Source organism: Arvicanthis niloticus, chromosome 13 (genome assembly GCF_011762505.2).
Source record: "Arvicanthis niloticus isolate mArvNil1 chromosome 13, mArvNil1.pat.X, whole genome shotgun sequence".
NCBI lineage: Eukaryota > Metazoa > Chordata > Mammalia > Rodentia > Muridae > Arvicanthis > Arvicanthis niloticus.
The window spans coordinates 77,355,793-77,470,539 of NC_047670.1; the positions used below are offsets into that span (position 1 = coordinate 77,355,793).

Below are 114,747 nucleotides of genomic sequence, written 5' to 3' on the forward strand. Positions count from 1 at the left end.
TTGAGATAGGATTTTTCTAAATAGTTCTAGCTGTCCTGGAACTCACTATATAGATCAGGGTGACCTCAAATTCAGAGATCTGCCTGCCCCTGCTTCCCAAGTGCTGGGATTTAAAGGCGTGCATCACCAAGCCTAATTTAGTTCTCAACCTTTTTAATATAAATAAATTGAAAGTATAAGCAATAAGAAAGCGGCCTCATTTCGTGTGGATGTGCCTAGAATTCACACTCACCTACTTTCTCCAGATCCATAACCCACCCAACTCAATTTTAACACTGTCCATGGCTCACCACTAAACCTCCCTTTCCTCCGGGAAGTGGCTGTGTGTCAGTCTGCCGTGGGGCCTGTCTCTAGTCTTACTATACCACAGAGACACAGAATCTCCGAGTGGTGAGGCTCAAGCACCTCATGTACAACTACAGAGCTGAGCGGAGAAACTGCTTGCTCAGGATTACAGAGCCAGAAAGAACGAGAGCAAGGACTTGAACAAGTTCATCAGGATGCTTTCCTCTGTAGCTGGGCTCTCAGACATTTATACACAGAGATGCCAGGCACCATGGTAGGCCAGAGAAACAGGAATTAGTAGGAGCCCTGCTGCTGAGGCTCAGCAAGAAGGGACTTTCCACATCAACTTGCAAAGAGACATATCCTCTCCAAATGCAAAGCACGGATTCTTAATGAAGAGGTTAATGTAAACAAGAACAGTCAAAAAGCATGCATGAAGCCCAGTACTGCATAAACCAGGTGTGGTGATAAACACACGTAACCCTGACACTTGGAAAATAAAAGCAGATCAGGAGTACAAGTTTATCCTAAGTCATATATTAAGTTCAAGGCCAGCCTGGGCTACATGAGACCCTTTCCAAAACAAACAAACAAACAAACCTCCTGTGCCAAGTATATACTTCTGTAATCCCAGGATTCAAAAGGGAGGGAAGTAGATCAGTAGTTCATGGCCAATCTGGGTTACACAGCAAGACCCTGCCTCAAAAATGGGACCTGAGAGAGCTAAGCATGTTGGAACACGCTTTTAACCCCAGCATTTGAGAGGCAGAACCAGCTGAATCTCTGTGAGTGTGAAGCCAGCATGATCTATACAGTGAGTCCCAGGACATCTAGGGCTAGAGAGGAGTTAGAGAGATGGCTTAGCAGTTAAGAGCACTTGCTGCTCTTCCAGAGGACCCAGATTCTATTCCCAGTAACTTCAGAGCAGCTCATAACCATTTGTAATTCCAGTTTCAGAGGATCATGTGCCCTCTTCTGGCCTTCTCTAGGTACTACATGGTACACAGACAAACATCAGGAAAAAAAAAACATAAAATAAAAAGAAATATTCTTTAAAGGTAGAAGTAGCCTGAGAAATAACACCAAAGGTGTCCTCTACCCTGTCCCCAGGCCTCCTAGAGGATACAAGCACAAACCAGCAGCCACTGAGTGGAACTTTGACCACTCAGGCAGCGGCAATGCAAATGTAAATAATTAGTCTTCTTTGGAGAGTTCATCTTCATATGCGATAAGGCTGGAGGCAAGCTGGGACTAGATCAGAGAAAGCTGTGAATTCCTGCTGGAAGTATTAACTATTTTTCATCAGTACTGAGGAACTACAGAAGGTTTCTATCTGGAGTGAAAGAGTCTCGTGCAACAGGATTAGAGATCTGCCCTGGAAGCAGCTCACAAATCAGACAGACTGCCTGTGAGAAAACTTGAAGCAGCAAGAATGTTGGTGTGATACTGTCTCTGGAGGTGAGTGTGTGCTCTCACATGCAGACACATGCATACATAAGCCTGGTGATCAGTCTAGGAAAGCCTGCTTTCACCAAACTGCCCCAGCCTGGTGTGGTGGGGAGACTATGGACCATCATCTCCCTTCCCCTTTGCCTCCTCATGGATGGGCAAGAATGTAGCACCTCTGAACACCCCACAAAAAAACAAACCTGTCCCCAGGCACCCTGTGTATCCAGGCTCTCCCTCAGCCTCCTGCTCTAACTCCAGTCTATTTCTGCAGTTACTTCTGCAGACAACATACACAGCCAGGAACAAAGAGAACATCCTTACCGGGCAATGTTCCCAAATCTAATGCCAGTAGTGGCTGATACCATGGCATGAGGTGGAGACTGATCACCCTGAAGCCTGATGATGAGCACTAAGAGGTATCGACAAGGTGGGTGCTGGGATAAGGTGGAGGGACGTTGCTGATGAGGGCAAGCCAACTAAGGGGACCATGCCAACTCTGAGGTAGAGACATAACTGAAAAGATGTAAGTAGAGTTGGGGAACTATCCAGAAGAGGAATCAGTGGGGGACACTAGTGACTTCTTGCCCATTTCCCCCCACCCCCACTCTATACTCCTCACTGAAGTCAGGGAGACCCACTGGCATGGTTTAAATCTGAAATGTCCCTCACAGGCTCACGTTTCAAATGCTTGTTGCTCAGCTAGTCGTGTTTCTTTGGGAGGCTTTGGAACCTTTAGATAGTCAGCCTAGCCAGGGATGCCAAGATGGCTGTGTTGGTAAAGTGCTCATCACACACATGTGAGGACCTAAGATCAATTCCCCAGAAGCTAAGTAAAAAGCCAGGAGTGGTGGCACACACTTACCAATGGGGACACGGGGAAAGAAGGATGCTCTGGCCAGGTCAGCCAACCTAGTCTAATTGGCAACCTCTGATCAGTGAGATCCTGTCTCAAGAAGACAAAACCACTAGAAGCTGACCTCTCACATCCATATGCAGATACACTCATGTGCACATGCACAAACTGATATGTGAGCCTGCATACATACATGTACAGAGAGTAGACCTACCTGGTTGAAATAGGTCACGAGGGGAAGATATTTGATGTTTATACCCAGCTGCTGGTTCCTCTGCTTCCTGCTCTGCTGTGACATGAAGGACATCTGCCAAGCACCCCTCCCACCGTGAACTAAGCTGATTCACCATGCTTTCCTCGCCATGATGGATTAGACCATGAGTCAAAATAAATCTTTCTTTCAGCTGATTGTCAAGTACTGTGGTCATGAGAACACTATCATATCACCATGCCAGACAGTTGGTTTCTTTTGCTCTTTTTTTGGAACCCTGGTTGCCCAGATGCTTGAGTCAGGCCTTATCCTTTCTTCTTCATCCAAGACTCCCAGAGATAGGCAACTGCAAATAACAAACCTAGTGGGGTAGTCATCACTGAGCTGTATCAATTATCAGTGGCTAGCAATTATCATATGTATCTCACCATAGCCTCCACCACCCAGAGAACAAACACAGGCTGGGTGGTACCTGGTGCCATTCACCAGGTCTCTGCCCACCCTTCCCCAGTCTCCCAGAATTCTCACTTAGGGGATAATGGGAGCTCAGAAGCAGCAAGCCTGTGGAGGTCTCACATCCTCCATTTCTGGCCGTTTGATCCTCAAGCTCTGGATATGGGGAATTGTTGAATACACGATTTTGACCCTTAAGATCTTGGTGCCCCTGGGGAAAAGTCAGCAGGAGCTTTACCATGGTTTCAATCCTGAGACCTTTCCTCCCTCCACAAGTCAACCCAGACCAGAGCCTCCTGTACCAGCATATGACAGACACCCTTAACAGCCAGCCAGTGTCACCCACTTCTCCCCTCCTAGCAATGATCCCAGGCTTTGCCTCATGCCCTCCGGCTCCAACTCTAGTCTACCTCTGCAGCTGAGGCTGATGGGTGACCCACTGGGTAAGAGAAGGAGATCCACTTCCTCAGAAGTGCCACCATGCTCCTAGTCCCTCACTTCTGCCCTTTGTTCGAATGTGTCTTATCCCTGACTATGACAGGCATTTCTCTGTGGCACTCGTCCTTGATCTTGCCCTCTGTGGGAAGGACATGAAGAAAAGGCCATTTATTTTAAGTCCTATGCCAATATGCCAGGTCACCGGCGCTGTGGCTTTGACAAGCCTTCAAACTACCAGCCTTGCAGAATAGCTTCCCTCACTTCACACCCCTGACTGATGCCCCTGTAACCCCATCACCAGGGGCACTGGGGGGAACACCTGCCTCCAGCTCAGGATGGCAGCCCTGGCCCCCAGAGGGAAAGCTGCCACACACAGCCCAGCCCCCAGTCCTCGTTCTAGAAGGAGGTAATTAGGAGCTGTGCAGTCCTTGTCCCCCAACAGGTACAGCTAAGCAGCAGCATCCATCATCGGGGGCAGCTGCCAGAGCCGAGAAGAGTCACGTGACTGGGCAGGACCAACAGGAGGGTGAGGGGAGGCCTCTGAGCTAGGGGATTGGCTGGGCTGAAGCAGGAGAGTTGAGGGTTGTTGGGGATAACCTGAGAATGACCTTGTAAGGACTTTAGTGCCCCTGGCTCTACCCTGTCTCCCAAGACATCCTTCATCTGCCTCCAGCTCCTCATCTGAGGCCTACCTCCCTGGCTGTAGCATTTTCTCCTGTCCTTACACGTCATTGATTTAGGCCCATTATTTTTCTCTTTTTAAAGGACAATGGCCTCTTTGCGTGCTTTCCTAGTCTAAATGAGATGAAGACAGTTTTCTGGCCAGACTAGATGGGTGCTGATACCTCCATGAGGGGAAAAGTTAAAGGTAGAAGCTGAAAGGAGGAGATACCAATGCAGGTGCAAGCCCCAATTGCCCATGTGCATGCCCAGCTGTGCCAGGCCATGTCAGGACATGTGTATGAGGGAGTGTGTGCTGGCAGCTGTACACTTGGTGTGGGTGCAGCCCAGGATGTGTTTTGAACACTTGCACTGATGGGACACATAACCTAATTGCTACAGTACATGAGGAAGGGCTGGACATGATAACCTTGTACTTTGTTTCTGTGTGTGCACAGGCTTCCAGTCACATGTCCCTGGACCAGTCACTAACACCTAACTCGATGGACTTCACCTTGACTGTTTCTGACCCAGGTAAGGGAACATCCCCGCCCCCCCTTACTTGCCTCTAACTCCTTGGCACATCTCCAAACCAGATGAAGAACTCTCTTCTCAGCCCCAGAGCCACAGGTCAAAGTGGCATCTGGCAAGAGAGAAGAAAGGGAGAATAGGAGGGGGAGTTCCCCAACACCTGTGAAGGTTCTTCATTACATATGCAAATGTGCTCATTAGCAATGCAGAACACTTCCTGAGCTAATGGCTGCAGTGTTTCTGTGAAGATGTGCTGAGCAGGGGACTATGGGAAGGAGAAGAGGTCTGTCAGGGCTCTCCATCCTCCAAGACTGATCCTTGGCAGGCTTCAGGAGGGGAGCGGGGAGGAGCCTATGGCAGGGACAAAGGAGAGCAACCAGCAGGCTTCTGCTACTGCAACTCTTTGCATAGGGTATTTGGCTATGTTTGGGCAGACTGGACAGACCATAGCTCTGCTCCTGTCAGGAACAGGACCAACAGGAGGAACGCTGGTGCCAAGTACACCATTCTCCTCGCCCCACCCCCATCTCTCCACCCCCCCAAGCCCAAAAACTGTAGTCTTAAGGATGACCCTGGTCTCTGCCACATAGGACACTGGGAGCTTCCTCCCTCTTACTGGCTTAACATGCATCCTCATTTCTTCCCACCTATGCCCTTGAACACCCAGAAGAAGAAGGGGGGAAAAGCCATTCCAGTCTGTCACCTCAATTATAGAGAAGGGAGTCGGGAGTCGGACTCTCCCTTGCCTACCCCTGCTCTTGTACGCAGCCATATACAAATGAGCCATTTCTTGGGGCTCATTTGTGTTGTTTCAATCTCACTGTCACCAACATGGCACCAGAAACAAACACAAGCAGTAACCGTCAACCCACAAGCGTCCTCGGAAACATAGGAGCATCTGCTCACCTCCTCACGGAGGCGCAGGCCGCCCTGCTCATATTAACTTGTTCTTAAACATACACCCACGCTCTCTCCAGCTTCTGCTCTCCTGGTGCAAGCGTATCACCCCGTTTTAGGGACAGAATCCACAGAGACCTCCCCTGCCCTACCCCCTACCTCTCCTTTCTTTGGTTCTCCCTCCCCCCTCCCTCCCTCATCCCTGGGCACCCGTTTGCCAGGGTTATTTATAGAAGCAAGCGATAAATTCAGTGTGTTTCTCGGCGTGCAAAGCTATAAATAATGGCACAGATCATTAAACCCCGAGAGCAGGCCCAGCCGCCCCGCAAACAAGATGAAGTACAAACCACCACGTGAGAGGGAGAGAGGGAGGTACAGGGGAGAGCCACAGGCCCAGTCTGCACCCCTCAACCCAGGACTAGGAAACCTGGGCCTCCAAGGTACCTGCTGGGCCCAACAGTGGTTGGGGCAAGCTCAGAGGTGGGGGTGAGGGGGACTCACACACTGGCAACACAAGCTTACCATATATTCCATCCTTCCCCTTGCCCCTCTCCCCATCCTCTGCCTCTCACTTCCTGCATGTTTCTCCCATCTTTCATGTTCCTCTTTTTATTTTTTTTAACTAATTATCTTTTACTGCCCTCTCAATGAGGTGAGTTACTATTTTTTAAATTTATTTTTATTTTATATTCATTGGTGCATGTATGTATGTATGTCTAAATACATCAGTACATGTATGTCTGTGCGAGGCTGTCAGAAGCCCTGGAACTGGCTTTATAGACAGGTTGAGCTGCTCTGTGGGTGCTGGGAATTGAACCCTGCTCTAACCACTGAGCAACCTCTCCAGCCCTGTTTTTGTTTTGTTGGTGGTAGTTTGTTTGTTTTTGTTTTTGTTTTTGTTTTTTTATTTCAAGACAGGGTCTTGATATGTAGCTCCGATTGTCCTGGAACTCACTATGTAGACCAGGTTAGCCTCAAACTCACAGAGCTTCACCTGCCTCTGCTGGAATCTAAGCCCACACCACTATACCACCCCATATTTTCCCAAGTCCTCTCTGCTCTTCTCCTTCTGTCTCTCCAAGTTCCCTCCTGCCCTCTTACCATCTGCCCTTCATCTCTCCCTCTCCATCCACCTGTTTCCTCCTTCCTTCCTTCCTCCTTCCTTCTTTCCTTCCTTCCCTCCCTCTTCCTTCTTTCTCCCTTCCTTTCCCCTACTCTATGTCTGCAGGCTCCAGGAGGGACTCTGATCCCACCCAGGAGCCCTCAGAGGCAGAAAGTTCCCTGTCAGCAGAACACTGGTAAGGCTGCTGATTCAGTGTCTGTAATATCCAAGGCGGAGGCAGTCGGTAGGGGCAGGGAGGACGACAGGGAAGATGGATGAGGAGGGAGATATCATGGACACCAGGGACAGGCTCGAAATGAGGGGCTTCCTAGGTAGCAGAACCAGAACCAGGCTCTAACACAAACTCATCACCACTAGCTGGTCAGCCCAGGGAACAGTGCTTTCAAGGTCTGGAGGAAGAAAGCTGTGGGAAAGAACAAGAAAACACAGCAGCAGAGGGGAGATGAGGGGAGCTTCAAGGCGGAGCCACTGGAAAAAATGAGAGAGGTATCAGTAACATCAGAGAAGCCAGCAGATGCTGCCTCATCCCCAGGTCCATGCAGACCACAGAGGCCTCACTGCCTTCCTGAATATAAGCCAAAGTATAGAAAGTTTGGGATTCTAATTATGGCTGCCTTTCTCCTTCACTCTTAGGAAGTGCCTCTACCCTCTGGGATTCACCCACCCCTTTCTGGCCTGCAAATTGGCCTCAGCCCCAATGGTCTCTACATTCTAAACATCTCACCCCTTTCCACTGAGCCTACATTGGTCGGCCAGGGATAGATCAAGCAAAGCCCAATTGGGGAAGCAAGACTGGACCTTAGAACAGTAGTCAGTTTTATCCTTTTGGGGGTGGAGTGGGGTGTCAGGTGAACAAATTCCAAATGGAATGGTAGAGATGAGAGTCTTCCATCAGCCAGAGCCTGTACCTGAGGGATGACACATATGGCTGGTAAGATTCGACTGACTGGACAGTGGGCCTGAACAAGGTGTAGCCTGGTGTTATGGCCATCGATGGATGGTAAAGCCTGGAGTCTTCCCCACATGCCCTGTGCCATGGCCATGAGACCATCTGCTCTGACTCACTCCTGGGCAGATTTGATGCACAACTTGGTTATTTGCCCAGGGATTTATAGTAGGAACCAGCACTGAAGTTAATCCCCTAGCCACTGAGTTAAATCAACTGCTGCGATGGGCCGGAACGAGGGAGATGTTGGTCCGGGAGGCTGTACAGTGGGGCTGGAGAGGAAAACACTTGTCCCTGCTCCCTGGGGATCCCTGTCTATAAATCCCCCCCAGGCACCCATTAGGGCAAGCAGTCTCAACAGACTTTAGTGCTGGTGACACAGAGGACGCCACAGCGGGCAGCGCTGAAAGAAGCAGGCTGTAGCCAGGGGCTGTGGTAGAAATACAAGAACAGCTTAAAGCATTGGGCTAGTCACAGTGGGTGCCACAACTCTGCTTTGAGGGGCTGTGTGAAGCGGAGTCTCTAATGAGAGAGTAGGTTCTGGTCAGCCAAAGTTCCCTGGGCTCAGATCCTTGCTCTGCTACTTAGTCTGTGACCCCCTAGGCAACTACCCTGTGCCATTATTTTCTCACCAGCAGACACCTCCTGGAGTTTCTGTGACTGAGATACAGTGCCTAGATCTGTGCCTCACGTTACAGAATAGACTCTCAGGGCCAAGCTAGGAATGTTTGAAGGAAAGAGGGGCCATCAGACCCTTGGAAGATTCTAGGGGTGCCACAAGGATGCTTAAAGAAAGAGGAGGGGGCTGAGAAGTTACCTCCGTGAGTAAAATGCTTATTATGCAGGCATGAGAAAGTGTTTGGATCTCCAGCACCCATGTAGAACACAGGCATGGCTGTAACCCCAGTGTTGAAGGTGCAGACAGGCAGATCTCAGTGTTCCTGGCCAGTCTTAGCTGAAAAGCTCCAGGTTCAGTAAGAGACTGTCTCAAAAACTAAGGTGAAGAGCAAGGTGAGAAGATACCTAAAGTCAACTTCTAGCCAACACACAGACACACACACACACACAGAGACACACACAAGACAGAGAGATAGAGACAGACACTGAGACACAGAGACAGACACAGAGACAGACACAGAGATGACAGATACAGAGATGACAGACACAGAAACAGACTGATCATTGAGGCTGAGATTCTTAGTCTCACTGAGAGTGAAGCCAACCTTTTCCAGGGCTCTGATTGAGCCTTTTAGGTGGAAAGTCTGCATTTGCCTGTCCAGCGGGATTGACTGAAAAGCCTTCAGCAAGCTATTTTGCTCCTCTAGACCTGCTCTGCTCATCCACAAAATGGGCACAATAATATTCTTTTTCCAGAGTTACTGAGAGAATTACATGAGATTGTACACAGCTCTGGAGTAAGTGCTGGTTAAATTTAGCCCTGCTGTTACTATGACTTCATCAGGTGACCAAGTGAAAGCTAAGCATGGACCCTGAATCTAGCCAGCAGCTCCCTGGATCCAATAGTGTGGCCAACAATGAGTTGCAAGAAGAGAGAGGTACATAGGGAAGGCTGTGTAGATAGGTGGAATAGTCAATAAGGAGACAGAAGCATAAGAGGAAGACGGGAGTGGACAAGAATAGAAAACACGCCAGACTTACAGCAGCGAAGGGGTGAAGGATGGGCCAGAGGCAAGAGAGAAAGCAAGGAATGAGATAAAGGGGAGTCCCCCATCCCAAAATAGATGTAAATGGCAAGGTAGAGAGAATGGAGATGAGATGGGGAAGCAGAGGAGCCAGGGTTGCAGGTGTACTGAGAGCAATGGAAGCCAAGAGAGCAGAGAAGCAAGAGACTGGGGAACAGGCTGAAGACAAAGGAAGAGACCACAAGGCAGAGCTGCAAGGCTTCTGCCAGAGCACAGTCTGAACTGGCTCCAGGGCCTCCTCATGGCTAGTCTTCAGCTTGGCTTCCCTCAGCCTCCCTCCCACCAAGCCTGCCAGAGGGATCCTAGGGTGCCTGGACTCTGGGTACCAGATCACAGGGAGAAAAGAGCCCCAAAGTAAAGCAGAGCCCAGATAGTCAGCCTCCTTCTGCCAGATCCACCTCATCAATATGTTGACCTCTGGGAAAACAGCAGTTAGCACAGCAAGGAAAAGGAAAGGGGCTTTACATCTCCAGACCCAGGCTCAAAGAACCCTTGTGACTCAGACAGCATTGCCTTACTCACTATGGCCACCACACATTCCAAAACATTATAGGTGTTGACTGATTCCTGAGACAGCCCTGTCCCACAGATGCAAGCCAGGGCCTGGTGCTGTGAGTCCAGGAGAGACCATGCCCCTGCCCCGCTGTGCCTCTCTCCTCGATCCTATCTATTGTCCAATCTTCACTTCTCTCTTCCTAGAACACCACCTCACAAATCTCAAGCTGGCTTTCTGTTCACTTTCCAGGCATTCGCAGCAGAACCTGGTGTGGCTGCACAGAACTTGGAGCCTCTTCACTTGGGAATGAGCTACAAGGTGACAACCCAACTGAAATCACATCACATAGCCACTGCAGTTCAATGTGACAGATGACATGTCATGTCTTCAGGACCTCAGTCTCCCCAGTTTCTGCCCCAGAGGACCAGAGATGGCCTGCTGTCTAAGACCCACCCAAGAAAGAACCAGAATAAAGAAGTGGAGTGAAAAATGTTCGGGGGGGGGGGGGAGGGGAGTGCTGGAGAGTTGGCTCGGTGGTTAAGAGCACTGATTGCTCTTCCAAAGGTCCTGAGTTCAATTCCCAGCAACCACATGGTGACTCACAACCATCTCTAGTGGGATCTGATGCCCTCTTCTGGTGTGTCTGAAAACAGCTGAAGTGTACTCACATACATAAAATAAATCTTTTTAAAAGAAGAAAAAGAAAAGGAAAGGAAAGGAAACTGTTCCTGGGAAGAAAAGCCCAGAATGTACAGCTACTGAAGAAGAACCCAAAACTTAATCTACAAATTCCTAACATAAAAATAAAAGGAACCAGATACCAGCTTTTTAAATCTCACTAGCCACACAGGGTGATGTTCACTAGCCATCTTAGCATTTTGGAGTTGGAACCTGGAGGGTCAGGAGTTAAAAGTCATCCCCAGATACATAATGAGTTCCAGGATAGCCTAGCCTGTTGGGAGCCGCAGTGCCAAGATGGCACGGACATCCTGTCCTCCCACTTGTAAACAACTGACTGCGCAGGTGCAAAAGGCAAAAGGCGCGCCAAAGTCACTGCCCATCCCGGGGCGTAATATGGGGTGATGAGTGAACAGCCAATCAGAAGTGAACACGCCACTCTAGGGTATATATAGCAGTGCCTTTCCCGGGCTTGGGGTCTTTTCCGCTTTTGCTGTTACAAGAAGTAAAGCCTCGTCTGTAGTGATACCCGATTACTGCCTCCGTGTCCTTATTCGCGGGCGAAGGGGACACAGAAGAGGTGTGCGCAACACTAGCCTGCATGAGACTCTGTTTCAAATAATAAACAAATAAGTCTCCCTCATACCAGAAGTCTTATCAATCCTGTTCCCAGAACCAATTACTTGCCTTGCATCAAAAGAGTGATCAGACAGGGCCAGCAAGATGACTCTGTGGATGACATAAGTTAGATCCCTGGAATCCTGGTAAAGGTGGAAGGAGACAGTGGATTCCACAGAGTTGTCCTCTGACCTTCAAATGATCCTTCAGTGGCATATACATACATGTGTATATACATATACACAGTGATAAATAAATAAGTTTAAAGATGTACCTACTTTGATGTGTATGAGTGCTTGTATGGATGTATGCATGTATGCATGTATACCATGTTTATCTCTGGTACCCAGGGAGGTCAGAAGAGGGTGTCTGATCACCTGGAACTGGAGTTACAGACAGGTATGAGCCACATATCAGTCCTGGGGACCAAAATTGGGTCTTCTACAAGAGTTGCAAGTGCTTTTAATCACTTAGACATCTCTTCAACCCATAAATGAAATTAAGGAAACACACACACATACACGATGTACACACACACAATGTATACACACTCACACACATGCTGGAGAGATTGTTCAGTGGTTACAGCTCTTACTGCTTTGGCAAAGAGCCTGGGTTCAATTCCCAGCACCAACATGGTGGCTCACAGACATCCATAACTCCAATTTCAGGGGCTCTGACACCCTCTTCTGGCCTCCAAGAGCACCAGGCACACATGGAGTACCCATACACACATTCAGGCAGAAGATTTATACATATAAGATAAAATAAATATTTTTTAAATGTTTAAAGAACAATGAAAGGAAGGGATAGCAAGATGTCTCATCAGCTAAGGGGTGATCATTATTCTTGTAGAGGACATAAATTCTGCTTCCAGCATGTTGGGCAACTCAAGACACCTGTAACTCCAGCTTCAAGTCCCTCCCCAGCCTCATTTACATACATATACCTACATACAGACACATGCATACTCAAAATAAATCAAAATAAATCTTTTATTTTAAAGAATTCTCAGTGTGGTGGAGGCAGGAGAATTTCTTTGAGATCCAAGCCAGCCATGGCTACATAGAAAGAACCTCTCTCAAAGTTAAAAAATAAGTAAGAAAAAAACTGTGATCAACAGCAAGGATTTGACTTATTCTCATTACTATACAAATTCTAGATTTTTTTTTTTCTTGAGATGTGAGGCAGAGAACCTTTGTTATGGAACTGGCAGGCAGCTGGGCTGAAAGAGCTCAAGGTCTGAGAAAAATGGAGAAGATAGAGGTCCTGATGCCTCACAATACCACAGAAGCCTGAAGCCAAATCCAAGGGGGAAGGCCAGGTCTCCAGTGGGTTTCCTGCTCCAAGCCTCTACACACACACTCCCAAAAGGCCCATGTGGAACTAAGCCCCTGCCAGCCAGTTTCTCTACTTTCTACCCAATGCTGCTGCTCCTAGCCGCTTTTGATCATTAGCACAGCAGCAGCCAACAAAATAAATCAAATGAAAACAATACCCCACACCTTCCACAGGACACCTTGAATCACCTGTTTCCCATTGGCTGTTCTAGCACACCCTTTCCCCTCTTGCCAGGGCCCCACACCCCCTTCAGTATTCTCTCCATCCTCCCTCAAGTCAGAATTTAATTCTCTCAAAAAAAAAAAAAAAAAAACCCTCTCACATATATCCCAGATTGCCCTAGAACTCACTATATAGCCAAGATACCCTTGAAACCTCTGATCCTCCTGCCTTGCCTCTGCCTCTCAAGTACTGGGATGATGGCTGTGTACCTCCAAGCCCACTGTGGCAGTGCTGGGGAGTCAAACCTAAAGCCTCACTCGTGGTAGACAGGCACTCCACCAGATGAGCTGTGTCTACAGTCCGTTCTTCATCACTGTTTCATCCCTGGATGGTCCTCTGTCTTGAGTTCACCTGTGCACCTTGTCTGAGAGGCAGTTTGGGCTATATTTGAGGTTTGAAAATGAAAACAACACACCTGGGTTCAGCTCAGTTTTCTGTGACTCCCAGAGTAAGGAGACCAACTAGGGACTGGGGGACTGTAGTCGCTTCAAGAGCCCTGGCCCCCATCATGGGTAAGGCCTTTGAGAAAGAGGCTTTGTGGCTGGAGAGATGGCTCAGCGGTTAAGAGCACTGACTGCTCTTGGCTCACAGCCATCTGTAATGGGATCCAATGCCATTCTCAAGATCTCTTCTGGGGTGTCTGAAGACAACTACAGTGTACTCACCATATATATAAAATAAATAAAAATCTTTTTTAAAATACTTTTTTTTAAAGGAGAGAAAAAGAGGCTTTGATGTGGTGGGTGCTGTAGGTGCTCCCAGCCTTCCTCAAACTGTCCAGCTAGGGACTTCTGAGGGCCTTTGGGAACTTTGTGGTTTCCTTGTTTGGCGTCTCTCTCTCTCTCTCTCTCTCTCTCTCTCTCTCTCTCTCTCTCTTTCTCTCTCTCTCTCTCTGACTGTAATCTCTTAATTTTAGACTGAGGGTGCCTTGTGCTGAGAACGGTCCCTCAAAATGTAACCTGAGAAACATCCACACATGCATGTCCAGAAGACTGCTGGAAATAGAGAGTCTTGGCTCTGCCCCAGACCCATTCAGTCCCATGCAAAGCTTGTGATCCCCAGGTGATTTGGAACACACTGGAGTTGAAAGCTGTAGCCAACACTTCCAGAAAGGCAGATCAGGGACCCCACAGACAGAGTGCCCAAGCCATTCACTCATTATAGCTCTTATTTGATAAACAAGGAATAAGCACCTGCTGAGTGAAAGATGCAAGGCACTGGGGTAAAAAAAAAACTGTGAATGACTTGGGGGCTGGAGAGACGGCTCAGCAGATAGGAGAACTGGATGCTCTTCCAGAGAACCTCTGTCGCTTCCCTCACGACCATGTTACCTCAGTCCCAGAGGAGCCTATACTTTCTTCTTCTAGCCTACATGGGCACCAGACGTCCACATGGTACACAGACATAGACATTAAATAAATAGACAAATACCTGAGGGTGCCTAGGTCCGGGTGGCCAGGCTGAGAGAACAGGTTTGTTCTCACCTAGTTGTCTAAGCCCAGCTCCCCAGCTCTGCAGAACAGGGCTTTATTTAACTGAAGACTCTCTCAACCCTGAGGCTGATGAGATCCATCTTTTGAATCAAAAAAGCACATGGGATTGGGAGAGGTGAGATGAAGGGGGGGGGGTTCTGAGCAAAAGATGGAAACTGCTGAATGTGCCCCACCATTCCAGAAGCTTACCCAAGCTTGTTCCCCACCCCCATTGCTGAGAGGGGACCCAGGAACTTAGGCAAGCTAGACAAGAACTCTATCATTGAGCTATCACCCAGCTCTTGGCCTCTTTATTAGGGCCCACTCCAAGATGCCACTCTGGCGTCCCACAAGGGTCTCCTGACACACACCTCCTACAGATAATATCAGGTCAGTTTCTCCCAGCCCCCTTTAAACCCAGAGGCTGAGACAATGAAGACAGGCTCCACCTAACAGGATGAGCACAGGACAGGGGACCAGTGGGGACTGGTTGGGACTGGTTGAAGGATGCAGGAGGAAAGTAAGGAGCACGAAGACTCAGGGGTTGGATGAGAGTGATTGCTGCATACAGAACAGGACCAGCAAGGGGGATCAGTTAGGAGTGTGCAGCAGTCAACAACATAGATAAGCAAAACCGGCTTTGCCTGAAATTCTTCAAGTGGAGACAGTGGTGTCCACAGCTCAGAACTGTGTTACATTTTGATAATATGGCTGAACAGTATGACTTCATACTGACCTGGGAATTAAGAACTCAGGAGAAAGGAAGAAGCTGACTGGTTGTTGGATTCAGGGCCTGAGCCACCTGACAGGCTCAGCAATCTAAGAGGATCTTAGGACTGGTTCTGGAAGACCTGGTCAGAATAAGGTTTGTAGGACAGAAAGGACCTAGGATAGAGAGGAAAGTCCATACTGGGAAGTCACCAAGAATGAAAGCAAAGACGTGAGGAAAGAGCAGATGACAAGGTTCTGAAGAGCGAGAATTTCTTCTGCCTCTGTTGTCTCCTTTGAGCCTCTGCCTCATGGATGGGCATAGTCCTGTGCTCAGTAGCCCTCTGCTGCCTGTGGCAGTGCAGATACATGAGGAACACTCGGTTCTGCTCTAGGGGCCCTGGTCACTTGCTGGCCGGAGTCCCCAAGCAAACTGTTCTCAAGGCCTCAGTTTTCCTATTGGCAAAGCCGTAAAGATGAGGCAGGATTTCAGACCCTATTGATCTGTGTTTCTCCCAGGCCAGAATGCTGAGCTTCTGCAATCTTGCAGGCCCTGGTCAAGAGTGAGTGGCATAAGGTGCCCAGAGTGGCTAGTGTGGGGTTCCCAGGGGAATGAAGTAGAGCCAGCAAGTAGCCAGGACCAGAGATAAGGGCCAGTGAGGGTTACTCAGAATGAGGAATGACCAAGTCAAGGGTCCCCATCTCACATCTCTTCCCCAAATCCTCCTCGGCATTTTTTTTTTCATTCTGTTGTAATATCTGTGCTCTTGTCTTTGGACCCCCTGAAGGATCTCACCCAGCATCACTGAGGACTCCTAAGTCTCTATCCCCAGTCTGGTCTACACAGGGGAAACTAAAACCCACGAGCCTCCTCTACTTGGACATTTACCAGGCATCTCACACTAAATGTGTCCAAAGCATGTCTCCTGAAGCCAGCTCCTTGGCATTCCATGATACCAGGTAATGGCAAGTTCCATGTTCTGGTCACTGATGGGAAACAAAACCCCCAAAACCTCTTAGTTTATCCTTGACAATACTGCTTTCACAGTTCCCGGCTGACTCACCGCAAACCCCACCCCACCCCCCCAGCTGACTCTGCAAAATTCATCCAGACTGTGCTTCCACACTGCACGATGCTTCCCTGCGTCCTCCCTGGCCCAGGTCCCACTTTCTCCTCACTGCTACAGCGCATCCTTGGACGTCCTTGCTTCCCACTGCATTCTCAACATGGCGGCATTGAGTATTCAAGGGAAATACTCATGTCACTCTCAGGCCCTGACTCTCCAGTGGCTCCCTGTTCATTCAGAGTGTAAGCGGAAGTTTTGCTGTGACTCATTAGTCCCCACACGATCATGATTAGCTTCCTGTGACCTCTTAGAAGCCACAGCTCATTCACTTCTTTATTTTTCCTGCTCCAGCCATATCGGTCTCAATGGCGTTCCTCCAGCCAGACATGCTCGCAGGAGGCTTTCCCCTTGCTGTTTGTCTGCCAGGAAAGATCTTCCCTAAATCTGCCTGGGCCCTCAGCATCTGGTAAATGCCAGGCTCCATATGTTGGGGGGCCAGAACACAGATATGCAAGGGAGGGAACGGGAAAATGAAATAGGGGAGTTGGGTCCCACACAAGACATGAAATGGCTTCTCTTGCTTTCTGTCTCCCTGGGACACTGTCTTCATAAGATTAGGAATCTCAGGGTGGGGCTTCTCTTGGTTCTTCAGCAAGTGGCCCCTTTCCATACTAATCACAGGGCTGGTAGTCCCACATCTATCAACCTCAGGACTTCTGGACAGGAGCTGTCTGACGGTCCTAAATGAACAAGCCAGTCCTTTCTGTGCCAAAAGGATACAGAGAAGGAGCCACCTCTTCCAAGTATGCACTTGTTACCACTACCTCCCACCTCTCCTTCAGGCCTCTTACTCTGATGCTAGGACGTGGGCTTGAAGAGAAAAGGGAAAGGCTCAGGGCAAAGGGCACAGGAGGCCTAAGAGAGGAAACTGAGGCAGAGAGAAACACAAGCTGTGTGGAGCCAGGGATAGACCGGAATTACACAGGCCCAAAAGGGGTCCAGTCAGAGGTGGATACAGCCAGCAGGCAAAAAGCAGCAATGCATTGCGGGCCTGGGTACTCTGTTCAGAGGGACAGGGTAAGCGCTGGTAGGAAGGAGCCAGGAACAGCTCTAAAGAAGAACAGGCGGGGCGGCGCGGGTAGCAGGACCACACGCTGCCGGGCTGCGCGGGCGGAGGCGGACGGAGGCGGGCGGAGGCGGCGGGCTCAGCGGAGCGGGCGGGCGCCGGGAGCGGGCTCGTAAAAGCCGCGCGGCGCGGGGAAATTGCCGCCAGAATCGCTGAGCTCCACAAAACGCCGCCCGCGCAGCCCGCCGCCGCACCCGCTCCAATCTCCAGCCTCATCGGCGCGCGGGCTGGTTATGCATTTAAATGTTATTTAATTGGATTGCGGAGGAGCTGGGGGCCAGAGTGCCCCCCGCCTCCGCCCCGCACGCGCTGCACGTCTGTTTTCCGAGTCACAGATTGCCACGCACCCCCTCCTGCCCAATCCTTTGCTTCCGACGCTTCACTCCCTCCCTTCTGAACCCGGCCAGAGGACACTCAGAAAGACATAAGCCCATGAAGACTGAAAACTCAGAGGCTAAGCACGAACACACACACACACACACACCCTGAAGACGCACAAAGACATAGCAGCAGCAAAAATTGGCCACACTCACTTATACGAGTGTCCATCTGGAAGATTAAGAATAGCAAACAAAGATGGTCCCCAGGACCACAGAAGTACACAAGTGCATATTAACACACCGGGAACTCATGCTGCAAGACAAAACATCTGACCTCTCCCAGGGTAATGGCACTCACAAAGTGACACTGCCAAGCATGGGCAGGAGGAGATGCCAAAGCATGACCCACATAGGGTGAGGCAGAGACCCTCCCCAAAGCTGTTAAGAAGGGAAGCCTGTATTCACTCTTACACTCACCCAGACCATCACATATTTGCTGTGCCGTTTCAGGGTTGGAAAGCAAACCTTTTGTTCAGTGACCTGCTGTCCCCCTAAGCCCCAGCACACGAAGCTCCAAAGGCAACTGAATTTGTAAGGAAGCTCTTTAAACTGAACAAAGAAACAAAACTGAGTCCCAAGTACAACAATCAGGACAGCGGGTAGACACCAGGAGGGCCTTCCTGAGAGGTTAGAAAATGGAATCCCAAGAGGTGATGTGTGTATGAGCTGAGTTTCTCCTATCTCAAGTGCAACAGGGAGCTAGCTAGCTAAGAAGTCAGCACCATCGAGGTATATGGGAGGACAGCACGTCCTACAGAGGTATGTCCTCCACATACTCCCAACCAGCAACAGTTAACTGCTGACCTGAGATGATCAGAATTACGCCACTTCAATTAAGGAAAATGGAAACGGCAACCTGGCTTGGCACAGGTCCCCGCAGATGACCATTCTGGGCTCCCAGCCATCCCTTCTGCAAGCAGGGCCCAGAGACTTGAGGATCTGAGCCCTGCTGTGGGGACAGAAGAACGAGCAACATGTGCGGGAAAATTCTATTGCAGCTGGCCTGCTTGTGTTGTGTCTGAGAGCATGAGGGTCCAGTCAAAGAGGAGAAACTGTCCTTACACACAGAATAACTCAACCTTGACTGCTAAGCACAGGTTCAGGAAGGCCGACAATGAGGCTTCTGAAAAGGAAAGCAATCGGTTTCCCCCTAAGCAACTTATTTCTGCAACACCTGATGGCCATTGCTGGGCAGTCTATCCATGTGTCTAACCTCAATATCCCATGCTCCAGTTGAACTTACTTACTTCCCTGGGGAATTATCGGGACGTGGGGACATTGAGGGTGGGGGGAGACTGACATCCTAAATAGGAACAATCTAAGAGCTGAGAGTTGGTTTGGGATAAGCCACAGTCTCTAATCTCTATTCTTTTTTCCACTCAGCTACTAGCTCTTGGCTTCAGCTATGGCCAAGCCGAATTTCCAGTACTGTTTTTATATAAAACATGTTGGAGAGAGCTGGAGAGTGAACCCTGGGCTTTATACACGCTGAGTGGACAGTCTAAAACTGCAGACCAACCTTTCATCTAGTACTGTAACATTCCCTGACACCGTGTCCTGAAGTTTTCGACCCCAGTAGCTATGAGAACAAGGTCTTCTTATAGAAAGTAAACTCTAGCCGGGCGGTGGTGGCGCACGCTTTTAGTCCCAGCACTTGAGAGGCAGAGACAGGTGGATTTCTGGGATTTCTGAGTTTGAGGCCAGCCTGGTCTACAGAGTGAGTTCCAGGACAGCCAGGACTACACAGAGAAACCCTATCTCAAAAAAAAAAAAAAAAAAGTAAACTCTATTTCCCATCTTCCATGGAGATATGCCCAGTGTTTGGATCCTGCCTGATTTCTTCTGAGCCCCTCCCCTCAACCTGTTTCCTAGCCCATGACAGTCAGGGCTGAACAGTATCTGACCACAGAGAAGGGAAATTACCAAGTCTCTCTTATTGTTAAGCTGCCCTGTTCTATCAGTACACCCATCCGTCTAAGGAATATTCAGAATACTGTGTGAGCGGTCTGTTCTCAACATGCTTTCAACTTGATCTGTCCCATAATATGCTTGCATGTCTAGCACTAGACAGTGGACACTGTGAGGATAGAGGATCATCTCATCCCCTGGCCCCTGCAGTGCCTAGCATGCACAGTGACACACAGCACATATAACAGACATCTGCTGAAGGGAAAAAGTGAGAGCCCGAGCAGCGGGCTTCATCCCCCATCTCCCTTTTAGCCATTCCGTTTGGGTAAAGAGAGAACGAGGTGAGTAGATTCTTTCTTCCCCAGCCCACTCTACCCTGAAGTCTTAGAAGCATGAGAGAGAGAGAGAGAGAGAGAGAGAGAGAGAGAGAGAGAGAGAGAATGAATATAAATGTATTAGAGTGAGAACTTCTAAGCTTCTATCACTCCTCTAAATCAGAACCTAAACTCCATCACAGGGCAAACACAATGACACTAGATAAACTTATGGTCATGGATTGGCACACGGACCCTCCCAAACTATATTCATGCTTATAAACATGTTCCTGTGAGCACCTACATTGTGCCAAGCATAGGGGAAAGGGGGGTGGGGTAATGAGAGCCCTTCTCCTAACCTCAGGGCCCCATGAGTACCTTGGAGAGTTAACCTGGGTTGCATAAAGGAAACACACACAGGAAAATCTAGACTGTTAAAACCCCAGCAGGAGACTCCTCAGGCTGATCAAATCAAAATCTCTTGAAGTAAAACAGAGGGACTTGATTTTTTTCTTAACCTGCATGGTTAATTCTGATTCACAGCAGGGTTGTAAGCCCTTGACCTCTACATTAGGGCTATCCAACAGGACTTCCACAGTAATAGAGAGGTGCTTTATCTGTTCCGTCAGCACCACCAGTCATGTGTGTATGCGCGCCTGAAATATGGCCAGTGAACTAAAGAAGAAAAATTTTACTTAATTCTTATTAATTTAAAATGGCTTCTTCTCATGCCAGGGAAGGGACGATACAGTTCATGCACAGAGCCGAGGCTCAATCCCCAGTACTATAAGAGGGCAGATGTGGAAGAGCATACCTGCTATCCCAGCATTCAAAGAGTGGACCCTCAGCATCATAGCAGGTTCAAGGATAGCCTGGGCCACATGAGATTTATTTATCAATAAATAAGTTAGGTATACTTGGCTAGTGATTGTTGTAATAGACCACAAAATTCTAAATGGCCCTAAGTTCTATGTATCTTATTTTCTTTTTAGATTCATTTATTTTATATGGTTGACTGTTTATATGTGTATGTCGGGTACCCACAGAGGTCAAAAGAGGGCTTTGAATTCCCTAGAACTGGAGTTATAGGTGGTTGTGGGCTGCCATGTGGGTACTGGAATTGAACCCAGGTCTTCTGCAAGAACAAATACTCTTAGCTGTTGAGCATGTCTCCAGTCCCCTCCCCCATTTCATTTATTTTGAAAAAATTTAAGGCCAGACATGGTGATACACATCTTTTAACCCCAGCACTAAGGAGGTACAGGCAGGCCAGTCTCTGAATTCAAGGTCAGCCTGGTCTACAGAATGAGTTCCAGGATAGCCAGTACACAGAGAAACCCTGTCTCAAAAAAAAAAAAAAAAAAAAAAAAGCATTATAACATTTGTGTGACTGATGTGTGCATGTGAGTGTGATCAAGTCAGCAGACAACTTTGTGGAATTGATTCTCTCCTTACACTTTTACATGGGTTCTGGGCTCTAACCCAGATTGCCAGGCTTGTGTGGCTAGTGTCTTTACCCAGTGAGACATCTGGACAACCCTCAGTTTGAAAGACGTCACTTCTCATGGAAACAGGTTTTGCATGTGTATTTGTGCATGTGTAGGCATGACTATGTCTTTATGTATGTACATGCCTATTGAGGTCAGAGGTTGACATCAGGTGTCTTCCTCAGCTGCCCTCCCCACTTCTGCATGTGTGTAGGGGGACAGATATGTGAATGTATACATGCAAGTTCATGTGTGTATGCATGTCTGTGTAGACCAGAGGTCAATGTCAGGTGTCTTTCTCTATTACTGTCCTTTTTGTTTGTTTGTTTGTTTGTTTGTTTGTGGTTTTGTTTGTTTTTTTTCGAGACAGGGTTTCTCTGTGTAGCCCTGGCTGTCCTGGAACTCACTCTGTAGACCAGGCTGGCCTTGAACTCAGAAATCTGCCTGCCTCTGCCTCCCAAGTGCTGGGATTAAAGGCGTGCACCACCACCGTCCGGCACTGTCCTTATTTTTGAGACAGGGATCTCTCAGTGAAAATAAAGCTTGCTATCCAGGTGTTCTAACTGGCCAACAAGCCCTAGGGATCTTGTCTCTGAACTAGGATTAGGGCACGGGAATTAGCCTCCTTCCCCTAAGGGTACTCTTATCTGCACTGAAGAATCCTCCTCTGATTTGATAAAAGCCAGTCTGGTGGAACTAACTCTGGATAGCTAGATAAGTGCCCAGACCAGATTCCAAGCTTGAGAGGGGTGCTGGGGGGATGGGGGACGGGGGACGGGGATGGACAGGGGCACTTCTCTCCTGAGCATACTATCTTATATGAAGTTAACCTTGACGACAGGTAAAATGACTTTGCTGCTATAAACTGAATTATGTCCCACAAAATTCATATGCTACAGCCCTACGATTTGGAGATAGATCCTTTAAATAAGTGAAGAAGCATTAAAGAAAGGTTAAGTGAAATCCAGAGGGTAAAGCAATAATCCAATGATTGGTATCTTCTAGGAAAGAAGGGAGATACCAGGGAGCCACACATGGCAAAAAAGTATGTAAAGATACGGAAGCCAGCTACTACAATGAAGAAAGGCCTCAGTAGGGCCTGAGCAGCTAACACTGTCATCTTGTACCTTCAGTGGCCAGAATTATGAGAAAACAAACTCCATTGTTTAAGCCATCCAGACTGGGTATTCTTGTTACGGCAACCCAAGCAGGCACGGGACTCTAAACAATCTCTGACAAGTTACATTGGGGGAATTGAGGGGAATAGCCCACTACAGTCAGAGCATGTAGTGACACAGCCATAGGCAAGCCTTAGCCACCATACTGGTCTCTACCAGCCTTCCTGCAAATTCTCACTACATGAGAATCCCCTCAGTTCCCACACCTTCCCTACTGCAGCCTCAAGTCCACAACTGACTTCACTCCCTTTGCTGAACTTTGGATCTTCAGTGTTCCCCAGAATCCTTGCTTTTTATACTCCACCAGTCTATTGTCCTACAGGGAGCTGCAGAACCTTTAAGAGGTAGAGCCTAGTGGGAGGAAGTGAGGTCACTGGGTGTGTCCTTAGAGAGGATACTAGGTCTCCTCAACCAAGAGGCAAGCAGGATCTCTTTGCCACACACCTAACATGGAAGGACTATGCAACCGAGGGCAGAAGCAACTTGCCAAGTGACCATGGGTTGGCAATGCTAAACTGTGTGCCAAAATAAACTTTTTCCAGACTAGGAACATGGTGGCTCTATAATGTTTGCCTATTTGGGCTCCTTCATCTGTGGGCTTCTATCAGGTGTTTCTGCATGTGTATTCTGACTCTCCTCATTGGATTCTGAATTCTCAAAGAGTAGCCTAGTGGTCAGGACCCTTCACGAGCTGGCTCTTACTCTATACTTTTTCTCCCACCTGGCTAAGCCTTCACTAATCTGCTTTCCACCCTTGAACGTGATGATGCCCTGCCCTCTTCTACGATCTGACTTTCCCAGTCTCCTCACCACCTCAGCTAAACATGCAAGGATGCCGCAACTTCACCTCCATAGCATCCACAATGCTACTACAATGACCCATTCTTAGCAGTAACTGCAGGCAGACCAGGACCACAGTGTATGAAGGTGTGATGCCCCGAGGTGGTTCTGACGGTGACTACCCAGAGTCTGCACAGACTCTACCCGCTTAGGGAGCCCCCCACCCCAATATGGCTGATTTCATTTCAGATACCAGATGTACTTCAGACCAGGAGTTCCCAGAAACTCTTCAGCTTCAGTAATTTGCAAAACAAAACTTGGAGGAGAAACACTGTGTTTATTTATTTATTACAATTTATCACAAATACAAATCAGGGGATGTAGCTCAGTGATACAGCAGTGCATGCTACCCATCCACAAAATCCTGGACTCAATGCCCAGAATTCCAAAATGACACACAGAGCATATGAATGAATGAATGAATGAATGAATGAATGAATGAATGAATACACAAACCAGCACCAAATACCCCCCCAAAAAAGCCCCACACATATACATGTGTTCACCAACCAGCAAGCTTAGCAGAAACTCAGTGTCCAGAGAGCTAGTCAGAGTCACTGTAGAGGTATCGCTGGTTGAGACCATGGGCCATCTGGCTGAACTCAGTCTCTCTCCTTGTCCCATCCTGGCATTCAGGGTGAGCCCCAACCCTCAAAGCATATGGCTGGTCTTTCTGGAGGGTTGGCCTCCATCCTGAGTCAAAGCTCAACAAATCCTGGAATGCTCTGAGGCCCCAACATGAATAATTACGACACTTCTATCACTGGGAAATTCTCGAAGATTTAGTCTCCCTCTCTGGAGCTGAGATAGAAATATACTAATTTTTGGAATGCTGGAGGTGACTTGAACCCCAGGAGATAGGAGACCACATGTCTTCATTACGATGGTTCCAAGACCTGCTCTCACTGTGGCTCACTTTCCAGCTCTTACCACAGATCATCCAACCAACCACTAAAGAGACAGATAAGATGCCAGTTCCCTATTGTCCCCAACAGTGCCCAATGAACTTCAGGACAGGCCCCTACCAAAACCCCTGCATTCTTGGCTAGGGCAATCAGAAGTCTCTGTCACCCCTCCCCAAGCTACCTGAGAAAAGTTTCTGCAAAGAGTGAATGGGTAAGAAAAGGGAGGAAATATCCTAAAATCATTCTCCCACCAATGAAGTGCACAAGAGAGGAGAAAACCCATACAAGGCTTAGGAGTCTTTAATGCTTAGTCTGAAAACTCAGAGGCTGAGTTTCTTGTAACATTGGTCCTTCTCCATCGGGGTTATAGGCAAAGGTCTTCAGAGTGAACAGGGAATTCCCTTGTAGTGCACTGATAACCCACCTCGAAGGGAGGCGGGCAGAAAGAGTGTGCAGTGAGGACCATATGCCAGCCTTTTGCAAAGCTCTCTGCAGTGTTCTTTCAGTGGATCCTCAGACCTCATGCCAGTGCCAGGAGGCAGCACTCCCCTTTTTTTAAAAAAAAAAAAAAAAAAAAAAAAAGGATCTTGGTGCTTAGAGGTTGTTCATAAGCAGGTGGGGCAGGGTGGCACGTCTTTTTAATCCCAGCACTCAGGAGGCAGAGGTAGGCAGATTTCTTATGAGGTCAAAATGGAGCTGGTCCACACAATGAGACCTGGTCTTGAAATTTAAAAACAAATAGACATTAACAAAAAACAAAACAGAGGGAGTTTTTTTTTAAATATAAGTTCTCTGAGTTTGAGGTCAGCCTAGTCTACAAAGTGAGTTCTAGAACAGTGAGGGCTACACAGAGAAGCCCTGTCTTGAAAAACCAAAATAAATAAATAAATATATTTTTTTTAAGTTCATAGGCCTTACAGGGAGGGAAAAAAGAGGAGGGATGAAAATCTAGATCTTTCCTAGTCTCCCACACAGAAGTCTCCCCCCAATTCAGCTGTGGTCTCCCTGAATAAGTTCACTTTTTTACTTATTTACTTTATTTTTGAGACAGAGACTAATGTGTTCCAGACTGGCCTTGAACTCAGTATGTAGCTGAAGATGGCCTTGAACTCCTGATTTTCCTGCCTCTGAGTGCTGGGATTACAGGAGTGTTCCAGGACTGCTGGCTAAGAAGTTCATTCTCAACATGTCTGTCCTAGTCCCTGGAAGGATAGGAGCCAGATGTTCTGTAAGGGTGAGTAGGGATCCTGGAAGGATTGCCCACTGCCTGGGAAAGAAGTGTGGAGAGGACTGACAAAGGAGGCTGGACCCCATCAGTGTACACTGAATGCCTGTGTTGAAACATAATACTAAACCCCACTAATATGTACAATTAGTGTCAAAAAAGGCTGAGGTAGAGCGGCATTAGAGAACTTTCCTAGTGTACACGATGTAATGCCAAACGTAATGCCAATAAAAAGCAAAACAGGAAAGATTGAAACGAAAACAATCTTTCCTCCAAAACTGTGAATACAACTTCAGACATCACGACTTAGGACTCGCTGCACACAAGGCAAGGACGTGGTAGGTAGAGTGCACAGGCTCGACCCCTCTGCTGATGCTGTGCAGACACTGGAGACAAAAGGGTGCAGGCTTAAGGGAAGGGGAAGACAGCAGGAGAGCTGCCCACCCTGAGCCATTAGAGGACAGCTCAGTAGGCTGAATGCAACATGGAGCCCAGCAAGACCTGTGCATCAGTGACTGGGGTCTCTATGGTACAGGCCTGGCTGAACCCTCATCCGTTAGCAGAGGCAGCAGCCCCAACTCCTGGAGCCTTTCCCTGGCTGCCGCCTCCCAGCCTTTGTTGGCCTGTGCGCTTCGAGGAGATGGATGCAGGAGCCCCTCCACCTGCACCTCCGGGGTCAGCCCTGCTAGAGCTCTTCGAGCTCGCTGCTCTGCCAGCCGCCCCACCCCCACTACCAACCGCACCCCTAGCAGCTGCACCTGCCGGCAGAGGGCAGCGTCGCAGATCGACAGGAGCTGCTCCCGCTGCTTGGCGGGCAGCTCAGCTGGGGTAAGGTTTCGTCCACTGGGAGCCAAGAAGAGTAGAGGACACAGATTGTGGACAAAGCAGTGCCGGAAGAAGACTTGAGGCTGTCCGCAGAGGGTCCGGAAAAAGCCCCAGAATCTGGCTCCGCTCACCTCTGACTGTGGGCACTCCAGTCCCAACACTGGTCGCTTAGGGTGCTCATGGGGAGGGGTCAGCACAGGGCCTCCAATGCCCAACCAGTCCCGGACCACATTCACTTCCCCAAAAGGTACCTGTGGGAGAAGGAGAGAAACATAAGGGGCTTCAGGCTGGAGATCTGACCTGTTCTACCTACCTTTCCACCTGCCATAATGATCATGACTGCCCCCACAGATCTGTTAAGGCCTTTCTACCCTGTAGTTTGCCTCTGTCCATTTTCCTCCAGTTTTTCCCACCGTGGACCATGTCCAGAAGAAAATGTGTGCCTCCTGGGACCACTGGGAAGAACACTGGAGCATTTGGCCCTACAGAGGGCATGATGATTCTAATACTGATGACAGACAGATTGCCAGGGTAAAAGGAGATAGGACGAGCTGACCACTGATCTCTGGGTACCCTGCCTGCCCCAGGCCTTGGGCTGTCATTTCCATCGATCATCATTGATCACCTTTCATCACTCAGTTGGGGTCAATAAAAGCGATTGAGCCTCCTGCCCTGAGGCTTCTTTACCTCTCCCATCTGCAACACACCCCTACTGAACAGCAGTCACTCATCCTGGTCTCTCAGGGAAAGCAGGCAGCCCTAAACCTGGCTCTGTTCCAAACCTTTTGGAGACCCAGGCACTTGCCCGTAGAATGCCCTGCAGCTCCTATACACCCATCCCACCCCCAGTCAGTCTTCCTGGGGTCCCAGAAGTCCCAGCCCTTCTCCTGACGCCAACCACACTCTAGGGACACGGGAGATCCGGCAAGGTAAGGTACAGGGCAGGATGACGGAAGAAAGGGCTCTCAGAGGCAATTAGTGGAAAGCTCACAGGGGAAACGGAACTACCGTTAATGTGCTTGGTTAACTATGAACGGAGAAGTGCTTGAGACCACAGGAGCCAGTGTGTGTCCTGCAGGGGATGGGGCAGGTGACCCACCCATGTCCCAGCCAATTACATATTTCTCCTAGCACACACAGGCACACATCCACCTCAGAAACGCCCACCAGAGGAAGCCAGGCCTTTACCCCAGTTTGGGCCATGCCAAAAGGTCCTGGGTTCATGCCCAGGAACAGCACTTCCTTGGGGCCTTGGCAGTAGCGAGTCACATAGTTACGGTGTGGTTCCCAAGCATATTCCACCGGGTTGTAGATGACACCCACAGGCTCTGGAAACTGTAGCTGGCTCAGCTCAGCATTGAGCCGAAGCTCTTCCTCCAGGAAGCCCTCAGCAAAGCTTCGAGTGCAAGGCAGAGGCTCCATCAGAGCACTTGCAGGCTCATGGGTAGGCCCCAGTGGGAAAGTCTGGGACACAGCCATGCTGTTGTCACCTGGAAAAGAAGTGGACAGCGTTTCCTTTAACCCCAAACCATACTAGCTGGGAGCTCCTACTGCCATTTCCTGGGCTCAGAAAAAACCCCAGGAAACCCTGTCAGTCACTACAAGCTCACTCAAGTTCCTAGTAATGAAAGATGTCTTTGCTCCCCACCTCCAGAGCACTCCCCCCTTCTGATACACCAAGTATCCTACCTTAGCTACTGGTCTTGTTGCTACAAAGTATCTGCAAAGGCAAATTGAAGGGTTTATCTCAGCTCTCAGAGAGTACAGTTCATCATGGTGGGTCGTAGCTACAGGAGCAAAACACATTACAGCTGTAGTCAAAACTCAGAAAGCAATGGATGCCTATATTCAACTGTATCTGTCTCTCTTCCTGAACTACCTTCTCCGAGGTTTTATGAGACCACTTCTCACTATGCAACCTTGGATGGCTTGGAGTTTGATATGCTGGCCAGGCTAGCCTTGAACTCATGGAGCTCCTCACGTCTCTACCTGGTATTAAAGGTGTATGTTATCACCCCTAGCTAAGAGTTCTTTTTTATGCTATGTTGGCTAGTTTTTATGTCAACAAGCTAAAGTCATGTTGGAAGATGGATCCTCAATTGAGAAAAATGCCCCCACCAGACTAGCCTGTGGGCAAGCTCCTGTTTCCCTGATTGATGATTAACATGGAAGAGCTCTGTGGGCAGTGCCTGAGCTGAAGAGCCTGGTTTCTATTTAAAAAAAAAAAAAAAAAAAAAAAAAAAAAGCAGCTGAGCAAGCCATGGGAGCTAGTTAGTAAGCAGCACTTCCACAGCTTCTGCTTCTGCTCCTGCTTCTAGTTTCCTGCTTTGAGCTCCTGTCCTGACTTCCTTGATGACCGACTGTGATATGGAACAGCAAGCTAAAACAAACCTTTTCCTCCCTTGTTGCTCTTGGTCATGGTGTTTTTATACCAGCAATAGAAACCCTAAGACAGTCCAGGACCCCAGGCCATGGATGGTACCACACATTTTTAGTTCAGGCTTTCTCATCTCGATTAATCTAATTTAGAAACTCTTTCACAGATCATGCCCAGAGATTCATCTCCAAAATGATTTCAGATCTGTCAAGTTGGCACAGGTTTAACCATAACAGTACCCCCATCTCAAACTTTCCATCAGGTGAGGTCTGAACCACTGGTTCTTAGGCCATGCCGAACACTGAGGACATTTTCTTTCTTAGTTTTCTCTGCCCTCTCTCCATTTTTCCCCTTCAGTATTAAGAGTTAAACCTGAGTTCTCAACCATGCTAAGCAAGGGCTCTACAGTGCTAATCCTTTTTACATTTTGATGGGTGGGGTGGTGGGGTGCATGGGGGCTGTCTCACTAAGTTACTCAGGCCAGCCTTGAATTTACAGTGTAGCCTAAACTGGCCCTGAACTTGTGATCCTGTTGCCACAGCCACTGAAATAAATGGGATTACAACCTACATAAGCAGGCATGTCTACTTAATAAAATTTTTCCTCTTTGTCTGTGTGTGTCTGTGTCTGTGTGTGTGTGTGTGTGTGTGTGTGTGTGTGTCCGGGGGAGAGTACAATTCTTTAAAAAGAAAACTGTGCCAGGCATTATGATAATGCCTTTAATCCCACCACTTCAGAGGCAGGTAGATTTCTGAGTTTGGAGGCCAGCCTGGTCTACAGGATAGCCAGGGCTACACAGAGAGACCCTGTCTCAAAAAACACAACCCCCCGGGCTGGAGAGATGGCTCAGTGGTTAAGAACACTGACTGCTCTTCCAGAGGTCCTGAGTTCAATCCCCAGCAACCACATGGTGGCTCACAACCATCTGTAATGGGATCCAACGCCCTCTTCTGTTGTGTCTGAAGAAAGCAATAGTGTACTAAAATAAATAAATCCTTAAAAAAAAAAACACAACCCCCACAAAAAAGATTTATATATATTTATTTATTTGTGTGTGTGTACACTAAATATCTGTGGTAATCAAGGAGGCCAGAAAAGGCATTGTGACTCCCCTGGAACTGGAGTTATAGAAAGTTGTGGAGCTTAGGTGGGTTCTGGGAACTCATCAGGTTCTCTGCAAGAACAGTACATACTCTTAAGCACTAAATCATCTCTAGCCCCTTCTCTTAGTTATTAAGATAGGGTCACAGGTAACCCAGACCGATCTCAAGCTTGATAAGAAGCTGAACTCCTGATCTTCCTGCCTCCACTTCTCAAGAGCTGGGACTGCAGCCTGCAGCAGGCCAGGCTACACTCTCAGGACACATCTACTGCTATCCTCTCTCGCTCCAATGTCATCCTTAATAAAAGCAGTGCAGCCAGGATGAACGTGTCCTGGAAACACTATGCTGACAAATGAGATGCAGGTGTGAAGCCACAGCCCAGAGACTTGGGAAGGCTAATTACAGCAGCTTCCAGGTGGCAAGCAATTGCTCTACGCCAGGTACACCTCATTGATCTTCATAACAACCCCATGAGGTGGGTATTATTGCTCCCATGTTACAAGCCAGGAGACTGAGGCTTAACAAGATCAAGCAAGTTGCCTAGGGTCATGCAGTTAGCAAGTAATGAAGCTGGGATTTGAACCCACACTATCTGACTCACACTATGCTCTTAACCACCCATAGCATCTTGCCTTAGATGGTTTTATGAGCCACCCTACTAATTCTACAAGCCCCTAACCCCAGCCCAGCTTCTTTCCCACACTCAAGAATCCTCAGAGGTAGGATGATTACACAGACTCTGAATAGACTCTTACACGATATGCAACCATGGCCAGAGCCTTGGGTTTTCACATTTGAATACTAAGGATAATAATACCCACTTCATAGAGCTTCATATGCGTGGGAAGAGGGGAAGAAGCTTGGCAGCTAGCCTTCTAAATGGCAACAGCCGTTCTTTCTCACACTCCTATGCACACCCGGTGCTTCTCCCTGGCCATTCCACTTACTTTCAAAATGCTTCTCCTACCCCAACTCCCAAAACTTTACACAAGTCATTTCTACAAACCCAAGCAAATATGATCCTTGAGTTAACCAGGAAATCAAACAGCAGCCAAGCAAGAGGGTAACCCAACACATCCAGTTTATATTTATCCTTCAAGATGCAGCTCAAACCACCTCCTTGGTAAACTTTGCCTCTTCAGTATACTGAAACATTCCTCAGACCCCAGCCCACCCCCACGAGCTAGGATTATCAAATGTTGAAGGCTTGGTCTCCAGCTATCAGAGATGGCTGGATAAACGAGGATGCTAACAGCACAGGCTACTGGAAGTGAGGCCTCATTGGAGGTCCCTTGGGTGTGTCTTTGAAGGGTGTACCTTGGCCCTGATCCCTCTACCCCCACACCCCTTCTTTCTGGCTAATATATGAGCAGCTTTGCCCTACACCCACCTTTGCACATGATGTTCTCTGCCTCAGCACAAGCCATGAGGCCAAACAGCCAGGGACTGGAACCCCTGAAACTGTGAGCCAGGTTCTACCTTTCCTCTCTCAAGCTGTTTTTCTCAGGTATCTAACAGAGCAATGAACTGCCTGGCATATCACACAAAGGGAGGTTGGCTGTGAAGCCAAGACATATGTATCTCAAACAAAGTGAGTCAGATGTGCAGGTAAAGGCTGAGAGCCACTGGGTACTGCCAGAATTAGTGGCTTCTTCATGAATTCACCCTTTGTCTCCCCAACCAGAATAAGGAAGCCTAGAAGCCAGGTTCTACGCTATCTCTACCACACCTATAATGTCCTAGATTTTTATCACCAACCCCTGCCCAGTGATATCCATTTCCACTATATCAGTCTTGTTTAAAGCTACCTCCAAACAAATCATTTTTGTTTCTTTTTGCTAGGGGTAGAACCCTGGAGTCAGGCAAGGACTTTACTACTGAGCTGCCCTGATCCTTAATGAACCATTACTGATGGATTCCTCTCTACCACCTACGACCCCAGTATGAAAGAATGATGATAGTAATAACAGTATATCACTAAGCTACATCACTAGTCGACACTGACTCTGCTGCTGCATCTTCCTTCTCTTCTTCCTCCTCCTCTTTTCATTTAGACTTTATTTTTATCTTATGTGTTTTGAGCCAAAGTCTCACTACATGACTTTGTCTGTCCTGAAATTCAAGATGTAGACCTGACTAACCTCAAATTAGTGGCCTTTTTCCTGCCTCAGTCTCCCAAGTGCTAGGGATTACCTGCATGTGTCACCATAGCAGGCCAGAAATCTTTAGCTGGTTTGTCCACACGGGCTCCCAGGACATTCTGGAAAGCTGAGGACGGTGGTGAACTGGGTTTTCTGGGACCTTGCTTTGCACTTCCCTGTGTAGAACCAATATTATAAAAAGCAGCACAGTGATCTCTCTCAAGTCTAAGACGGGTCTGCTTTGGGCTAAAGACAGCAAGGATGGGCATGCACAGAAGTGACAAGAGCTTATTTTCACTGTTGATCACACAGCAGTGCCACAGGCTAAGTCAGCTAACTTGAATGCTAGTCCTGGTTTTATCTCTTAAAAGGTTCTTTCTCTTAAACCTTTTTTTTTTTTAACTAGGGAGAGCAAGCATGTCTTTGCACATGTCATGTGGTAAGAGATGACGTTTGAGAGCTGGTTCTCTTCTACTGTGAAGGCTCTGAGGATTGAATACCGGTCATCAGGTTTGGTGGCAAGAGCCCTATCAGCCAAGACATCTAAGAAGGTTCTCTTGCACAAGTCACTTTAAGGCTCTTCCCTACAGGAACCACACAGTCCGTCAATCTAGCTCCAGCAGTTGTTTATTTCTTAAATATTTGTGAGAACCTTGCATGTTGGGGGAAATAACTCTGAAATAAATAAAATGTAAGACAGGGTTTGGGTAAGCCATGAAGAGCTAAGAGGACAGATAAGCATGCAGAAATACAGTGTAATCTGAGCTTTGTTATCTCGGACAAAACATTAAAGGGGCTCTAACCGGGGTCTGACAGTCCTCCCTAATGTCACAAACAGCCATAAGCTCAATGCCTGATGCTGCAATTCAGTGGAGTGTTTACCAAAAATGAATGAAGCCTTGGGTTCAATCCCTAGCACAATAAACCAGGTATGGAAGCACGTGCCTATAAGCTCAGCACTCAGGAGGTAGAGGCTGGAAGACAGAAGATCAGGAGCATTCACTCATAGCAAGGGTGAAGCCAACTTGGACTATCTGCATTTTTTTTTTCTTAAAAAAAAAAAAAACAAAAAAAAAAAAAAAAACAAAAAAAAAACAAAAAACCCAAAAACCAAGAAGCCTAAGAAACAAGTCACACATTTCAAATTACATTGAAAAGCAAAGGGCAACCCTGAGATACATCCAGGCCACCGTGGGATAGAGGCTCATTAGGTTAGAGCACTGGCTGCTCTTTCAATAGTCCTGAGTTTAATTCCCAGCACCCATAAAGCAGCTTGCAATAGTCAAACTGTAGTCCTATAGGATCCAATGCCCTCTTCTGGTGGGCAGACAAAATAGACATATGTATAAAATAACATAAATAAATAAACCTAAAATAAAAATTAGAATCCAAGCCACTAGCTAGCTGCTGTCCCTTGTAGACGGTACAGGAATCCACAGCATTTAAATCAAAACAGCGCTGCAGGGCTCATAGAGGACCCTTGTAAGCCTTGGCGTCACAACGCGGACACCCCTCCGGAGTCCGGCGAGCCCCCACCTCCCTTCACAGAGATCCAATGCCCGACTCCCTCACCTGCACAAGCTCCCCATGCAGCTTCCGCTTCCTTTCTTCGTCCTGGCGCGGAGGGCACTGGGAGTCGTAGTCAACAACATTTAAATAAGAAGAATGGCTAGCAGCGTCCGCTTCCGCCGGAAATGCCAAATCCCCGGAAAGTTCGCTAAAAGAGCTCCACGGGTCACTGGGGATTGTAGTTTAATGATATGATTTAAATCACGACGTCACAGTAATCTGGACTCTCCAGCCAGCCCCATTCCCTCAACCACCAGAGACCTTTCCCAGACCTCCTGCTGCGCCAAGTTATAAGACATCATCTTTGCAGCCCTCTGAGGGCCACTAACTGTGTACATAACATAACATCCGAGGAGGCAACCGGATGGTTGTGGCAGGTCTACAGAGTGAATTCCAGGACAGCCAGGGCTACACAGAGAAACCCTGTATCGACAAAACAAAACAACCAAACAAATATTCATGAAGGCATTTCTCTCAGCACCCAGCTCTTTGACAGTGAACATCCCTGTTAATATTAACATCCAAATCCACAGCCTCACCGTTTTAATCTGTTTCTCTCTTGTCTTGACAACTGCCAGTCTGTATCCTGGACTGGGTTTCTCCAGAGAAGCAAAATGAAAACCATCCTTTTATTTATGTGAGGAGATGTATTGTGGAAATATGCTCACAGTCCTATGGGACCTGCTATCTGTAAAGCGGAGAAACAGGAAAACCCTCTATGTAGTTCTGTCCGAGTCCAAAGTGGTTCTACAGATCAGCTTCTAATAGAAGCCTTGGAGATGGAAAGATCTGAGAACCAAGGCTGAGACAAGTCTCGAATCTTGTCTGAAGGCAGAGGGTGGATGGCCCAGTCTGAAGAGGCAGGATTGGAAGCTAGTACACCTGATACAGTGGCATATACCTGTAATCTAACCACTTGAGTGGCCATCAGTTGAAGGCCAGACTGGGCTACACAGTGAGAGAGAACCCTTCCTTAGTCATTTGTCACACTGGACTCTGAACAGGTTGGTGGTGCCCACCCAGGTTGGTAAGGAGAATCTTCCTGACTCGGTATCCTAATTCACACCTCAGATTTTTGTTTGTTTACCAACTCTCTGGGTGTCCCCTGGCCAACAGAAGTAAACATATAAAAATAACACATCCTATCTTTCCAAATTCTCCTATAACAGTCTTCCCTGGAAGCCTTCCCCACAACAAACCCTAATCCCCAGTTGTACCTATCTATCCCCTCAGCACTGACTTCCAAAGCCATTCCAATCCCTGCTTTGTTCCTGTCTAACTGGACGTTTCTGTTTGCTGACTATGAACTTTTCACTCAACTGGAATCTTTCACGGATAGGTATCTTCTGGGTTCCTTGCCTTCCCCACTCTTTTTCCTGAGAAAGCCAGGGCTCTCATCCCCAATGGGTGCTAAGACCAGTGAACCCAGAACACAATCCCTTTCCCAAACCTTCTCTAGTGTCCAGATAAAAGCAGTGGGTGCAGCTGTTGTGAACAGTGACCTCTAGCATCAAGGTGAGGACCCACCTGTATTCCCGAGAGGCTGCCCATTATTTGCTGAGCTGTAGTGTGCAGCAGCCTCTTCCCTCTGTGTCCATCACCTCTTCCATGGCTTTCTTTCTGCCTCTAGGTTCCTCTGTCTTCCCTGGGTATACCCCGATGTCTCTACTTCCTCCTCTACAGTGAATAAAAGTAACCTTCTAGAACAGGACTTATCTCTGTTATCTGCACATTTTCCTGTCTACAAACAAAAATAAGGGAGGGAGTACCTCACCATAGTGTTGTCTTATTATTTAAGAATCCTTGGGCTGGAGAGATGGCTCAGCGGTTAAGAGCACTGGTTGCTCTTCCAGAGGTCCTGAGTTCAGTCCCCAGCAACCACATGGTGGCTCACAACCATCTGTAATGGAAACCAATGCTCTCTTCTGGCATGACTGAAAACAACTACAGTGTACTCATAAATAAAATGAATTTAAAAAAAAAAAAAAAAAAGAATCCTGAGAGCCTGGTGAGGAGGGAGGCTGTGTGTAACACCACAGCTCTGAGAGAGGAGGAAGGAGTATCAGAAGTTCAAGAACTTCCTCTGGTATATATCACCTCTGGGGCCAGCCTGAGCTAAGTGAAATCTTGTCCAAAAAGGAAAAGGAGGAAAAAGGGAGTTGGTAGAAGGATGGAAGGAATTAATTATAGACTCCATTGTCCATTCAGATACCCCCATCTCCACAGTTTTTTGGCTTGCCCAACCCTTGCAGTTGGATTTTTGTTCCTGCTTCAGGGGTTGTTGTTGTTGTTGTTGTTGTTGTTGTGTTTTGAAACAAGGTCTCATTTTGCTGTCCCTGGACTCACGACCTAAACCAGGCTGACCTCACAGAGATCTGCCTTACTTTGTCTTCTGAATGCTAGAATTAAAGGCCCATGGGGGCCACCACCCTCAGTTCAATTATTGGTCTTTATACCCCTCAGCATCTGCCTTCACTCTCTTAGAAACTGTGGGAATGGAGCCCTACTAAGGATTCTTAAAAATGAGACCCAGAGATGAGAGGTGGGCATAGCCCTTCCCTAGTCTCCTGACCCTCCAGAAGCTTCCAACGGACAGGCTGACAATGTTTGATGGCTTTGTGAGACAAGGGGGACAGTAGATTTTTGCTGCAACCAAGGAAGAGCTAGCAGGTGTGTCCTGAGCTGTGAAGCGGCCTCTAAGGCTTCGAAGCCTCTACTCGTCTCCTGGGTACAGAAGGGTTAACTTGCTTTCTTGTTTCCCTCGGGTTTCCGCAGATTGCACGGGTTGCTGTGTTGGGCCACGAGCGCCATCTATCGGCCGTTGAGGGAGCTAGCTTTGCTTCCCTAAGATTTCTAGGCCAGGCAGCCTTTCTCCAGCCAAATGCTACGGCTGCACAAAGCTTAAAATTGACCATTGGATGAATGCAAGCCACGTTTTCCCCTCTCCGGGTACCAGGTGTCACCTGGCCACTTCCCTGGGGAACTCCAAAGGACTTTCTGGAGCTTTCTCTTCACGCTCTGATCCCCTCTCTCCCAGCCAGGTCAGCAAACGTGAGTGATTAGAATGAAACCTAAGTTTGCAACCAGGGCTTAATCTGCCGTCATGCTCTAGGCTTACAAATGGGGACCTCAGGCAGGTTGCTTCATTTCTCGGTGCCTCGGTTATCCCAGCTGTAAAATGGGACAATCCTTGAATCTCTTTGTCTTTTGTGATAAATTAACTGGCAAAGTGCTTTTTTAAGGCCCGTGAAGGTTAGTCACACAGGTTGCTATGGCTACTAGCAGGCCTGCAAGAGGCTGCTGGGCTGAACCCTCAACCTCCTGGCCAGACACAAAGACACAGTACAGTACTAGCCAACTCATCCCTGGAGAGTCCATCAGAGACCACACCCTGCCCAAGTTAGGTGTGGGGGTTGGGAGCTCAGGGTTGCAGAGTACCTTTCAGTTTCTGAAGGTCCAGAGATTAGATGAAAGAAAGGTCAGAAAAAGGAAGGAGGGCAGGGTATAGCTCAGTGGTGAAACTACAGATTAGCATGCATAAAGTCCTGGATCTTATTTCATTGAATGCACACACACACACACACACAAACACACATGCATGCGCGTCCATAAAAAGGCAATAAGGAGGAATTAGCAAGCACATAAAAATGCCCTTTTTGCTGGGTATGGTTTCATGCACCTATAAAATTAGCACTGGAGACTGAGGCAGGAGGGTTACAAGTTTGGCACCAGCCTAGGCTATAGAGCCAGACTCTGTTTTAAAAACAAAACAACAACAAGAACAAAAACACTGACAGAAAAGGATGGCTTAGCAGGTAAAAGTGCCTGCTGCTAACTAAGCCTGATGACCTAAATTCAGTCCCCAAAATCCACATGGTAGGTAGAAGGAGAGAACTGATTCCTGCAGACACCAAACCCACAAAATATGCTGCTTTGGAAAAGAGGAGGGCAAGCCCAGTATGTAAGGGAACCCAGACCACTGCACCCCAACAGCTTGTCCTTGACTCTGGCTCAGAACTCTCAAAGGCTGATCAGCCTCCAAAGGCATCTGTTACAGGGCTCTCCAGTTCTTCAGGAATTTAACCTTCCCTGGCTTGCCTGGTGGATAGAAGACTAGATTAAAGGAAGCTGCCTGCAGGTCCCCAAGCCCCCATTCCCACCTACCTCCCAGAGTTGGGGAAGCAGAGAAGCTGAGTTCATATCAAGCCATTTTCTTGCCACTAGTCTTTATGTTTACCTTCCTCTGTCCTGCAGAGAAATGGGTACATAGATTTGCCCAAGGGGTGAGAAGGTAGAAATGTGAGCCTCCACTGGCTAAGGCTTTTACTCTGACCCTCAATCCCAAGACCACAGAGGCCAACTTTTTGGGTCAAAACCCATCTAACTGGAGGCAGGTGGCAGCTTCCTAATCTCACAACTCAGGTGTCCCCAGTCTCCTGGCTCTGGATGCCTTGATACCCAGGAGAGGGTAGGAAGCTAGAGAGCGGACACTGCTTACTTGGGAAGCAATTATCGGAGGAGCTGTCAGCTCAGTGAGGCTCAGTTCTCACTAATCGGATTTCATCAAAGCCCCGGGCTGGGGGAGGGGGTACTGAGTAATTTGGCTTGATGCAGTGGTGGGAGATGTTCAGGAGGGCAGGAAGCTGCATAATCTGTCTGAGTGGTGTTATAGTTGTCCAAAGCAGTTATCCTGAGTGGACCACACAGACATCAAACAGACAGTGTTTGGGGTTGGGAGACTGATCCCCAGGACTTGGAGTGAGAAAAATAGATGTTAGATTTTGCAAGCTGAGAACATCTCCCACAGTTGAGCTGAGCTGAGCAGCTAGAGGAAGGGCAGTCAGCCTGGAAGCAAGGCCACTAAGCCAAGTGGGAAGGTGCTCTGAGACCCAACATGCCACCTAGCCATCACCCAAACACCCTGCTTGTGTCCACAGCCAGCCAGACACAAAGGAAGACTTGAGCCCTCCTGTGGTACTTGAAGGCCACACTTAATCCTGTTCTGTCACCAGCCTTCTTCCACAGCCTCCCTGGGCCTGTCTTCCCTTTTCTGCCCATATCACCCCAGTCCCATGTGGTGTCCCCCAACACCTTCCCCCTCCAATCCTGGAACACACAGATAATCCTCTCCTCACCTCTATAATCCACTCCACGGCTTATAGAATGGTGTAAGCATGACAGCAAGAGCCGCTGATCTCTGAGTCTCCTCCCACACCCGGCACCACAGAAGTGCTTCAAGCTGAATTCACCTCCCTCCCAGCCCTCCCCATGCAGCATTTCACGGCCACACCACTATTGTCTCTGACCTGAAATTCTTTTCATTTCCCAAGCCCCTAACCCACTCCATTGGAAGGATTTTCCCTCTTTGCCTGCACCAGGCTGGTGACATTTGGAACCGATAGCCCTCAGTATATGTCTGTTGGTGCTTTAGGGCTCAAGGCTCTGCCAGCCTGTGTGTTACTGGAGGCTGGCACTTGCTTCTCTCCAGGGTGTAGCCTTGTGTCTAGTGTATGCTCAGTGAATTCCTGTGCTGGGTTGAGATGGTGCTAAGAGGGGAGCCCTGACTTAGCAGGTTCCAGGTCCTAGGTTCTACCCTCAGCAACGAAGAAGGAAATAGCAGAATAGACCTTTTGGCTCACACCTGAGACCCAGAAATACCAGTGAGAGGTGGAGTCCGGAGCATCAAGAACTCAAGGTTATCCTCAGCTTCGTAGTGAGTTTGAATCCCGCTTGCAACGTATGAGACATTGTGTCAAAAAAAAAAAAAAAAAAGTATCAGAGCAGACCTGGGAGGCCTAACTGCCACCTATGCTGGCTGTGGTTCCCAGCCTTCCTGGAGGGAGAGCCTCCCTCCTAGGCTGATACTACTTCACCTGTCAGTGAGGACACCAGGCACAAGTCACAGGCCACAACGACCTTCTGCTCCTTGCCCAGCGGGTTAAGGGCCTCTCCCAACACTCAATATGTTCCTGTCACTCTCTGGTCACATCTCTTGGGCAGAGTGGCCTCGAGAACTGCCCCACCCTCACCCCCTTACAGCCAGGATGAAGACGAACCCAAGCACCCTGGGCACTAGGTAGAATCGGATACAAACCCACCCCAGCCCTCGCCCAGAAGGGAGGACGCTGGAGCAGCGGGCCCCCGCAGCACTAGCTCCCTTGCATACATTTGCATGCGATTTGCATGTGATCAACTTCACGTTCAAAGCCTGCCCCTCAGCCCGTGCAGGCGGGCCACCCCGCACATCCTCCTGGGTGCGGCCAGGGTCCCCGCGCCCCCCGCGCCGGCCGAGCCGCGCAGCCGCGCGCCTCGCGGAGGATCCCAGCCCATTGAGGCCGCTGATTGATGGCGCTGCCCTCTGCGTGAACCCGCCTTTAATACCGAGGAAGTTATGAAACCGCCATACATCAGCGCCCGCCGCCCCGCCCGGCCGCCGCCCCGCCCGCCGGCTCCTCTTCAAAACCTCATTTGGGCTCCGGCCGCGGGGCTCACGGGGAGGGGGGTGGGACCCCGCGCGCCCCCCACGGCTGCATCTCCGGACCCATTTAGAACTGCTGACATTTTATCTGTGTTCCATACATCACTCCATCCCCAGAAGCCATCTCTCAGAGAGCGGCGGGGGGCTGGTCGGGGTCCTGAGCTGAAGATGCTAGGAAGCCGGATGAAGGTGGGGAACCGCCGCTGCCGTATGCCCCTTCCCAATCTGAGAGCTTGTGCAGGTGGGGTGTACCCTGTACAAGTCCCTGTTGCCTTTTCTTGAAGTGGCTAGGTTTTGTTGCCCATCCTCCTACTGAAGAGTATGATGGTGATCATTTAACCTCTTCTGTGGTCCTCTTCTAATATTAACTACACCTTACTTCTTGGAAGTCCTTCTGAATATCTAACCATTGTGTCTCATGCTGCATTTTCTTCTTCTTTTGTCCTTGGAAGATAAGAGAGCCACGTCGCCTCTCACATGCTTTAAATCCTTTGTTACAAAGTCAGAGCAGTCCAAATACAGCCACCTGCCCACAGTCTTGAATTTTACAAACATGTTAGAAGGCAGACGGCTGCCTTTCACCCTAAAAAGGAGAAAATGGAGACCCGAACTCCATAGGAAACGAAGCCAGGACCCAAGGCCCCGAAGCAGAGAGCAGGGACAGACAACGGTGTCTGGACTAACAGACAGCGGGCAGAGGAGGAAGAAAGGGGGATGGGAGAGAAGCGGGCAGACAAAGGGAGAAACACACAAAGCGCTGGACAGACAAAGGGACTATGGCTGGGGACAGGCAGACAGCCGAGAGGCAGAGACAGCTGCACGTCCTCCGGCGGGCATGTGAGCGAGCCCTCCCGCCTGTCTATGTCACTCAAAGCTCTGCAGGAATGTGGCCGGGGTCCCTGGGGGTGATGCAGCTCTAGTCTACGTCTCTCTGATTTTCTTGCGGGTCTTTGCCTCAAGAGCTCACCGCGCCTGCTCTCCGGTCTCTCCTGTCTGTGACCCCGGCCCAGTCACCGCACCTCATAGCCTGCCCTTCGCCCTGGCTCAGGGAAACAGACATCTCTGCGAGCGTAGGGATCTCCCCGGACTCCGCCAGTGCAGGAGGGCGTAAGGCACGTCTGGGGCTGGAGAAGGCCAAGGGCTGCCCGGCTCAACTACTAAGAGGCACCGGTGTGGCTCAGTGAGCCCCAGAGGGTGGGTGTGGTCGAGCATCATTTGCATCTCATTTGCATGTCCTAGTTCCCATTCCTCCCCTCGGCCTCTGCAGTCCCCCAAACCCCACCCTGCCTTGAACTTCAGTTAGGCCCAAGTAGCCCTGGATAGGTGAGGAAGGGCAGGGTGGGCGTGAGAAAGACGCCCAGTGAATCCTGGAGGAGTCACACTACACTGCAGCACAAATAACCCCTGCTCTGATTAAAGCCACCCCTCCCCCGGGCTGCGCGGCCTCCAGTCCTCTATGACCCTGGCGCTCGCTCGCTCTCTCACCCCCCCCCCCCCCAACACACACTGTTTAACCCAACAGCAGCTACCATCTTCCATGAAGCTGGCTGTCTCTAGTTACACAAGCCTCAAGTGCTGGCCTTCTCCATGGCCTCTAAAACTGTCGTTTTCAGATTTGTCACCAGAGGACGACGCGACACAGGGGTTGCACAGCTTATAGACTAACCCATGATGGTCTCTCCAGTAGGAGTGCCTTCTCCACACGCCCACTATGAACCAAGTAAACTCTAGCGCATCCCTCAAAACCCAATCAATAGTCACCTCTCTTGGAAAGCCCTCCCTGACGTTCCTCAACACCGCTAACCCCCAGCACCAGGCAGAGGCGGCACATCCTGTTTTCAACCTTCCCAGAACACACTTAGAGGTGAGACTCAGATCTTCTTAGTATTCCAAGCGCCAAGCAGGGGCGCACCCCAGAGGAATACAAGGGACGCCTTCTTGTATCCTAAATGGTCCCTTTGCCCAAAGAAGCATGGAAGGGCAGGCCAGGTGGAAGGAAGGAACGAGAAACTAGGGCTATGAGAAGAGAGTGGGTCTTCTGGTGTGTGTGTCTAAAGACAGCGACAGTGTACTCATATACATAAAATAAATAAATAGAATTTAAAAAAAAAAAAAGAGAGAAGAGAGTGGGTCAGGAAGGCACGGAAGAGGAGCAGAGCCCAAAGCAAGGAGAGAAAAGGCGGGGCAGAACGGGAGGGCGGAGCCCTGGGGGCTGGGTCAGCTGAGCTCGGAATCAGAGAGGAGTGAGCCTTGACCCCCGCTGGAGCAGATCCAGCTGGGCCTAGTCACTCCTGCCCTGGTTTTCCCGTATGGTTTGGATTGGTTTGGGCTTTGTTTGTTTGATGGAGTCTCCCAGTGTGGCCTCGGCTGTTCTAGAACTTGCCGAGATCCTCCAGCCTCAGCTCTTAAGGCTAGAATTACAGGTGTGCGCCACCACACACACCTAGCCAGTTTGTCTTCCTGAGAAATGGATGCATCTACCTCCTGTCCTCTTCCCGACCTTGGAAAGAAGAATGGGAGAGAGGCAGAGGGTTGTCACCTCCTCGCTGGGACTAGGGTGCTGCGGTCCGGTTGTGATACTGTGTAGCCCCCGGGCGCAAGCAGGCCTGCCCACCCCTGTGTGGGAGGCTGCGGCTCTATCTGGCCATCTGAGCCCCAAAGGCACACCGAATGACTGACTACAGAAGCTGCTTTCTTCCTCTAACCCTGACAGAAGGCTCGTGCGCTCGTGGCGCCGGCGTGTCCATTGTTGTCCGAGGTGCAAAGATGCACAGTGCAGGTAACTGGACTGCCACTGCCCCTCTGCTTCCCGAGAGAACGTAGGTGGGGGCCAGTGGGTCACGGAGTACTCTCCTTAACCCCGCAGAGCCAGAGGCTGGCTCCAGAGGAACAAACCACTTTCCTGCATTCGGCCTCCTCCATTTCACCAAACCTTGTAGTTCATGGCCTTGTCCTTCCTGGTGCATAGCTTACATCTTCCCCTGATATTCTATTTCGAGGCAATGACAGAGCAGAGCCAGAACTCTAGTGCTCTGGGGGATGGTAGGCAAGAGAAGAATAGCTTTCAGTCTTGGATGGAAGACTGGGAGTGGGAAGAGACGAGGAGAAGAGGGAGAAGAGTACCGGTTTAAGGGCAAGGGAGAAGCACCAGGAGGATTGTGAGGAGGAGGAGGCAGCGTCCACCACCTCCTCTCTCTCTCCCAGTTGCAGTTGAAATGGAAGGTAGACAACTGGAAGGACTAGCTGGCTGAGACAAGGAAAGAGTTCTGGGATAGTAAGATGAAGTCAAAGTTTGCATGGGTCTGACAGCGTCCTGAATGGTACAGGCCACTCGGTGGCAGCTACGGGAGCAGAAGCTGAGGTAACCCGAGGTGCAAAGAAGCTCTGCGTGTCAGAGTCGCAGAGGTTCTCGCAGCACCAGAAAACAGGAGGAAAAAAAGCTGGTCCCAGAGCCCCCTAGTGGCCGCTCAGGACAAGACCAGGACCGGAGGCGCTGCTCTCACCCAGCCTGGTTATGAGACCTGGGCTGCTGCAAGGAGGTGGCTGAGCTCTGAGGCAGGGCTAGGCAGAACAAGGCTTAACGCCTTGGGTTTTCATAGCCACTGGCCTTTGGCACATCTCCTCTTGGGCTTCAGTTTCCTCATCTATCTCAAGAGATTAGATTGATTTTTGGTGATTCCTGCACACGTGTGACTCCAGCGCTGAGGGAAAGAGACTGAGGCCAAAGGAATAGGATGGTCTCAGACTTGCTGCAATCCTCCTGTCTTACACGTGTTGAGATTACAAGCTGAAAGTAATCCTCCTGTCTTACACGTGTTGAGATTACAAGCTGGAAGTATCATATCCGGCATACAGTCCTAAAGATTTCAGCATGTCAAAGTTCTACTCGGTGCCATCCTTTAGTTCCAGCACTTCAGAGGCAGAGGCAGACAGTTCTCTGTGAGTTCAAAACCAGCCTAGTCTAGGACAGCCAGGACTACACAGAGAACATCCATCTTAAACAAACAAACAAACAAACAAACAAACAAGCAAACAAGGCTTCAGCTTGTGGTGAGGGTGAGGGCTCAGGTACTGGCCACAGGCATGCAATGGGCTCTATTCTTCTGTACCTCTCCCCTGCTGAGATCTTTCAGGGGTGGGGGGATCCCAGGAGCCCTTAGAAGGAATCATAAACAGACTGTGAATCCCCAAGGCCATCTGAAATGCCTTCAAGGAAGGGTAATTTACAAATTTTGGCTTAGCACCCTGTGGGTGTGTTGGTGATCAGTCAAGCTGGCCTGAGGCCACAAGCAGACAGCAGGAGATCAGTGAACCCTCAAGAGCTAGTATCCCTCTTGACATGCCACCACATGCTTGGGCTCTGTGATTTTTTCGCAGCAGACACAGCCTAGGATAGGTGAAACAGAGGCCAGAGGCTGAAGTGCTAAGCAAGAGCCACTATGCACGCTCAGACTCCCACACTACTGAATGCATAGATAGGCACAACCCCACAATCAGGCCTCCCCACACGTGTTGCTCTCCAGAGACTCTATTAGTTCTAAGGAGATGATTGAATAGAGGAAGAACAGTACTTAAGAGTCCTAGACCAGGGACAAAGGGCAAGGGCAGGGTGCCTGCAGCATTGGTGAGGCCCTGAGGAGACCAGAAGCTTTGTGTCCTTTCTAGCATGAATGAAGGAAGCCAAGGATCCTTACAGGGTGGAACATGTATGCCAAAAAGGAACCTGGTGGGGGCTTTAACCCAGACACCACTTTCTCTCTGGAGGATCCTTACAGGGTGGAACATGTACGCCAAAAAGGAACCTGGTGGGGGCTTTAATCCAGAGACCACTTTCTCTCTGGAGCCATACTCTTTGGGACTACTCTCCTGGATTATTTGGAAGTTATTCCAGATATCTAACCTAGAAGGTTCCACTGTGGGGATTATTTTAGCCTTTTACCTGTTTTGAGCCATAAAAACTATTTTGGAACTCAGAAGAGGAAAGAGAAGTAAACACAGGAGAGCGACGGTGACAAGTTGGTACCAGACAGAGCTGGAACAGTCAGGGACACCCCTTTGACGGATGAATTGGGTTATGGGCTGCTTTGGAAGAGAGACTTGAGAGAGACCACAGGGAGGATTTCCCAGAAAAGGGCTCATGGTGACATTTTCTGGGAAAAAATTAAAAAAAACAACATGAACTAATTAAAAGCTGACTGTGACAGTGAGAAAGGGGACAGGAGATAGGAAAGGAAGAGGAGAAATGAACACACAGCAGAGAGAAGGCTGTAGACAAGATGGGACAGGATCTCAGGTAAAAATGGCTAGGGATGGCCCCGAAATGTCCTGAGGTGACCTAGCCTGAGAACACCCACACTGGTTCCCCATATGGACTGCCTGACAAACCTACCCATGCTGGGGAAAAGGAGGAGGCTTTGTTACCTCAGGCTTAAGGGGCTCAGAGGCTGTGCTGATTGGGGAAGGGAAACAAGGCCAGGCCCCCACCAAGCTGGCCTCCACCTGTCAGAGAGGAAACATGCACTGTCTGGACTTTCAGTACCTCACTCCAGAGCCCTGGTCTTGTCCACAGTTGTCTGTGGAGGCCCTTGTCCAGATTCCCTTTCAGTCCCCAGAACCAGAGGCTCCAGTAGTCTGGGCCCAGCCCGGCATCTGCCACAGGAAGGGCTCCCAGACACTGTGGAGTGGAATGTCCCTAGGATCTGGAACAGGCCTGGGTTCTCCCTCAGTTGGGCTGGCCGACTTCACTCCAGGCCAGGACACCAGGATCCTGAAGCTACACTGGGGCCAGACAGGGAAAACTCTGGAGAATGGGGCTCTGGCACCCCAGCCAAGGCAGGGAGCAGGCAACAGCACCTGGCTGCTGTATGCAGAGGTGAACTAGGGAACTCATTCCCTTCCCGACCTGCATGTGACCGATTCCCTCTAGGAGCTGCCTGCTAAGCCTGGCAGCCCTGAAGCTTAATTGCAGGAAGCTGATGATGGCATCATTCTGGTCAGGATGGACAGGAGGCCTGAGCATTGGTGCAGGGTAGCCAGTGTCATTCAAAGCCACACCTACAAGCTGGTCCAGACAGGCTAAAAATAAGTGACTTAGAGTCCATCTGGGAAGCTGAGAGATGAAAGGAGGTGCTTAGGCTGAGAGGACAGAGAACATATGCACAACAGAAAATGTGGAAGAAGCAAAAGAAGAAACTAAGACCCAAGAAGATGGAAGGAGGACAACCTGCTTCCAATGACCTCAGTGTCTAGCCTCGTCTAAAAACCTGCCTTCTCAGAATATCAGATACCACCAAGCGCATCAAAGAGGCCAGGAATCCAGGATGTGTGTGTGTGTGTGTGTGTGTGTGTGTGTGTGTGTGTGTGTGTCTGTCTGTCTGTCTGTCTGTCTTTCTGTCTGTGTGTCTGTCGTCTGTCTGTGGGCTGCCTGCCTATAACTCTGTATACTACCTGCATACCTTAGGGGGACCAGAAAAGGGTGTCAGATCCCCTGTAACTGGAATTACTGTGAGTAGCCATGTGGTGCTGAAAATCGAACCTGGGTCCTCTGGAAGATCAGCCCTAGGAATCCAAGTTTTGTTTCTGAATCTACTTCACTGTGCTTGTGACTTTGGTAAAGGCAGACTGTGAAGCAATTTGGAGCCAGACAGCCGGGCTGAGAAGCTTGGCCCTATCCCTGTCCCTGCCCCCATTCCTTCTTCATATTGATTGAAGCTTCCATTCACTCTTCTGCAAAATATTTCACTGGATTTGGCTGGAAATTCAGGGTAACAATGAGTGAGAAGTGATTGGCATTTGATGAACATCCTGGAGCTTATCTGGGTAGGTTATCAAGTGGTTATCACCACTGTGTGGTTGTAACTTGGTACTCAGTTAGGGCAACCTAGTTGCTGGCTGGCTGGCTGGCTGGCTGGCTGGCTGGCTGGCTGGCTGGCTGGCTGTGTGATTTCAGGCCAGACCCTTGACCCTCCTGAGCCTCGGTGTCTTGTGTATAGAGGGCGAGTGGTCAGAATGCCTCCCCTGTGGGGCTCTTGAGGGATCGAATAATTAAATGATGTGATGTGTGTGGCAATAATCTCTGTACAAGTGTCAGCTATAATAATGATAGGAATAATAGTGGCTTTAGCCTGAAGACAGAGCTCAGTTTGCACAGTGCTTGAATAGTACGTGTATGAATTCCTAGGTTCTATCCTAGGCATAAGTTCTATCACAGGCATAGTAGTACATGTGGGTACAAGTGGGTTCACTTGGAAGCAAAAGACATGGAAGCAGAGGACCTTCTTCAGCTACATGGTGGATTTGATACAATCTGGATGATGATGAGTTAGAGAGAGAGAGAGAGAGAGAGAGAGAGAGAGAGAGAGAGATCTTTCTTCTTTATTTTCCAAAACAGTGTCTCCCTATGTAGTCCTGGAACTCACTATGTAGATCAGGCTGGCCTTGAACTCACAGAAATCCACCTATCTCTGTCCACTTGCTGCTGACATTAAAGGTATGAACCACTACATCTGGCAAGGTTTACATTTGTATTACCAGATATCCTGCCCTGCTCCCAACACTAAAGTCAAGAGAAGAAAGTGCTTTGCCTTCATGTGGTAGTACTCTTCACTGGCCCTGATCCCTCTACAGAAAAGGAATTTCGAACGCAGTGGTATTTAGATATAAATAAACAATTGAGAGTGAGCGAGACCACGTCCTGCGTGCTTTAAGATCTGATAAAAGTAGGTCACCTGAACCATAAGGGAAAAGCCAAGGCAGAGGCAGGAGAGTTACAGCTGGGAGGACAGCAGCAGCATCCTCAGCAGGCACCCTGGGGTGTACTCTCAGGCTGTTGTACTGATACTTCATACCGACCGATGCACTGACCACACTAGTAAAGGCAGCAGGGATGTACACACAAACTGCTGCAAGCCTCGACTAGCAGTTTGACCTCCCCCAGCTTCAGCTACCTCATCTCAAGATTAAGGCATTGGACCATCACACAATCTGAGTTCCCTCTGACCATAATAAGATGATGACTTGGTGGCTGGGTGCATTCTAAGACACACATGACCTCTATGCATTTCACCTGGAGTCTACCTACACACAGAGGTTCAGAGGTAAGGGCATTGACCTTGCGGTTCGCACGGCCTGTTCTCTCTTTGCTTTCCTCAGCCTTAACCACCCAATGACTGGTCAAACTGGCACACCGTTTCTGGGTGCTACAGGCCGGGCGTCTGCTGCCCCCTGCTGGCCAAGTGTGGCGTAGCAGTCTCTCCTGCGAGAGCTAGGTTTGAGAGCCCGGCCTGTTGGCAGGTAGGTTGTCCAGCTTCAACGGGTTCTTAGGCTCGTCCATCCAACTGCTATCCCCCGCCCCCGCCCCCACCCTCGCCCGCCCCCGGGATCCCAGGAAAGTTTGTGATAAGAAAGAGAAGTACTCTTCACTGGCCCTGATCCCTCTACAGAAAAGGAATTTCGAACGCAGTGGTATTTAGATATAAATAAACAATTGAGAGTGAGCGAGACCACGTCCTGCGTGCTTTAAGATCTGATAAATGTGGTTACAATGGTTCCCGTTTCACAGGGAAGGGAACCAAGGCGAAGAAGCCACACAGCCAGCAAGCTCAAATAGGGACCTTATTCCTGCGAACCAGCAAAGAGTCTGGGAGACAGACACAAGATGAACATCTACAGACAGTACCAGGGCTGCAGGACCACGGGCTAAGGGAGGGAAGGGAGGCAGATTCCCCTTTGACCCCAGGGCCCCAAAGATACTATCAGCCAGACCCTGCGGAAAATCCTTCCCGGATCCCTGTGCATTCCAGCCTCAGCCCGCTAGTTTTACAGCCTCCCGCAGCCAGGACGCTGTTTATGGCTGCCCCATTCTCCAGCCGTTGTCTCCGGGCCCCAAAGGCATCTGGCCTGGACAGGAGGCTGGGGGTTGGGGGGCGGGGGGTTGCTCCCCGCCCACCCTTCCTTTGAACCCTGCTGGGCGCCGGAAGGAAGAGGCTGGGCCTGGGGCCTGCAGGCTGCACACTGAGCCAGAGGAGCAGGACCCCCCAAGCAGGGCCACCTAGCACCACCTAAGTGCCCCTGTTTGCTCCCACTGTGTGACCTTGGGCTCGTGATTTAACCTTCCTCAGTTTCAGTTCGTTCTTCTTCAGAGAATGGAAATCATAGCTCCTCACGGTTCTTTTGAGAATGTGACATGTCAGGTACAAACTTCCTGCTTCAAATTATAGTTGATATGATTAGCTTTATAGAGTCTGTAAATAAAACCAAGAACATGAGATTCACTCCTCGTCCAGAAGGTCTACAAACTCTGTCCCAAAGCTAGTTAGTACCCTGAGGTGGACCTCCAGCGCCCCTCCGCATTCTTCGACCGCCCTTGCGTGCGTGTTGCCCTCTGCTGGCAGTGCGAAGAACTTCACTCTCTGCCACGAAATGTCTGGAAACCAGGGCTAGAAGGGGCTCCTCTCCACGTTCCCATGTCCCCTAGAATCTGCAAAAGGAGTCATAGACATGCAGGCTAACTAGGTTTGAATGTAGGAATCAAGCTTGTAGGAATCAAGGGAAAATCTTGGACACGTAGGGTGGAGCCCTTGTAGAAGGGTTGCAGAGTCATGAAGTAGTTTGTTGTTAGCTCAGCAGAGGGAGCAAATAGAAAAATAACATGAGTGCTTTTCCTGAGATGCCCCCAGTCTGATGAACAACCGGGAGAGGGACAACAGAGCTACAGGAAGGTCTGTAACCCCATTGGAGACCTGGGGACGGAGCTGTCAGGGATCTGAAGCAAGCCCTATGCCCACCCACACCCTCACACCCCCACACCCCACTCCCACACCCACAGTAGGTTTGGGATGGGTCGAAATATTGCATGCGCCTACTAGCAAGGGTAGGACTCGTTGGAACAGTGACCACCCTGAGTCTCTTAGGTACGGCTCAGTGTCTGCTGAAGACAGCAACTCGCAGCCAGGCATGAGCGGGCAACCTGGCCACTCTGCAAGTCAGGGCAAGGAGGCGTGATCAGGAAGAACTTCTTCATATGTCGGGCAATGGGCTGTGGCCCCAGGCCCTGAGCCTGACAGTCCCTCCTTTACTCCTGCTTTCTATGTGCCAGCTCGGAGAAAGCACTAGGTGATTCCAGAAGAGAGGGTGTCAAGCAAGCTCAAGGGACTTTGGGTTGTAGATCTTTCTTGAAAGCCAAGGTCCAAATACCCTTCAGCAGCATGAAGCTGTGCCCCTCAACACCGTCCCTGCCCTTCCTGAGGTCTGCCCCGTCCTCTCCACTCCATTTCCCACCAACTGCCCAGCCATCCCCTCCCACACCACTCCAGCTGCCAAGAATTCCAAACAAAGGGCCAGGATCCAGGCCCTGTTTATGTCATGGCAAGCTCTGTCCAGCCAGAAGCTGCCCACCTCTGACCCCCAGCCCTACCCCCAGGGCTCTGCTAAAACATACATTGAGCAGGGATGGGTGGACAGGCCCTCCTTGTCTGAGGCTGAAGGAAAACTGTTTCTCCATTCTTAGCTTGAGCCCCAAACAGGTGGGCCTGGCATGGGAAGCCTCTTTTCCAGATTACTTAAGAGCAAGTGGGTTGAGAGTGTTCTGCTTCTCAGTGTGCCTGTGTTCTAGCTGCTCCCTCTTTAACACACACACACACACACCGTGCCTGTCCAGACAACCTCCTTCCCTCACAAGTAAACATAGTGCAAGCAAGGAACAGAGCCTGATCCCCCAAGTGCAGCTGCTCTGGGTGGGTTGTAAACCAAACAGGTCTACTGTAAATAGAAAGCAGAAACATCTGTGAACAGAAAGGGAGAGGGGCTCCAGCCAGGGACTCTCAGGGCAGCACAACAGACGGAGGGCGCTCCTAGGTACCTGGTCCAGAGAAAGGAGGCACCACATGGACCAAAAGTGCAGGACAGGAAGTGAGATAGCACAGTGACAGTATCCAGGCCACCACCTCACCAGCTCTCTTTCATAGCACACACTCCAAGCCCATGGAGCAGTTACAGAGTGCCAGCAAGTATCAAAGAATTCACAGTTAAGAGCTGGGTCTATTGCTAATGTTGAGACAGAGGTCCTGGGAGCAGAGGGGTCTAGCAGGACATCCCCAAACACCTATTCTGGAAGGGCAGGTTCCCAACTCCAAGGTAAAAAGTCAGTCTGATTCCAGTACATCCTCCACCCCACCCCCACCCCACCTTTGGTCCATCCTACCTAACCGATTCTCCTTTGTTTTCTACCTCCTCCATCTCCATGTTCCCAACACATTGAATTTTTAAAAATTATTTTATTATTACTTTATATGTATGAGCGTTTTGCCTGCAAGTATGTCTGTGTAGCACATGAGCACCTGGTGCTCTCAGAAGCCAGAAGTGGGCATTCTGGATCAGATTTCCTGAAACTGGAGTTACAGAAATGAAGCTACAGGCCCGTGTGAGTCTCTGTGTGCTGGGAATTGAACCTGGAGCCTCTAAACAACAGCAAATGTCCTTAATCACTGAGCCACCTCTCCATCCCCTCAACACATTGTGTTAAGGGCAAAACTTGGATCTCATACAATCATTCATTTCATATTTCAATGGCCAGTAGGGATCGTAGCTGTAGAAATATCTGGCACATGTTGCTGTCTCCCCAGACCATCTCCATACCCAGTTTCACCTCCTTTCACCTATGTATGTGGTCCTACCCCAAGTGAAACCCTACCTCGAAACCAAGAAACCAAGAAAAAGGGCAAAAGGATTCAAGCAGACCCTGTTCTAGTGTCTACATCCATGCCATGCCTGGGTGTGAGGGTGAGGAGAGAGAGAGATGGGGCCCCATGCATCTCCCCAAGTTTCCTAGGACTGGAGAAGGTATACAGGCTGGCAGACCTTACAACCATGACCTGATTCCCCATTGCCCCCACCCCCAACTAATTGCTATTCATAGGACACAGCTGGGTGATTAATGGCCTGATTAATAATTACTCAGGCTAATAAAATAATTAATTAATTTGGCAAGCCATTATTTATCTGGCTGTCCTCAACCTGAAACTCAGAAACTAGGAGTTAGGGAATCTCCCTCCAAGCCCTTTCAAAAATACAATCTTTAACAGAGTGTGTGGAGATGTCTCTCTCCACCCCAAGACCCTTCCCAAGTAGGAGAGGAAAGGACTGGGGTTTCTGAGAATATAGACAGAGGTTAGATATGAACCCATAGCAACCTCAAGCCCAGGGAGGGGCTGACTAGAGGCTGGGGGCCTTCAAGAAAGACTGGAACCTTGCATCTGAGCATCCAGGTTTGGGGAATTTTTGTATGCATTCTCTCCAGCACATGATTAATAACACCATTCTTTTTTTTGTTTGTTTTGTTTTGTTTTTCGAGACAGGGTTTCTCTGTGTAGTCCTGGCTGTTCTGGAACTCACTCTGTAGACCAGGCTGGCCTGGAACTCAGAAATCTGCCTGCCTCTGCCTCCCAAGTGCTGGGATTAAAGGCATGGGCCACCACTGCCCGGGTGATAACACCATTCTCATCAAATGGTCTTTATCTCTCCTCTTGTCTCCCAAATTTATGATTTTGCTCGGGAGCCCCAGTTTAGGTGAGTGAGAAGTAGGTGAGACCCAAGAAGTCCGGGGGAGTCCTCAGGACTCTGCAGGGAGCAAGTGCCCTCCATTTGTATCCAGGCTCTGCAGCTTCCTTAGATTTGGGTTCCCAATAAAACCAGAGAAAAAGGGGCCAACCAATCTCTTGAGAGGCAAGGATAGAGGTAGGGTCTACTCCAGGAGTGGCTTGTCCCTTGTGTGCTTCAGTGAGAGAGATTAGGCGGGCTCTCAGCAACACTAAGTATGCGTAAAAACTCCATCTTGTTCTAGATGGAAGCATGGAAAATAAGATAATACATAGATCATGCCTAGAATAAAAGTCTCCACAAAAGAGATGCGTCTAAAGTTTGTGTAGCCTACGGTGGTGGCGGGTGTATGCCTATCATTCCAGCACTAGGGAGTTGGAAGCAGAAGTATCAATTCAAGGTCAGACTCTGCTACTAGTTATAACCGGTAAACTCAGTTTGGACATTTGAAGTGCGCGTTTTGGATTGAGCAGGAACCCACTAGTGAAGACTACAAGCCATTGCCAAGGCTGTTGAGGAGCAGGACAAGCGTGTGTGTGTGTGTGTGTGTGAGAGAGAGAGAGAGAGAGAGAGAGAGAGAGAGAGAGAGAGAGAGAGAGAGAGAGAGAGAGAGAGAGAGAGAGAGAGAGAGAGAGAGAGAGAGAGAGAAACCAGGCAAGCCAGGGTGGCCGGAGAAGCGTCCTTCCTGTGAGTAGTCTGGAGACAGGAGAGGGACCCACACTGGTTTGTGTGTTCGGAAGGCAGTTCTGGCAAAAGGAGAAGAACGCTGGTACTTTGGGGCCAGGCCAGGAGACCCTGGGAAAAGGCTGGACTCCAGGCCTCCACAGTGGACATGAAAGATCCCTCGGGGTCGGGCTACTGGGATTCCCACTCTGCTGGTCTTGAGTCGCTGCTAAACTGCGTGGGATGGGTGTTCTTAAATCTTCCCACACTTCTGAAGGATGGAGAGGAGCTAGGCCTGCCTTAGGGTCAGATAGCATATATAGGGTCTACCGACAGCTAGCAGTGGAGGCAGCGCCGCTGCCAGTAGAGGGGGCGTGCGAGACGTGCCGGAGCAGGGCCTAGCTCTCGCGGGCGCCCCCTGCCGGACACCTGCGCCCCCACGCCCCTGGTGTCACCCGCGGGGACCGGTCGCGAGGAGCTTGAATTCCCTACTGTGTGCCTCCAAACTGCGGCCACCAAGGGCGACTTGGGCGCTGGAGAGAGCGAGGCGAGGCAGGTCTTGCAGACAGCCTCGCCCGGGTGCCCACCGGGCCAGCCCGGAGCGGGGGCCGGGCGAGGGGCCACCCGGGCGTCCCAGTGGGCGGCCACCGCGCGAGCACCTGGTCCGACCCGCCGCCGCTTCCGTGGGGGAAGGGTGACTCATTCCACCTGAGCTTCCTTCCAGTGCCTCACCCCTGGCAGCATTTTTCACACCTCCTCTCCCTACCAGTTTCTAGTTATGAAGGGGTTTCAGGTTACAGTCCTTGGAAATCTCGTTTTCAGCCCTTCTCCCTGAGCAACCAGGTTTGACTTCTTTGGGGAAGTCCTTCCTAGTGTCTGACCACCATTCCTTTTTTTTTTTTTTTGGTTTTTTTTTCGAGACAGGGTTTCTCTGTGTAGCCCTGGCTGTCCTGGAACTCACTCTGTAGACCAGGCTGGCCTTGAACTCAGAAATCCGCCTGCCTCTGCCTCCCAAGTGCTGGGATTAAAGGCGTGTGCCACCACCGCTGACCACCATTCCTCTTACTGCAGTTGCAGCCAAATCTTGCAAGTTATAGCCTCACTGGAGAAAGTGAATGCCTTAATTTTCTTCCCACGCTTGCTCACAATTCCGTTTCCCTCCACGAAAACTGCCCCCCCCCCCTCTTGCATTCCGTTCGCCTTTTGTCGTCCAGGCCACCCAACGCTGCTTCTGGTTGCCTCTCCTCCCCACCCCCATCTCCATCTAATTTCCTATCTCCGCCTCACCAGCTGTGCCATACCAATCCCTAAGAAGCTGGACCCGTGGATAGCCTCAGTTTCCCCGGGAGGGTGCTGAGTTTGTGGCTCCCTCCCGGCCCCCCTCGGCGAGCTGCCGCGCCTACTGAGCGGGGTGGGGTGGGGGCATAGAGGTCGTAGATTGCTTGCGGAGAGGTGCTCGGTGGGAAGCCTGAGCAGAAGCGCAGAGTCCCGCATCTGGCCCGCACCAGCACGGGGCGCACGAGTTCCCATTCTTAGCACAAGGAAGACCCCGTGTGGCCGTTGTAGGAGGCGCAGAAGAGGGAGAGAGCGCCCAGGCGCCGGACCGGATTCCGGGGATTCTGGCCTAGGGCAGGAACTATTCCCCACCGTCCTCATCAGTGACTTGGAATCCTTCAGCCTGTTCACACACACTCAAAACACAGCAACCTGGACTTGCAGAATGAATGGTTTCGCCAAATCACAAAGAAAAGTAATGTACTAACAGCAGCAAGTGTGATTGTGGTTAGACTTCTGGAAGGACTTCAGATAGGGAAGCAGGGAGACGGATCTTAACGAAGGGGTGGAGGAGAGCAAATGGCCTGGTCCTGGGAAGAGAGGATTCTGAGGCTAGAGTGAGTGTGGGGTCGTCACGGTGTGCCTCACATGCCTGTTAAGGAACTAAGCCCAGCTGACAGGTGGGTAGGGGCATTTCTCCATGCCAGGGGCCTGCTCTTTGCCTGTGCCTTACTCAGGATGAGGACTGAGTGTGTGGAAGCCCAGGTCACTGGAAATGGTCACCCAACAACCAGGACTGGGACCATGCACAGCCCACCCTAAGGCATTTGAAGCAGGAACTGTGACAGGAGGGAGGCGAGCTCCCTCCCCACCCCTTTGGCTCTGCCCAGTCACCATGTCATTTGCACACATTTGCATACCCAGTTGTGCACGGTTGCCTTCGGCTGCGTGCGCCTTTGATTGGTGGTGGGTTGGCAGGGCTTGTGAGACCCATTGGGGCAGGCCACCTCTGTGCCCGACTGCCGTCGCTGGCTCGCGCCACCTTCTGGGCATCTCTTTGCCGAGCGAGGCCCACACACAGGATTAGATGCCAACACCAGAACCACCTGAGCTCCCTCCTAGTCCGACCTTCCTGAAGGACTGGTGCAGTCTCCTATCCTGCTAAAATGCAGTGTATGTGATTGGGGTACCGCAAAATTCTGGGAACTCCCCAGAATTTCGAACAATGATTATGATTTTTGCTCTGGCTAAAGAATATCTCTGACTTCTGCCAGCAGCTTTGTGTAGCTTGATCTCTTGCATCTGGGCCAGGTTTGTGTTCACTGGCCTTCTGTCAGAGGACTGCAGACTCTAGGCTGCTCTCACTCAGCTCATGAGCTGTTGCCCTCCCTGACTGCCCTTCTGATCTCTTGTCTCCCAGACAAACAGAGTTGGTGGTAAATAAGCCTGTAATCCCAGATGTTCAGGGGTTGAAACAAAAGGATCACAAATTCAAGGCAACCCTGGGCAACATAGGAAGACTCTAAAAAAGTTAATTAATTAAAAAATATATCTCAGATGTTAGCTGACACCTCTAATCCTAACACTCTGGATGCAGAGGCAGGAGGATTGTCTTGAGTTTCAGGCTAGTCTGGGCTACATGGTAAATTCCAGGTCAGCCAGGGCTCATAGCAGGATCTTGTCACAGTAACAAGTATGTATCATTATTAATAATAACGCTTATCTTTAAAGGCCCGGATGTACACTTATCTACAGTATGAAAGGCCCTGGGTACTTCCATAGAAGAATACACGCACACCAAGATAAAAGAAAAAAGAGCATCCACTATCCTCTCAGGCTTTCTGGCACCAATGTCTTTGCCCAGGCGCTGCAGACATTTGGTCGCTTGCACTCCCTAGACTGTGAGCTCTCTCAAGACAGGGCTCTTGTCTGTTCTTTGCGGTGTCCTACTTTGAGCCAGAGTCTGGTGCCCCAGGGTCACTCAGAAAGACTAGACAGTGAAGTAACGAGTGAAGCCGTATCCTCGGAGACACCACAGACACTCCAAGGTCATCTAGATAATCTCAAGGACAGCCGTGAAAAGCACATAGGAGCCGGGTCTCCACGCAGCTCTCCAAGTCACCCCAGCCCACCCGGTGCACAAGAATCCGAGGTGAGAAACCTGGGGCATGGGAGTGCAGGCCGCTGGGAGAGCTTCAGACGAGGCTGAGGGGCCGTGTTTCCGACTCCTGTTCCCCTGGAGCAAAGAAAGCGTCCTCCTCTTGAAGCTGAACCTGAGCAACTCAATTGGAGTGACCTTAGTAGACCCCACTCAGCGAGGGAGTAAAAGCTTACTACTTGTGCGAAAGGGCAGGTTCCCTGGCTTTGGGTGGGTGAAAGGGGCGTCGCTTGCCTCCTTGCCCATGGTGGGAGGGCACGTCCCTGGCAACCCTGGCATTGGACGTATGTTCACCCAGCATCCAACCCGGTGGGACTCTGAGGGTCCAGCACTGAGCCGACCTGGATGCGATTTCCACCGTGGCTGCCAGAGGGCAGCATGAACCTCCAAATCGCCTCAGGTAGCCTGACTCCATGCTTCTCCAGACTGAACCTCAGCCCTGGCCTGGCCCAGCTGCTGTCTTCTAGTTGCTCAGCCTGCCTCTCATAGTGGTCACAGGCCCTAAATTGGTGGCCAAGAACTGAGATAACTCGGTTTAAGTCTCTGGGAAAGGAGCTCCTTCGGGAGTCTTGCTGGAAACACGCTTGCTTCCAGTACTGGGGACCCAGACACCTTGGGCAAGTCAGTTTCCTCTGAGCTATAGGCAGAAATGCTTGGGAAGAGCTGAAAGGTGATGGTCAAAGGATGAAAACGGTTCAGGTAGGGATGAGTAATAGATGAGAAGCATCCGAAGTGATGGGTGTGTTAATTTGATTCAATTATTTCACACTCTATACATTATGCTTCAAAACTCACAAATTTGTACAAGTATAATTTACAAATATTTTTAATTGATGTGTATGTGTGAGCGAGCATGCATGTGTGTAGCCACACCATGTCACAACGGATGTGTAGAGGTCAGGTTTGTGGAGTCAGCTTTTTCCTTCTACCTCTATGTGGGCTCCAGGGTTCAGGCCTTGTGCTTCAAGCACCTTTACACACGGAGTCATCTCACTAGCCTACTAATTTTTTTTTTTAATGTTTCATAAAGCTAAGGAACTTTTTAAAACCCAGGTGTGTTGCTATATGAGTTTAGCACCACTTAGGAGGCAGAGGTAGGAAGATCTCTGTTGAATTCAAGGCCAGCCTGGTTTACATAAGTGAGTTCCAGGCCAGCCTGAGCTACAAAGACTCTGGGGGGGGGGGCAGTGGGAGGGTATGAGTGTTTGCCTGCATTGATGTCTGTACATCAGGAGTGTACCTGCTGTCTGTGGGGAAACTGATACAGAGGGTTGGCTTAACTGCTGCCATACAGCCTGTGCAACAGAACCAACAAACTTGTATTTCAGTGGTGCTGAGGGTACACACATCTGGCTTGTACTCTTCCATCAGTCACCCATCGGGACTTCAACACTTAATGACCCCGCCCATCCTAGAGTGCTCAGGGGATTTGGGGTGGGTAGCAAAGGTCACCTCTGGGTCTATATTGCTCACCCTCTCTCAACCTTGCTTATTTACCCTGACATTTTGTGTGCCCTAGGCTCCTCAAATGCTTGACATCCTTCCAGGTTGTGCTGCCTCCTAAGCCTTCCACCTGCAGTGTCCTGCTTCTAGGTGGCATGGCTAGTTTTATGTGGTGCTGTGGATCAAACACACTGTACTTGTTGGGCATCTGAGCCATACCCCCCAATTCCCTCTTTCCCCCATATTTTTTAGTTCTCCCAGGCCTCTCTCAGAACAGAGGGCCTGCATTAAGGAGCTGGAGGGTCGGGGTGTTAGCTTAGGGACTAAGCTGCATGCTTAGAGAGGAGATAGGAGAGAGAGAGAGCAATTGTCCTTTCTCCATAATGACTTCTTCCTCTCAGCTCATAGAAACCCCTCCCAAGCAGCAACCCAAGCACCGTTTGCTCATTTTCATAAATGATCTGCAGATTATGTGCTGCCTTGAGTTTTCCAGGCAACTGCTTCCCACCCATGTCCATTAAATGGCTCAACTTAGACACCCAGTGGAATTTAATGTAGTCAAAATGAGCACAAACATATTCAAATGGATCCTTCCCTCCAATTCATCCACATCCAGATGCACCATTCCCTTGTGAGGGACCCAGAGACAGTAAAAACCTCAAGTGTTACTTGGCCCTCAAGATCTCTAATAGAGACTATGTATCCTTACCTGTGGCCACTTGAACTGCCAAGTCCTTTCCCATCATCCCCTTCCTGGGATTCTTTTTTTGTTTTGTTTTGTTTTGTTTTGTTTTTCGAGACAGGGTTTCTCTGTGTAGCCTTGGCTGTCCTGGAACTCAGATATCTGCCTGCCTCTGCCTCCTAAGTGCTGGGATTAAAAGTGCACCACCACCGCCCGTCTCCTTCCTGGGATTCTTAAAGCAGGCCTGAAGGTTGAGGGGATCCAGGCACCCCAACTCTCCCCCCCCACACTTGAGTAAAAATTAAAGCCATTAGAGTTGCACAGGAGTCCCTAAAATTATCCACATATTCTTCAGATTTCGAGGGAGGTCATGGAGTTCAGAGGGAAGCCTATCCTTTCTCAGAACATGGGACAGCAAATGCTGAGCCTGCTGTTCTAGCCTGCTGTTTATGGGGAGTAATGGTGCTTGCTGCCTCAGAAGCATGCACCTTCCACAGGCTTCCTCAGTCCTTGAATCTGCTTGACACATGACACATCTCATCTCACTAAGTTCTCACCTTTCTGCCATTTCATTCATGTGCTAATTTTCACAGGGACAAGTCTGTTTCCCTCTCCCACCTCCTCCCCAAGCTTGTACTTGGTCCCCAATCTACACTAACCCAACTCTTTAATTCATGCCCCAGACTCACTCCTTCAGTTTGAGAAGTAAAGGGTGGGTATGGGGATATAATTCAGTTGGTAGAGTACTTGCTTTTGCCTAGCTTGCACAAGGACCCAGCATAAAACCAGATCTGGTGGCACATACCTAGAATCCCAGTACTTGAGAGGTAGAAGCAAACAGATCAGACATTCAAGCTCACTTTTGGCTACACAGTGAGTTTGAGACTACCTTGGGGATCAGGTCTCCAGCTTCCTACATGCTCCCCAGGTTGATGAATGGAACATTTTTACAGATATGATAAAAGGAACAAATATTTCAGACAGAAGCTAGGCATAGTGGTGCCTGCCTGTAGTATCATTCGGGATGCTAAGGCCAAAGAATAAGAGTTCAAGGCCACCTTTGAGATTCTGCCTCAAAAAGATGTTTTTCAGACAAAGAATCGCAACAGTTTTGTATTAGCAACTTCCAGTCTTATAGCAACCCTTTCCCTGAGATGACACAAACACCCCAAAGGTTATAAAATTCTCCAAAGTTGCCATTATGGGCTGGAGAAATGATTCAGTGGTTAAAATGACCTGCTTTTCTTGCAGAGGACAAAGGCTCAGTTCCTATCATCATCACCCACATGGTAGCTCACAGTCATCCAAATGTATATATATGTGTGGTATACATGCAGACAAAACATATTGCCTGAATGAGACCGTGAGGCAGAAGCTAGAGCAAGGCAGTAGACAGAACACAGGACCGCTAGGCACAGGTCCCTAGGAGCTGAGCACGCCTGGCTCCCACCATGGATGGTAACACACAAGGAAGCTGAAAATTACAAGGGAAGGCAGGCTGCCTTGGGAGGTACTGCAGGTGTGGAAATAGCTGGAGGAAGTCCATCCCACTTCCACACAGCAATGGCAAGGACCCCTGCTCACCTGCTCCCTTGCCTCCTTGCAGATGTGGCAAAATTTCACAGCAGCTGTAGCCAACGTTGCATCTCCTTACACCCTTCCTTCTCCAAAGGCAGCAGTGACAGGAGGGGGTGGGGAAGGTTGCACTCACAGCCCCCATTTAAAATTATCAGCATTTCTCCCTCCCTGGCTCACAACCAAATTATCAGATAAGCCTTTGCCATGGGAGCAGGTCCCAGTCTGGAAATGGGCTGGAGGCTTGCTCCTCCCAGTCTGGAAGTGGGCATATTTCATACAGACTTGCACCTGCTTCCAGAGACCGCATGGGGTGGAATGAGCTTATAAAGAGTCCTGGATCGTTGCAAGAAAGACATACTGATAGATAATTCAGTAGGTTGAAATGAAATATCCAAATTAAGGTCACTTATGGAATTGGGAGGGGTAGAAAAATCAGAAATGAGGAAAAGACAAAAGAACCAGACAAATGCACACAATACAGTGTGCAAAGGGGAAATACCATAAAACGAGGGTGCTACAGCTGAGTGGAGAGAGCCTGCACCTGGAAGCCAAGATGCTACAGCTGCTGAGGGGAGGGAACAGAAGCAACATGGAGATCAGGAAGGAAGCTGGAGCCTCAAACTAGACTGTGCTTTCATATGACACCAAATAGTGGGCTCAGGGTTTGTACAAAACCACAGTGCCTATGCCAGATGCCCACATTCCAACTTACCCCAGCCTTCACCTAGTCTCTTTTTTCCTCCCTTCAAATAGACAGGGTCTTACTTCATAGCCTGGCCTACAGTGATCTATCTCCCTCTGTCTCCCAAGTGCTGGAGTTAAAGGCATGACACCATGCCCAGTGAGGTCTCCCTTAAAAAAAAAAACAAAAACAAAAAAAGCATACATAGGAAGTCAACTTTGTGGAGTTGGTTTTCTCCAGATCTCTTCCAGGCATTGGACTTAGGTTGCCAGCTTTGCATATTAAGTCCCTTTACCCACTGAGCTCTTCTTGAGTTACACTTGTGGTCCTCTCTCCAAGCACACAAACAGGTCCATTCCAGGCTTGGGCAGCAGCTGCTATCTGGCTTCCTCTGTTCAGTCAGGGTCAGCTCTCACCATAGAGGACACCTGGCTCCAGCTTACACTTCCTTCCAAAGAGCAGAGAGCCTGGGGCTGCTGACTCCAACTGATCAGATCACAGAGCCAAGAGATCACAGGCCCCCACAGTGACCCACCACTTGCCCCCAGCTGCCAGAACTGCATCCATTTCACTAGTTTGGTACCCTTTAATGCAAACAAGGAAGAGGCGAAATTGCCCAGTCTGGACTTATCCAGAAAACTGAAAGATTTTGAGGGGAAACTATGGCAGCAGAGAGCTCATCTGAACTAGAGTCAGGCAGACCTTTCCTCACAGAGGGGAGACATAAACCAAGATAGTTGTCTAGGGCTGGGAGAGTGGGGTCAAACCCTCTGTAATTCTGGAGTTAGTGCTGATTCTTGATTGGCCCAAGACAGACAGACAAGAACGAGAAGGGAGAAAGCAGACCCAGACCTCAGAGGTAGGAAATAAATAATGTCCAGAAAGGCCTATCTCTGAAGTGGACCAAATGGCTCTCCTGTCCCATGTTTATGGGGTCATGGACCATTAAGCAAGCCACCCTACAGATGTCTTCATAAGACTTTTACGAGATTAGACTGCAGAGACCCTATAATTCAGCAGCCAGAAAGGAAAACAAGGAGGAGGAATTGCAGACAAGCTGGAGGAAACCAGGACTTGGCTCCAGGGTCTGTCCATCTTCAGGTCTCACTCTGCAACTCTGCAAGCTCCTGCCCAACCACACCAGGTTCAGGGCCACATTACCTCACTTTTCCCTCCTGATCCAATTTCCTATTGCCAGGCCACCCCGTTTCTGCCCCACAGGTAGGGCATAGGTTTCTTTGGTATTTGTGAAGCAAATCAGAGATGATACAGTTACAGGGTAACCATATTGGGCTTTGTAAGCCTTACACTTTGCTTCATGTACTTTATTGGTGAAGAGCACCTGGTGCTCCTTTATTTTCTGAACTGTCTATTGAGAGCTGGAAGAGCAGGGAAACTAAGGCAAATAAACTGACTCAGCTCAGGGTCACAGCAGGCACAGGCTTATTCCCCAGGGTTGGCGCCACCCTGTGGTTGTTTGTAGAAAATTGGAACCAACAAATGCCTAAAGAACGTAGCAGCAGCCACTTCTCTCTTCTTTTCTTTCACAAATGCTTCAGAAATGGAATGGAATGGCTGGCTGGCTGGCTGGCTGGCTGGCTGGCTGGCTGGCTGGCTGGCTGAAGTCAGCTCAGTGAGTGAATGCTTGCTTAACATGCACAAGGTTTGATGCTCAGCACTGAAAGAGGGAATGGCAGAAATGTATGACTACTGGCTAACACTTCAGGACCCAAATTTAAAAGGTTTATAGACCCAGCTCTTCAAACTACCACTCAAGATCCATATTTGAAAAGCAATTGTTTATTAGAACCAATACAAGAGTATGAAAAGAGGGAAAAGAGGGTGGAAGGGGGGGAGAGAATGATGTCTGAATTGGATATCAGTTGTAGAAAGACATGTCTGTTTTTTCAAAACATTCACACTTAAAATGCAAACATACATGTAAGATAGATAGATAGATAGATAGATAGACCACTTATCCTTTAAAGAAATCAAAAGCAGACGAGTTTGGCTGAAATTGAACCAAGAAACACAACCAAAACTCCCCCACAAACCAAAAGTCCACAGAGAATTCAATGTCTCACTTCTATTTAGACATCTAGCTACAAGGTGTGACCTGCTTCCTACTCAGAATGGTACAGTGCTGAGAAAAACCCAGCCTCTAGGGCCTCTGAAGGTCCTCTCCCATGAGAAAGTGGGAACATGGACAGCAGGCAGGGGTAAGGCAACTGCTGGCTACTACTTGGCAGGACATGAGACTGCTCCTTTCCCATCCTCCAGAGAACCCTCTAGGATCCCTGGTAGGAGAAGAGTATGCCTAACAGAACTGGAGTGTGTACCTCCAGGGAGCTAGAACCTTGTGCTTTTTCATGGGTACCAATACAAGGTCAAGTAAGGGAAAAGAAAACCTATCATGAAGAGCTTCAGGATGCCTTAGCCCCCATACTGAGACAGAGCAAGTAAGGCTCTTGAACTCTTAAGTGGGCAAACAAGTGTCCAAGATGTCCTCAGTGGGTCAGACAGTGGACACTGAAAAGAGGTGACAGATTCCACACACAGTGAACTGCAAGAAGACTTGAGGACCAATGTTCAATTCTGAAATGTTACACCTATTTCTAGGAAAAAAAAAATCCAATGTAGCTCTTTTTGGTGGGGGAAGGGAGGGATATGTTGTTTGAGCTTCTATGAGTGGGCAGAGGCATAGGAGCATGAAGGGTTCAGGATCAGCCTGGAAAATGAAAGCAACAACATCAATCTACACTACTGAGTGTCCCTTTGCTTCCACAACAGTCAGAAGTGGTTAAGTTCATGAGAGTAGGACCTTAACTCCCAACCTGCAGAGAAAGACAAGTGGTAGCACTCCTGCCTCAAGATTCCCTAACCCGAGGCTCTTGAATTTTTAGTACCTTTTGTGATGCAAGACCCAGAACCCACAAGTGCCTCCCCTCACACAAGACTCCAACATCCATAAAACACTGTCAACATCTGAACTAGCAGCTTTGATGAGGGGTAAGGGGTGGAGAGACAGAAACTCGCCAAGGTCACTAAGTACTTCCAAACTTGGAAATAGCTCAGTGAGGGCTAAAAAACTTCAACTCAAGGTACCCTAGAGGAGTTCATCAGCTCTGATCTGTAATGCCTCACAACACCCCATGAGGTAGGTCAGTATTATCACCCCATTTGACAGATGGGGAACTGAGGCATTGAAAGGAAAGACTTGCCCAAGGTCTGCCATTGAAACCAAGTAGGGAGGCTAGTACAGAAGTATGCACTAGAACATCTCACTTCAGCCACCTCACTGCAGCAGATGAGTTCAGTAAACGCACTGTTAATTGAAGGTTGCTGCTCACCTGGAGTAACCCGAGGCTGGACAAACCGCCTTAGTGCCATTTTGAAAATTAAGTTGCATTTTAAACAACTTAAGACTCACTTAAGAAGTGAAGGGCTAGCAGGGCAGTGATGGCGCACACGTTTGATCCCAGCACTTGGGAGGCAGGGGCAGGCAGATCTCTGAATTTGAGGCCAGCCTGGTCAACAGAGCAAGTTCCAGGACATCCATGGCTACACAGAAACCCTGTCTTGAAAAAACAAAACAAAAACAAACAAAGACACTGATTCTCAGTCTTCTATTGGGTAATCTAGGTTCCCAAGGTCAAGAAAGCATCACGGCCTCCTAAGTAAGATGAGCACTGAGTACCTGAGTGCAGCAGGGCTGCAGGGCACAGTGTAGACTCCGAGGCACAATTCCCTCTACTACTGCCTGGCATTCCTCCTGTGACACCCAAAGGACAGTAACTTTGCCCCAGCCTGACTCATCTTACCCAGAGGTGGTGGCATCTTTACAAACATCTTAAGGACATACTGATGGCTTCTACTACTACCAGAGATATAACTTTAAACACAGAAAGAAAAACAGAAACAAAGATGCCTTCTTCATCCCTTGGAATTCCAGTGGGAAATCATTTTGTTCCTATCTCAAAACTATTGGGGTTGGGGGCACTGCCAAGCTAGTTTAGGATCAAACCCTAATGCTACTGGAAACTGGAAAACACTGAGTTGCATCTTGACCATGTTGTCACACAAGGAAACTACGTTTTTAGTTTTCAAAGAATTTCAAAGCAGGACACTGTCTTCCTCCTACAGCCTTCACAGCAACCAGTACAGACGTTATATACAAGCACTCAACAGATGATACAGCAACAATGCTCACCAGGGACACTCTACGACTTTAATATATATGTATATATTCCAATGATCTGATTAGACTGGACAAATCCAGATGATGAGAAAACTCAAGGTTGGTGTTTCAGCAATGCCAGCTCAGATTCAGTCTGTCTGGAAACTTCCCTAACAAACAAAACACTCTTTGAGCTAGGAATACAACTCAGTGGTAGAGCACTTGTCTAAAATGTACAAGGTCCTGAGTTTAATTCTCCCCTACCCACACACACAAACACAAATGCATGTAACCCCTCATAATCCCAGTGCTCAAGGCTGAGACAGGAGGACTGTAAGCACTAGGGCCAGGCTTGCAAAAAAAAAAAAAAAAAAAAAAAAAGGCTCTTTGAAAGTGAAATTAGCAATCTGGGATTGGACCCAACTATTACGGTCACAGTTGCCAACGCCAAGAACATTACCAAAAAAAGATGATAAAAAAGTTCATTGCATTCAATTTGGCCTAATTTCTTGGTAATAGTTTCCTATTAGATTTTCCGATTAATACTGATGACTCTTACCTAGGCTGTGATAATTAGGTTTTGATCTATTGTGACATTAATGATCACAATCAGTTGACTTTGAAATTGTCTTTAATTAATGACTCCTTCCTTGTCAGCTTTTGCCTCCAGTGCAGGATCTGCCCTTCCTCCACCACTAAATTTTAACTCCTTCTCTCACTGACCTCAGAGACAAACAGCACTGGTGAACCACTTTTTCCCATAAGACTTTAAAACATATTTCTGACAGGAGCAATAAGAGATGATGTTAGGTGAAATGAGGGCCAAGAGGAAAGGCAAGAGAATAAACTGTCACCGAACAGGAAAGACCCCATTTTAGACAACCACCGAAGTCAAGCTTGACGCTCAGGTGGAAATGACAGAAGTAACTACAAACAATGAGACGAGGTAGATTAAAATTCAAAATATTCAGTATAAGCAAAAAAACAAACAAGAAACTTCACATTTTAACCTTCTAGAGAGTTAGTTAAATTCCTGGGAATTCTGACTTCTAAAGTCAGTCAATTATCCAAGTAGAGCTAAGATCTTTGTCTTATGCTCTCAAAAGTCAGAATGAGAACCTAAAAACCAGACTGTTTCTTATCCGGGAAGGGCATCACGCACAACACAGTATTCCTGTGAAAGGTTTTTGATATAAGTGACACAGGAGCTGCTTACTCCCTGGCACCGAGACCCAGGTGACCCAAAGGCAGACATTCAGATATTAGCTGACTTCTAAGCTTTGCTCTAACAAAGTCTGTCATTGGATGGTATGTTTTGGGCTTTAAAGCCAGACTAATGTTGACTTCTCCTCAAGGGTGAGAAATTGAACAGTGTGAGCAACTTGCTAAAATGCCCACAAAGAAGAAATATATAGACCCATAATACCACCATATACAACGAGACCTTCAGCACGGACAATACTAATACAGTCATGAATGCTTTGGCAGAGTCTAAACCAGATGGTTCTCATGCTCACTCATCTGCACTCTTGGTAATGACAGAATTTCTAGCTTTATTTTCTGCAATGCTCCCCATGGCCAGGTAACTCAGTTCATCCAAGACCACAGGTCTTTCCCACAGATGAACCAGTTAATGGCACCCGTCTACTGCAGATTTTTTCTACTGTGGGAACCCAGGGCTTCGTAGATTCCCCACCAGCACTCAACCACTGAACTAACTACCCACTAAAGACTCATCCTTCTGTATATTTGCTGCCCCAGACCAGTAATTTATATACATGTGTAGTATTCATTATACAAAACAATAATGATCAACTCACCCCATACCACTATCAAAGTTCTCTAGCAAGGGAGTTTAAACTTTGTATCCTAAGCCAAAAATGTTTGTTGAATGAAAATATTGATGTATGCTAAAGTTGTAGAAATGTGAACAGCACAATGTATAAAGTTGATTGATCACCCAGTTCACCTCTGCTTTTGTGTAAAGCTAGCAAAACATGAGCATTAGAGGGTAAAGCCAGCAAGAAACAGCCAGAACTAAACAGAAAGGGGGAGGGAGGGGAAAGAAAGAAATTCAGCATTAGAAAGATGTTTTGAAGGGTCGGAGATGGCCCAGCAGTTAAGAGCACTGACTAATCTTCCAGAGAACCAAGATTTGATTCTCAACACTCACATAGTGGCTCACTCCTATCCCAAAGGATATGAGACCTTCTGGTCTCCTAGGGAACCAGGCATGCACATGGTGCACAGACATACATGCAGGCAGAAATCTCATATACATAATAACTTTAAAAAGACATTTTGAGTCAGGCATAGTGGCACACAACTGATACAAAAAGATCCTAAATTCAAGGCCAATCTGGGTAACCTTTTCTTATTTTCCTTTTGCAACAGGATCTATACAGGTCTGGCTGGCCTAGAATTCACTATATAGACCAGGCTGGCCTCCAATTAAAATTCATTTACTTCTGCCTCCTAAATGCTGGAATTAAAGGTGTATTACACTATACCTGCCTAGTATAGGTAATTTTGATGGTCCAGTCTCAATATAAAAGAAGGAGCTAAGAGCCAGATACAGTGGCACACACCTATAATCCTAGAGATTGGGAGATAGAGACAAGAGATCAAGAGGCAGGGCTGGAGAGATGCCTCAGTGGTTAAGAACACTTACTGTTCTTCCAGAGGTCCTTAGTTCAATTCCCAGCAACCACATGATAGCTCCCAACTATCTGTAATGAGATTCAATGCCCTCTTTTGGTGTGTCTGAAGACAGCCAGCTACAGTGTACTCAAATAAATTAAAAAAAAAAAAAATTTCAACTTGGCTATAAAGCAAGTTGAGGCTAACCTGGTATCAGAGACTAAAGTCTTTAGAACAACAACAAAATGGTATGTGTGGCAGGGGAGGGGCAGGGGGCAGATAAAGATGTCAGTTCAGTGGCACAGCACTTGACTGGCATGTCTAAGCTAGCCCTAGGTTCAATTCCTAGTACCACAAAAGTAGTTCTGAAAGAGGATTAACACAGGAGAATACAGTCAAGTGTTTAGGAGTATTTCACCTTTGGCCGTGAACTCTTTAGAGGGAAGATAGCTCTAGGAAACACTTCTGTTCAAGCCTGCAATTCTCCACCAGAAACAAGCTACTTGGCACAACACATGCTGGAGGCACAGATGGGTGTCTGGCTTCTTCACACTGAGTGAAGATAATACTGGAATCCAGTTCCCTATTTCTATATATAACCAGGAAAAGCACTAAGAAGAAGGGTGTTTTGATACCTTGATCCTTTCATTTTTTTATCTTGAGACAGGGTCTCACTAAGTTCCCCAACAGGCCTTGAACATATAGTACCCCTTTATCGGTCTGGGACTGACTACTTAAGCCACCAGGTTTGCCTTCTTAGGACTAATCTTAGTATCAAATATCATTGTTATGTTTTCCCACAGGCTAAGATTTTGCTTTAAAAAATACGGCCACTGAAATTTACATGCCCACTATACCTGACTACTCAGTAGGTTGTCTTTTCCTCTAGTTGCTGATCAAGAGACTAAGATACTCAGAGCTCTGGCTACTTCTGTGCCACTTTTATCTGCCCTAATTACTACTAGCCTTGGTTGCCTGAAGGACACACTGCTCTCTAACCATCCTTCACTTCATCACGTGAAATACAAACAATGGTCACATATCCAGCATTTGATCTTGCCTCTAATGTCTTCAGACAACAATGGACTACAGAGAGCAATGCTCACCCATGTGAGGTAAGGGTTAGGTGCTCTTCCCCTACCACATTACCATTCACAGGTTCTTCCAGGCTGACTTAAGGCAAAGCTTCACTGTCTGTCTGCCATGTCACTGCAGTAACAGCTGTCTTCTCAACTGTGCAGTATAATCGTTGACATAATTTATTCAAGAACACAGAACTCAATCAGCAGCTGAGCAGAAAAGCAATGTTAACAAATGCTATGAATGGGTCTAGGATTTGCATATTACTTGGCTCATCTGTGGATTGGAGCACTCCATCCGTTCCTCTCATTACTATGAATGATCTAGAAATGGCTGGATGCTCCAGCCCAGACAGCTATGTTTTAAAAATCAAAAGCAACAACAAAAACAGCCTCAATAGCTGATGAAGTCTAGCATTAAGGCTACCTCAGCATTTATCCTTTTTCCTCAGCTTTGGAGCCGGAACAAAAGTGCTCAGCTCCAAACCCTGTTATTTCCTTACTTTTAGTCCTGATTCACCAGCCTCCTCAACTATACAAGAAGAAATGAAGAGAAGATGGGCATTTTTCAGGAAACAAAAAAGTAGAATAGGAGCAGAAATAATAGCAAAGCAAGAGTAAACCAAAAAGGAAGTAGTTTGTTGTAAGAGAAGGTTCTGTCAAGACCTCTCGGTTTCTGAGGCAAGTCTTCCATGAAAATAGTTTTTAAAATAAGCTACAACTGAAAGTCTGAGGGTGGAGAGGGAAGGAAGATTAATACTCTGAGGACGTGTCGGCAAATCCACAAGCCATGAGGCAGTAAAATTAAACAGCATCACTGCTGTGAGGATTTAAACACTGATGACACTGTGGCTAGTGGCTCTTCTCTAACAATTCCCAACTTAAAATAATGGCACGGAAGGAAGGGAATGGCGTGGATCTGCTGAAGCCTCTTTGGTACAGGAATGCTTTGGGAGGCCATAAAAGTTGGCAGAGTTAGAGGGTGCCCAGCACCTTGGCAATCACTCACACCTACATAAATACCATCTAAACATGAGGGATGAAGAAAAGAATACATACATACCAAGTGATACCACAGACAATGTACCCAGCCCTGTCCTATTATCTTCCTGCACTACAGCTTATAGACTCCACAATTAATCTTGTCATTTAATAACAAATTGATACCACTTTATAGAAGCAGAATCAGGGATTGAAAGTAACAAGGCCAAAGAAGTGTGAGGGCTAAACAGAGTGCCTTGATAGGTTTAAATATAAAGTTTCAAGCCCTCAAGAGAACTGGGTTGTTATGGGAGTGTAGGTGAGGATAGTCAGGAAGGAGTGGCCCAGAAGACCACACCAGGGACCCTGTATTCTCCTGGCAGAGCTAAATGAGATTGGAAAAAACACAACAGGTAGGCTGCTGCTATTAGCATTCTAAAAGATGGACAACATCCTTTCTATGTCAAAACAAAGTCCAGCTGGTCATCAATATATTCTAATAATAATCAAGAAACTGAAGTCATCGTCATTATAATAAAATCCCTCCAAACCAACCAACCCCAAAGATCATGACTCTAAGGTGATTAAAAAGTTACAGGGGAACAGAAGGAAAAGATCAGGGTGAAAGGGACCACTATGGGAACCACACAGCATGTAAATGATGTAATGCCTGACTTTCACAGAGCTACACTCAGGAATCAGATCATCAATTATATTACAAGAGAACCAACACCAACGTCTCTCCCGTGGAGCACAGTGATAAGCACATTATCTTTATGGATGTGTTTAGAATTGAAAGGGGCTGGGAGAAGAGAAGAGGCAGGAAGATGAAGGTGTTATATACAAAGAGAAATGACAGGGACTGCCTCCTCCTTTAGCTCTTTGCGCTTTCTTTTTCTTTGTTTTCCGCATCCTCTGGATATGCATGCCACGTCAGTCTCTCTTCATAAAATGCTATCACAATTTGTGGACATTTCACATTAGCTTCTTTTGCAAGAACCAGATCAGCTTCATCTGTGTCTTTCCTGGAAAGAAAGAGTATAAAACTTAGAAGGAGACATGAGACGGGGACAGTCTGACAGTACCACTATCTGAGGTTAGCTGGTTTGATCTCAAAGTAAAAAGTGTCTTTATAGGGCTAGAGATATACTTCAGTGGGGAAGCCTCTGTATTTGATCTTTAACATAAAAGAGCCAAAGAGATAGATGGCTGTTCTTGCAGAGGACCCAGACTCAGTTCCCAGCACCTATACAGTGCCGAACAACTGCCTGTAATGTCAGTTCCAGGGGATCCAATGCCTCTGCACTACACAGACATGGTGTGTGTGTGTGTGTGTATACACACACACACACACATAACACATACACGTAGAATAAAATGAAATAAGAAATAAATCTTAAAAGGGAAGGAAATAGGGGAGAGGAAGAAAACCAGCCAGGTATGGTGAGTACATGCCTTTAACTCTGTAACTCCAGCCCTAGGGAGATAAGGACAGGTGAATGAGCTCAATATCCTGGACTACATATTGAGTTTAAGGACAGCTTGAGCTACATGAGATCATGTCAGGAAAGGAGGGTGGAAGGATGGGGAAGTATTCCACTTCTTCTATAAGTCACTACCTCTGATAAAGTAATTTGTGCTTTATTTAGCATTAAGTTTGATGCCTTTTGTTGAAATTAATTTCTCTTTTACACATCATTTGGTGACCCTGACCCTCAGTGATGTAAGAAGCTTCACTTAGCTCTTACCCCATAGTCATAGGCTCATGATCTTATACCAAATGATTCAGTTCTATACAAACAGATATTTAGGTAGTAGTAATACATTCTTTTTACCCCAATTTTTTTTTTTTACCCAAATATGGTTACTATAACACAATAATACCAAAGCTTGAGAATGTCACAACTTCATTCTGAACCATTAATTCCCACTTAATACTGACACTGGAGTTGGTTAAGAAATTTAGGAATTCTCAATTTTACACTCTTCTTCGTAGCAAAAACACAACTGTAAAGTGAAGCACAATTCGTCTCACCATTTCATTAAGAACATTAAGTCGCCACAGGAATCTGTTGCCCCAATGATCTTTTCTGGTTCCAATCCTCTCTCAAAGCCCCGAGCAATATCATTGCTTTGCTATAAATAGAACAGGAGAGATTAGAGTTTGTAGAAATAAAAAACAAAACAAAACAAAACAAAAACCCTGTTTTTCAGAACAACAAATCACAGCCTTTGTTAATATCACCTGGTATCATTTGTATTAGTTCAGAAAAATCCTTATAACTCAAGAAATATAATACCAAACTAGGCCAATCAGGAACAGCAATTTTAAGAGATATTTCTGCAGTAAGATGTAGTCATCTTTCCTGGTACTCCTTAAATGATTAAGGAGGGACCTCCACAAGTCTTTAGCATCCTGTGAGTCTCAGGAGGATCACCTGGGCACTCCACCCCTGTAACCCACTCAATCTCTTCAGCACTGCAAGCAGACCCTTTACTGTTGCTTCTCAGACACCAAACAGGCTCATTTTCACTCTCTGAACTTCAGATATGCTTTCTCAACCATATCCTTTTAGACTTTTAATTTATCTTAATAGTGACCAACAGTTTTAATATTTCAGTCATCTATATTGTAAAACAGAGGTAAGAAGAATGCAAGACCAATATTCTAAAAAGGGCAAATTTCAAAGATCACAAACACTAATTTGCATATAACTTGAGAGAGGAGCCTCTCTGGTCTGCTCAGACACGATATTAACATTAATTGGGACTGGTCTGAGACTGAACAACTGAACTGGTAACTCGTGAAAAGAGTGTTGGGATGTGGTTTCTGGCTGATCCAGGTGTAAGGGCAGTGGTCAGAACAAAAGTCTAATTTATACACATCATAAATTTCCTAAAATTTACAAGAGATAACACTCATTCATAGCAACACAAAGAAAACTTACGATTTACCATATGAACCACATTTGCCTTTGAGATACAAAAGAAGGCCAGTGAGATGGCTCAGTGGGCAAAAGGGCTTGTAGACAAGCTCAACAACCTGAGTTTGATCCCTGGGACTCACATGGTGTATGGAGAATATCAATTCCCACATATTCCCTGACCGGTCCCCCCCCCCCCCAAACCAAGGAGCAAACACAAAACAAACACATTATTTTGAAATAGATACACAAAAATCTGCATGTTCCTGGTGGTCCCCAAAGATACTAGAACCCACAACAGGAAGGAAATCCTAGCCATGGGTCAATGGGAAGACACTGGCTCTTTAAGACACAACCTCTTTGGGACATTAAGGGAAATTGGTTCCCAGATGCAAACACAGCTGCTCACAGCTGGAATGCTGGCACAGGGACTAAGTCATACATCATCTCTGGCAGCTGGAAACAGTCTGCTACATAGGGAGGGAAATGGAAAAAGAATGTTCAAGCTGCTGAAAGGAGCCGAGGCAAGGAAAAACACTAAGATCATCACAGGCAGTAATCTTAAATCAGGCATAAAACCGACTAAGAAATTTCTTCTGCAGTGGTCTAAAAAGAAGGCAATCTCCCCATACTTTGAAAACACACAACTACTACTATCATGCCAGCTGTCTACCTGACAGCTGCTGGTATTGCTGAAAATGCTATCAAGGGCCCCAGACAAACATTATGATGTAAAGGATGTCTGGAGGTTGTTTTCAAGGTCAGCAGCTCCAGAACCTAGACAAGAAGCCCTCTGAAGTGGCCAGGGACTCAAAGCCAGATTACTGCCTTTAAAAGAACAAAGACCCTAAGTTGAAGAAATGTTTACTATCTCTTACAAATACATAGTTAAAAGTCTTTGGTTGTGGGGCTGGAGAGATAGCTCAGTAGTTAAGAGCACTGACTGCTCTTCTAGAGGCCCTGAGTTCAATTCCCAGCAACCACTTGGTGCCTCACAACTATCTATAATGAAATCCCATGACCTCTTCTGGTGTGTCTGAAGACAGCTACAATGTACTCATATGAAATAAATAAATAAATAAATAAATCTTTAAAAGTCTTTGGTTGTGTTATCTGCTACTTTAACTAGAAATAAACCAAATGACAAAAGCCAAAATACAAAAGGTTAACAAAAACAAAACAAAAGGTGACTACCACCAAGCCTAAAGTTCCAACCTGGTGGAAAAAGGCAACTGATTTTTGCAAGTTGTTCTCTATCCTCCACACATGTACAGTTGCATGCATGCTCATACACATGCAAAATAATAAAATATATTAAAATATATAAATAAAATTTAAAAAGGGTGAAGGGAGATTAGGAGGCAGAGACAGAATTTGAGACCACCATGGTCTACATAGTTAGTTTTAGGCCAGCCAAGGCTCATGCATTGTTTGAGACCCTATCTCAAACAAACAAACAAACCCCCAAACAAACAAACAAAAAGTCCTCAGAAAATGAAAAGTGTTCCTTCCTTAAATTCCTTATCAATACAGTTTATCATAATCAAAACATGGCATAGGTTACAGCACATGCTGGCCTTTGCCTTTAATCCCAGTGCTCAGAAGGCAAATACAAGAAGATCTCTGTCAATTAGAGATCAGCCAGGTCTATATAGCAAGCTCCAGGACAGCCATGACTACACAAAGAGACCTTGTCTTTTAAACAAACAAACAAACAAACAAGTTGTAAAAATAAAATTAACAAGAGAAAGAAGTCAGGAGCAGCCTCCATAGAGTCCAAGAATGACATACAACCTTTATAAAATCCCAATGCGCCCGGGCGGTGGTGGCACACACCTTTAATCCTGGCGCCTGGGAGGCAGAGGCAGGTGGATTTCTGAGTTTGAGGCCAGCCTGGTCTACAGAGTGAGTTCCAGGACAGCCAGAGCTACACAGAGAAACCCTGTCTCAAAAAACCAAAAAAAAAAAAAACCAAAAAAAAAAAAAAAAAAAAATATATATATATATATAATAAAATAAAATCCCAATGCCTCAGTTTACCCACAAAAACTCTCATAAGTGATGTAAGGTTCATCTTGGGTACTAGAGTTTTTATTTTTTAAAGACCTTATGGTTGGTTCTGAGGTGTAGTCACAGTTGGGAGTATCAGTATAGAAAAATGGGCATCTAAGTATAACATAAATAGGGAATTAGTTCAGGGATGCTATATGGACTTACACTTATATTTTATTAAATTTTAAGTACATAGGTTTCATAACCCTGAAGTAAATGGAAAGTGGGAAAGCTGGAGAGGTAGAGTGTTTGTGTGACATATGCACACAGCAAACATGCAAAAGAAAAAAGGGGGGCAATATGGTGTTTATGTTACTACCTTCAATCTAAAAATCATATAAAAGCAACTGAGTCAAACTAAACTTCATAATTAGTTTCCAAACTAAACAATAAACACATGAAAGAAGATGAAAATTATTTTCTTCTTTAGAGTATATAGTTAAAATAAAAATTAGTGAAAATAGCCAGGAATGATGTGCTATTTAGGCATATGCCTAAAATCCCACCAATCAGGAGCCCAAGGCAGAAGTGGAAGCTCCAGGCAAGCCAGAAATACATTGTGAGTTTAGGGTCAGACAACTTATAAAGCATGAGCTTTGCCTCTAAACAAGAGAGGGGCTGGGCTCCTCATTTTGGTTGGCAGAGTTCTCGTTTAATATGCAGCAAGTCCTGAGTTCAATCCCTAGCACAGCATAAAACAATACCACAGGCCTACTGTCTCAGTACTTGGGAGGTTGAGGTAGGAGCACAAGAAGTTTAAGACACATGGAACACTGTCTCAAATATCAACAACAGAAACAAAAACAACAACAAAGAAAGAAAGAAAGAAAGAAAGAAAGAAAGAAAGAAAGAAAGAAAGAACAAAAAGAAAGACATCCGACTTTGATCTCTGGTCTTCACATACATATAAATGTGTACATATGTGTACATGCACTAGCACTCATGTGTATATACATACTAACAAGTATGTAAACTATACACATATCACATAAAAATAATATATAAGATTAAAAAAGTTATTGGAACAAAAGACAACATAGTGAAGCAGTATACATTTAAAGTTTTTTTTTTAAATGTTAGTTATTATTATTAGTGTATTCAGGTGAGCAGGTACATTCAGGGGTCAAAGGTCAACTTAAGGAGTCAGTTTTATCCTATAATATGAGGGGTAGGATTTAAACTCAGGTTTTCAGGCTTGGCAACAAGCACCTTTACTCCTGTGCCAACTCCTTAGCAACTTTTCTTTCTTTAAAAAGAAGAAAATCAGAAGTATCTTCCTCTTGGCTCAGTGGCTAAGAGAGCTTGCTGTTCTTCTAGAGGTCCTAAGTTTGATTCCCAGCACTCACTTTAGGGAGCTCACAACTACCTACAGGGAATCCAACACCTTCTGGCCTCCTTGGGCACCCACACACAAGACACACATTCATACACATTTCTATTCACGGATGAGACAGAATGGGTTGAATTTCATATTAGTTTTCACACTTTAAATACAATTATTACTACGCTAGTTCTCACTCAGCCAGAAGGGGTCACTGTAGCTAATCAACACACTTCCCTGCAAGCTTTTGTTCAACAATATACCATAAGGTCCATCCTTAGAAGAGAAATAACTAAACCCCCATTTGCACAGCAGTAGCAAGAGGACAGTGGCAGGAGCAGGAAGCTCACCTCTCTCTTTTTTTTAGATTTAATATCATCAGCGCTGTTGGAGAAACTAGATTTCCTCTTGTTTCCTTCTGACTTCTCCCTGGGCTTGTTGTTTTCACCCTCCTTCATCTTCTTATACTTTTTCATAAACTCAGAAATTAGTTCAGGACAATCCAAGTTCTTCTCGGGTTCCCAAGTATTGTGCTCCCTGGACAGTAACAATAAAGACAAAAAGAAAAGACTGAAGGGTAAGGATAATGCCGCATTTTTACCCATTTTCCATCTCTGCAGAACTTAAGACTGCCAAGTGTTTGCAAACTACATCCTCAGCTGTTGTCATTGCTAAAGCTTGTTTTAAAAAGGACATGTGGGGAAGGGACAGGAAATCTGTACTCAGGGATTGAACGAGAGGCTGAGGTTATAGTTCAATGGTAATACACTAGCATATGGAATGCCACAGGTTTGATCTTGAGCTCCGAAGAGAAAAAGAAATCCAACAAATTTGATCTTCAATTTTCACTGAAGAGATGTGGGAAAAAGTTATGTTCACACAAAGTCATGCAAAGAATTATTATAGCAGCAGTATTATTTTTCAGGACTGGGGATCAAACCCCAAACCAAGGGGGTTTTGTCTGCTCCACCTCTGAGCTATAACCCTATAGCAACATTTTAGTAGCCAAAACCCCAAAACAAACCCGAATGCTCATTAACTGATGAATGGATGAATAAAAAATGTGGTGCAACTGTATAAATGGAATAGTAAGCAACAAAAAGAAACAAAATACAACTTGAGAAAAATCTCAAAAACAGTATACTGAGTTTATAAGAAAACATATGTTTTCTTTCTAATTCCATTTCTTTGACATACCCTGGAAGATATATTTTAGATTAGACTGAGGAAATGTTCTGTAATGGGCATATGGTAACAAACCACATCAATCTCTGAATTCAAAGCTAGTCTGGCCTACACAATAGGTTCCAGAACAGCCAGAGCTATAATGAGAAGCTCTGTCTCAAAAAACAAAACAAAACAAAACCTTGTCTCAAAGAACAAAACAACAAACATCAAATTGTATAATTTCAATGGGTTAATTTTTTTCTTTTTTTTTTTTCTTTTTAGGATGAGTGATGTCTTGGAACTTACTCTATGGACCAGGCTGGCCCCAAACTCAACATATCTGCCTGCCTCTGCTTCCCAAGTGCTGGAATTAAAAGACAGTGTTGGGACTAAAGGCATGTACCACCACTGCTTGGAGTAGGTAACTCCTTTGATACATAAATTATAGTTTAATAAACCCATTTAAAACTACCAATTTGGGGGCTGGAGAGATGCCTCAATGGTTAAGAGTGCTTGTTACTCTTGCAGAGGACCAGAACATCTATAACTCTAGTTCCAGGGAATCTAATGCCTTGTGACCTCCACAGACACAGACAGACAGACAGACAGACAGACAGACACACACACACACACACACACACAAATTAGCAGGTGGTGGTAGCCACCTTTAATCCCAGCACTCAGAAGGCAAAGGCCAGCCTGGTCTACAGAAGTTCCAGGGCAGCCAGGACCACACAGAGAAACCCTGCATTGAAAAAAACAACCAAACAAACAAAATAAGCCCAAATAAATAAATAAATAAATAAATAAAAATTTAAAGCTTTAAAAACAACAAAACAAACCCAGTCTAGAAGCTGATACCCAGAGCTGATACAGCTCAGTGGTAAAAGTACTTGTCCAGCCATAAGCAAGGCTCTATGGATTCAATCCCTAGCACAGCTTTTCTCCATTAAAAAGGGCCAAATTTAAATGCTTAATTATCAGAAGAGTATAATTTTTATATATACAATACATTCTATACAAAAAGAATAGATAACTTAGTAAGTCACATACCTCCAGTCTTTCTTTTTCTGTTTCTAAGATAGTATTTATGCAGTCCTAGATATCCTGGAACTCACTACGTAGACCAGGCTGGCTTTGAACTCCCAGAGATATGCCTGCCTTTGGCTCTGGAGTGCTGAGATTGAAAGTGTGCACTACCAGGCAGGCATGGCTGTCATCTTCCTTATATATCCCAGGCCCGCCAGCCTAAGGGGTGGTGCTGCGCACAGTAGGTAGGGCCCTCCTACAACTCACAGATATCCTCCTGCCTCTTCCTCCCAAATGCTGAGATTAAAGTTGTGCACCATCATGCCCAATAATGCCTCCCAGTTTCTATTGTCTTGAATATTTATATACTCTAGTAAGTAGAAGCTGGGAGTGCATTAATTCAAATGTGATAGACCCTAATCTCCTGTCACCACCAAGTTTTATGTGAAATCTAAAATAATCTTTAACAAAAACACAAAACAGAAAGCCCTACGATGAGAAAAGTAACTTTTTGGTCTCATGTAGTACAAGCTGGGCTCAAACTCTCTATGTAGTCAAGAATAACTTTGAGCTCCTCACCCTTCCTCCTGAATACTGGGATCACAGGTATGTGCCACCATGCTTCTTTTATGCAGCACTGGAGCCCCAAGCCAGTGCTGTGTATCCCATGCAAGCACTCTACCAACTGAAACACACTCCCAGTTTTCCCTGTGGGCTTCTATTTTATTCTATTTTGTTTTTACCCAGGGTCTGTGGCTGGCCTGGAACTTTGCTAGGTAGATCAGAATAGCCTCTAACAGAGATTCTCTCCTCGGAGGGCTGAGACTGACGGTGCGTGCCACAATATTCAGCTTCTCTCTGAGTTTAAAGACAGTCTTACTATGTAGCTCAGGCCGGTCTTGAACTCTCTGAAATTCTTTTGCCTCAGCCTTCCAAATACCTAGAATACAGGAATGAACCATCATGTCTGTCTGAGGTTTTTTATATTCTCAAAGTTGATCTTCAAATTTTGTAGCACAGGTTTTAGAAAATTAAAACTACAACAATCTTGTGGAATTAAAGCTAATGTACCTGCAAAGAAACAACTGTACTACCATCCATCCCTTTCCCTACTGAGAAGCAAAGCTAAAGCTCTGTTAGAGGGGAGCACCAGGTTTCATGTGTGTTTGTGCGCTTCACACCTGTAACCTGTAATGAACCACAAAAGCAAAAAATAAGTCAGTAAGCCACAAAAACAGCATTTATAATCTTCAGTTACCTTAAGGGAGAATTGTTAACATTAAATCTAGCTAGGGTCTTATGGCCCAGCAGTGCTGGCCTGTAAGAGTTTCAGAGGGAAACCAAGACTTACTGGCATTGCTTGTGTGACGTTTTGGATTAAGAATCTGTAGAAGTGAACCTTTTGCTAGTCAGTTTTCTGGGGAATATTTCCTCAGGTCATCACACAGAAGCTATGGTTCAAGCTATTGGGGCCAAGGCTGCACATCAAGCTGGCACAACTTGGTAATATTTAAGTGTCCCACACTGTACTGGTTTTCAAGACATGACAGATCTCTCATGAAGAACATTTGATGTCTGGTACCAAGGGACAGGGATAAAGATCACAAAGAGAGGCCATCTATGAAAATGCAGCCTCAGTTGCAGTGGCAACCCTAGAACACTGGAGATGCAAGGACAATGGCAAGTGTGAAGTAAAGCTAGCCTGAACCTAGGAGACAAGCATTGTGTGTGGCTGTTGGCAGCTCCAGAGAAGCAGGACTGTTCAAGTCCCATGGTGAGCAAGTCCAAGATGTCAGACTTAGATCTAGACAGCTGGATTTTGCTTTTTCTTAATTAAGTAGGGCCAGTTCTTATGCACTGATTGTATTCTTGAGGAATAGAAATATTTAACTGGTTTTTTATTTTACAGAAGCCCAAAAATAAGACCTTGGACTTATTATTTATTTATCTTTGTTTTTTTTTTTTTTTTTGTTTGTTTGTTTGTTTTTGAGACAGGGTTTCTCTGTGTAGCCCTGGCTGTCCTGGAACTCACTCTGTAGACCAGGCTGGGTTCGAACTCAAAAATCTGCCTGCCTCTGCCTCCCAAGTGCTGGGACTAAAGGTGTGCGCCATCACCGCCTGTCTATTTATCTTTGTTTTTTGAGACAAAGTCTTACTATGCAGCTCAGGTTGTCCTGGAACTCACTCTACAGACCAGGCTGGCCTAAAAGTTATAGATCTGCCTCCAGAGTGCTGGTATTAAAGGTATATGCCACTGTGCCAGGAATGGGTATTAAGGATACATGAACAAAGCTAGAAAGGTGGGTCAGTCAGTGGTTAAGAGCACTGGCTGCTCTTCCAGAGGACCCAGGTATAATTCCTTGCACCTGCAACTGTCTGTAATTCTAGTAACACAGAATCTAAAAGTCTGTGTGCTTACCACATCACCAGACATGTATATAGGACCCAGACATACATGCGAGGAAAATATTCATACATATACAATAAAAAAAAAAAGACCTTTAACTTTCAAAGTATTGAAATTTTTAATTTTCAAAGAATGTAAGATTTTTAAAGTTGGACTGTGTATGTGGTTTGTTTTCTTTCTTTCTTTCTTTCTTTCTTTCTTTCTTTCTTTCTTTCTTTCTTTCTTTCTCTCGGTTTGTTTGTTTGTTCGTTTTTTTCTAGACAGGGTTTCTCTATATAGCCTTGGCTGTCCTGGAACTTACTCTGTACACAAGGCTGACCCTGAACTCAGAGATCCATCTGCCTCAGCTTCCCAGGTGCTGGGACTAAAGGCTTGTGCTGACATCACCTGCCTTGAACTGTTCTCTTTTTTTGTTTTTTGTTTTTTTGTTTTTTTTTTTTTGTTGTTGTTTTGTTTTTTCGAGACAGGGTTTCTCTGTGTAGTGCTGGCTGTCCTGGAACTCACTCTGTAGACTAGGCTGGCCTCGAACTCAGAAATCCACCTGCCTCTGCCTCCCAAGTGCTGGGATTAAAGGCGTGCGCCACCACCCCCTGGCTGGACTGTTCTTTATACTGAGATGTTAACATGAATCTTGAGGACAATAAAGGTCACGTTGTAACAATTATATGCTTGCTTGTCAAACTGATAAGGAGCAGACCTGAGATAGCTATTTTGGTTACAGGGAAGAGAGACCTTCAATTGAAGAATAGCTTCTATCAGACTGCCCTGGACCTGTGAGCATGTCTATCTTCAGGACATTTTTTGATTGCTAATTGATATGAAGGGACTCTGCCCACTGTGAACAGTACCATCCCAGAGGCAGGGGCACTGGGCAGGCAGAGCTCTCTGAGTTCAAGGCCAGCCTGGTCTACATACCCACTGTGAACAGTACCATCCCAGAGGCAGGGGCACCGGGCAGGTAGAGTTCTCTGAGTTCAAGGCTAGCCTGGTCTACATAGAAAATTGCCTCATAGAAAAATCTGTCTCAAACAAAACAAAAGGGGGAAAAAGGTAGCAAACCAGTAACCAGCATTCCTCCACAGTTTCTACATCCGTTTCTTACCCTGCTCAAGTACCTGCTATGACTTCCTTCAACCATGGAATGTATGTAACATGTAGATGAAACGAAATGAACCCTTTCCCCTCCACATGGCTTTTGGTCACAGCAACAGAAAACAAACTATAACACAACTTGTATTATCACAATAAGAAAGGTGGGTACAAGCCGAGAAGTGCTGCATCCTTTTAGTCCCAGCACTCGAGAGGCAACAGAAGAGGGATCTCTCAAGTTTGAGGCCAGCCAGGTCTACAGAGTGAGTTCCAGGACATCCAGGGCTACATACAGAAATCCTGTCTTGAAGAGAGAAAAAAAAGTTGCTACAAAATAGTAAGATAGGTTGAGACCATTCATCTTTTATAATAGTATTTTATTAAAATTTTTATTTTGTGTACTAGGGTTTTGCCTACATGCATGCCTAGTGTCCATGGAAGCCAGAAAAGGACATTGAATTCCCTAAGACTTAAATTACAGACGGTTGCGAGCCACCATATAGGTGCCAGAAATTGAATCTGGGTCTTTTGATAGAATAGCCAGTGTTCTTAACTGTAGTGTCATATCTCTGGTCCCTTATCACTAGTTGATACTGTTATCTTCTTAAAAGATCTATGTTTATGAATTCTTGGTCTACATGTATATGTGGGCACCATGTACAGGCCTGGCCAGAAGACAGAATCATAACCCCTGGAATCAGAGTCATAGATGGCTGTAAGCCACCACATAGGTGTTGTGAATCAAATCTAGGTCCTCTGCAACAACAAGTGCTCTAAATCAGTGAGCCCTCTCTCTAGCTTCCTGCTAGTTCTTTACATTTATTTTTAATATTTGTTTTGTTTTGCTTTTTTTAAGAACTAGGAATTCTTCAAGCAATATTTAAAGTCCTATTTCATAGGACTTCCCTGTGTCTCACTCACTTCAACGCTTTTCATACCTAGTATTTCCTGTTTAGAAATATGGTGATGAAACCAAGCTCAGCTGGGAAGAGTTCTTGCCTAGATACACAAAATGCTATTAAAACAAAACAACAACAACAACAACAACAACAAAACAAAAACAAACAAACAAAAAAAAAACAGTGTGGTGTGCTGAGAATTGGTTCTAATGCTTTGTCTTACTTCAGCTCCCAAAAAGCTGTGCTTCCATACCTGAGGGTCCCTGACTCTACCTGGCTTCAAAGAATTGCCTGGGCAGGGAGACAGGACAGGACTTTTAGATTGTAAAGGCAAGAGATGGGGGTTTGGGGAGGAGGAGAATTAGCAACAGGATAGCCATAGCCGAGATGAAATACAGTTTAGAAGGTGTTAAGCCAGGAATACTGGAGGGAAATGTATGCTGGCTGTGGGGGAATTAGAAATGCTCAGCCATTGAGCTAATCAAGGCATATCAAAATTAAGTGGCGTGTGGTATGGGTGTGGGTGTCTTTCATTCGAGAATCCAGAAGGTTCTGGTGGGTGGGACCCTCTGGGAACATAAAGCTACGGTTTAACTAATTCACTGCTACAGTGGTGGCCCAGAATCACAGCACTTGGGAAGCAGAAACCTGAAGATCAGAAGTTCAAGGTTATCTTAGGCTACAGGGTAAATAAATTCTAGGTCAGCCTGGGCTATGGAGATAGTTTATACAAACACTAATCTGGTTCAACAAATGCTAAGTATCCTGTAATGCATGAATCTACTTACCTAAAATGCCAAATGTTCCATATGAGTAACATTAAATCATGAAATAACATTTCTGAGGTCCTGAAGGGCCTTGACATAAAGGCACTATCAATACAACAATTCTTCAAAAATTGAGTTTTATCCCTTGTTTCTGTTGCATTTTGTTTCTGTGGTACTGAAACGAAAACCCAAACCCTCACATACACTAGGCAAACACTCTACTACTGAGCTATATATCTCCTGCCCAAGGCCTGAAGACCTGAGTTCAGTCCCCAGAACTCACATAAAAAGCTGGATGCACTGGTGTTCCTACTATAAGATGGAAGGCAAAGGCAGAACTAAGTAGAGAACAGCTAGTCTCAGAAATGCTGCATACAACCAAACCAAGAGACCTTGACTCATACAAGAAGGTGAAAGTAACCTGTCCCTCACAAGTTAAAAATTACTAACAAAGAAGATGTTTACATTGAAATGTTAGTTATAAGCTGACCATAGTAGTACATACCTTTAATCTCAGTTCTGGCCTGGAATTCAGAAGATCTATTTGCTTCTGAGATTAAAGGCTTGACTTCTGTTAGAATCCTGCATGTTAGTACTGCATGTAAGTTTAGGTACATACAATTAGAGGTCAGAGTCCACCTCAGCTGTTGGTCCCTGCCTTCTATCTTGTTTGAACAGGGTCCCTTATTCACTGCTATGTATGATTGGCTAGTTGTCCCTCAGGCTCCCAGGGATTCTATTGTCTCTGTCTCCCATCTCAGTGTATCACTGCAGGGAGAGATATATGTGCCTGACTTTACATGGGTTCTGGTGATCTAAATTCAAATGCTCACACTTGCAGTGGTAAGAAGTCTACCCACACTCACTGAGACTGCCAACTACTATGTCTTATCCCTGGATTTTTGTTTCTTTTCTATTCTTTCTCTGATATATGTAAGGACCAAACTAGGACCCTCAATATGCTGGGTGAAAGCTCTCTACTACTAAGCTACATCTACCAACCTCTTATCCCTATTTTATTAGAGCAGGGGGAGGGGGATAGATTATTAAATTAGCCAGTGGGCTGAAGAAATGGCTCAGTTGTTTAAGAGCACTGTCTGCTCTCCCAGAGAACTGTAATCTGATTTCCAGCATCCACATGGCAACTTACAACCATCTGTAACTCCTCTTCCAGCTGCTCTGATGCCCTCTTCTGGACTGTGGGCACCAGACAACATACATGTAGCTCAGGAAAATTTAGCTTGGTGTGGTGGCACATGCTTTTAATCCCAGTACTTGAAGGCTGATCTCCTGAGTTCAGAGTCAGCCTGGTCCACTGAGGGAGTTCCAGGACAGCCAAGGCTACACAGAAAAACCGTGTCTCGAAAAACATAAAAAATAAACAAAACAACAAAAAATGTTAAGTCATAATAATAAAAGAAATTAACCAAGGTCATTCATCTGTATCTTAAGGGGTGGAACAAGAATCTCGAACCAGGACATCTGGCTCCCAAGTCTGTGTTGCCAACCAATTCTTTAAACTACCCCCCAAAAGTAAGATCGTTAAAATATCAGCTCCATGATAGGGAGACTATGTGGTCTGCTGCCTCTCTTGATTCTCATGAAAGTTTATAAATGGGAAAAAACAAACTATGGCTCATGGGCAAGTAAAGCAAAGTTTTCTACCTCTACAGAGTCCTAAAGACTGAAAAGAAAGCACTTACTCAGAAAAGCCTTTCCACTTCAACAGATACTCCACTTGTCCCTTAACCATGCGCCTGTCCAACACCTTTTCCACCACATACTCCTCCTCATCCTCTGAAGAAGAGCTGTCGGCTGTCCTCTTGGTCTTCTTTCCCATGTCTCGTACGTGTTTTTCCACCTGAAGGAGTACGGCCACGAGGCTCCTGAAAAGGGAGAAAGATGAAATGGCTCAATCTACCTGAGAGTTAAAACTGTCATTTCTTGATGGAACAGAGGATACAACACCAGTAAGTCACTTACCCTTCTCTTTGATCTACAATTATTATAAAAATAGGGCTACAAATTTAACTTTAAAATGGGTCAATCTACATTTCTCTAACAACAACTTCTCTTCAGCTGAAGAGATCAACATTATTAGATGGAATAATTGTTTAACTCTCTAATTTTATATTCCCAAAGAGCAAATAGCATGGGTGTTACTCCTGACCATTTCTGTATCTACTTGTGAGCAGGAACTCAAAGAGAAATGTGGAAAACCTTCAATTAAAGGAACCAAGACAGAATAAAAATCTTTTTCCTCTATGGTGAATAAAGGTCTTTATAAAAATGGGGGGAGGGGGGAGACCTTTCCCCCTGAATGTAACTTTTCTATTCTCTGAACATTTGATCAATCTCTCAGGAGTGCACACGCGCGCGCACACACACATACACATACATACACACACAGCCTGCTTGGCCCATCTCTCACTACATTTCCATTGAATTGGTACATTTCTCTTAAACAATTTGAGCCTGTCCCTTCAGAGTATCCATCCGCTCACAAAAGCAAGGCTGATCGCTCAAACACACTAAGCTTCCTTTTTAGCAAGCTCACTTGGGGATAGAAGGGAAGAGGGGCAGAGAAAAAATTTTCAGAGTTAGTCACTGGACTAGTCTGTAATTCCCAAGGCTCAACTAACCTAAATAGTTCAGGAGGTACCTTGTCTCTTAACTGAAGTTGACTTTGGGCCAAAGGAAGAGGAGGAAAAAGTCTGGCCCCAGACTCTGCATCAACATGAAGCCTCCTCAGAACACAGAAGACTTATTCATTAGCCCCAGGCCCCAAGGAAAGCCACAGCAAGGCAATACAAATGGAAACTGAGTTAAGCTCAGAAATATGCACGCCAGGAGTGCTCACAGAGAATCTAGTTTTTAAAATTCCCACACTGTTGTTACCATAATCATTTAAAAATAATTCTTCCTTAATGTTAAATAGTACCCAGTCTAGATACCAAGTGGCAAAAATTGATTTCTTAGCTGACTCCATTGTTATTTTGCTATAATCTCTAAAGATATTTTTTTAGAACATTCCCATCTTGGCCAGAAAGCCAATCTCAGAAATAAAAAGGGCAACTAATCTTAAATTTATGTTCAAGTCAAAGAAGCAGAAGTTGTATTTAACAATTTATTGACAATTATTAATTTTAAAGAAATCATTACAGAAAAATAGTGTTGAAAATCCTACCTACAAAACTTATTAGCAAATGGGTATGCCGCCTCAAAAACTACTTGTATTAATTTCTGACCTATGATAACTTTATTTGAGAAAGAAGGCATGGGGGAATGTAGTTAAGGGGTTTAGAAATAATCTTTCCATGAATTTAGAAGACTCCTAGACACCAAAAAATATATAAGGTTTATTTAAAATAAACACAGCCTCCCAGCTCACCATAGACAGGAAATGTCATATTCCAGGGAGAGTACCCCACCCCCACCCCCACTCACCTTGGAATTTCCGGGAGCTGAGCACTTTAGGTCAGAGCGCTGGGTTAAAACCAGCCCCATGTTGGAAGCATGCAGTTAGGCATTGTGGCTATGGCCTTCCCTGCCTCACCAAAAAAAAAAAAAAAAAAAAAAGGATTTACATATGTGTTCTTCTGTTTGAGGAAGAGAATTTTTTTTTCCTTATACCTTCATGCTGAAGAGAAGCCCTCAGAGCAGATCAGTAGGGGTTCCCTCCCTTACCTACCGGATCGCCCCAGTTCGCTCTTTCCCTCTTGGCTAACAGGAGGGCCTCCCCTCCCAGGTCTGGGGCTTGGCGGGCTGGCAGCTCCCCCGCCCCCACCCAGCTGCCTGGGCGCCACTGCGCAGCTGTCCCAGTCCGTTGCCATGACAACTGGCAGCCGTACTAGACTAAGGGGGAGAGGCAAATGAAAAAGTTAAAAGGCTTAACTTTCCTTTTCACTGCAGACTGGGTGGAGAAGTTGGAAGGTATCTATCTCCCTTGGCCTCGAGGCTAAGGCTTTCAGAGCTCAAAGGAGTTAGTTCTTTGTTTTAAAGTCCAAAATTTCGGCTTATTCCTCTAAAAGCGCTGTGAATAGCATTTTAAGATCACCTAACTGGATTACAGCTCACTGAAAGAAGGGGAGAAGCAAGAGTAGGTACTTCCTACAACAGATCAGGACAAACCACCCTTAATCTAGAAGCACTCTGGACAATGGCTTTTCCACCATCTGCCACTGTACAGTTAATTAAAACTGCTTGAGGGGGAAAAGTAACAGGGAGAGGATTTTAATGATACTGTGTAAGGTCTCTTGTTTGAGAGAATTACAACAGAACTATAACCCAAAGACTTTAAACAATGACCAGGAACCAAGCTTTGTAATTTGGGGAGCTGGTTATGGAAACCAGGGCATTAATTATACTGTTGTGTTTTATAAAAAGAGGAGGAGCCAGGACATGTTTGATAGAGCTAGGTATGGTGAGGTGGGAGGGGGCGCCTCTGTGAGCCAATGCTGAGGCATCCCTTCCTCCTGAGGTACTGGCCATTCGGCAGATATAGGATGGAATAGGGCATGGGAAGTGGAGCTGGGAAGAGAGTAGAGAGAAAGAGGGAGAGACAGACAGGAGAGGGAGGGGGAGGAGAGGCCTGCCAGGAACACGTGGAGGGGGGAGGGGAAAAGGGGTCAGGAAGGGAAGGGGTAGAGAGTAAGTAAGAGAGTAAGCGAGTAAGCAGGCATACCTGGCTGTTGCCAGGTCTGTGGGGCGGAGCCTAGAAGGAATGTTAACAATACAGACTACTGAGCTCCATCCCCATACCACACACACACACACACACAACCTTTCAACTGAATTTACAGATGAGAAGAATTAGTTCCTTAGTTTAAAAGGGGGAGGGGGGCTACATCATTACAGTTAATTTTAAGTATTTATTAGTTATCCTTGTAATGCTATAAAACAAGACTTTTAGTAATTAATATCCCCTGATATATTATTCATGTATAACTTTATATTAATAATCCCTAATACCCAAGGAAAGGACAGTATTATAACAATATAATATAATAATAATAATTTTTTTTTAAAACAGAGACCATTAACAGGAAACATTAGGAATTCAAGGTCTTGCACAACTACATTGCCAATTCAGAACCATCCTGTGTTACAAGAGATCTAGTCTCAGGAGGAAAGAAAGAAAACCAGACACAATGACAATGAATGTCCTTTCACTTAGCTCTAAGAAACATATTTGCTTCACATATGAGAATTTAAACTTTTTGTGGTATCAGACATGCTAAGGCTTCTTCAATGGGAGAGTAAGGAAAAGAGACAATCAAAAAGTAAAGAACTCCAGGGACTAGGATTATGAACTCTCACTATTCTTGCAGATGACCAGAGTTCACTTCCCAGTACCCACAGAGTGGCTCATAACCACTTATAACTCTAATCCCATGGGATCTGACACCCTCTTAAGGGTAACAGGCATGTTTGTGGTACACAAACATACATGCAAGCAAACACTCATATACATAAAATAAATTTTAAAAAACTTTTTAAAAAAGAAAACCGGAAAAAATAAAGAACTACAAGTCAGCATACCACAGATACTGCACATCAACATTTTTGGCAACAACTAAAATATAGAACCAACCTAGGTGCCCAGCAACAAGAGGAATAAATAAAGAAAATGCATACATACACTATGAAATCTTTTTCAGACATAAAGAATGAAGCTACATCAGTTGCAGGAAAACAGATATGTATCTGGAGATAATCATCAAAAGCCAGTCTCAAAGATAAATACAGTAAATGATAGCTTCTACTTTATAAAGATACACAAAATCACATATGTAGAACTCAAACTGTGCAGGGGAGAAGAGGAAATACAAAAGAAGGGTGAGAAATGGGAGGAGTGGATGGATTGGGGAAGTATGCTCAATATATAATACATATCTATATAAAAACTTTATAAAAGAAAAGGCGGCCTGGGGCTGAAGAGATGATGGCTCAGTGGTTAAGAGCACTGACTGAGCCGGGCAGTAGTGGCGCATGCCTTTAATCCCATCACTTGGGAGGCAGAGGCAGGCGGATTTCTAAGTTCGAGGCCAGCCTGGTCTACAGAGTGAGTTCCAGGACAGTCAGGGCTACACAGAGAAACCCTGTCTGGAAAAAACAAAAACAAAACAAACAAAAAAAAAACAAAAAACAAAAAGAGCACTGACTGCTCTTCCAGAGGTCCTAAGTTCAATTTCCAGCAACCACATGGTAGCTCACAACCATCTGTAATGGAATCCGATGCTGGCTTCTGATGCATCTGATGACAGCTACAGTGTACTCATATAAATAAATAAATACGTAAATACACAAATACATAAACAAACCTTTAAAAAAGAAAGAAAGAAAGGAAGAAAGAAAGAGAAAAGAAAAGAAAAGAAAAAGAAAAGAAGGACCAGAGGGCATGGTGGTGCATGCCTTTACTCCCAGAAGACAGAAGCAGGTGGATATCTACATTTAAGGCCAATGGAGTGTGAGAGAGAGGTACTCTCAAGTAGAGAATGGTGGTAATTTGGGCTATCACACAGAAGTATCGAAGTATAAAAGTTTTTATGGTATTAAGAGATTGAACCTAGCACATCTAACACTGCTGGGGCAAGTGCTCTACCAATGTACAATCTCTCTAGTCCATTTAGTTATTTGTGTTCAGAGAAATGGTCTCATCAAATTAACCCAAGAAGTCTTTGAATTTACAATCTCCTGCCTCAACCTACTGAATAATTAGTTGGCTTACACCCATCCCGTAATGCTTGCCACTATGAACAAACTAAAATTTTTATTGCTAGAGAATTTCTCAAAGTTCAGAAACTTATGGTCTTTTGCCCCTTCCCCTTCTTTAAAGGATAGCTTCTCTCTCGGTCTCGCTGTCTCTCTCTCTCTCTCTCTCTCTCTCTCTCTCTCTCTCTCTCTCTGACAGGATTTCTTTGTATAGCTCTGGCTACACAAACAGTCCAGGAACTCTCTTTTTAGAACAGGCTGGCCTCAAACTCACAGAACTCTGCCTGGCTTACGAGTGCTGGGATTAAAGATGTGTACCACTACCATCCTGGGGAACTAACAACTTAAACCAGACTGGTCTTGAACTCATAGATCTGTCTGTCTCTGCATCCTGAGTGATGAGATTAGACATGTGTACCATTATGTCCAACACTATCACAGCTTTTCAAATTAAAAAAATGTGTGTGTGTGTGTATATATTACTTATATAATGCATACTACATATCATACATATGTTATACATACTATACATATGATACATACTATATAGAGTATATATACTATATATACCACTATACATTATATAACATTTTCTAAAATATATAGTATATAAATATATAGTACAGTATATAAAGTATATACTATACTATATAGTATACTATGTACCATACTCTATATACTATATGGTATATAGGATATGCATGTTATATGTATAGTATGATATATACACAGTGTTTGGATGCCTGCATGCCACAGTGTGCATATGGAGATCAAAAGACACACTTTGGGAACTGGCAGATACTCTTCCTTCTACTATGTGAGTTCCAGATATTGAATACAGATCATCAAGCTTGATGGCAAGCACCTTTACTCATCAAGCCATTTCCCCAGCCAAGGTAGCAGTGTTCTGCTACCAACACTCAGAAGGCAAAAAGAGAATTATCATAAGTTGGAGGCCATCTGGGCTACAATAAGACAACTAACATAAAAACAAAATGAGGTCTGGAAACATGGCTCAGTAGTTAGTAGAGCTTGCTGCTCTTCCAGAGAACCCCCAGCATCCATGTCAGGTGGCTTACAGCTATCTGTAATTCCATCTTCAGGGGATCCAATGTCTTCTGGATTCTATATGCACCCCCATGTATACTGCACATGTGCACACACACACACACATACACACACACTAAAAAACAAAACTAAACAAAAACCTCAAACTTATTTTTTGAGACAGGATCTGTATAGCTCTGGCTGTCCTGGAGCTCACTCTGTAGAACAGGCTAGCCTCAAACTCAAGAGATCCACCTGCCTCTGCTTCCCCAGTGCTGGGATTAGAGGTGTACACCATTATGCCTAGCCTCATCTTTTTCTTTAATTTAAGAATATGAAAATATAATCAGAGAAAATAAAATATGGTCAAAGTAGTAACTTGCCAGGTACAATTTGCTCTTGAGCAAATAACTTTATATTAAACCTCACTGAAGTGGAACAAATAGCTGGGAGCAGTGGCAAAGGCCTGTAATCCCAGCACTTGAAGAGATGCAGTCACTGTTAAAAACCAACCTGGTTTACACAGTGAATTCCAGGCCAGCCAGACCTACATAGCAAGAACTTGTTTCAAAATAAATAAATAAATAAAAAACATCCAGGGCTGCATAGATAGCTCAGCACTGAAGAGCACTGGCTGCTCTTCCATTGTACTAGCACCCATTGGTGGCTTTACAACTGTTTGCAACTCTAATCCCAGAGGACTTGACAACCTCATTTGACTTCTGCTACCACAATGGAACTGAAGTACACAGGCATACACACAAGCAAAATACCCATACCCATAAAATAAAATAAAAAAATTTTTTAAATGAGTTAATAAGTCCCCATGGCCTACCCACTAGGGAAATGGCTGGATTTACATTGAAAGAGCTATATTATAGGAAGCCACCAAGATGGCTCAGCTTGCTATGCAAGCCCGATGATGACCCAAGTTTGATCCCTGAATCCCACACAAAGGCAGAAAAGAGAACATTGACACTCCAAAGTAGTTTTCTGACTTCTACTACTTGCCATGGTGTGAATGCCCCACTATAGAGTATGCTCGTGTGTGTGTGTGTGTGTGTGTGTGTGCACAAAACAACAATTCAACAAAGGACAAAATATTCTCGTTATTTACCTTTACCCTTATAAAAAACTAGGAAATAAAAGGTTCAGATCTACTAACTCCTGTTCATCTGTAAGAGCAGCCTGAAGGGCATGTGAACCAAGGCCCCTTTCTCTATGGGAAATGGGCTTTGTAGCAGCTGACAAATCAAATTGGGCCTGATGCCAGGAGTCAGAGTCCAACCATAATATTCTTTAAAGAATGGCATACAACTGTCTTATAAATCTCCTGGACGCTCACAGATCAGAAGCTGGCAAGGATGACGACATAGTTCTGATGGAATGTGTCTTATCTTAACCTTGAAGTTACAGATCTGCTCAGGAGCTGCAGTTAGAAATGAGAAATGCACTCAGACATGGGAGGGGACATAATTCTCTTTTAGACAGTGCAACCCAGTGTGTTAGGGTCAAATGAAACACAAAGCCAGACAGACAATTTAAGGCTAGTCCCTGTACCAGATAGTGCATCGAGACTGGTGGATCAAGCTGAGCCTGGGAAGGAGGAGCATTCTAGTATGAGAAATGAGATACAGCTGGCAGGATGATAGAGCGATTACAGCAGAATCCTGATACTATGGCAGAGGAGAGAGGACAAGCAACCTTATCCTTATGGAAATCGTCATGGGAAGGGCTGAGGAACTTCTCAGGTTTCTAGAGAGCCTTTTCAAGCAAAACAGCTTTCAGTCTTCTCTTAAATACTAATGGAGTATACACCATAAGACTGCAGCAACTAGAGCCCATAGGGCTAACAAAAGACTAGTACCAACAGACCTTCCTCTAAGTGACATAAGGCAAATTCACCTTATAGGCTCCTCAGCCTGGGATGTAGACAAAAATCCATCTTGGAAAGCAGCAAAGAACTTTGTGGTCAGGCAGAGTCAGACCCACATTCCAAACCACTGACAAGGGATTATTTAAAGGATGAATCTTCAAAAAACAAGATGGGGGAGGGGGAGGGGTTGCAGAAACAAGAGGAGGCCAGGTGGTGGTCACACCCGCCTCTTAATTCCAGCGCTGGGAAGGTAAAGGCAGGCTCATCACTGTGATTTCCAGGACAGCCAGGGCTACACAATGAACCCCTGTCCGGCAGGGGGGCAGGAGAGGTGGGGGTGGGGTGGGGGAGACAAAATTCTAGAGTAAAGAAAAACTACTTAAAACCCATTGGTCGCCAGGCAGTGGTGGCGCATGCCTTTAATCCCAGCACTTGGGAGGCAGAGGCAGGTGGATTTCTGAGTTCGAGGCCAGCCTGGTCTACAGAGTGAGTTCCAGGACAGCCAAGGCTATACAGAGAAACCCTGTCTCAAAAAACCAAAAAAAAAATAAAATAAATAAAAAATAAAATAAAAAAACCATTGGTCCCTGTCAATCCAATAATAGATATACTGGCATTAAGCAATTACGGAAACAAACTCCCCACAAAGTCCCTGGTCTGCTCTAGTCTTCTTAAAGGATCATGGCATAAAACTCACATTTTTTTCATTACCAATTAAAGAAACAAAGCAATATGGATGATAACTAACTGGTGAACACTTCACTGAATTAACAAATTATTTGGTACTAGTATCCAGATGCATAATTAATGAATTCTCTATTTTTGGATCACAGTAAGAATCTGTAAGCCAGCCAGGTGATAGTGCACACCTTTTATCCCAGCACTCAGGAGGCAGAGGCAGGCCTGGTTTACAAACTGACTTCCAGGAAACAGCTAGCGTTGTTACACAGAGAAACCTTGTCTTCAAACAAAACAGAACCACAGCAAAAATTCTCCAGACTGCAAGCTCTAGCTAAAAAAGAGGGAAGAGATAAACATGTGCAAATCTCCCTCTTATCACACAAATTAAATGTGCTATTGATCAATGGCTTCAGATGGCCCAGGCTTTCCCCCACCCCACCCCCCACAGGTTCTCTCTCTATATAATCAAGTATATTGTCCTCCAACTTACAGTAATCGTCTTGCCTCTGCCTCCCTAGTTCTGGGCTTACTGGCACACACCACCATACTCAAAGAGAAATTGCAATTTCTTCTCTAGGACCCTTGAGGAGAGACACCAGTTCAGGGTAGCTGGGCGTGGTAGTGTGTGCCTATGGTCCCCCAGGACTTCTCCAGAGGGTAAGGTGAAAGAGCAGCATAAGCAGGAGGCCAGCCTGGGCAATAGTAGATCTTGTCTCAAAAGACTAAAACTAAAACAAACTTTGCAGGTGATGGGAAGCTTCAATTGTTAGCAACAGTCCTAACTTCTAGGAGTGTTTTATGCAGTCACAGCAAACAGATACAAACTTACAGAACCAGTTTAATCTGCTCATGTTTTTTGTTCTTTATGCATATTAAAGTACCAATGATCTTAGATATGTAACACAAACAGCATAAAGACATTTCCTTACACCAGATTTATAATTTCTAAAGAGTTGGTCATGTGGCATTTTAACACGAACATAGCACAGTTGCACACTATAGCTGTCCAGGTTGTCTAGGGTTTTGTTACATGGAATGATAATTATCACCTACTTACACTGGAAGCATATGAACACCCAATTTAGGAGAAGTCAAAAGCTTTTAAAATATCTATGTAAGAAAATGGATTAGGAAAGAGTTGAGGCCACATTAACTGTGGCCACTAACAGCCCTATCATTAACAAGCCACATACAGAAAACACAAACTTTATTACTCTACAGAGTAATACAGAAAAGTGCCCTCCCTGAGGCTAGCAGGTACAATTTATCCTTTAAAAACCAGACTAAGTGACTGACAGTGGAGCCTGTAGTAAAGGGAATGGGTTTTTTGTTGTTGTTGTTTTGTTGTTTATTTATTATGTATACAGCGTTTTTCCTGCATTATACCTGCAGGCCAGAAGAGGGCACCAGATCCCATTACAGATGGTTGTGAGCCACCATATGGTCGCTAGGAGTTGAGCTCAGGACCTCTGGAAGAGCTGACAGTGCTCTTAACCTCTGAGTCATCTCAAAGCCTATAAAGGGAATGTTTTAACATGTGCAAAGCTCTGAGCTCAATTACTAGAATATCTCCCAAAAATGAAACACTAAGGCATTGTTTCAACCAACTAATAACTACATTGAGGCTGGGTACTATTGATTCCATAAAGCCTCCTGCTACAACCAACACAAGAGTAAAGAATCTTTGATTTTTGTTTTTGAGACAAGGCTTCATTCTGACTAGTACCTTAGATGGACAGCAATCTTCCTGCCTATTTCCAAAGCACTGGGATTACAGGTGTTACCCAGTTTCCTTTCTTTCTTTTAGATTGTATCAAATACCTTGTTAAAGGCTATTGTATAATTCTACTTGGATGTTTGTGCCCCCTCCCCAACTCTGACCTTTCTTTAAAAAACAGGGTACTACTCTGTAGCTGGCCCAGAAAGCAATAACAAATTCCCTGTATGTGCCTCCCTAGTCCAGGGATTAAAGATATGTGCTAAAATATCCAGTTGACCATTCTCTCAAAGGAGAGTTGGGGATCAATAAAGATGTATTAAGCCAGGTGGTGGTAGCACCTGGGAGGCAAAGCAGGTGGATCTCTGTGAGTTCGAGGACAGTCAGGGCTATACAAAAAGTCCTGTCTCAACAAAAGAAAGAAATGTCTGAAAGAAAGAAAGAAAAAGAGAGAGAGAGAGAGAGAGAGAGAGAGAGAGAGAGAGAGAGAGAGAGGCAGAGGTGCAAGCAAGCAGCACAGGAGGGTATGAGTAAGACATTACCAAGACTGAGTATGGGTTCCTCAAGGGTCAGTGGCCCAGACCACTATTATTTTATATAAATGAATATGGACTACAGAACTAAATTCTCAGAATTATTTGACATGTCAGTCTGATAAACTGGTATGTCTAGCAACTGCGCACAAATTCTTGTATCTCGAAATAAGGCTATTCGAATGTTTGTCCCCCTCCCATTAAAATCTACTGAATTTCTCCTCTTAAGTTGTCATAACATTTAGTTAAGGCGCTGGTAAATTAACCACTGGGCACATACTATATACCCAACTGCTCCAAAATTTTTAAGAAAGTAGAACTTGGCATCATTCTTGGAAAATGTTTTCCAAATGGTGCTTCCTAACAACTCTACCACCTCTGGAATGTCTTCAACTCATCTTAAGACCCCACTCTCAGGTGAGTGCTAATCTCATACTCCTCTCAATTTAATGTGATAAAGCATGAATTTATAAACCTTGTCAACACACACACATACATACACACACCCGTGATTTCATCATAAATAAATTTTAAGAAAAATGGGTAATAACAATGTTTGGGTAAATTATCATGAATTTATACACACAACTTTGGCAGATCATCCTCATAAAATATGGAAGTTGGAGCCAGGTGTGGTGGTGCATGCCTTTAATCTCAGCACTCTGGAGACAAGGCAGATAGATCCTTTTGAGTTTGAGGTCAATTCCAATTCAAAAAAAAGGAAGTTAAGTTAAAGGAGAAATGAGATGTTCCTCTACCTATATAAAACTACTGGCATAAAAGACTTTTCAAACATCAGCCATAAAAACCCTGGCTGATTTACCCTGGCACTGTTTGCAGATTTTATACTTTAATAGCTTAGGGCTTCAGGTCATTAGCATACACTAAGTCAGGAAATTTTGATTAGCCCAATACTCTGTTTGGCAATGGCATTCGATAAACATAAAAATTAACTATACAACTATTATAAAAATATTACTAATTTAACTGTTGAGATGATTTAAGTCAATATACTACAATCTGACTAATTGTATATTAATTACATGCTGAAAAGAAAGAAATTTTTACATGATTAAAGTAAGAAACATCTCAGACTGTAAACTTCAGGGAATAAAGAGAGCATTCCTCGACTGATGGCACAGTTCTGTGCTTTGCAATCACCTTGGAGTATCTGCAACATGAATTATACTGAAGTCATACCCTACAATTTAGATAAATAAAATCAAGCCAGTATTGAATTTTTCCCATCCCATGCAAGGGTATCCTTGGTAGCTTATGGGCCATCTATTATGATCCTGACCAATTTTGCTTTGTGGCAATTTAAAAGCTGTTTAAAAAAATACATAATGGGTGATGACAGGAGAAACAAACCCACACCAGAAGTTATTGAACCTTGCAGGTCTTTGCAAGTGTCTCTATTGACATTTAAGTGTGAGTTACTATGGCACAATATAATAAAAGTGTGCTCCACACTTCAAATATATTGATAGTTAAATGCACAGAAAGGCCATCATCAGATAAATGGCTGAGGGGATAGATGATCTCAGACCACCCAGCTCTTCAAGTGTTTTGATGTGTTATTTAAGCCAAGTAAGACTTTTTTTCTTTTTGTCCAGTTTCCAACCACATTCCCAATCCAAATCCTGTGCCAAAAAGATGATTAATGTAGTCATTCTGTTCCTTTTCTAAAACTGTTTAGCTGGGCTCTGGGATATTTGTTGAGAGCCCACTAAGTGTCAAACACCACATGGGCACTAAGTTTACTGTCTTCAGCCTCTGGGCTGGAAACTGTTTCTCCTTGGTTAAGTCAGTGCTCCATAAAGGTTTCGACAAAACAAACAAACCCCTCAAAAAACCAAATGAACAAGCAAAAGAGGACTACATGGGCTTTGGAAGCAGCTAAGCTTCATATGCTAAGGGGTAGTGCATGTGAGGCATGCAGAAGGCTGAGAGTTCAACTTCCAATACCACAAAGCCAATTAAAAGATCAGAAAGGCAGCATGTTTGCCAACCTAGTAAATCACTGAAAGCTCAAATTAAGCCTAACCTACATAGTAAGTTCCATCAAGGTCTTAAGTTACAATGTAAGTGTCTCAAAAGGAAAAGTAAAGGCTACTTAAAGAGGTAACATTACAACTTCAACTAGTTCAGCTGTTAAGAGCAGTTGCTGCTCTTGCAGAAGACCTGGTTAGGTTTCCAGCACCTAGCAGCCCGAAGGTGAAGACAGACAGATTATAATAACTCAGTATGTGGTAACTCCAGTTCCAGGGAATCTCATATCCTCTTCTGATCTCCACAGGCACCAGGCAAGCATGTGGTACACATATATACATTCTAGCAAAAACACTCATAAGTCTCATTTGAAAGACATTTATTTATTTGTGTGTCTGTACAGGTATGTTTGTGTGGAGGCACATTTGTGCCACAGCATGCCCAAGGAGGTCAAAATACAAGTTGGAGAAGTTCCTTTTCTCCTTCACCATGTAGGTCCTGGGATGGACTTCAGACCACCAGAGTGACCTTGGGTAAGCACCTATATCCAGTAAAGCAACTTAAAAAACAGTAACAAGGTGTCACTACTAGAGGTAGAGTGCTAGGACTGAAGGTCTTGTCATCATACCCAACCCAAGCACATCTCTTTAATACTAGAAAGAAGACTGCATGCAGTAAGTAGACATGGATCCTATCTATATCAATGATCAAAGAGCAAACCCAATAGCTCACTTAACCTTAAATGTTAATCACTGCCCTAATTATTTATTTCATAGGTCTGCTGTAGTAGAAAAAGAACAAAACAATTTGGGCACAGGAGTTTCCTGCGACATGGAAAACAGATGCATCATTTTTAGTTTTTCTTTCCCCAGTTGAAAAGGGAAAAATGTCAGGATAGTCTCACTTTGTAGCCGAGGCTGGTCTCCAACTTGCAGCAATTCTGCTGCCTCTTCCTCCCAGATGCTAGGGTTATAGAAGCACCAAACCAGGCTTTCTAATGTTTATTACTTTTCAAAGGTCTATAGGAGCAACTGAGGCATCAATTCTTCTGTTCCAAATAATAGCTATGTGTTCTACTTTTTTTGATTTATCAGTCTTACTATTCTGAAGTAACTTTCAGTTTGGTTTTTCTGTTTCTGTCTTTTTAGACTCTCACTATATAGCCCAGGTTGTCCTTGAACTCATGTGATCCTCCTACCTCAGCCTCTCAAATTCTTTGTTGTTGGGGTGTGGTGCTAGAAATAAACCAAGCCAGAACCTTGTATAAGCTAAGATTTGAGCTTATTCCCAGTTGTTTGACCCTTTGAGTAACTTTGGTGTTGTGCAGCATTCCAAATATTTGGAGACTTCCAGATGTGTTACTAATTTCTAATCCAACTGCACTTATGTCAGAAAACACTCTATACCATAGCAGCCTTTTGAATGAGACTTATATTCCATACCAGTTGAAAACATTTTGCTGTTGTGTAAACTATTCTACAGGTGTCAATTATGTCAAACTTGCTGATGATGTTGCCTTCTACTTCAGTACTTTTCTACACAATTAATTAAATCTCCAAATGTAATCACAGAAGTTTGGCTATTTCCCATATATCTTTTCTCCTTCATGCATGATGAGACACCCCCCCCCCCACACACACACACACAGTGAAGCTGAGGATCAAACCCTGGGCCTAATGCATTCTAGGCCAACACTATCATTGAGCTATATTCCCAGCCCCTGAAGCTTTTATTATTAGCTGTATAAACACTTAAGATTATTATGTCCTCTTGATGAACTGATTCTTTAATTAACTAACCTGCTATTATTTGCCCAACCTATCTCATAGTCTGTTATGGAAAAAGAACAAGAGAGCACTTTGGAAACAGAGGCAAAAGTTTAACAATAAAGGAAGTTAAAAAATAACTTTAATGAATTTTTGAATTATCTGTAATTTTATCTCTGCTGTCCCCGACTACTCAAATAAACGAGGTTTACTATGTTTTATCAGATCTTTAGACATAATTTACTGTTGAAAGATACTGAACAAATTAGTGGTATATCACCCTCCACAGCTTTGTACAAGTGAGTCTTAATGATTTAGGGATGAGAACAAGGCACACTGAGTTCAAGGATTTGCTTCAGAAACCAAAGTTAAGATTTCCCAGCTTGTTAGCTGACCTCTTTAGTACAGGGCATTTTATTCCAACATAATTATACCTGTTGGCTCAGATGCAAATTTGCTGTATTCTGAGGAACGTAGATTAGAATCAGGGAGTACTTGAATTCAATGTGCTTCCTTGGCTCCACGGAGAAGATGGGAGTACCATTTGTTATGGCTGACCTTGAAACAATCTTTTCAATCTCATTCCTGTATTAGCTACGAAGCATAATACAACATACACTCAGAAGATCTGTAAATTAAAACTGCACATGAAGGAAGATCTTTATTCCATCTATGACCTATTTTAAGATAGAAAAAAATGTGTCAGTGCTTAATTCTGATGAAGTACTTACTTATTATTGGAAAGGAAAGTTCAAGATATATGGCTCCCAAATTCACTAGGAAGGGAGTAAATGGTCTGACCAACTCACTGTACTTTTTAGAGAGGTTATGCATATATTTAAGAACAGGTTTGTCTTTCTATATTAATAGCCCAAGTAGTTGAAAATCAAGGTCTGCCTGTCTACTTAGTGACTAGTTTCAAACTTAAATTCAGCCAGGTATGATGACACACACCTTTGAATCTCAGCACTCATGGATTGCTGGGAGTTGGAGGCCAGCTTGGTCTATATAGCAAGTTCTAAAATGTCCAGAGCTACATAACAGAGTCCCTGCCTCAAAAATAAATAAATAAAACCACTGGACAGATAGCTTAGTGATTTCTAAGAGTGCTGGCTGCAATCTGGGCAGTGGTGGTCCATGCCTTTAGTCCCAGCACTCAGAAGGCAGAGAGGCAGGCAAATCTCTGAATTTGAAGTCAGCCTGGTCTACAGAGTTGAGTTCCAGGACATGCAAGACTACACAGAAAAAACCCTGTCTGGAAAAAAAAACAATGACGAGAGAGAGTGAGCACGAGCGCGCATGCACACTCAAGCGATGGTGGAGCTGACTTACAGAGGACTTACAGCCATCTGTAACTTCATTTCCAAGGAATCTGATACCTTGTTCTGACCTCTCTGGGCACCAGATCCACGTATGATATGCATACATGTAGGCAAAATATTCAGACACATCAAATTAATCTAAAAAAAATTTACAATTCTAAGATCCAGGTTTCTGAGTCTTATATTTTTCATTTGTCTTCCTTTTTTTTTTTTAATAATCCTTTTTTTTTAAAAAAAAAATGAAAAGTTTTTTTGGATAACAGTCCCTAGGGCCCACTGAAAAGATTCATGCCCTAATCCCATGAATTTATGAATATTATCTTACATAGCAATGTTGTAATTAAAAGATGAGAAGAAATTTACCCTCAATCACCCCAGCAGGCCTTAAATACAATCATATGCATCTTTATAATAGATAAAAAGAGTTCCCAGCATGCAAAGAACAGAATATGAAACAGCAAATGAATCGCATGCCATAAGCCATCAGAAGCTAGAAAAGGAACATACCCTTGCCAGAGCATTTGCAAGAGGTTCAAGACATTTAATGCAGATTTCCAGCCTCTAGAATCCTATGCAGTACGCTGTTATAGAAGCTAATAAGGACAGAAAATAAATCTTTAAAGATCAATAATTGGGGGCTGTGGTATATACAGCACAGGGAATGTGCTTGTGCTCAAATCTCTGGGTTCTGCTTCCAGCACCCAATCAGAACACAAAGAAAAGAATTGTGCTTCAAATAACCCAAAGAATGTCTAAGACTTTTCCCACTGTTTTTGTTTGGTTTGAGAATCTATGTAGGCCAGGCCAGCCTTGAACTCACAGATCTGATTGCCTGTTTCTCAAATTCCAGGACTAAAGGTGTGAGACACCATGCCCAGCCTGACTTGTTTTAAGACAGTGTCTCACCAAGTAGCCCAAGTTGATCCCAAACTTACCATCCTCTGTTTTAGCCTTTTTGTTCCATGATTTTTAACACAGTGTTTCACTATGAAGCTCTTGCTGTCCTTTAACATACTCTATATGTTATGGCTGGCCTCAAACTCAAGAGTTATCTGTCTGCCTTTTCCTCCTGAGTGCTGGGATTAAAGGTATATTCGTCTATGCCCAATTTAAACTTTTTTTTTTTGAGACAGGGTCTCACTATGTTGACCAGGTTGGCTTCCCTGGCCCTAAATTCAAAGATCCACCTGCTGCTGCCTCACAAGTGTTGTATAAAGCCCTTCATCCCTCATATCAATGGGTAAATTTTTTTTTTTTAAAAGTACAAAATACAGCCAGGTGTAGTGGCACATGTCTTTAATCCTAGCACTTGGGAGGCAGAGGCAGTTGCATCTCTGTGAATTCCAGACCGGCCAGTGTTACATAGTAAGACATTGTCTCAAAATACAAACAAACAAAAATCAGGATACAATTTGTCCAAAATAAACCTGCAGACCTAAAGACAGACTCTAAGAGAGCTAATATTTACATAGCTGCTAACAAGAACAGTGTAGGTTTTCCACAAATGGGATAGTGGGATGAGCTCCTGGACAGACTAAACATAGGCACAGTTGTCACTGTGGGTGTTCTGCCAGCACAAGTGTAAAGTTATCATCAGAAATGAATATGTGGCTTCAAGTACCTTATAGAATCCAGCAAATTCATAGCTTGTACTATATACAAGCCAACTCTTCCCAAAATCACCCGGGTTCTTTTTTAAAGTTCTTAAAATTATATGTATCTGTGTGTATGTGCACATGCAGGTACCTAAGGAAGCCAGTGGTATTAGAGCCCCTAAAAAGCTGGAGTTATGGGTAGTTGTGAGTTATCTGACATGAGTGTTAGAAATTGAACTCATATCCTTTATAAGAGCAGTAAATGACTTTAAATGTTTAATTATCTCACCAAGAGATAATGATGATTAACTGCATTGTTTTTAAGTTCAATATAGCATTACTGGCCCATCGGGAGGAAGGTAAATATATATAAAAAGTATCAGACAAAATAAAGTGCTCAGCTACACAGTGGTGAGCTTTGATCCCAGTACTCAGGAGAAAGAGACAAATGATCTCTTTGAGTTCAAGACCAGCTTGGTCCACAAGGCAAGTTCAGAGAAACCAAACTCTGTTTCAAAAAACAAAAGGCATGGTGGTGCACGCCTTTAATCCCAGCACTTGGGAGGCAGAGGCAGGCGGATTTCTGAGTTCGAGGCCAGCCTGGTCTACAGAGTGAGTTCCAGGACAGCCAGGGCTACACAGAAAAACCCTGTCTTGAAAAACCAAAACAAAACCAAAAACAAACAAACAAACAAACCACAAAGCAGAAGCTAGGGCTATACTGTACTTTCATGACAGAACTCACAAGCAAGCATGAGGAGGACCTTCTGTTCTATCCTCAGCACCATGAGAAGCTGAGGATGGAGAATCACAAACCTAAGATCAGCATGGGCTACAATAATGATGCGCTATCCTAAAAAAAAAAAAAAAAAAATAGAAAAGAAACCCCAACACCAATAAACAAAGTCACTAACTTTCCTCAGAAAACTTCACCCTGTGTTGACTAGATACCGAACAAACCTCTCTTTTCCAAAGTATTGTCAGGGCTGACATAGGTCAATGATAAGCACTTGCTTAGCATGTTCAATCGCTAACCGTAAGTATCCCTCTTTTTTTTAATATTCATTTAATGTATATGAGTACACTGTAGCTATCTAGGACACACCAGAAGAGGGCATCAGATCCCATTACAGATGGTTGTGAACCACCATGTGGTTGCTGGAAATTGAACTCAGGACCTCTTGAAGTAGTCATTGCTCTTAACTGCAGAGCCATCTCTCCAGCCCTAGTATCCCTTTCATAAACATTTACAAGTCACTTCAGTTGTATGTTTCTTTGCCAATTACTACTCTGCTTATTTACTACCCACATACACATATAGCTTTATTTTTCTTTTTTGAGACATGGTCTCTCTACATAACCCTGGCTAGCACTGAACTCAGAGATCCTCTTGCCTCTGCCTCTCCGAGATTAAAGGCCCACGGTTTTAAACAAACTAAATGAAATTGTGTTATTTTCTCATTTACCAATCTCTTTAGGTTTAGTTGCAAGAGTAGGCCTCTAACTTTTAAAGTGCCAAACTTTTAAAACCATAGTTCAACTCTTGTACTATTAACAGTAGATTTTGAAAAGGCAAACATTGCTAGAATTTTTTTTTAAGATTTATTTATGTGTATGGATATTCTGTGCACCATGCCAGTAACAGATGCTCTTGGATCCCCTGGGACTGGAGTTACAACTGTGAACTGGCTTGCAGGTGCTGGGGATTAAACCTGGGTCCTCTGGAACAGCCAGTGCTCTTAACCATTTCACTAGCCTCCCAGAATTTTCAATGTGATAGCCTCAAAATGAACTCACTATATAGACCAGGCTAGCCTCAAATTCATAGATCTGCCTGCCTCTGCCTCCCCAAGTGCTGGGATCAAGGCATATGATACCACTGCCTAGACTAAGTTTTGTTTTCATAGCACATTAAACCAGGAGTGCTGCTTATTTCAGACCTTTAAAACCATGTAAGCCAGATGCTGGGTGGCACACACCTTTAATCACAGTACTTGGGAGGCAGAGGCAGGCAGATCTGAGTTTGAGGCCAGCCTAATCTAAAAACCAAGTTCCAAGACAGCCAAAGCTACACAGAGAAACCCTGTCTCAAAAAACTAATCCATCTACCCAACTCCCCTGAAAAAAAGAAAAGAAAAAAAAAAAAAGAGAGAGAGAGAGAGCAACAGTAAAAATATTAAAGTTCACCAATTAGCATGTAATAAATATATACAGTTGGGAGCAATCCACTTGGTGATATAAGGTGACATGATCTGGTGCTCTATTCAACAGACCAATGACAGCATTTTCTCCTTAAAACTGACTGTAGATCTATTAAGTACCTATGAATTTGGTCAATGGAAACTGTCCTATTTTCTCTCTTTTGTTTGTCTGTTGAGAGAGGGGATGGATTTGAGCCAGGGTATCATAAGAGTCTGGAATGGTCTTCTATCCCTATGGTTGGGATTGCAGATCAGCACCACCATGCCAGGTTTATTCCCTGAAAAGGGATTCCAGGCATGGTAGACCAGAATTCTACCAACCATATGTACAACCTTGAAATTAACATGATTTTTAAGAAAATAACACATTACAGAGGAGAACATGGTAATTCATATGCTTGTTTGGTGAAATTCATTTTATCGAATATACAGAGAGTCTGGTATGGTGGGGCCATACCTGTAACCTTATTACATGAGTGACTGAGGCAGGAGGAGGATTCCTTCAAGTCAATGGAAACTGGACTATATATATAAAAAAAAAAAAGTATTAAAAAAACTATAAAGAGGACTGGAGAGATGGCTCAGCAGTTAAGGGCACTGACTGCTCTTCCAGAGATCCTGAGTCAATCCCCAGCAACCACATGGTAACTCACAGCCATCTGTAATGGGATCCAATGTGTTAGTTGTTAGAAGTCCGGTGTGTCCGAAAACAGTGACAGTGTACTCACATATATAAAATAAATAAATCTTTAAAAAAAAAAAAAAAAAAAAAAACTAAAAAACACTATAAAGAGACACAGTCTGAAATATTCCAAAGAAATGACAACACCAGGCATGGTGACACATGATCTTTAATCCCAGCACCTGGAAGGCAGAGGCAGGGGTAATCTCTGAATCTGAGACCAGCCTAGTCTATAGAGCTAGTTCAAGGACAGCCAGGGCCCATACACAGAGAAACCCTGTCTTTAAAAAAAAAAAAAAAAAAGTCAGGATGGGCCCATATTTGGTAAAAAGTTAAGAGCATCTAAAACATATCCAGCCCCTTACTTGCCATTTTTTAACAAGTTACTTACATAAGATGTAATCAATCCTGTTTATTTATGAGACAGAGCTGAACTGTGTAGCCCCTGCTGACCTGAAACTCACAAAACAGACAGGCTAGCCATAATCCTACATTCAATCTCTAAGAAATAGTTAAAATTTTCCCTTTTAATCTCAAGAAACAAAAACTATAATCAATACCAGAGAAAAAACAGGATTAATGGTCCATTTATTTAAGACTACTCCAAGAAAGGTGGCAGCAGCTATATCCTCCATGCTTTGCTAACTACTAATCTACTAAATATCTGAACATAATAAATTCTAGCATTAGCCATTTTAGATGAAGACTTTATTGTTCATTGTTACATTTTTGGTATTGTTTTAAAACTGAACTTGGTAGTGGTTAAGAATATTTTTCTTGGATGCTTTTCATTACAGTACTTTACCTAAGTCATTTCTAAAATTTTAATATTCTTCTTTAAGTTTTCAAAGACTAAAGGCACGTTCTCCAAAATCTCAAGTGAAGGGTGGAACGTACCAAAAAGTACAAGAAAAATGACAAACTCAAGGGGCACAAGAAAACATGTTTTCCTTAAGGTAATATGCGGAATGAATGCCTTAATTATAGGAGTCACTTTAGATAAAATACCCGCCCGCATAAATGCAAGTCTAAGCTTTATTTTGGGGGGCAGTCTGTCTACTGGCTCCTGGTTTGTTCTAGGAATTTACCCTGCCAACTCCCGCGCTCCCTACAGGAGTCCAGCCTCTGCCTCTTGGGGAAGGCCGGCCTATCGCGCGCTTGGGGCTCATTGGCTCGGAGAGACGCAACTCAGGCGAGAAAAACCCGCCTCCCACATTCCGATGGCCCAAGGACCGATCGGTAGGCAGCTATAGGAAGACCCAATTGGCCTATACACTCGCCAGTCAAATGCTTCGGCAAGGCAGCTTCACAGAACCTGCAAGGGTAAAACATCCCGCCCCAGTTGTCCTATTGGCTGGCCCGACCCGTCGCGGCCCCTTCACTGTCGTTCCCCCCCAGTTCAGCGGTCCATTCATTTCGTACAATGACCGGTGCAAATGGAGCGGGTTCAAGATCTCGTACGGGTAGACAAGACTCTGCCACTTACCCGGGATCTAAAGTGATCTCTCACACTAAGGCCTGCACGGTTCCTCTGTGGTAAAGCGGCAACCACAAGCCACCGCTACCGCCGCCTTCTGCGCAATGCCAACCGCCCGCCAAAACGGATCCTTCCCTGCGCCTGCGCAACCAATCCTGGGCTTGGACCTTTTCTCCGCCCAAAACGCCTGCGCAAAACAGGACACAGGTCCCGCCACTACGCAGGCGCCTAGGTTCACATCCCTCTCCCGCCCGCCATTTCACGTGTTCCAGACAGCAGGCGGAACTTCGTACTGCGCCGGCGTAAACTCGCCATTTTTTATTACACATGCGCTTTATAGGTAGTGGCTGGGAAAAGTCGCGGCGAACTACTTTCTAACGTATCGTCCTTTACGGAGTAAGTTTGTAATGTTCGGGTGTGGGAAAGTTATAAAAGGCATTTAAAGACGTGAGCACATTCAAATATAAATGACTGGCTAACTAGCCAATCATTGTGGTTAAGGACAAGATCCCTTGGGGCATCAATGACTCAAGGGGCGGAGACTGAATAGAACGCCCAAACGGATGCTGTTTCTTAGCAGGGCGTTTTCACAGGCCAATGGTGGGAGGGAATAATTTCAAATCTCCAATAAGACTGAAGCAAGGGCGGAGTCTACCAATGCCGAAAGCGAGGAGGCGGGATAAAAGGGCGAGCAGAAGGTAGGCTGAGGGGCACGTTCGTTATCTTATTCCTTTCTGCTCTTTGACGCTGCGGAGGAAGCATCGCTGAAGGCTCTCATCACCCTGCCGTCATGTCTAAGTCAGAGGTGAGTTTGGTGAGCTCTTTAGCTTCGCTTTCTTCCACACTTACTGAATACGATGATGTGACCTGTTTTGTTGCTGGCACCGGTGCTTTCGGTGTTTGATCGATTACTGCTGAGGCCTACTTAAAAAATGCAGGTCGCCATTTTGTCCTCCTAGTCACCATGAGGCTGCGATCCGACAGGCATTAATCTCCACGCACTGTTCCTTGTGACAGACTTTATACACTTAAGATCTTGGGTTTGTGGCTTTATCCCCCCCTCCCCCCCGGTCTAATGATCGCTTATTAAAGAGATACTAAGCCTTAATGGCGATGGAACAAACCAACCTGTGTCTTTTGTTGCGCGTGCGTATGAAGTAAGAGTAAGGACGCATGCGCTGCGTTTGTAACCCGAGTCTCCAACTGCACCTCCTAGCCCGGGAAGGAGCACGTGGTCTTGTGCAGTAATAAAGAACAATAAAAAAGTGTAGCATGTGTTGATGCGAGGTGTTGATTCATTCGGCCAAGTTCCAGCCCCTCCAGCTAAACCCCCCTCCTTCCTCCACTTTAGTCTCCCAAGGAGCCGGAACAGCTGCGGAAGCTCTTCATCGGAGGCCTGAGCTTCGAAACAACCGATGAGAGTCTGAGGAGCCATTTTGAGCAATGGGGAACACTAACCGACTGCGTGGTAAGATTAAAAGAAACAAAAGGAAGAGCTGGCTTATTCTGATATAATCTTGCTGCTTATTGCCTAAGTGTTTTGTGAAGTTAGTTTATGGGATGGTAAAAATCTTGCTTGTGGGCCTTTGTTAATAAGATCTGTAAGGTTTTTTTTTCCAGCTCTGGATGAAGTTTCATTTGCCATGCTCAGACTAAGAATGGCTTTTGGTTCTGAGATCAGGCAGTGTTGATTGAATTAACTTTAAACAGGTAATGAGAGATCCAAACACCAAGAGATCCAGGGGCTTTGGGTTTGTCACATACGCCACTGTGGAGGAAGTGGATGCTGCCATGAATGCAAGACCACACAAGGTGGATGGAAGAGTCGTGGAACCTAAGAGGGCTGTGTCAAGAGAAGTGAGTGGTTTTTCTTAATGGGTGGTTCTATTTAACCTGAGACTAGTCCAGTCAGACCTCAATTGGGAGATTTCCCCCCTTCCTCATAAGTGGGATTAAAGGTGTGGACCACCACAGCTGCCAGGCATTTAGAAGAGTGCTGATGCTGAATAAGTCATTTTTCCTTTTAGGATTCTCAGAGACCAGGTGCCCACTTAACTGTGAAAAAGATCTTTGTTGGTGGTATTAAAGAAGACACTGAAGAACATCACCTCCGAGATTATTTTGAGCAGTATGGGAAAATTGAAGTAATAGAAATTATGACTGATAGAGGCAGTGGAAAAAAGAGAGGCTTTGCTTTTGTCACCTTTGATGACCATGACTCTGTGGATAAGATTGTTAGTGAGTATCCGAGGACTACATTTTCCTTAATGATTCTGGAGTTCCCATGTTCTTTAAAGTCCTGAATTTATCTTTTTCTCTTAGTTCAGAAATACCATACTGTGAATGGCCACAACTGTGAAGTAAGAAAGGCTCTGTCAAAGCAAGAGATGGCTAGTGCTTCATCCAGCCAGAGAGGTGCGTTTATTACATGGTGACTGTGGGGACCAGTATGAGTTACTACAGGTTAGCCTAATGATCCAAAATCTCTTTTAAGGTCGAAGTGGTTCCGGAAACTTTGGTGGTGGTCGTGGAGGCGGTTTTGGTGGCAATGACAATTTTGGTCGAGGAGGGAACTTCAGTGGTCGTGGTGTGTATGGTTTATTTTTTATTCTAACTGCTGCCCTATGTTCCCGGCATTTATGGGTTTTACCCAAACATAGTTCTTATGTATAAAGCCTGGTTTAAAGCTTTGGTTTCTTTCAGGTGGCTTTGGTGGCAGCCGTGGTGGTGGTGGATATGGTGGCAGTGGGGATGGCTATAATGGATTTGGCAATGATGGTAAGTTCCTTAAGGAGTCTGTAAGTAATGGTTTCTGGCAACCTGTACCTTTAGAATAGGCTAGTAGAGACTAAACCTAGTGCATGACAAAGTTAGATCAGTCCCATAAATGTGCATGCTGTGAGCAGCCTTTAGCTATTATACTTGCATAGATTTTTCTTGTTAAACACTTTTGTCTTATTGAGAAGACTTGTATTCTTGTAGGTGGTTATGGAGGAGGCGGCCCTGGTTACTCTGGAGGAAGCAGAGGCTATGGAAGTGGTGGACAGGGTTATGGAAACCAGGGCAGTGGCTATGGCGGGAGTGGCAGCTATGACAGCTATAACAACGGAGGAGGCGGAGGCGGCTTTGGCGGTGGTAGTGGTAGGTATCCAGTGATGCAGGTACTTGGTGTGGAGCTAGATTAGACTTCTAGAATTTATATGCCCGTGTTGGACTTTAAAGCTCTTAAAGCATTGTGGGTACATTGCATGGTGCATTACAGTAAGCTTGCTGTGCTACCTCCTCCTGGCTTTAAGCTGGGGCCGCCTCCCCCAAAATAAGTAGGTGGATTAGTGGTATGTTCAATGTGAGATAGTTAGAGCAACACTATAGCTGGATTGAGTGTCTACATTCTGTTGGGACTTCAGGCATTTAGTTGATACATCCAAGAAATGTCTGTATTGACCTAGAATACATAAAGACCTTCAATTCTAACTTGACACTGAGAAAAATTTACTTGGGTTGATTTTCTTTAAATGCTGGATTATTAACTGAATACCTCACTCAGAATGAAATGTGAGGGTCTTTTGACTCAGGACCCTAAACACAATTGGCTTGTCCTCAAGTCATCAATAAATATTTTTCCATTTCTAGGAAGCAATTTTGGAGGTGGTGGAAGCTACAATGATTTTGGCAATTACAACAATCAGTCTTCAAATTTTGGACCGATGAAGGGAGGGAACTTTGGAGGCAGGAGCTCTGGCCCTTATGGTGGCGGAGGCCAGTACTTTGCTAAACCACGAAACCAAGGTATAGTATCTATGATGTTATAAGAGACTGATAGTTAAACCTACCTTCAAAGGGCATCAACCAAGAGGGTCATGTAATACTGTATTGGGTCATCTTAATTTAGGCCAGGGACATTTTTAACAGATCATTAACAATTACCACAAAATCATTGCTATTACATTGATGTAAAGTATTGAAACAAAACATTGTCTTAATACTTCAGGTGGCTATGGAGGTTCCAGCAGCAGCAGTAGCTATGGCAGTGGCAGGAGGTTCTAATTATAGCCAGGTAAGTGCCTCCTTTGTGTGTGTTCACTAAATTTTATAATTAAACCCAGTAACCCAAATATAGCTGAGCAGTGCAACATAGTTAACATTATAATTGCAGTAAAATGGTGGATATTAAGTTAATATGGAGTTTAGCAAAATTTGTGGGAAACAACTTGCTCTATTGGATTGTAGCCTTGAGTCTTAATGTGTTTTAGATTAACAACTTTATTCCATATTGTTCAACAGGAAACAAAGCTTAGCAGGAGAGGAGAGCCAGAGAAGTGACAGGGAAGCTACAGGTTACAACAGATTTGTGAACTCAGCCAAGCACAGTGGTGGCAGGGCCTAGCTGCTACAAAGAAGACATGTTTTAGACAATACTCATGTGTGTGGGCAAAAACTCCAGGACTGTATTTGTGACTAATTGTATAACAGGTTATTTTAGTTTCTGTTCTGTGGAAAGTGTAAAGCATTCCAACAAAAGGTTTTACTGTAGACCTTTTTCACCCATGCTGTTGATTGCTAAATGTAATAGTCTGATCATGACGCTGAATAAATGTGTCTTTTTTTTTTTTTTTAAATGTGCTGTGTAAAGTTAGTCTACTCTTGAAGCCATCTTGGTAAACTTCCCCAACAGTGTGAAGTTAGAATTCCTTCAGGGTGGCGCCAAGTTCCATTTGGAATTTTTTATTTATGGTTGCTTGGGTGGAGAAGCCATTGTCTTCAAAAACCTTGGTTTTGTTAAACTGCCAGTTACTGTTGTAACTTTTAATGAGTTTTACCATTGAAAGGGTCATCCAAGCAAGGTCACAATTTGGTTATAAAATGGTTGTTGGCACACCCTATGCAATATCAAAATTGAATAACGGTATCAGATAAAATAACAGATGGGAATGAAGCTTGTGTATCATCCATTATCATGTGTACTCAATAAACGGATTTAATTCTCTTGAATGGAATGACAACTGTATGGATTTGGGACTGGCAGAGATTTGGACTTTCCCTACCCAATACCCCTGGTAAATGTTGATTGTGTGTTGCCACAGTGCAAGTTCAAAGCTCTGCCAGCATAGAAGCCAACTGCTGGTTAATGCCACCTATAAGTCCAGAGATTGGCAGTGTTGGGGCATCTTATAAAACTGATAATTAGTAAGAGCTCTGCCCTAATCCACAGGCTGTAGTGAAGGAAAACTGCAGTTTAGCTGGGTTGTGAGTGGGTGTGGTTGGTGGGGGTTGGGGATTCTAGTTCATTGAAATTTTAAATCACAAATATAATTAGCACGTATGTGTAATTTTATATTAACGGCAGTTTTCCTTCACACTACTGTCCTCAGGTGTTAATTGTATAGAAAATGAGTTCAAAACAGTTACTATCCAATAATTGTCACTTGTGCATAGGTTTCCCATTCGGTGCCCCCTTTTAAGTGCCATTGTACCGGGTAGCATAGATGAATGTTTGCCACAGGACTATGTATTCCAACTCATGGGTGTATATATATATATATATATTGCTTGGAAGTTTTGGGGAGGGGGGAGGTGGGAGGTGGGAGGTGGGGGTGGGGGAAGCATGGATGGTAGTTCCATGATACTGGCTGAGTTTGCAATAGCAGGTGGAACCTTAACTATTGAGGGAGTTTGCAGATACCTCAGGAATCGGGACAATGCCTTTAAAGATCCAGGAGATGTTCAGCTACTAGGAACTGCTAGCAAGTATAGCGCGAATGGCTTCCAGCTCAGAATCTCTACAGCTGAGAGTAGACACTTGTGGTATGTGGAGTACAGATAAGCCAGGGGCAGGCCACGGCACCTCCATGAAAGCTAGGAGGGAGTGAAGTTTGAGTGACCATCGCAAGGAAGGAGGCAGACGAGAGTAAGGCACACCTGACTCTTAGGACTAGCAGGCAGAGCCAGAGGGAAGGTTTATTGCTATGCTGCTAGGTAAGAACAGATTTTACTTACATCCATATAGTTATAAAGTCCAATTTTCTGTTGGATTTCTCTTAATTATATTGAGCCAAAACTAGTCTAATTAAGCTGCACTTGATTTTTCTGGAGATGAATTGTTTTAATTTAATGCCCTATTAATCCTACTTGAAGGAAGTGGATACATTTCTATTTGTGACTATGTTTTGGCCCTTTAATTTTACTTAACCTTCCTTTGACCCATTTTCTTAAAGCAATGGCTCAAAGTAATATTAGATACATTTCCCCAAAATGGTGGGAGGATGGGTGGATTGCTAATGGGAGGGGGTGGGACTAGTTTAATGATGGGAATTGGTCTCACACAAGGCTAGTTCTAAATGTTGTTTACTTTTCTAGGAAGGAATCTGCTATGAGGCTTAACTGCTGTCAATAAAATTTGTTTAAAAAAATCTGCAGAAGTTGTTGGCTAAAAGGTGAGTTTTTATAACGGGTAACTTGTTAAGCTGTACATACAAACCAGGAGATATTACCAGGAGTCTAGGTAGAGTCCACCACTGTCTATGTAAACTGCATAACTATCTTTCTTCTCCTTTACAGGAACATCCTTAAGGGAAACAGCCTTTATTCTGGGCCACTCTACTTCATTCTCACTGCCATGCAGTTGGGGTTTTAGCTGTACTGCTAAAAATCATTCCATTCTATGAATGGCTTACTTTTTTTTTTTTTTTTAAATAAACTTCTTAAACTAACTTAGTTGTTTCTTCCTTTGTGGCATTTATAGCAGTATTGAGTTGCTTTCACTCCTTAACCCAGATTAGAATCCACATTAAAAGTCTACAAACATAGACTGGTCCTGGTGGCAAATGCCTCTAATCCCAGCACTCTTGAAACCCAAGCATCTTAATTTCTTCAGAGTTAGGGGTTAGATTCTGTACACCTTACACCTGGAGAATTTTACCTCTAGCCTATTTTTTTACTGCCTCCATCTTAAAAAGAACTGATAGCCTAAATATTGAGACCCAAATGATAAAGGAAAGAAAGGGTTTCACAGTGTAGCCTGCCTGGCTGTCCTGTCTTAGCTGAAATTGAAGTATTCACCTTTCAGCTTTTTTTTTTTTTTTTTTTTTTTTTAATCTTACTATATAGTCTTGGCTGAGCTAGACTCTCCCTGCCTATGGTTCCAGAACACTGGGACTGAAGGCTTACCCCACAACTGATGATTGTATTTCAAAGTAAAAGGAAAGTTAAGGTGGATTTTGAGCTGGGTGTGCTGCACAGCATCCCAATATTTAATAGGAAGATTGGAAGATCAAGGTCATTTTCCACTACACAGGTAGATGGTTAGCTTGACTTAATATGGGACCCTGTCTAACATCTAATCTCCAGGCTTCTATATGAATATAGAATAGTTACTCGAGATTAATAGGCTGGATTGTGGCACATACCTTTAATCACAGCACTTTGGAGACAGACAAATAGATCTTTATGAACTGGAGGCTGACTCCATCTGCCCTGTCTCAAAGATACATCTAGAAGGGTAGAAATAAATGATAGTATTCCCCCAACCCC

The 114,747-nt window shown here is 45.5% G+C and overlaps 3 protein-coding genes and 1 long non-coding RNA gene across 16 annotated transcripts in view; 2 read left to right on the forward strand and 2 right to left on the reverse strand.

The window, feature by feature from the left end:
* Positions 1-10,539, forward strand: part of LOC117718396 (uncharacterized) — an 11,414-nt gene extending 875 nt beyond the window's left edge. Inside the window, exons 1-4 of the long non-coding RNA XR_004608077.2 lie at positions 1-1,743; positions 2,006-2,161; positions 4,808-4,883; positions 10,295-10,539. The exon at positions 1-1,743 is cut by the window's left edge and continues 875 nt beyond it. This is a non-coding gene — a long non-coding RNA (uncharacterized LOC117718396). The remainder of the gene's footprint in view (positions 1,744-2,005; positions 2,162-4,807; positions 4,884-10,294) is intronic.
* A 13,102-nt stretch (positions 10,540-23,641) lies between these two features.
* On the reverse strand, positions 23,642-38,556 carry Smug1 (single-strand-selective monofunctional uracil-DNA glycosylase 1). 5 transcript variants are annotated; one of them, XM_076912187.1, is made up of 6 exons: positions 37,694-38,556; positions 34,069-34,217; positions 33,533-33,698; positions 32,013-32,136; positions 27,663-27,829; positions 23,642-26,590 (listed from the first exon to the last, which is right to left on the reverse strand). In XM_076912187.1, the coding sequence occupies exons 2-6, from the start codon at positions 34,152-34,154 to the stop codon at positions 26,039-26,041; spliced, it is 1,095 nt and encodes a 364-aa protein (XP_076768302.1). In that variant the 5' UTR covers positions 34,155-34,217; positions 37,694-38,556; the 3' UTR covers positions 23,642-26,038. The 5 variants fall into 5 exon arrangements, with proteins under 5 accessions (XP_076768302.1, XP_076768301.1, XP_076768303.1 ...); XM_076912186.1 differs by having other exon boundaries at positions 27,528-27,829; positions 37,694-38,366; XM_076912188.1 differs by lacking the exons at positions 34,069-34,217; positions 37,694-38,556 and adding an exon at positions 28,029-28,126 and having other exon boundaries at positions 27,528-27,829; positions 33,533-33,566.
* A 24,310-nt stretch (positions 38,557-62,866) lies between these two features.
* Cbx5 (chromobox 5) lies at positions 62,867-107,391 on the reverse strand. 7 transcript variants are annotated; one of them, XM_076912193.1, is made up of 7 exons: positions 107,227-107,357; positions 100,375-100,534; positions 87,062-87,161; positions 85,318-85,500; positions 76,607-76,793; positions 71,995-72,095; positions 62,867-70,984 (listed from the first exon to the last, which is right to left on the reverse strand). In XM_076912193.1, exons 4-7 carry the CDS (start codon positions 85,452-85,454, stop codon positions 70,834-70,836), a joined length of 576 nt encoding a protein of 191 aa, XP_076768308.1. In that variant the 5' UTR covers positions 85,455-85,500; positions 87,062-87,161; positions 100,375-100,534; positions 107,227-107,357; the 3' UTR covers positions 62,867-70,833. The 7 variants fall into 7 exon arrangements, with proteins under 7 accessions (XP_076768308.1, XP_034373368.1, XP_076768307.1 ...); XM_034517477.2 differs by lacking the exon at positions 100,375-100,534 and having other exon boundaries at positions 107,227-107,361; XM_076912192.1 differs by lacking the exon at positions 107,227-107,357 and having other exon boundaries at positions 100,375-100,543.
* Positions 107,392-107,860: 469 nt separating this feature from the next.
* Positions 107,861-113,927, forward strand: Hnrnpa1 (heterogeneous nuclear ribonucleoprotein A1). 3 transcript variants are annotated; one of them, XR_004608100.2, is made up of 12 exons: positions 107,861-108,022; positions 108,569-108,685; positions 108,928-109,074; positions 109,245-109,455; positions 109,540-109,632; positions 109,712-109,804; positions 109,921-109,995; positions 110,200-110,358; positions 110,851-111,006; positions 111,209-111,274; positions 113,575-113,651; positions 113,776-113,927. XR_004608100.2 is itself a non-coding variant. In XM_034516292.2 (11 exons), the coding sequence occupies exons 1-10, from the start codon at positions 108,008-108,010 to the stop codon at positions 111,262-111,264; spliced, it is 1,122 nt and encodes a 373-aa protein (XP_034372183.1). In that variant the 5' UTR covers positions 107,861-108,007; the 3' UTR covers positions 111,265-111,274; positions 111,502-112,209. The 3 variants fall into 3 exon arrangements, 2 of the variants coding, with proteins under 2 accessions (XP_034372183.1, XP_034372185.1); XM_034516292.2 differs by lacking the exons at positions 113,575-113,651; positions 113,776-113,927 and adding an exon at positions 111,502-112,209; XM_034516294.2 differs by lacking the exons at positions 110,200-110,358; positions 113,575-113,651; positions 113,776-113,927 and adding an exon at positions 111,502-112,209.
* Positions 113,928-114,747: the final 820 nt, after the last annotated feature.

Excerpts from the sequence above, each read along its gene's own strand:
- Cbx5 (XM_034517479.2), bottom strand. The coding sequence starts at position 85,454 with ATGGGAAAGAAGACCAAGAGGACAGCCGACAGCTCTTCTTCAGAGGAT. Across the intron at positions 76,794-85,317 it reads AAGTGGAAAGGCTTTTCTGA|GGAGCACAATACTTGGGAAC; the intron begins GTAAGTGCTTTC and ends GTTACTGTCCAG. Across the intron at positions 70,985-71,994 it reads TTAATGTTCTTAATGAAATG|GAAAGACACAGATGAAGCTG; the intron begins GTGAGACGAATT and ends CTTTCTTTCCAG.
- Smug1 (XM_076912186.1), bottom strand. The coding sequence starts at position 34,154 with ATGGTTTTCATTTTGCTTCTCTGGAGAAACCCAGTCCAGGATACAGAC. Across the intron at positions 27,830-32,012 it reads TGCTATGGTGACACATGCAG|GTGACAACAGCATGGCTGTG; the intron begins GTAATCCCTAGC and ends CTTCTTTTCCAG. Across the intron at positions 26,591-27,527 it reads TTGGCATGGCCCAAACTGGG|GTACCTTTTGGGGAAGTGAA; the intron begins GTAAAGGCCTGG and ends CTTCTCCCACAG.
- Hnrnpa1 (XM_034516292.2), top strand. Across the intron at positions 109,996-110,199 it reads TAATGGATTTGGCAATGATG|GTGGTTATGGAGGAGGCGGC; the intron begins GTAAGTTCCTTA and ends GTATTCTTGTAG. Across the intron at positions 111,007-111,208 it reads TGCTAAACCACGAAACCAAG|GTGGCTATGGAGGTTCCAGC; the intron begins GTATAGTATCTA and ends TTAATACTTCAG.